General features: G+C 43.2%; 4 protein-coding genes and 1 pseudogene across 6 annotated transcripts; 3 read left to right on the plus strand and 2 right to left on the minus strand.

Annotated features, from left to right (window-relative positions):
• Positions 1 to 25,667: 25,667 nt before the first annotated feature.
• Positions 25,668 to 68,297, minus strand: rab3gap1 (RAB3 GTPase activating protein subunit 1). Its single transcript, XM_024005469.2, has 24 exons — positions 68,220 to 68,297; positions 68,068 to 68,123; positions 66,360 to 66,435; positions 66,102 to 66,234; positions 65,303 to 65,381; positions 64,929 to 65,048; positions 62,179 to 62,344; positions 60,173 to 60,272; positions 57,130 to 57,211; positions 56,868 to 56,936; positions 55,203 to 55,276; positions 53,776 to 53,868; positions 53,276 to 53,439; positions 52,604 to 52,714; positions 52,145 to 52,317; positions 49,827 to 49,881; positions 45,379 to 45,762; positions 40,306 to 40,443; positions 37,947 to 38,174; positions 36,164 to 36,260; positions 35,969 to 36,072; positions 35,625 to 35,740; positions 30,213 to 30,315; positions 25,668 to 26,457 (listed from the first exon to the last, which is right to left on the minus strand). The coding sequence occupies exons 1-24, from the start codon at positions 68,238 to 68,240 to the stop codon at positions 26,212 to 26,214; spliced, it is 2,988 nt and encodes a 995-aa protein (XP_023861237.1). The 5' UTR covers positions 68,241 to 68,297; the 3' UTR covers positions 25,668 to 26,211.
• Positions 68,298 to 68,831: 534 nt separating this feature from the next.
• On the plus strand, positions 68,832 to 72,514 carry LOC111976555 (FAST kinase domain-containing protein 3, mitochondrial). Its single transcript, XM_024005478.1, has 6 exons — positions 68,832 to 68,920; positions 69,177 to 70,594; positions 70,891 to 70,973; positions 71,179 to 71,423; positions 71,715 to 71,829; positions 72,050 to 72,514. The coding sequence occupies exons 2-6, from the start codon at positions 69,217 to 69,219 to the stop codon at positions 72,146 to 72,148; spliced, it is 1,920 nt and encodes a 639-aa protein (XP_023861246.1). The 5' UTR covers positions 68,832 to 68,920; positions 69,177 to 69,216; the 3' UTR covers positions 72,149 to 72,514.
• Positions 72,515 to 78,296: 5,782 nt separating this feature from the next.
• On the plus strand, positions 78,297 to 87,976 carry map3k19 (mitogen-activated protein kinase kinase kinase 19). Of its 2 annotated transcripts, XM_024005498.2 has the most exons (12): positions 78,297 to 78,485; positions 78,840 to 79,000; positions 79,279 to 79,394; positions 80,175 to 80,386; positions 81,171 to 81,231; positions 82,290 to 82,377; positions 83,130 to 83,380; positions 83,569 to 83,612; positions 83,733 to 85,955; positions 86,073 to 86,177; positions 86,418 to 87,115; positions 87,418 to 87,976. In XM_024005498.2, exons 1-12 carry the CDS (start codon positions 78,405 to 78,407, stop codon positions 87,518 to 87,520), a joined length of 4,143 nt encoding a protein of 1,380 aa, XP_023861266.1. In that variant the 5' UTR covers positions 78,297 to 78,404; the 3' UTR covers positions 87,521 to 87,976. The 2 variants fall into 2 exon arrangements, with proteins under 2 accessions (XP_023861266.1, XP_023861276.1); XM_024005508.2 differs by lacking the exons at positions 78,297 to 78,485; positions 78,840 to 79,000; positions 79,279 to 79,394; positions 80,175 to 80,386; positions 81,171 to 81,231 and adding an exon at positions 81,437 to 81,654.
• LOC111976577 (cyclin-T2) lies at positions 87,753 to 97,807 on the minus strand. Of its 2 annotated transcripts, XM_024005522.2 has the most exons (10): positions 97,596 to 97,804; positions 96,571 to 96,652; positions 96,325 to 96,453; positions 95,742 to 95,802; positions 95,155 to 95,217; positions 94,892 to 94,937; positions 91,276 to 91,439; positions 91,044 to 91,114; positions 89,716 to 90,865; positions 87,753 to 89,514 (listed from the first exon to the last, which is right to left on the minus strand). In XM_024005522.2, exons 1-10 carry the CDS (start codon positions 97,751 to 97,753, stop codon positions 89,447 to 89,449), a joined length of 1,992 nt encoding a protein of 663 aa, XP_023861290.1. In that variant the 5' UTR covers positions 97,754 to 97,804; the 3' UTR covers positions 87,753 to 89,446. The 2 variants fall into 2 exon arrangements, 1 of the variants encoding a protein (XP_023861290.1); XR_002878942.2 differs by lacking the exons at positions 87,753 to 89,514; positions 89,716 to 90,865; positions 91,044 to 91,114 and having other exon boundaries at positions 91,350 to 91,439; positions 94,529 to 94,937; positions 97,596 to 97,807.
• An 8,363-nt stretch (positions 97,808 to 106,170) lies between these two features.
• The window catches only part of LOC111972223 (transmembrane protein 163a-like), an 81,825-nt pseudogene continuing 54,484 nt past the window's right edge, over positions 106,171 to 133,511 (plus strand).

Consider the following 133,511-nt stretch of genomic DNA (forward strand, 5'->3'; position numbering starts at 1 on the left):
GAGAGAGAGAGAGAGAGAGAGAGAGAGAGAGAGAGAGAGAGAGAGAGAGAGAGAGAGAGAGAGAGAGAGACTGAGAGAGAGAGAGAGGCAGTATAACACACCAATCAACACCCCCTCAACCCCTCTTCCTCTGGATGCCCTCTGAAACCTGTCCAAGGATTTCTTTCAGGATGTTTTAGATCCTTGAAAGGATAAAAAAAACTGCCAACAATCAAACAGAGATCATTGAAATGGCAAAGGCTTGTTTATTTCTTTCATTTTTTCGCCTGCCTCCACTCCGTCTCCCTGGAGAAAGACGTTGCCATGACCCCAGAGAGCAGCTCTTAATGGCTGTTAATGGGTCTGTGTGATTACTGAGGCAGTGCCGACGCTGTGTTCCTATAGGCTACCTCTGCTCTCTTGTACCAGTGCTTCATTCTCATAGATTGTCGGTACCAATGCTACGTTCTCATTGGCTGAGGCTTTGCTCGCCAGCGGTGGCATGTCAGGGGGTTAAATTTCGGGGCACAGTGGTGGGTCAGTTAGGCTGGACCCGCATGGATTTGATGCTCAGCACCAAGCGAAACGCTTGCTTGTTCACTCATTCGACCAGGGACACAAAAAACGCTCTCCATGAAAAAAGGAGCGTTAGCAACACGTCTTCCTTTTTTAGCAACCTAGCAACGCCAACGTGGCACGGCAGCTTGCTGGATGCTTTCTCAAGGTGCTGATTGATCCTAAGGGTTCCTCGCCCGTTGTGTCTGTTCCTTCCATGCCTATTTCCTATGTAGTGCACTGCTTTTGGACCAGGGCCTATAGGGCTTAGGTCAAAAGTAGTGCACTCCATAAGGAATAGGTTGCAATTTGGAAAACGAACCATGACATTTCTTCCCGCATTCAAAAACGGCTCCGTTCTATTATTCAGGAGTCAATGGGTTGTATAACCAGGTTAAAATCACATTCACTCAGTACGGTCTCATGGACATTGATGGTTGAAAGTTAATAGGCGCTATAGACAGACAGCAGTGGCGGTGGGTGAAGGACGCAGCAACATGACCAAACTACAGTAGAGAGAAAGAGAGTGATCTTCACAGCTTTCTCTGTCACCTGCTGGCCTTTTCTCTCACAGCTCCTGGCATTATTATTTTGAGGCTCTGTGACAGACATTAATGAACACCACCCCCATTCCATCAGCACTACTTTCCTCTGCCGTGTTGACAGGGAGCGGGTGGCGGGAGACGGGTGGCGGGTAGTGGTGCGATTCTGCTGATGCCACCCTTCCTTCCCTCATTCGCCACAGGCTCTTATGCCAGCAGAAAACCTGACAGGATCTGTCTTCAGAATAGCAAGGTGGTGACGAACGAGATGGTGGATAGGGTCTGTGTGTGTGTGTGTGTGTGTGTGTGTGTGTGTGTGTGTGGTGTTGTTGTTGTGTGTTGTGTGTTGTGTGTGTGTGTGTGTGTGTGTGTGTGTGTGTGTGTGTGTGTGTGTGTGTGTGTGTGTGTGTGTGTGTGTGTGTGTGCGAGCTGACACACACAGGCATGAACAAACACTCACCCACTGCAATCACCAGTTTACCTACACACACATGCAGTGAGCATACACACACACATGCAGGTGCTGACATAAACACGTTGCGTACTCTCAACACACGCCTACACAAAACCATCATCAAGTGCGTTGTTGAAAAGACGGAAAGATGCAGTAAGAAGAGTTATTTACAATCTCTTGCATCCAATCAACTTCATTTGATTCTGCGTCTGTCCTTATCTGACGCCCTGCAGATAGAAGAGAAGAAGAGAGGGGACATGGTCGTCTCGCTAAAGCACATAGCTGAAACTGAAACAAGCCACTCGGCTCAACTCAGAGGAGAGGAGACCTGATTTACACTGTGTCAGATTATTTTAAACCCAGAGGTATTGTTCAAGCCCCCTCTCAGTCAGGGTTTATGTTTTCAGAGGGGATCTGTTTAAATCTGTAATGAGATTAGGGCTGCTGAATGGAAAGGAAGATTATGCCGGGATGGGGTCTGGCGAAGGAGAAGAGAGAGAGAGAAGTGTATCAATGTCTGTCCTCTTCCCCCAGTCAATCACGTCAACTGCCGTCACTTGGCTGTATCGATCGCCAACAAGCCGCCATGCGTTCTCATCCTGATTCCTGTCTCTAGTCAAAATGCCTGCTCCTGCTCTCTCTGTTTCTTTCAGTTTCAACCGACTTGAGTTAAGATTTTTAAAAAGCGTAAAAACCTGGTGGGTGGATAACCCCAGTGAGTCAGTGACATCCATCCATCGATTGGCCATTTGTAAGTGATAGAATGGAGAATAGCTTTTATTCCTGTCAGGATGGAATTGGTTTTGGCTTCTGTGTGGGAGTGTGTGTGTCATTAGAGGGCTCACTCTTTCTCCTCGCCCGCCCACACGCTGAAGGGGAGAGCGGAGCGTCTGAGCAGAGCTTTCATCCCTATGGATGAGCCGGTAGATGCATGGTGGGAGGATGGAGAGAGGATGGAGTGCATAGTGGAGAGAGAAAAAAGAGAGAGGAACCAGGCTGCTGTGAACAAGACGGCAAGCACTGTGGTGTTTGAAGCACACAGAGAGAAAGAAGTCCGACATGCACATGAAGTGGAGAATGAGAGTTCATAGTGGTGCAGTGTGTGCGTGTGTTGTGTGTTGTGTGTTGTGTGTGTGATTTGTGTGTGTGTGTAAAGCTTGGGATGCGAGAGAGTGCGCTCACAACTTACACGAGGAGGACAGAGACCGCAGTTACACCCAAGGCTGTAAAGTGTTATGCAACACAATGGCTCCAGTTTCCACATTGGACCTCTTTCAGCTTTGACTTAACACAAAAACAACTGCAGGAAATAACGGTGAATTTTACAATAAATTAGTGAAGACTGTTAGAAAGACCTCTGAAGTTTACACTCTTTTCATTTGCTTAGGAGACTCAAAGATAACATTTATACACTTGTACAGTACATGATATTTATGTATTTGAAATATGTTCAATAAGCAGTTCAGCAGAGTTGAGTGACTTTAGCTGTCTTTACTCACCCCAATAAATGTATTTCCTGTTACCAAGTTATTCACGGTTTCTATTCGTTTTCCATTTGGACCAATTTATCGGTGAATTCTGAAAAGCTATCCAAGGATTGTTCCATAGGGTTGTGTTTTTAGGGAGTGATATTGGTTCTTGTAGAATACATTTCATCTTCTTCCATGTTGTTATAGTGTTCTTAACAATGAAGTTGTTCATGTTTTTAGGTTTATCCTTTGAAAATAGACACGTACAAATATTCTGGGGATGAGCATCTTCAATATGTACCCATTGTTCCTTGTTCGTGCATTTAACTATACAGTATGGGTAGCGAGTTGATACAATTCCAAAACTGGAAGGTTAAAACCACCCTCAGACTTTTTATTGTATTCATTTTATTTGCCCATTGTCTGTTATGCCAAGTTTACTTTTTAAAAGAATGTCTTCGGTGGGGTAATTGGTATTGCCGAAAATAAATCCTCAAACTTTGGGAGCTAAGCCATTCTAAAGAGTTTTATTCTACCTGTAAGATTTATGATAATACTGTTCCATTTAATTAGTTCTGCTTTCATATTGTTGAGRAATGGATTAAAGTTATCTTTATATATTTGTTGTTTTTTGTCACTTATTAAGTATCTAATATTTTTTGTGGTCCACCTAAAGGATTGCTGTAATCTGCAAACAAATTTAGTTTATATTCATGTTTACCAACACTGATGCCTGTTACCAGTAGGACTTTTAATAAAAATGCTAGCTGAGGTTAACTGTTTCGAATTCCAAGRACAGAGAGGACACATGGAAATGGATTTGGTTAGGCATTAATCATCAAAACACACAAAAAAATGTGGCATGGCATCAGTGAGATTAGAACCTTGGATCTTTTGATCAATATGCATGGTTTTAGTCCACCGAGCCACCAGGATGAAGCTAGCATAGCATTGTTTTTTACTCATACGAAGCTGTMAATTTTTGTCTATTCAAACAGACCCCATTACAACGGATAGATCAGGTGTGGCCAATTAATGGGTGCGGCCAACACACCTGAACACACTTAAAAAGATAAAGGATTAAAAAAAGAAATATTACGCTGAGAACAAAATGCATATGTTTTTCAATAACATTCTTAGATTATTGACTCGGTAACGGTAGTCCTTGTATATATTCTCTTTATTGTAAATTTTTGTCTTAATATTTATTTTTTAGCACATTTTTCTTACTTTTTACCTCTGCATTGTTGGGAAAGGCCTCGTAAGTAAGCATTTCACGGTAAAGTCTACACCTGTTGTATTCGGCACGTGACAAATACAATTTTATTTGATTCTTTGAACGTTACTAATGTTTTCTTGTGGTTTTTATGGAAAGTTTTCTTAATGTTCTGAGAACATGACTTTAAATAGAACCATGAGGAAACCTGTAGGAAATGTCATTCTGAAGTATTGAAATTCCCACAGAAGAACCTTTCCTTCACATTCTCTGAACAATTTGAGAACATTCCCAATGCCAAAGCAGTTGGAGAACATTCCTAGGACATTTACCAAAAGATGTATTAAATGTAACCATGTTCTGATCTTTTAGGAAACATTCTGTTAAAGTAATGAAATACCAAGAACATTTTATTTTGTAAAGTTCCTTAATGTGCTGAGAATGTTCCAAAGCCAAGCAACTATCCTGCACCAGAACTTTGTGGGAAGGTTGTATGCAAAATAATCATAGGACCACAACACTCACGCCAAGCTCTAAGGAACATATGGTTCACAGAACATTATGTGTTACTGGGACAACCCTATGATTGGTTTCACACTATTTCTGTTAGGTACAGTACTGTAACTCCTTCCAGGTAGAAGACAATAAAAGGAGGCACCAGTGTTTCTTCACTCCATTAGCGGCAGCATTGAGGGAGAAAACATGGCAATTAAAAGGTGACAATCCTATGGAGGAACCAGTTCCATATACAAACCTCCAGTGAGATCACCCCTCAGCCCACTACTGTCCCTGTGCACAGACACACGCGCCCACATGCAAGCACACCTACTCCTATGACTTGATCCGAAAGGTGGGATGCACCTTTCATGTGGTCCTTTTCATTCCCCTCTCCATCCCTAATTTATACTGCTCTCCGCTGCTATTTTACACACACACACACACACACACACACACACACACACACACACACACACACACACACACACACACACACACACACACACAACACACACACACACACACACAACACAACACACACACAATCACCACACACACACACACACACACACACACTTCTCAGATAATACAATCTTCCAGGAAAACTTTCAAGGGAAAATAAAAAAAACATTCTCAGAACCTCCCTCAGAACCTTTCACTTGTGTTCTTAGAACGTTTAAAGTTCAGTTTTACCGGTCAGGAAATGTATGGCTTTGTTCCCACAGCCAATGTGAAACCAAAAACATACATTCCCACAACATCCAAGGAACCAAATGTGCTAGCTGGGATAGGACTGAAAGGGAGGAATAATGGAGCTGCTTCACTGCTAAGTAAAATCCACCTAATGTCCAAAGTCAACCCARTTGCTTCAAGATCCACGTCTCAGAGGAGTTCATCAAAATATTGACTCTCTAAACAGGGGTGATGTGACGTGGAGATGGGGTTGACGTGTTAGTGTCACTGCGGCACGGGAAGATCAAAAATAGAAATCACTTGGGCTGTAACGTACGCTGAAGTTAACTGTTATCAAGTAAAGGAGAGGTGTGTCGCATGTCTGTCTACGGTGAGCTTTGATTTCACTGAAGCCAACAACGTAACTGTGATTTATCTGTGTTTGGCATAAAGTTTCATCACAGATCTTAACATGGCATCACTGAGGTAGCCTGGTTAAACAAGACTGAAGTGAAACAACCAGAGTGAAGGGTTTAGCCATGGTTTAACCAAGCTATTACTGAGGCGTAGCACAGAGAATATCTAACCGAAGAAGGTGGTCAGGAGAGATACGTGGGATGGGCTGAGGGAAGCTGAGGGTTGGGATGTGGAATTGGAGACAAGTGGGAGTGGAGTTGTTGGGCGGGGATAGAATGACGGTCAAAGATAAAAGTATAAAAAATAAAGTCAAAATAAAACATGACAAAAAGTATGTTTGAATGACACTGAGGGGCAGCATTGTTACAGCTAATGCCAGTTTGCCTGAGGCTGATGCTGTGCAGGTGTTTGTACACATGTACACACACACACTCATTCAAATGCACACATGTGCACATACACGGACACACACTTAAATAGTGCCATACATGCACTCAAACATATTCAGTTGGCCTTGCTGTTCTGATTTTTGTTGTCCTTGATGTCTTTTGTTATTTGCATTGTTGTTTTCTGTTTTCCTTTGTCTTTGTCTTTTTTCTCTTTTGTTCATTTTCTTGGTTATGGGGGGGTGGAATGGGTTTAGCCATGGTTTAACCAAGCGATTACTGAGGCGGAGCACAGAGAATATCTAACCTTTTGAGATATTAATGCACAATATATGCTAACCGTATTCTCGACATAACATGAACTACGGCGGATCAACAGAAATCAAATAACATACAGTATCTTTACAGAGAACAATCATTGAAGAACACAAACCAAGGTCCTACCATACCAGAGCCCACATTTGTATCCTGTGGCGTACAAGGTACTCTCTAATAATGGAAGGTAAACACGGGTGGTCATGGAGACAGAAGTAGTGGTCAGATGGCACCAATATGCAGAGAACTAAGAATAGACCTGATGAAGAGAGAGCGATGACCCCATCTGGGATCTGCACACATAGAGTGGCTCTGCTGTCAAATCAAAACAAAATCAACCCCCTCCAATATCACCACCAGAGAATAGATATATTGTAATAATAATGAAATGTGAAACCAACGCTCCCTCCTCCAATATCACAGTGTTTGCTGAAGCGATTCCCCCCTCCTCTCCCCCTGGCTCCCTCTCTCAGGGGCCTGTTCAGATGGGGCTCGATATGAGGTTAGGACTCAAAGCAGAGGATGAGATATCGCCCACAGACTGTTTGCTCTGCTGAGCCCGGCGGCGTCTACAAAAACAACGTCGGGCGGCTCCTGGAAGAGGAGCGAGTGAATGTTTGGCTATGCGGGGAACTTAATCCATTGTCTAAGACCTGAGGCAGGTGGAGCTGGAACCCCATTGGCTGGTTGGTGAGGACGTTGCCTTGGGAACAGCGGTGGGCTTTATGTCGAGCAAAGAAGGTCTCTGTGAAGGCTGGGGCTTCTGGGTAGAGCAGGAACCCTCAGCGGGCGAGGCACGGGTCAACAGGCTCTCACTGGTGCACCATGGGATATGTTCACCCCTCCACAGAGAAATAAAGCAGAGAGAGCCATGCAGATAAAGCTACATTATGTCGGCTTCAACGTCAACATCTGAACTCTGTGTAGTTTTGATGAGGTCTGTTAGGCTGGAGGAGCATGGAGTTAGTGTGTGTTTTGAAAGAGGTGGAGGAGAGGATAACCTTCAAACAGAACATGAACCGTGGGGTAGTGCTCAGAGAGAAACACACTGCTCTCTTCTCTGTCTCTGTGTCCCAATGATCTGCTTGCAAAGCTTAAAGCCTCCTTTAGATCCATTCGACTGGATAATGACGAAAACATGATTCTATTGAAACAAGATGTTAGAAATGCTCACAAGATCATTGAAAATCCATATTTTGCTTTAAATGATGATGATTTTGGTAATTATTATTGATCATGTTTAGTCACAGTATTGAATTACTTAGCTGTTGTGCTATTAATAGATCCCAGAAAATGCATGCATGACTGTAAGTTGCTTTGGATAAAAGCGTCTGTTAAATTGCATTTATGTATGTATATATGTTATAAATTACTAGAAATATCTAACTTTATCCAAACTACTGCCTGACAAAACATACGAGAAATCATATGAGTAGTGTACAAAAACAAAAAAAACMTTGTTGTACAACCGATGAAAACTCAGGTTTACATAAGTATTACGCAAACCAGTCCAATAACTGGAGTAAAATACTGTATATTCATACAGGACAGTATATAGTTATGGAACAGCTAGTGTGAATCATTGTGGACTACTAGGGATAAATGTTTCAGAGTGAACTACATAAAGCTACAGCACTTTTCTACCATTCCACTAAAGCCTTTACAATACCCTACAAGAACTGGGGTGAAAGGGTAAGAACATGTTCCAACCCCTCAGTTCTCCTGTAGCTTCTCTGTCCATGGCTCCTCTACCTCGTAAAGCTCCGGGAGAAAGAGAGAGGCGTCTCTGAAGCTGTCAAACAGGGCCATGGGGAGGCGGGGGGGAGGAGAGAAGGCGAGAYGGAGGGAAGGGGGATGGAACACCAACACATTCTCTCTCTCTTTCTTCCCCTATGATCTGCTGCTTTGTGCCGGGAGAAGATAAACGATTTGGAGCTGCGTGGGATGCCCTCCCCCTGGAAGAGAGCAACAATGCCAAGATGCCGACGGAGGGATGGTGGTGGGGGAGCGAGGGAGAGAGTTTTAGGGAAGGAAGGAGACGGGGGAAGTAGAGAGGGTGAGATGAGGTTGGAGGAGAGGGGTGGTGAGGGAGGGGTAGGTGTTTAAGGGATGTGCAGATGCCTGTGGGCCTGTGAGACGCTTACAGGAAATAGAATCCGGGGTCCGGTGGAACAGGCATTGATTTCTCCCTGCAGCTCAGCGCCAGCCGCCGGTCCCCAGCCCAACGGCCCTCTGATACCGTTTGCCATTTTCCCACAAGAGCCCCCAAAGACTGCTTCTCACAAATCAATGGTAGGCTTTTTGGCTGGCTAGACCTCCGCCGTGTCAGAGAGGAAATAGCCAGGACAATAAATACTATCAGCAGTGAACAAGATTAGTCCAATACAGTGGAGGTTCAGACCTCTTCTCCCTATAGAGGGGTGTAGAGGAAGGGGAATGCCCAGATGTGGTAGTATTGGTCTGTGTTTCGGAGGAGGGTGTGTGTGAGTGTGTGTGCGCGTGCATGTCCTACGTGCAAGTGTGTGTTTGAGTGAGATTGTGCATGTATGTTTTCAGGTGGTTTGTCACTCCCACTAAGTGCTCCTTTAAGGTCCTCTGGTGGTTCTCTAGTGCTGCTCAGCCCAGATCAAGCTTATTACACACTATGAAATGGGGATCGATTTCTGGGGCCTGACTCCTCCTGTGGGTGTCTCCGCCTAAAGAGCCCTCAAGGTAAAGTCTGTGATTTGGGCCTCTCTCTCTCTCTAATATGCAACTGCGTTTTCATTTTGTACCCTCCCTCACTGACATTTTAAATGGCATTTTATTGAATTCATTATTAGTGTGCTGGGGACATTATTTGTTTAGCCAAGTCAACGCTGCCCTTCAGAAAGAAAGAAAGTAGGTCTTCACTTCAGACCACACAACATCTGCAATGCATCATAAACAATCAAGGTAGTCATCACTAATGGGTTAGCCCTTAGACAGATCTCCAACAGCTCTGAAATAGAATGTTGGTAATAGAATGTCGGAATAGAATGTTGCCTCAAACAGAGAGAAGGAAGACAGGTTAGCTAAGGACACAACATTTTTGTGTACGCACAGACAGAGAGACAAAAGTTGAGGTCCAAAAGGCTTCTACTCCCAAGCCTCCTGAACAGCTAATCAAAGCACTAACACTTTTCATTAACACTTTTCTTCTTAACTTCTTAAAGCATTGTTGGTTAAGGGCTTGTAAGTAAGCATTTCACTATAAGGTTGTATTCGGCACATGTAACAAATACAATTTGATTTGAAAAGCTCCTTGCATTGATTTCTTCTCTGAAATAACAGAGATTACAAAGACAGGCCAGAAAGACAACCCTGTGCACCTGGTCTGAGGCCTTATCCTCACGACTGATGATAATAGTCTCTCTGATAGGTGGACAGCATATTAATAGCAAGACTGTCAGAAGTAGTTAACACATAGAGGATGGGCAGCACTTGTCAAAGATGAGTGGCATCAAGAATCATGTGGGCTGAGTGAGTACATAAAGAAACACTATCCATGTTTCCATTGGCTTGACACAGAATTTCAAGCAAGCTTCACAGAGAAATACAATCAGATTCTATTAAAGTGGCCTTATGTTGAACAAACAAGGGAACATATTTCATCACACGTTACAATTTTCTTCACATAGAAACTGTTTTGATGGATTGATCAGCAAACTTTGGCAAGACAAAAATAACCAGTGTTTGAGGAGCCCAACACACCATCCTCTCATAGAGGGGTTGTATAATAGTTTCATTTTTACAGCAGTTGTATAACGAAGCATTTTGCTCCTCAGTTCGACACAATCCTATTTCGCTGGAGGTGTTGTAGCAAAATCCATAGCATTGCTTGCTTTCCCTGTGCAGAAGGAGCATCCACCACCCACTCTGTCCTATCTCTACCCATTCAGGAATCACTTTAATCCTGATCAGCCAGCCACACAGCACAGAGACACTAATCTGGCTGTCTGCTTTTCACCGCGACCGACAGTCAAGCTGCAGTCTCTTAAACACAGTTGATCTAAACAAAGGCGCTAGGCAGCTGTAAATACAGTATACCAGTTCTAGCTACATGCCCTCCACCATAGAGGGGTAATATCAAGAAAGAGAAGCAAGTTCCCCAAAAGTACTGCATCATGGGCGAGGACTGGAGTAATCTACAGTTATCTGCCATGTATTTAAGTTCTCCCAGAACTGTATCCTATGCAGCGGATTCGTGTCAGGTTTGATTTATGACAAGCTTATCTGGCTCAAGGGGGAGGGGGGGGGGGGTTAAGAGGGAAGAGCGAGGGAAGGAGGGGATTGAGACAGTTGGGAAAGGAGGGTACGGTTAAAAGTGTCACAGCTATTTTAAGTGGTGCAAAACTTAATGAAAAATGGCATTCGCGATGCCTTCTCGCTGCATATTCCAGTGTGTTTTCAAGTTTCACAAAGTTCTCCTAACATCATGTCTGTTAGGTTTTGTCACATTTGTGTGAAGGGAAGGAAAGGGAAGCAGCCCTCGCTTTTAACACACCCAAATGTTCCTTGTCTTCTCTTCTGCGCTCCAGCCGACTCTTTTATCAGTGCTAATTGAGCTTCTGAACTTCACAACACAACATACAGTATTCATACCAGGGGTATGTGCTTCATCGAGCTGCCGTTGAAAAACAACAAAGGAGCATCGGAATTCTCCGGCCTTAGTAAAATATGTTGTTCCGTTCTCGAAGAGACAGAAGTGTGTGTGGTGTGTTTGTACGCATGCGTCCCTGTGCGTGTTTGCGTATCGCTGCCCACATAACAACCCATCCAACTGTACTTTATGTTTGTGGCTGTAATACAAGAGGAGTAAGGCGAAGTTGGGGGTGGAGGGGCTGGAACCAAAGTGCTGCGCGTCGCCATGGAAACAGAAGCTGAGGGATAAGCCGCACTTAGAGTGTTAAAGCGCTTTACAGCCATATTTCTGTTTATGGAAACGCTACAGGACCAGCTAGCAGCCATTGATCAAGCTGTGAACAGCTCTACCACTGAACTGATCACATTGTGCCAGGAGAACCATATCTCAATCTGTCTCACATGCTCACACATTTGGGCTAGCAATAATGAGACGATCAACTTGATTGATAAACTGTTGAGAAAGAAAGTTCTGTGGCTTTTATTTCAGTCAGTCAGTGATGAGGCTATTGAACAATTGACAAGCCAGAAGTTCACAGAAAGGAAATGTCATTATCCTGAATACGTGAAGAAAAATGGAACTCCCTGAAACAGTTATCAACGGCATACCATTATATGGCATAGTTGGAATGTTCTTTGTGGTTGCTCATAGTATTCCTTATCTTTTAACCCATAAGAGTCTAAGCTGGGGGAGGGGTTCTACTAAGCGATGGAATTGTTTTAAGAAGGTCATACCAAGGATCATTTTGCTATTGTATTTTGAATTTCAAGACCCCTTGAAGTATCCCAAAAATATATTTAAAAAATATTTGATAAAATGTTTTATTTGGCCTTTTATTAGCCCATACAAACGCATTGAATAACAGATTCACTACATGGAACAACAGACAATCCCACAAAAAAAAGGAAGTTTGTTCTGAAGTGTATGTCCTATATCTGAGAGATATAAGAAAGATCAYGATTTATATATATATWTTTTTTTACATGTGCTTAACCCCTTATTTTTGGCACTAAACAGTCTCCATATACAGTGCCTTAGGAAAGTATTCAACTCTCATGACTTTTCCCACATTTTGTTAGGTCACAGCCTTACTCTAAAAATTATGTTTTTAAATTCCTCATCAATCTATAAACAAAACCCCATAATGACAAAGCAAAAACAGTTATTTAGAAATGTTTTCTAATATATATATAAAATATTACATTTACATAAGGATTCAGACCCTTTACTCAGTACTTTGTTGAAGCACACTTTGCAGCGATTACGGCCTCGAGTCCTCTTGGGTATGATGCTACAAGCTTGGCACACCTGTATTTGGGAAGTTTCTCCAATTCTTCTCTGCAGATCCTCTCAAGCTCTGTCAGGTTGGATGGGGAGCGTCGCTGCACAGCTATTTTACAATCTCTCCAGAGATGTTAGATCAGATTTAAGTCCGGGCTCTGGCTGGGCCACTCAAGGACAATCAGAGACTTGTCCCGAAGCCACTCCTGCGTTGTCTTGGCTGTGTGCTTAGGGTCATTGTCCTGCTGGAAGGTGAACATTTGCCCCAGTCTGAGGTTCTGGAGCAGGTTTTCATCAAGGATCTCTCTGTCTTTGTTCCGTTCATCTTTGCCTCGATCCTGACTAGTCTCACAGTCCCTGCCGCTGAACAAGATCCTCACAGCATGATGCTGACACCATCATGCTTCACCATAGGAATGGTGCCAGGTTTCCTCCAGACGTGACGCTTAGCATTCAGGCCAAATAGTTTAATGTTGGTTTCATCAGACCAYAGAATGTTGTTTCTCATGGTCTAAGAGTCTTTAGGTGCCTTTTGGCAAACTCCAAGCAGGCTTTCATGTGCCTTTTACTGAGGAGGGGCATCCGTCTGGCCGCTCTACCATAAAGGCCTGATTGGTGGGGTGCTGCAGAGATGGTTGTCCTTCTGGAAGGTTCTCCCATCTCCACAGAGGAACTCTAGAGCTCTGTCAGAGTGACCATCAGGTTCTTGGTGAGTGACCATCGGGTTCTTGGTCACCTCCCTGACCAAGGTCCTTTCTCCCACGATTGCTCAGTTTGGACTGGGGGCCAGCTCTAGGAAGATTTTTGGTGGTTCCAAACCTTTTCAGTCTAAGAATGATGGAGGCCACTGTGTTCTTGGGGACCAATGCTGCAGACATTTGTTGGTACCCAGATCTTTGTACCTTGACACAATCCTATCTCAGAGCTCTATGGACAATTCTTTCGACCTCATGGCTTGGCTTGACAAAACAGTTTTTTTGAAATGTTTGCATTATGGGTTATTGTGTGTAGATTGCTGAGGGTATTTAAAAAAATCAATTTTAGATTAAGGCTGTAACATAACAAAATGTGGAGAAAGTAAATGGGGTCTGAATACTTTCCGAAGGCACTGTATACTTCCATTCAACTGGTACTGGGGGAACTTCAGATGAGTCTTGTGAAGCCTGTGGGTGTCCTAGAGCAAAACAACCAACATTGTACATGTTCGTGAGAGTTTCATCTCTCCATAGAGGGGTCATAATAGTTTTCTAGGCCAAACCGTTCGGACACTACAGACAAGCTACAGACGATTTTGTGAGAAGACAGACTTTTGGGATGTCTCATGGTCTGACAAACACCGCTCTAGCTCTGTCACCTTTCACCGCAGATGCGTAAGTGCGACATGGGTGGATGCGGTGGATTGAGATGCATCCAAAGAAAAAAACMGATTTCTCTAGTTTAAACTAACAGATTTTTATGGCGATTTTTGTATTATGCTAATTCGATTTCCGCAGGGGCGAGGACATTGATCTATTCAAGTTATTCAATGAATCGCAATTCCACAAGAAAGACTCCTTCATATTTTTTCTTCATAGCCCAGAATTTCTTCAAAGTAAAAGTAATTTTTTTCAGTGTAACAGCTACAAATAGAGCATGGACTGTCATTAATGTAGAGGAAATCATGTTGCTGGAATAATAACATATTAATAGGGAAACACTTTAGCTGGATAAAGGACATTAGGCATACTAAAGAGACAGAACGGAAGCCATTACAGAGGGGCTAGAGTAACTAAACTGAACGTGGCACTAGCAGTGCTTTGATGTGATAATGATGTTCTGTCTAACATTTTTACATACAGTATCCTATTTACTTGGTGTACTTAGAAACCTCATGGCAAAATTGTTACTTAATACAGTTGGTTTCTTTGAGATTCATTAACCAACAGTGCAGTTCAAGAAGAGTTAAGAAAATATTTACCAAATAAACTAAAGTAAAAAATAATAAAAATGAACACAATAACATAACAATAACGAGGCTATATACAGGGGGTACCGGTACCGAGTCAGTGTGTGGGGGTACAGGTTGGACGTAATTTGAACATGTAGGTATGGGTGAAGTGACTATGCATAGATAATAAACAGTGAGTAGCAGCAGTGTACAAAACAAATGGAGGGGGGTCAATGTAATAGTCCGGTGGCCCCTTGATTAGTTGTTCAGCAGTCTTATGGCTAGGGTGTAGAAGCTGTTAAGGAGCCTTTTGGTCCAAGACTTGGTGCTCTGGTACTGCTTGCCATGCGGTAGCAGAGAAAACTGTCTATGACTAGGGTGACTGGAGTCTCTGACAATTTTATGGGCTTTCCTCTGATACCGCCTATTATATAGGTCCTGGATTGCAGGAAACTTTGCCCCAGTGATGTACTGGGCCGAACGCACTACCCTCTGTAGCGCCTTACGGTCAGATGCCGAGCAGTTGCCATACCAGGCGGTGATGCAACCGGTCAGGATGCTCTCGATGGTGCAGCTGTATAACATTTTGAGGATCTGGGGACCCATGCCAAATCTTTTCAGTCTCCTGAGGGGGAAAGGTTTTGTCGTGCCCTCTTCACTACTGTCTTGCTGTGTTTGGACCAGGATAGATTGTTGGTGATGTGGACACCAAAGAACTTGAAACTCTCGACCTGCTCCACTACAGCCCCGTTGATGTTAATGGGGGCCTGTTTGCCCGCCTTTTCCTGTAGTCCACGATCAGCTCCTTTGTCTTGCTCACATTGAGGGAGAGGTTGTTGTCCTGGCACCACACTGCCAGTTCTCTAACCTCCTCCATATAGGCTGTCTCATCGTTGTCTGTGATCAGACCTACTACCTTTGTGTCATCAGCAAACGTAATGGTGGTGTTGGAGTTGTGTTCCCAGTTGCAGAGGGAGGTGAGTCCTTAACTTAGTGATGAGCTTCGTGGGCACTATGGTGTTGGGCACTATGGTGTTGGGCACTATGGAGCTGTAGTCAATGAACAGCATTCTCACATAGGTGTTCCTTTTGTCCATGTGGGAAAGGGCAGTGTGGAGTGCGATTGAGATTGCATCATCTGTGGATCTGTTGGGGCGGTATGCGAATTGGAATGGGTCTAGGGTATCCGGGAGGATGCTGTTGATGTGAGCCATGACCAGCCTTTCAAAGATCTTCATGGCCAGTGACGTGAGTGCTTCGAGGCAGTAATAATTTATGCAGGTTACCTTTGCTTCCTTGGGCACAGGGACTATGGTGGTCTGTTGAAACATGTAGGTATTACATGAGTCTTTGAAAAAGCCACCTGTAGGTCCCAGTATTCCTTCGGGATAGGGACGTGGGTGGCCTGTTCCGGACTTTCCAAGGAGGTGGCACTGATAGACACAGAGGGACACTTCCTCTGACACTCCTTCGAACAACCCAACAACCTCCTCTCTGTCCACGATATCCTGGGGTTATGGAACTGTAACCAGAGAAAACCTAAAACTATGGGGTGTGCAGGAGAGTCTAAGATGAGGAAAGTGATGTGTTCATGGTGGTTGTGAGCAACTGTGAGGAAAATGGGAATCGTGGTCTGGCACACCAGTCCTGTTCCTAGGGGACGGTTGTCTAGGGCATGGACTGGGATAGGGGGTTGTAAAAGGACTAGAGGAAGTGTATATAAAAGTGGGACGAAACCTAAAYTGGAAAATAATAAAGTACTTAAGTAATAAAGATTCCTCTCAGGAAAACAAGCAACATTTACAATGTGATATATACAGTGATGGAGTGGGGATTGGAACCAGGTGTGTGTAATGATGACGAGACAAGTCCGGGGTTGATGAGCGAAGGGCGTTTGCCAGCAGCAGGTTCGGCAGCAGCTAGAAGGCCGGCGACGCCGAATGTCTGCGCTGGATAGTAGGGGGAGCCAAAGTGAAGGCTGGTGTGATGGGCTATTTTGCTTCCACTGGCCCGGGCCCTTGTTAAGGTCAACGGCATCATGAACTTTACCCAGTACCAGGACATTGTAGCCAAAAACCTGATTGACAGGGGGCTGAAACTTGGCTGCAATGTAGGGGAGTAGTGAACTACATGTAGTTCAACTAGTAATTAAACTACAGCACATTTTGCCAGGGGTGCAACTTAGGTCTAAGAAGTCGGAGGTACATTTCTTTCTTTATTTATCCAGTCGGATAAAACCTAGTTTTAGTGTTTAATAGGCTAAATTGCACATTCGGTTAACATCTGACTCCAGYGTGTTCTGTTCTTGCAATTAGTAGTCAATGAAATTTCAAATATGATAATTTTTCACTAAGTAGTTTGGATGTAGTGAACTACTTTTTTAAAGTAGCTTTAGTCAAAAGCTATATTTTTCTTAAGGATAACTTTAGTGTAGCTTAACTTCTTCCAGTGTGAAGTAATTGGTAGCTTGGTAAAATACAGTGCATTGGGAAAGTATTCAGACCAGTGGCGACCAGTTGGCATGTTTTATTTTTATTGGGAGCATTTCTGTTTTGCATGTTATTTTGGCATTAATACGTGTCACATATATATATCATTGAGTTAATAAAGCCGCATACAAACATGGTCTCTTTTTGTTTTCTTGAGTAAGGCAGCTCCAAAATGCAGGTGTTTCAGCCTAGCTCAGTGCTTTCTGTGGTGGTGGGGCAAGCCAGCAGAAAATACGGAGCGTTGCGTCTTGATTGGCTCAGTGTTCTGTTACTCATGGGGACTCAACGTCACCGCCAAGTCTAAGGGTAAAGCTAGTAAATTCAAGCGCCTTGGGTGCTGTCATAGAGTTACATTAGAAGTTCCCATGCAAGAAGGCTCAAGGTCATTGGCCACAGATAAAATGACATCAAATCACATTATATCTAGAGTAGCTTTGATTGGACTGATCATCTCAACATCATACTTTCAAAATCTTAGCTAGCACTCATCATCATGAATCAAGTCGACAATCTACTTGCAAATCCTTTTAAATCCTTGTCATATGAAGAGAAATAATGAAGAGAAATTATAGATAAAATGTATCGGTGCTCATCGGCCATTGGACATAAACATTACACAACAGGTAGAAAATCACAAATTCAACAATGAGTGGTTCTGAAGGAATCAGTATGGCTAACTGCAAGCATTGCAAAGCAATCACTAGCCTTCTATTCAGTTGAGTGGCTGTGTGGTCCCAAGTCTAAGATGAAGGGTCTCTTTTCCTAGTTTAAAATGATAAACATTCAGCATTGGCCATGCTGTCAATGAAGCATGATTTGTGCCGTGCTCAAAACAACTTGGAACAGCAAAAACGGACTTGAGTGAGTTCAAGACAACTGGGAACWTGGGAAAAACGTTTTTAACTTTCATCCAACTCGGAAATGTAAATTCGGAACTCGGGCCTCTTTCTAGAGCTATGACCTGAAGATCACTGACGTCATCATGATTCAACTTTTGTTTCCTTTGAGTTCCCAGTTGTCTTGAAAGCACCATACATCTAGATAATGCCACACTTTGATGACAAAATTTGCCAACGAAGGGCTGCCGCGCCACCTTCCTTTTCAAGTCCAAAAAAGTCCAAAAATGTATTGTATGCTGCTTAATAAATTATGTAATATACCAAGGAGATATGTATACTGTAGCTAAGAAAGTAATACTAAGTATATGTTGTGTAGTAAGCTATTAGTAGCCCATTTGCCTCACCCTAATAATTTGGTCTATTTTCACCTCCTAATTTTGCCTACTGTTCTGACATGTAGCCTATAACCTGTTTTTGAGAAATATAATCATCAAATATTGTAAGAGCTTTCATTGTCTGCTTTTAGGCCCCCTTTATTTATCCTACAGTTCAGACTTGGTGTACAGGGAGAACACTGTAAGAACGGCCCATGTTCTGAATTCTGTTGCTGTACATTTCAAAAGTGCTGAACAAATAGTTATTTTGACTACGTCCGTCCTAGCTCGCTCATTAATGTCTTAATCGAAATTACGGATTGCCTCTTATCCGCTTGTCATCCCCTTATGCCATAGTTTGTACATCTCAATTGTCAGTAGAGACCACATTTGTTTAAGCAGGTCAGCCATATCAGCTATGTTTTTCTAAAGGCAGTAAATGAGGCTCCGCTGATAGCCAGGGGTAGCAGTGGTAAGGTGTTGGGACTGCTTATGTAGGCCCTAACAGTTTGTGGGCACCGTTTGTCACCGTTATAGTTCAATTAATGCATTGTTTAGTGTTGTGTTGTGTAGTGGCTTTGCTGGCATGCATRCCACATTTATTTATTTTTACCCCACCAAAATGTACAGTTGAAGTCGGAATTTTACATTCACCTTAGCCAAATACATTTAAACTCAGTTTATCTACAATTCCTGACATTTAATCCTAGTAAGAATTCCCTGTCTTTGGTCAGTTAGGATCACCACTTTATCTTAAGAATGTGAAATGTCAGAATAATAGTAGAGAGAATTATTTCTTTCTTTCATCACATTCCCACAACTTTGGAAGTATGCTTGGGGTCATTGTCCATTTGGAAGACCCATTTGCGACCAAGCTTTAACTTCCTGACTGATGTCTTGAGATGTTGCTTCAATATATCCACATAATTTTCCTCCCTCATGATGCCATCTATTTTGTGAGGTGCACCAGTCCCTCCAACAGCAAAGGACCCCCAGAACATGATGCTGCCACCCCCATGCTTAACGGTTGGGATATTGTTCTTCGGCTTGCAAGCCTCCCCCTTTTTCCTCCAAACATAACGATGGTCATTATGACCAAACAGTTCTATTTTTGTTTCATCAGACCAGAGGAAATTTCTCCAAAAAGTACGATCTTTGTCCCCATGTGCAAACCGTAGTCTGGCTTTTTTATGGCGATTTTGGAGCAGTGGCTTCTTCCTTGCTGAGCGGCCTTTCAGGTTATGTCGATATAGGACTTGTTATACTCTGGATATATATACTTTTGTACCCGTCTCCTTCAGCATCTTCACAAGGTCCTTTGCTGTTGTTCTGGGATTGATTTGAACTTTTCACACCAAAGTACGTTAATCTCTAGGAGGCAGAACGCGTCTCCTTCCTGAGCGGTATGACGGCTGCCTGATCCCATGGTGTTTATACTTGCGTACTATTGTTTGTACAGATGAACATGGTACCTTCAGGCATTTGGAAATTACTCCCAATGATGAACCAGACTTGTGGAGGTCTACAATTTGTTTTCTGAGGTCTTGGCTGATTTATTTAGATTTTCCCATGATGTCAAGCAAAGAGGCACTGAGTTTGAAGGTAGGCCTTGAAATACATCCACAGGTACACCTCCAATTGACTCAAATTATGTCAATTAGCCTATCAGAAGCTTCTAAAGCCATGACATAATTCTCTGGAATTTTCCATGCTGTTTAAAGGCACAGTCAACTTAGTGTATGTAAACTTCTGACCCACTGGAATTGTGATACAGTGAATTATAACTGAAATAATACAGTGGGGAGAACAAGTATTTGATACACTGCCGATTTTGCATGTTTTCCTACTTACAAAGCATGTAGAGGTCTGTAATGTTTATCATAGGTACAATTCAACTGTGAGAGACGGAATCTAAAACAAAAATCCAGAAATCACATTGTATGATTTTTAAGTAATGAATTTTCATTTTATTGCATGACATAAGTATTTGATACATCAGAAAAGCAGAACTTAATATTTGGTACAGAAACCTTTGTTTGCAATTACAGAGATCATACATTTCCTGTAGTTCTTGACCAGGTTTGCACACACTGCAGCAGGGATTTTGGCCCACTCCTCCATACAGAGCTTCTCCAGATCCTTCAGGTTTTGGGGCTGTCGCTGGGCAATACAGACTTTCAGCTCCCTCCAAAGATGTTCTATTGGGTTCAGGTCTGGAGACTGGCTAGGCTACTCCAGGACCTTGAGATGCTTCTTACGGAGCCACTCCTTAGTTGCCCCGGCTGTGTGTTTCGGGGCGTTGTCATGCTGGAAGACCCAGCCACGACCCATCTTCAATGCTCTTACTGAGGGGGGGAAATGGGGGAGGGGGTTTTTTGTTGCCAAATCTCACGATACATGGCCCCATCCATCCTCCCCTCAATACGGTGCAGTCGTCCTGTCCCTTTGCAGAAAAGCATCCCAAAGAATGATGTTTCCACCTCCATGCTTCAAGGTTTGGATGGTGTTCTTGGGGTTGTACTCATCCTTCTTCTTCCTCCAAATACGGCGAGTGGAGTTTAGACCAAAAAGCTCTATTTTTGTCTCATCAGACCACAAGACCTTCTCCCATTCCTCCTCTGGATCATCCAGATGGTCATTGGCAAACTTCAGACGGGCCTGGACATGCGCTGGCTTGAGCAGGTGGGCCTTGCGTGCGCTGCAGGATTTTAATCCATGACGGCGTAGTGTGCTACTAATGGTTTCTTTGAGACTAAGGTCCCAGCTCTCTGCAGGTCATTGACCAGGTCCTGCCGTGTAGTTCTGGGCTGATCCCTCACCTTCCTCATGATCATTGATGCCCCACGAGGTGAGATCTTGCATGAGCCCCAGACGAGGGTGATTGACCGTCATCTTGAACTTCCATTTTCTAATAATTGCACCAACAGTTGCATTCTCACCAAGCTGCTTGCCTATTTCCTGTAGCCCATCCCAGCCTTGTGCAGGTCTACAATTTATCCCTTATGTCCTTACACAAGCTCTGGTCCTTGGCCATTGTGGAGAGGTTGGAGTCTGTTTGATTGAGTGTGTGACAGGTGTCTTTATACAGGTAACGATTCAAACAGGTGCAGTTAATACAGGTAATGAGGGAAACAGGAGGGCTTCTTAAAGAAAAACTAACAGGTCTGTGTGAGAGCCGGAATTCTTACTGGTTGGTAGTGATCAAATACTTATGTCAGCAATAAAATGCAAATTAATTACTTAAAAATCATACAATGTGATTTTCTGGATTTTTGTTTTAGATTCCGTCTCTCACAGTTGAAGTGTACCTATGATAAAAATGACAGACCTCTACATGCTTTGTAAGTAGGAAAACATGCAAAATCGGCAGTCTATCAAATACTTGTTCTCCCCACTGTATGTCTGTAAACAATTGCTGGAAAGATTACTTGTGTCATGCACAATATAGATCTCCTAACCGACTTGCCAAAACTATAGTTTGTTAACAAGTTTTAATGACTCCAACCTAAGTGTATGTAAACTTCCGACTTCAACTGTATGTGGACAACTACAAATACCTACGTGTCTGGTTAGACTGTAAACTCTCTTTCCAGACTCACATTAAGCATCTCCAATCCAAAATTAAATCTAGAATCGGCTTCCTATTCAGAAACAAAGCATCCTTCACTCATGCTGCCAAACATACCCTTGTAAAACTGAGTATCCTACTGATCCTTGACTTCGGCGATGTCATTTACGAAATATCCTCCAACACTCTACTCAGCAAATTGGATGTAGTCTATCACAGTGCCATCTGTTTTGTCATCAAAGCCCCATATACTACCCACCACTGCGACCTGTATGTTCTTGTTGGCTGGCCCTCGCTTCATACTCGTCGCCAAACCCATTGGCTCCAGGTCATCTATAAGTCTTTGCTAGGTAAAGCCCCGCCTTATCTCAGCTCACTGGTCACCATAGCAGCACCCACCCGTAGCACACGCTCCAGCATATATATTTCACTGGTCTTCCCCTTTGCTATGAGACTCGAAATTGAGCTCAGGTGGATCATGTTTCCATTGATCATCCTTGAGATGTTTCTACAACTTGATTGGAGTCCACCTGTGGCACATACCTGTCTATATAAGGTCCCACAGTTGACAGTGCATGTCAGAGCAAAAACCAAGCAATGAGGTTGAAGGAATTGTCCATAGAGCTCCGAGACAGGATTGTGTCGAGGCACAGATCTGGGGAATGGTACCAAAATACCAATACCAAAATACCTCCATCATTCTTAAATAGAAGAAGTTTGGAACCACCAAGACTCCTTCTAGAGCTGGCTACCCAGCCAAACTTAGCAATCGGTGGAGAAGGGCCTTGGTCAGGGAGGTGACCAAGAACCGATGGTCACCGTTACAGAGCTCCAGAGTTCCTCTGTGGCGATGGGATAACCTTCCAGAAGGACAACCATCTCTGCAGCACTCCACCAATCAGGCCTTTATGGTAGAGTGGCCAGAAGGAAGCCCCTCAGTAAAAGGCACTTGACAGCCCGCTTGGAGTTTGCCAAAAGGCACCTAAAGGACTCTCAGACCATGAGAAACAAGATTCTCTGGTCTGATGAAATCAAGATGGAACCATCAAGATGGTCTAAAAAGAAATTGTGTGGTCTTGGCTAATTTCTTTTGATGTCAAGCAAAGAGGCACTGAGTTTGAAGGTAGGCCTTGAAATACATCCACAGGTACACTTCCAATTGACTCAAATTAAGTCAATTACTCTATCAGAAACTTTTAAAGCCTCGACATCATTTTCTGGAATTTTCCAAGCTGTTTAGAGGCACAGTCAATGTAAACTTCTGACCCACTGGAATTGTGATACAGTGAATTATAACTGAAATAATATGCCTGTAAACAGTTGTTTGAAAAATTACTTGTGTCATGCACAAAGTAGATGTCCTAACCGACTTGCCAAAACTATAGTTTGTTAACAAGACATTTGTGGAGTGGTTGAAAAACAAGTTTTAATGAGTGCCTTTTACATGATGTTCAAATGTTCATAGATGACCAGCAGGGTCAAATAATAATAATTCTATGGCAAAGATACTTATATGTCTCCCCTTTCATCTGTGTCTAGTGTTAGCTAGTTACTGGCTAGCTAGATCTTCAACAAGCATGGAACAAAAGGGGGGTGGTTCATTCAATACTCTGATGCAGTTGTCATGTGCTGCTGTGAATTGCATCACAAGCGACATGCCAAACGGGAGATGTAAACAGAAAAAGTACATCATTCCTGCAATTTCAATGTTGTTTGAGTTGCTTTGTTTATCACCAAATTTGGTGATTTCATTGGCCTTGTCAGGTGTGATTCTAAGTTCTTCAGTTCAGCTTCCCATAGTGATGTGTTATACCGAGAGTACTGACTGAAAGGGAACTAGTGCTGCCAAAAGATTTGCTGTGATTAATTGCAAATTCTGAATTTGCACGTATTTAGCTGTAATTTGAAGGGTAGGAAATATGAGTATTTACTCACCAATGTAACACAGTGTGGTCAAAGACTTTATTGTAGTCACGATCTGGCTACTTCAGAGTAAACAGTTATGTTTTTGGGTTATTACATATTTATTAACTTATTCAGATACCTTCTAAACTACCCACAATGCGCTATTTCTCAACGTCATATGGAGGATCTACTCCGTGCTACCAAGTTTGTATGCTAGCTCGGTAGCTAGCTCAAGCTCTTCATGGACTTTGTGGCTGTGTTAACTAATGGGAACCCGTTAGCATGGCAGGCTCTGGTGCCTTCTTGCTGTGGGCTCAAAATGAAAGAGAAAAATCCTACCTGCCTGCTCTAATTGTGTAGTACCTCGTCTGTTTTGCTTTTTGTTTTGTCAACTTTTTTCATGTTCGCTGTGAAATTGGCTACGGGACTTTAACTTTTTCCAACTTCCACCAAGCTGACTGACGTCTGGAATCGATCTATTTCGGATTTTTCTCGCTATATAACTATTGGATTTCCCTGACTCTTCCTCAGTCCGGTGAAGCTCCCGCCTCCCCCTCACTTTGGTAGCTCTCAGCTTGCACTCTTTAAAAAAAGATGGGCCTGCACTCTACCATCGGATGGGCCCCGGTCATCAATCTGTAAGTCTCTGCTTGCCCTTTGCTTTTATTTGCAGTTATGTTTTAGTTGTGTTAGTTGTGTTCTAGCTGGTCTCCAGTAGTTGGGGCTCTAYCTTGCCYACCATAACATTGGTGGTTGGCTAGGCTAATAGCAAGTTGGCTTAAAAGCAAACATTAGCTGGCTGGCTAACTGCATATATCGAACATTCTTTGATAACTGGTTAGATGGCGTTATGTACTTCCAAAACGTTGGTTAACTTTAATGTAGCTATAAGGTAGGTGTTGATAGCAACTGACTGACTAATTCAGTGCTAACGTGACGTTAGCAACTCTGTTGGAGTTTACATTATAGGGAATAGGCTGGCTTGACGGGTCCTCCATATTACACCACAACCCGTAAAAACATTTTCTGACATGACATTCGGATTGCTGATCGGTTTTATGTAATAAAAACTTTAGGAAAGTGATGTGTAACTTTGCATTGGGACTTTTGTTGTGTACACTAATGCAAATCCATATAGTATGTTACGTTTATGCTACCTACCCTTTAAGATTGATACAAAAAGCATTACAAGAATATTGACGCCTTGATTTTGCCCAAAGTAACATTAAACTAAATGTGGTAAATTGATAATCACACTTTCTTTTACCTCAATGTCAACCTGTTTTGACATCGCATTGTTGTTTTTAGCTGTATACAGTAGATTATGTATTTGAGATGTTTTCAGTGTATTTTGAACGCTTTCAGACAATATGATTAATCGCAAATAAGAAAATAAGTGCACAAAATGTTAAATAGTTATACCAATAACAGATACCAATATTATACATTTTATTGTCGAATTAAAATGTTTATTTTTTACCAATGTAACAGGACTAAACTAGGAGAAATTTACAACCAACACCCACTTGACATGTACAGACTTTGGCTAGCTCCACAGTTTGAATCCACCCCCTCAGTCAATTACTGACAAAGTAGAAAAGTTGTCTGCATTGACTTAAGTAAAATTACTCAGCAATTTAACAATTAACAGCACTTAACATCCTTCTTCATAGAAACAGCACTAACAACATTAACTAGGACACCTTTCTCTCTGCTGCTATATGTAAGGCTACGTCTTTACAATGTAGAATATGTAATTGCACTTTCAACTAGGATTCAATATATTTAGGTGACAAGGGAAAACCTACGGTGATTGCATGTATATCAATAAGCATTATTATAGTGAGAAATGCTTTAAGAAGTGGTAACTAATTACTGTATACAGTACGAGCGCGATGGGCAGCGTGAGAGTGTCTGGGGCTACAGAACAGACAGAGCATTGTGAGCGCCTAAGAGATGATGGTCTTCAACCAATGACTGATTGGGTAACACTGGAGAGCCACAAACGATCACAATCAAGGGGCAGGGAAAAATACATGTTATGCTATTTAGCGTCCTAATATATTACCACTCAGGGAGATAGGTCAAGGGGAATATTCTTATCCCCCCCKKAAAAAATATTTTCACACAAGGGTACATTTATTTCCCCCTAGTATATTTTTTGTCAGAGCTACGCAACAAAAAAGCAAGAGATTTATTTTACTACACAACAGTCATAGTAAGCTCAGTTCCCAGTTGAATACAGTCTATTTTGCATTTAAACCCCAAATAACTGAATAGTCTAAATCAACAAATAGTCGTTGGTAGCCCTCCGGGAACCAACGAACAGTCTGACATGAGTCGCTGCACAGTGCGATGATTTCATAAGAAAGCGCTGCCTGCCAGCCCACCGTTCTGTTTCTCCGATCCTCCCAGGACACATTTGAGATGGCGCCAGCCCCGAGATGGGTGGAGCTTTCCGTCATGTYGCTTTGGAACAAACCATGGACTCGCCCATAGCTCCACCCATGATGAGATGCACACAGCCTTGATTGAGTCACTGACCAGAGATCCCAAATGCCCTCCTGACCTCCCACCAACACTCCCTGGTTCATCTTCCAGACTAGCCCCTCTCTCTCTCTCCATTTCCTTCCTTCTTTCTCTCGCTCTCCCTCTCTCGCTCTCAGAAGAAGGAGGTGTCGGATGAGAAGGCCCCAGCCAGCCTGAAGTCTTCTCTCATCAGGACACAGAAGAGACGCTGGGGGAGGGCCTTGGAGTAGGGCGCGGGCCGCGGGACACACGTACGCAGCAGGATCTCACGCCCTGCAGGGGGAGGGAAGTCTGGCACACTGGCACCTCCCATTGGCTTTTTGTCATCAGCTCCACCCCCACGTCCTGTGTCTTCATCCAATGGAGCCAAAAGGGCAGCCTGTGGGGGGGCGAGGCAGACAGATGGGAGGAGTCAACAGCTGCGTTTAGACAGACAGACCAATTCTAATACCACTAATTGGTATTTTGACCAATCAGATCAGCTCTGAAAATGATCTGATGGGATTGGTCAAAAGACCAATTAGTGGAAAAAAGACCAGATTTAGGCTGCCTGTCTAAATGCAAGTGGCTAAAATTCAGGTTGGCACAAAATTGAGTGGCTAACATTTAGGCTGGCACAAAATGGAGAATGTAGGGCCCAACACACAGTAGACTTTCTATAAAAGCCCAATAAAATGTGGAAACTAGAACACAATATATTTTTAGGCAGTCTAAGCAGAACCTTAACACATACTACACTTTTACAATGTGAGTATAACAGTGTGACACGCGAGACTGAGAAAAACATGCATACAACTCATTCTATCGCTTAATATTCTAAGTCGTGGGGGGAATGAAACAACCTCGACAGTGATCAGACCTGGCGCAAGTGAAAGCGGCTGGACTGGAAAACGACAGCAGCATGTTAACACAATCTATTTTTACTGAGCAGGAACAAATTACATAAATTAGAAGGCTGATTACAAATTAACAAATGCCTTCCCACATCTCCCAAACTATTGTCTAAGGCGAGGAAAGGAGAACACATTTAATGGATTGGAGCGATTCGGTGTGTGCTTCCAGATCAATGTATGCATTTGTTTTCAGTGGGGCACAGCATAGCCCTGGAGGGATGGCAACACAAGAAAGCTACGTGACGCTAAGATCTAAAGCCAAAAGGGATCAAACACACCACAGCAACCTCCAATACTTACATAGTAAACTAGCAGGCTAAAACTTGTATATAACTAACCAGACAGAAAAGAGCAACCTACCACTCCTGTGTACATACTAAACAGCAGGATACTGCTAACCTACTGTAATGTATACACTGAGTGTACAAAACATTAGGAACAAATTCCTAATATTGAGTTGCACCCCATTTTGCCCTCAGAATAGCCTCAATTCGTCAGGGCATGGACTATACAAGGTGTCGAAGGCGTTCCACAGGGATGCTGGCCCTTGTTGACAGCAACGCTTCCCCCAAATTGGCTGGATGTCCTTTGGGTGGTGGACCATTCATAATCAAATCTTATTGGTCGCATCCACATATTTAGTAGATGTTATTGTGGGTGTAGCGAAATGCTTGTGTTACTAGCTCCAACAGTGCAGTAGTATCTAACAACACACACAAATCTAAAAGTAAAAGAATGGAATTAAGAAATATAGAAATATTAGGATGAGCAATGTCGGAGTCCGGAGTATAATTATATATGTGATGGCATGTTTAGACATTATGTGGATAGAATATGTAGTATATCTGAAGAATAGGTAGGATTCTTGATATACATGGGAAACTGTTGAGCATGAAAAACCTAGCAGCTTTGTAGTTCTTGACAAATCGGTGCGCTTGGCACCTACTATCAAAGCCCGTTCAAAAGGCACTTAAATCTTTTGACTTCCCCACTCACCCCTGAATGGCACACATACACAATCCATGTCTCAATTGTCTCAAGGCTTGAAAATCCTTGTCTCCGCCCTTCATCTACACTGATTGAAGTGGATTTAACAAGTGACATCAATAAGGGATCATAGCTTTGAGCTGGATTCACTTGGTCAGTCTGTCATGAAAAGAGCAGGTGTTCCTAATGTTTTGTGCACTCAGTGTATAGAGACATACCACTCCTTAGTATACATACTAAACCAGCAGGCTAAAACTAGTCTATTATAAACCAACCTCCACATCCACCAGAAAACACTTGTTTATCAACGCAGACCCATCATCAGAGAATGAGAGCAAATGGACATACAACAAAAATAATTGATTAGAGCTACACTAACAGATAGGTGGTTAGAAGAATAGACGGAAGGGAGAAGGAGAAGAAGGTGGTTAGGTAAAAAGGTCAGGGGGAGGTTAAAAACACGGTAAGTGGCATCGCTTTAGGAACCCTGTGCTTCTCCATTGTGTTATGGAGGTCTGGYAATTGCAGCGGTTCACTCTTCCAAACCATTACCAGAGAAATAACTGTAATCTTTGTCTGTATCCCTCCCTCAGCTAGCCTGAACCTCAATGGCAGCACTGCTTGCAGGTAGAAAGAGGGAGAAGTCATCGTGGAGACGGGCATGGGGGGTGGATGGATGGACTGGGGGGGGTGGAGGCAGCTAGGGTGGGGGGGGTTGAACTAGGGGTGTAAAGGGGGGATAGGGAGGGTTGCTAGTGGTTACCTCATCACTGCTGTAGTCAGCGAGCTTGACATGGGTGAGGCAAGCAGCATTAGGAGACAAAAAAAAACACATAATACGATGGAGAGAACGAAAAAACATAAAATAAGAAACAGAAGAACAAACAACAAACCGACACAAAGTCAGGTGATTAAGAAGAGGATTAGGTTCTGCTTAAGACATGACATTCATCCCACCGAATGCATCACATGCAAAGCATACGCACTCAAGCCAGAGCAAGCGGCTTTGCAATCAGACAACAATCAAACTAGTACTCTAGTCTTGTACTGGTAACATGGGTAAGATGAGGGGCAGGACATCTCTCCTCCCTTCTATTCTTCTCTGTCTCTCTTTCCCTCGTTCCCAAGAAACTCACCTCATTTGATTGGCTGATGATTTCATCTGATTTACATGTGCTTGGGATAATTACTAGCTTTCTTTCGAGAGCTTGGCAAAACACAGGCTGTAATTTAACACTCCGACATCTTGCTGGGTAAAAAAATAAATAAAGTGATTGAGGGAGTGAGAGTTTGCTGGAATCTAACTATTTTCTCACACCGTTTCATCCTCCAACACAAGGCACAGGGGAGAGAGCCAAGACAAGCATTCATTCCCTGTTTGCATTTTACTAGCAATTATTCTAAGGAACAGATCTGGGACCAGGGACTGCATCTGTTGATGAACTCCGGAAGAAGACACATTTATTGGCTTTAACTAACTTTCACATTGAACAAACAAATGTATGCGTCGTTGGATGTGCCAAGACCAAACCAGGCTTTGTATTTCAATGTGTTACAGCCAAGCATACACTTACTTTCATAACCAATACAGGTGCAACGGTACAGCACAATGCGAGAGGTCATTGCAAGTGCCTTTTAACTGATCATCTCAGACTATTCAGTCGGAGTATACTCAGAAAGACATGCAGAACAGAATAGACAGTAATTTGGTCCAGGTGTTTGTCAAATCATATCAGACTGAATAAAACAAGACATGTGTTTAATTGTCCTTCTGCTAATCATAACAGAGGAAACTACAGAGCATGGATCTTTGTCTGTCAGATTGCACAAAGCGATTTTTTGACAGAAGTCTTTATCATACTTGGTATGAGTTGCATTATGTGATATGCAAGAAGAGTGACTTAACTTAAGCAATTAAACAGTTTAATAAAGCGGCAAGAAGAAAGTAGTGATAAGTGAACACATTAGAACAGAGTCCAGCAGCAGCATGCTTTTTGTTACTCAGGCAGCATGCCCAGGAGCCCCTCAGGGCCTGGAAGAAGGGTGGGGTTGTAGGAGGGGAATCAGTCAGGGGGAACATAACATCTTCTGCCTGGGCCATTGGACAGACAGCAGGTGAGCCGATAGTGGTGGCGGGATATCCTGTGATGCCAGGATTTAGGAAAGGCCCGAGTGTGAGATGGTGTGTATGTTTGTACAAGTGTGTGTGTGTGTGTTCTGGATGGTGGTGACAGTGTGAGATGGTGTGCTTTACCCTCTGAGCGCTGACAAACAGCTTGTGGATGATGCTGCCGGCTGGGCCGCGCCCTGCTCCGATCACAGACACCTCAGGCTCCTCCAGCAGAGAACTCACGAACCTGAGAGCGAGAAGAAGAGGAGATGGGGGAAGAGGTTCATTTCAGGGGAGCATAGTCAGAAAACACATGCAGGTATATTATATTTAAAAGACATGCAATTATACTTTTACCAACGGAATAACGAGAAGGGGTTGTAAKACTAGCTACAGTACACAACATGTGAAAACTACAGCCTTTTGGAACGCATCCCTCTCCCCTGACACAGCATCTCAGATACAAGACAGGACAGGCCATTCATTGTTGGAGAGAAAAGGGACAGGTTAGTGGCTGCATGGTGTTCCAGGCCAGCTCTGAGTGTCCTCAAAATTAGTCTGGCWCTGCCTGGTTCTACTGCCTGGGCCATCAGAGGCCCCTGGGACAAATTAACACTGGGGGCCTCCCTAATATAACCCCGTCTGTCTGTATATCTATGTTTCTCTCTCTCAATGCACCTGAACATCTGATACTGTACGTAAATCCCTAGACAGACAGACACACAGATGGATCTACATACTCTAGACACACTCACTTATTCACTCTCAAGATAGGCACACGCACACAAACACTATACTATGCTCCCTTATTACAATCTAAGCAGAGTGTGTGCCTGGGGAGAGGGTGGTGGAGTTTTAATATAGCACACAACACAGTACGTGTGTTTGCCCAACATTTATTAGCATCCCTACTCGAGCCCCCCCCCCCCCCCCACCCGAGCAGGGTGTATGATGAAATAAGAGCCGGCTTGTGATATTAATAAAGCGAGAAGGACGGGATGGAAGGTACACAAGAGGTACCCACTCCAATTCACATCCCGCCTCAACAGAGCCACAGATGACACAATCTCTATTGCACTCCACACCGCCCTCTCCCATCTGGACAAGAGGAACACCTATGTGAGAACGCTGTTCATCGACTACAGCTCATCGTTTAACACCATAGCGCCCTCCAAGCTCATCACTACGCTAAGGACTCTGGGACTGAACACTTCCCTCTGCAACTGGATCCTGGACATCCTGACAGTCCGCCCCCAGGTGGTGAGGGTAGGCAATGGGGATTTTCGCTATAAATCGACAGTTTCAATACCGGGAATAATTAATCTAACCAGAGAGTCCGGGGAAATACAGCAAAAATGTGCCCATTTAAAGCGTTCAAAACCAAGATATGGTGACTAAGCAAGGATTCTCCGCAAATAAGAGAGGTGCTGCGCCACCTTGTCAGCGCCACCATGTAAAGACTTCACAGAAAGTGAAACTGATATTTAGTAATGATAGAGTAATTGATTGGCAATTAAATTGTTGTGAATTGAGAAACAGGCCGTTCATAAATTCAGAGTGTTATCATGTTCCTCAATTAATTCAGCGCATTTCAACAGTTGAACCAGGCTACAGTATCTTGACACACAGCGGACCACCTGAGTAGGCTATAGCGTTGTCGGATCATACAAACTTTGTAACGGCAGTCAAACAAAAGTAAAATGACCAAAGTTGAAAGCTTGCTAGATACCTCCAACGAATGACAGAATATCTCCTATTTGGCAAAGTCAAGTTGATGATTATACAGACAGCAGATCAGCTCATGAATAACGGGGAGATGATGAGAGGGAACTGTTTAAATATCAAGGCATCTTAACAGGGACCAACTCTATTTATGCATTTTTTWAAAATCCATATCTACTCTCATACCGTTTGATGGTCACATTCTCTACCGAAGCTCTCATATGGGCAGCAATACGAGACAGAGCAGACATCTTATAGCGGTATTTTGACTTGCATAGGCGAGACATGCTTTGATAATGCAACCTATGGATTACAAAATAAGGTTAGGAATTTTCAAGCGAGACAGGAGTCAGGATTTTGTGTTTCAGTGAGATTGGGACAATAGAAAAATAACCTGGGGTCTATATAAGGCTACTACGTGAGTCAATAGATAAATAATACACTTGATTTAGGCTACATTATTGCATGCTAAATGTTTCTGATCAGTGATAGATGAGCAAATTAATAAATAAGCTACCAATTCCATTTGTCCAACCAGAGATCAATTAACCAAATATATAGACAGAGATTCAGTGAAACAAACTCACATTTGTTGATTATCAGACAAGTCAGAGGTTTTTGGTCAAGAGTAGGCCAGGTTACTACACGAGTGAAGGTCAAGGAGACTAGCATGTATAACATGCTAGCAAAATGTTCTGATCAGATAATATGCATTTGGGAAGTATTCAGAACCCTTGACTTTTACCACATTTTGTTACGTTTCAGCCTTACTCTAAAATGAATTAAATGTTTTTGCCCCGTCAATCAACACACATTAATCCATAACGACAAAGCAAAAACAGGTTTAGACATTTTTGCAAAAAAAATTAAATAATCACTTTTACATAAGTATTCAGACCCTTTACTCAGTACGTTGTATCTCAAAATCCTTGCAATGTGGTTAACCTTAATCTAAATTTTAAACTCTACCAGAGTGCCCTTAGATCATTTGAAAAGGCTGCACTTGACTGTTGCACTTGAATCATTCCCACAGTGAATTGCTAGGCCCGCTATGCTATGAAACCACACACTATTACAGAGACTTTGATATTACTGGCCGCAATTGATATGGTGAAAACAACGTATGGGGTGGGAGAAGTACAGAAACTCGCATCAATACCTTTGTCAGATAACACTGCTAAATGAAGAAATGACGCTATTGCTAGTAATCAAGAGAAAACTAACTGAATGACTCAAACTCCCCAGCTTATGCTCTCCAAATGTACGTTAGCCGTGAGGGCCGAGATGCCCACGAATTGACTTTTGTACGTCGGGGGTTGCTATTCACGAGGACATATAGTTCCGTCTCACGATTCCTGAGCATGAAACGGCACAGAGGATGTTCAGTGTGCTGCGTGGCTATATTGACGAAAAACAGATTCCATGAGATCGAATGGTGGGCTTTTGCACAGATGGGGCTCCATCTATGGCGGGACGGCAGGCAGGCCTCTGCACTCTAGTTATGAATGCGTCTCCCTCTGCCATATGGAAGCATTGTATGATACACCGAGAGAAACTGGCGGCAAAKGAGCTGAGCACAGAACTGAGATATACTGCAGCAGGTAACTTCAATGGTAAACTACATCAAACCATATCCACTGCACGCAGGCCTGTTCACAAAACTATGTGATATGGGATCAGAGCATGACAATGTTCTATTTCACACTGAGGATTGGTGGTTAGTAAGGGGGAGGGTTGAAAAGATTTTCACATTGACAGAGGAACTTCTGTCATTCACAATGGATGTAAAAAAGAAAAGAAAAAAAGACAACTTTCTGTGTAAAGTAAAATAAAATGTCACCTTGCCTATGCAATAGACATCTTAGAGAAACTGAAAGCAAGCATGCTGGGGAAATAAATAAAAAATTCTATAGATGCGTAAATGCATCAGTGGATTCAGAGGAAAGAATTCTTATTGGAGTCTTACAAAGGTCTTACTTATTGGAGAGCCTTCCCACAGCTGAGCATGTTTCTAACAGAAAACAGCATCAGTAAGTGAACTGGGAACTCAGAAATCTCAGACTTCTGACTTCAGTGCATTAAGGACAACTTGGAACAAGGGAAAAAAACTAGCTCTGACTGGGAAAAATCCTTTTGAACGGTCATCCAACTTGGGCCTCTTTCTAGAGCTCCGACCTGAAGATCACTGACGTCATGAATTGACCTCTAATTTTTCAGAGTTCCCAGTTATCTTGAAAGCACCATAAAACTCCTAGTACCCTTCGCCAGCTCAAATCTGTGTGAAGCTGGACTGAGTGCTCTCGTTTGCATTAAAACCAAAAATCGATCCAGGTTGGATGTGACAGCAGAGATGAGTTGCACACTGTCGACTACGACTCCTGACTTTGAGAAGCTCCGACGCGACATGCATCAAGCATACCCATCTCATTAGCGGTGGTGAGATAAGACATTATGTCAGACTAATTTGCAATTGACTGTCATAGCCCCACATTCAAAGTATGTGATGGTGAGTTAAGACAATCAGAATGTTAGAAATGTTTTTCAGTTGACTGCAACAGCCCCAAATAAAAGTAAAGTTAACATAGGCTGTTAATGACAAATTTTAGGGACTCCCTCGGACACCGCCTGTTATAGAGGTCCTGGATGGCAGGGAGCTCGGCCCCAGTGATGTACTGGTCCGTACGCGCTACCCTCTGTAGCGTCTTGCGGTCGGATGCCAAGCAGTTGTCATACCAAGCGGTGATGTAGCCAGTCAAGATGCTCTCAATAGCGCAGCTGTAGTACGTTTTGAGGATCTAAGGGGCCATGCCCAATCTTTTCAGCCTCTTGAGGGGGAAGAGGCATTATCGTGCCCTCTTCACGACTGTGTTGATGTGTGTGGACCATGATAGATCATTAGTGATGTGGATACGAGGAACTTGAAGCTCTCGACCCGCTCCACTACTGCCCTGTCGATGTGAATGGGGGCGTGCTCGGCCCTCCATTTCCTTTGTCTAGCTGACGGTGAGGGAGAGGTTGTTGTCCTCGCACCACCCTGCCAGGTCTCTGACGACCTCCTTATAGACGAGGGGTTCTCAAACTTGTTTAGCCCATGACCCCATTTTGATATCTGAAAATTCTCACGACCCCAACCATGTGAATTTTTTTTGTCATTAACAGCCTATGGTTGGGGTCGCGAGAGTTTGGGAACCCCTGCCCTATAAGGAGGTCGTCAGAGACCTGGCAGGGTGTGGCGAGGACAACAACCTCTCCCTCAAAAGTGTTATTACTTTTCTATTATTTTCTTTCTCTCTGCATTTTTGGGAAGGGCCCGTAAGGAAGCATTTCACTGTTAGCCTACGTCTGTTGTTTACAAAGCAGGTGATGAATAAAATGTTATTTGATTTGAGAGGACAAAAGAACAACAGAGGGGAAGGAGGAGTAGTGGCATGGAGGGTTGGTTAAAATGTGCCTGCTGGTTTCATCAGGAGTAGGGCTGGAGAGAATCTACAGGGAAGTTAAGAGCACTGTCTGAAAACCGAATCGATAACACTTAAGCTATTCATGGTTTCGATTGGTCTCACTTGCAAAAGAGATTTTATCTCAATAGAAATAGACCTGCATAGAAATAGATAGGTTTGAAGCAGTTGGATTGATTTCATTTAACTCCATAGGTATTTTTGTATCTCCGCAGATCTATCTGGCCCTACTGGTTAACATTAAATTACTTCTGGTAGCGCAGAGTGCTTGCAATGCCAGGAATGTATGCATGCCTAAGTCGCTTTGGATAAAAGTGTCTGCTAAATGGAATATATCCTTATTATTTCAGGGCGTGCGGCTTTTGTCCTACTGTACCTCTCCATATCCTCTGCGTTGTCGCCCTGCTCTGCCTTCCCGATGCCAAACTTGGCCTTCAGAGAGCGGGAGCGGGCAATGACCGTCTCCACTGCTATCAGCTGGGTAATCACGTCCTGTTGAAGGAAACAGACACATAGACACAGTTACTAGGGTGGATGAATTGGGAGTAGAAAAAAAGTATACTGTGGCTACCTTGCAGTCCAACCAATGGGTTAGAGGTAGAGGTTAGGGATTAGAGACTGTTGGGGAGAGATCATCAATCTTGCCAGGTCTCCCTTGAAAAACAGGATTTATCCTGGTAAGATAAAGGCTAGATGGAAAAAAAAGTTGTTTCCAGTCACCTCTAGTTTCTTGTAGTCTGGGCTGGGGTGGCGCAGCAGCTTGCTGGCATGAGAGGTGGCCTGCTGGATGGCCTTCCTAGCAGAAAGGATGTCCTCTACTGACTCTGTATGGGAGAGAAGAGAGGAAGTTGGTGAAATATGAGAGAGGGATAGATAAAGAGACAGACAGAGCAACAGGACCCTGCGGTCACTAACCCTCCTCCTTCTCCTTGAGGATGGCAGCATGGAGGATGCATGGCAGGAGATGGCGGGTCAGGTCTGCTGGCTTCTGTACCGCCAAGTAGTGCAGCACCTGGGGGGGAAGGGAAGAATATCAAAAGCAAATTCTCTCTCTCTCTTACAGCAATTATGATTCCAGAGGTTGTCAGGGACCCGGCAAGGTACTTGACATTTCCAAAGGCATTGTTCTTTTACAAAACTGGTTCATCGGCTTCTTTTGACTTATGGAGGCTGTCTGCCGCATAAACGCAATTGTGTTGGCGAGAGGCAGCGCTGCATTTTAATGACCCTCCTCTTTATACAACACAGGGTCATTCGTTATGTTGAGTGAGTCAGTGATGAGATTCCAGGAGCTCAATCTGATTTGGTATCCCTTAATAACACACAACCCTTCAGGCTCTCGTGCACAGGGAGAGAACAGGGATAGAAGGAAAGGCACAGTACAGCGCTCTTAAGTTGTCGCAGAGTGACCTTGTGGCGATGATCTTGACTGCAATCAGAGGACTGTGGAATATAGAAGCACACCTGTCATCTACCTACTTAAGAGGACAACTTACTGGAGCAGGAAGAAAAAATAAATAAATAAATATATAAATCAGCAGTAAATTAATTCCAAACTAAATTGTGCACCTGGAATTTCCCCAAAAGAGCCGGCTGGCGGCAGCCATACGGATGAAGGACGCAGCGCTATAGGCTAGATGACCGACCTTCACGGCCCGGCAAGGTTCCCCTGAACTCAGTTTAAACTCTCAGGGAGGGGACCCATGGCAGGGAGGGGAGGGACACCTTGTGTGTGTGTGTGTGTGTGTGTGTGTGTGTGTGTGTGTGTGTGTGTGTGTCTTGTAGCAGGGACACCTTGTGTTCTGACCTACTTCTACCAGCGCTGTGTGGTGATTGGCTGAAACAGGGACAAACAGAGAGAGGCAGAGTGTGTAGTGAACCTGGCAGTGTTTAGTTCTCTGGGCTGGCAGCAATGAGCTACAGAACAGGTGGAGGTGTCATTCACTGAGTCTCAATCTAGCAGTTCAAAGGGGGGGCCTTTTGAACTGCTAGTTATATTAAATCAGTCAGTGAATCACAATGCAAAATGGCTCTGGGTAAAAGTTGTTCTTAGGCACAACTTATCCTCCCCAAATCCTAAACTTGAGGGGAAAACCCCCAAAATGAGCTTATCCCCCCTTTTAGTTTTTCCTGGTCTGGTAACCAAAGACTCTGGAACTAACACGGTATGATGTGATTAATCAGTTGTAAAAAGGTTTAATAAGGGCTCTGATGGGACCAGAGTTTTTCTAAAAATCAGGTCACATGGTTTTAAAAACTCCTGGCCTTTGAGAGGATGAAAATCATGTCAAACTGCAGCAACCTTTATATTTTAAAGCTAGACTAAAAGGGGCGTTTTCATCTACACACACACACAGAGACACCAACATTATTGGACAATAGAACTCACAGGGCTGAGCTTGCTTCATGCAGGTCTGCTTTACGCAGGTCTGCATCGTGTAGGCCTGCACTACGCAACTATAGGCCTAATTTAAAAAAAAAAGACCTCACAGTCTATGTCAGATATTGAGTTTATTGATTCATTCCAGTTAATAATGTTGGATCGAAAATGTCTAGGTTGTCTAGTCACCCAAAGTTTGAATATAAACTAAATTGGATCCCATTCACATATTTTCAAAACCAAAAAAATTAGCTAGCTATAAAAACACAAAATGTTACCGGCCCTGCAATGCACAATACAATTCTTAAAGCTCAGTACCTTCTCCGCCTCCTTGGTGTCGTCAAACAGGCGTCTCTGTCTGCGAGCGGGGGTAATCTTGGCTGTGGCCCAGGCCTCCATCCACATGTTTCCCGGGATCTTCATCCTGGCACTCAAGTCACCCCTGACCACCGTGTCCCCGTTCTCGTCCACCACCTCCTCCTCAACGTAGTCCCTGGGTGAGTACCACCTCACAAAGTCCTCCAGGGTACAGCCAGGGTTCGCTGCCTAATATGGACACGGACAGACACAGGCTTGTTACTGTCACCGTCATAGCCAAGTCTTGTTCTCAAACCCCACAGATGTTCAAGGTTTTCAACTATATTCTAATCTTCCAAAGCATATATACGCACTCAAGAGAAGTCAAAAGTCTTCTAAAAAACCCTGGCGATAGTAGCAGAAAACACACATACATCTGGCTGATGTCATCGCCACCTCTAGTGCTTCAGCTCCACTCCAGAGCAGTGCTCGCTGTCTGTGAGCTCATGACTCAGAGACAGGTGATGATTCAGGTGTAGCAGACAGCATCAGTCTGTTAATGGCCCTCAGAGGGACTGAATCTGAATCAGAGTACCTGCTGCTGTGAAATAAATCAATGTCTCACTGTTTCCCTGCTTCCTCTGGAAACCAACCGACTGACCAACTGAACAAGAATAACTTTTGTGTGACCTTTCGCTGATGTGCGTTAGTGAGATTCAACACAGTCATTTCTCTCCTTCATTCACACTCCATAATTAATTAGAAGCCTGCCTTACTTCATTTCCTTTATTTTTTTTCTGTGGTAAGTTTCGTAGCGAGGAGACAGTTCCATTTCAGTGCAGCGGCAGTAGATGGATTGATGAGAAAGAGGATAAAGCGTGAATAACTGAGACAGGAGCTCCTCCGTAGCCTGGGGGTCCAGGGCAGGGGGCTTCTCCTCTACTGCAGTCCCCCTAAAGAAGGTGTGTGTGTGTGTGTGTGTGTGTGTGTGTGTGTGTGTGTGTGTGTGTGTGTGTGTGTGTGTGTGTGTGTGTGTGTGTGCATGCCGGGATTCGTGCGTGTGACATATTCAGTTGAAGAGGGGGAAGTTACGTAGTGCTTGGCTGTCATATTCCTAAGTCCCCACCATTCATCAGTGGTCCATCCTTGGCATTGCGCCTGCAGGGACCGGGATAATTAAAGCTAAAATGCCAGATTATGCTTGGCTAAGCACAATTACATACAGAGCAGGTCGGCCCTGACCATGAAACATTTTGAGGCCATTCCAACTCAACTATGGGCTCTGGCTGAATACACAACATTCTTCTTCCTCTAGTTTTTAACCCATCTCCCTCCTCCTCACGTCAGCTGTTGTCGGAGCTCAGAAAGAACAGAAGAAGAAGAGGTCGAGAACATACAACTAACTCCAAAGTAGAGCATTTAGTGGGCCAGCTAAAAACAGACCGGGGTAATGCAACAGAAAGTTGCAACTGTGCCCCCTGAAAGAACACTATTTGTCAACGTTTGTTACTGTTGGGAACAAAGGGGTCGAGCCTGAAGTCCCATCAGAGAAGTTTAAAGATAATGACCTGAAGTTCTGAACCTCTTGAATCCAACAGCTTGGAGTTGGCAGGTGTGGCTGCACTCTACTCAGCAGAAAAATGGGGTACGTTTCACTGTATTCATTGCACAATAAGGTGACCATAGAGATTAATGAAGCTTCCTTTAGCCTGAGTCCATTCTTTTTTTAAAGGGACAACTATTAAATGTAACTTGATGAAATTAATTTGAGACACATAGCAGGATTGTAAAGAGCTTTGTAGATTTGTCTGCATGACGAAGGAAATTTACATGAATCATCAAAAGCATTTGTGTGTTCAACCTTCTATCAACTAATACTTTTACAGGCATAACATCAACGACTACTATTCAATAATTCAACACGACGGAGGCTTATTTTCTAAATGGAAATTATTTGAAGCACTAAAACAGAAATCTATACAGTACATCAGCTCTCAAAGACCTCTTCACATGTCCAAATCCACACACCTCACGCTTTCTAATAAGAAAGAAGCCTTTCAATGATATTAATAACACAATTAGCATGCCCTCCACTATGCCACCGTGTGAGACGAGGGAGGCAGAGAGACTGTGAGAATCAAATCAAACGCCCCCCAGTCTGACACATTGACTGACTGAGGACGGAGAACACTAATAGGCTCCTGTGCCACTCACCCAGTCTGGGTATCAGTGAGAGTGAGTGTGCCTCTCTCTGTGTATGTTTCTCTGGGTTTGTGTGTGCCAGCATTCATTTCAGGGCGTGTGTGTGTGTATGTGTAAAATACGTGTGTGTGTGTGTGTGTGTAAAATATATATGTCAGGGTGGGGTATGTGTCCTCACCTTAAAAGACTCCATGTCTGAGAGCAGACAGGCACTCTGCATGCGGGCGCGGAGGTGGGCACCCTCGGCTGACGTGCCTAGTTTGGCCAATACCTCCGACTGCTCCTCTAGAAGGTCTTCTGTCATGGGCGCTGGCTCCTGGGGAGTGGGGAGGAGGACACTCAGGGTTTCTGTGTTTTATGGGTTTTAGTGTGTGCATGAAGAAGCACGTGTGTGTGGATTGGTTTCCGACACACAAGGAAGCCAGAAACTGACCCCTTAAGTTGATCCATAAGGTCTGTATGTTACAGTACTTATTAGTGTGTGAGAGACATGCTGCAGTGACAAGGATTGGCCCGGTCATTCACTCTGAGGAGAACAGAGGAGAACAGAGGAGACAGCTCGTCATGTTCATTAGCAACCTGTGGAACAACGGAACACTTGGGGTACCGCCAACCCCATGCCAAAACAACCACAACGCCCTGCCAATCTCCCATCAGCTCCAGCTAATGAACACTGGTTCTATCTTGTAGAGCAATGTCCACAGTCCTGTCTAGTGTCCAAGTTGCTGAAGGGCAACTGAACACTGCATAATGTTCGCTAAGGTCGGACTCGGTTCCACCACTGGCAAAGTCAGTCATGATCACCGGCCAATCAGGTGCATAGCGAAAATTGTTATGCACCTATTTGAATGAGCAAGAAAGACTGATTACATGTAGAGGTAGGTGGTGGTTGGCCAAACTCCGCTTGCTTGATGAGTAACCTTGCTTGAGACTCTGGAACTTGAGTTAGCCAGGGCTTTAGCTCAGAGGACTAACATTGTCTTGAGTCACACAGATTACCCAGTAGGTTTGTTATGTACAAAATAATCACTATTGTTCAGATAAACCTGCTAAAGAAGAGTCCCTAATTTCATAGAATCCTGATTCTGCTCCCTGGCTTGTAATAACTCCCTAATAGCCATTACTTATACATTCTATAACCTGCTTTAATTGGCCATTCCTGCCTTTTGCATTGCTGCCATTATGCAACTGTTTTCCAGCACAAAGCAGGCTTATATAACAATGGGCTCGATACAACACCCAAAGGATTTCTGAGCGGAAGTAGCCCAATGTAAGGCTGCTGTACCTACCTTTTTAAACAACAACCGCATACCTCTAAATGCAGAAGGCCACACCATGCAATCATGAATGGAAAAGGGGGGGGGGGCAGAATCCAACTGTGCCTTTCTTTCTTTACCATCACAGCCTCTAATGCATTCTACCCAGTGGGCTCAGACTGACTAATGCACAGTCGGGTCTGGGAGAAAGAAAAGACTAAAAGCCTGTCCCCTCCTGAGCAAGTTTCTAATGAAATAAAGAAAGACCTGAGTCAGAGGGGACCATTAGCTGCGGCTCGAGAGATCCGCATCCTAAATTGCACCCCATTCCCATATATAGTGCACTACTTTTGACCAGAGCCCTATGGGCCTTGCCCCTTGTCAAAAGTAGTGCACCATATACAGTATAGTATGCTATTTAGGACGCGGACAGTGTGGAGAATACAAACAGGGCAGACAGGAGCGGCGATCAAAAAACACTTTACCCAGACTAATTAAAACTAGGGAAGGAAGGTGAGAATGCCGAGCAGAGCATGAGTAGTAGTGGAGCAGAGGCATCCACCTCATTACAAATAGTGGCAATGCCATGAATCTAAAACACCCATCTCTGCCTACCCCTGTCCTCCCCTTCTACCCTGCCCCTGCTGTTTAAAAGTTCGACAGAGAGGGAGAAAGAGAAAAGAGGGAGTGCGGGAGAGAAAGAGAGAGAAAGAGAGCGAGAGAGAGATTGACAGGGGTGTCAGAGAGGAAATGGTTGAAAGGTAATAGAAAGAAAAAAACAGACAGGCGAGTAGAGATGGAGACAACAGATCCAGACAGAGACAGAGCAGCACAGATGAGCAAACAGACGTACAGATAATCGATGGATGTAGGAAGAGAAAGAGAAAGAGAGAACATGTCATTGAGAGGACAGACAGCGAGAGAAAGAGAAAAGAGAGAGGAAATGGAAAAGGACTGAGGGGTAGTGGGAGTGATATATGAGAGACAGAGACACAAAAGTTTGGAGAATGGTGTGGATAAAGAGGGAGAGAGATAGATAAAGACAAGTGCAAAAATCCCTGCATGATACACCGAGACAGCCGGAGACTGAGGCCGTGTCTAGACTTGACAGTTAATGAATGCAGTTTTTGTATTCTTCACAGACACATCTTGCGTCTTCAGCTACATTTAAATGTATCCACCATGTCCACAGTCAGTGTTGCCGATATGTCGATATATTTAGCAAGTTTTCAGACCCCCTCCAGTGACTTTATTGGTAAAAGTGGATAGCGTCAAATTCAGCTACTTTTCAGGCTACTTTTGGGGAGTTTCGACACCGAGGATTTCTCTGATTTTAATAGCATTTTGCGACTTTCCCCAATCAATTCGGCCGCAAACAAGAGTGGGAGAAGCTGTCTCTGCAACAGAAGTCACTGCAATGGTTCAGAGACAGGTAGAGAAGCACAAGGGGAGGGGGTGCAAGGCAAATTAGTCCACATTTGGTCAGGATTTTCCAGACTATATTCAAATGCGAGTATGTAGTCTGCAAACGGTGGAATAGGCTAAATATTATAACACAACAACTTAATGGTAGTAGCTAACTACTGTAGCTAACAAGCCAGGTAACAATCTGTGGCTAGCCAGCAAGCAAAGCTAAAGGGATTGCAAACGGGTTAGAATAACTCGAGAATAGAGTTATTAGAATAACTATAGAAATAGTTGTTAGCTGGCTAGCATTCATGAGGCCAGCAAACACGTTCCTCACACGCTAGGAATGTATTTCCGCAAATGTTATAATGCTCTTTCCCAAAACCCAAGTGTTCTGGACTCTGTATACACCAGGGATCATCATTGAGATTCAGCCGCGGGACAATTTTTTCTTGAGCGGATGGTCGGGGGGCAGGAACATGAATACAAATCATTTGTAGACCGCAAATTGACCGCAAGCAGCCCAAACAGATATGTTTAACTAAAACATAATAATTTCAAACCTTGCTTACATTTGTATACGATCACGTATTGTCTCTATTATGCGTGGGAATACTTGGGAACAGATTTCTTCAATTAAAATCCCTTGGAGCTGATTTCCTGGGGACTTTTACAATCTTTTATGTCCAACAATGAAAATTCCACACCCAATTATTATTACAAACCTCCTGAGGGAAAATGGCTCGATAAGGTGGTCAGCCAGATCTGAACACAATCAGACCACAATGCAACTTCAGTGCGTCTAGACCTGATCTTCGATCTTCGTATTCTGATAGCAGAAGTCAAATGTAAGTGTCAATTGTAGACACGGCCTGAGACTGTGTGTGTGTGTGTGTGTGTTAGCAGACACAAGCTGTGTGAAAACGTTGGGCCCATCTAGAAGTGCTGACACTAGTTTATTTTACACTCACACACTCCATCCATCTCTCCTCCACGCAGCACACGGTCGTTCCGCTCTCTTAACACGGCAAGGCGTCCATCCTCGCCCACCATCTGCAGCGTTTGCTATGTGTGTGTGTCCCCGTGTACTGGGTCTGTGTGTCTTCTTTGTGTGCGTGTACCGTGTATATGTCCGTGTACTGTGTGTGTGTGTGTCGTCTTTGTGTGCGTGTTATGCATTTGTGGATAGATAGCAGCTTCAGACAGCCCGGGCCACCATCTCCATTTCTGCATCTCACCTCCTAGTGTTAATCATTGAACAGTGTCAGCCTCAGCCTTGTGCATTAATTAACTCTCCTATTCATCCCAGTCTATAATTGATGAGGGGTAGAGGAGCTACACATCTCTCCAGGCTAGCTCTGGGCTCACACACATAGCAGGGAATGTAGAGGGAGGGAGGTAGCACTATCAGAGAGACTCATAGCATAGAGCACATGTGCCAATCTTGTTCCACGTAGGGCCAACGGTCTGCAGGTTTTCGCTCGTCCCTTGTACTTTATTGATGAATTAAGGTCACTAATTAGTAAGGAGTGCCTCTTACCTGGTTGACTAGGGCTTAATTGTAAAGGAAAAAACATAAACCAGCAGACACTAGTCCCCCCATTGAATGAGTTTCACACCCCTGGCATAGAGGCTGATCACCAAATGGAAGAGGATATAGCCAATTATAACAAGATGTATTGTAGTATCTACCTGCCCCCAAATGCCTTCTACAATAAGAGGCTGATCACAACCTTTGTTGAGTTGATTCTGTCAGGCTAAGTTCCACATCATGCTGCTCTTGGCTTTTACCATACTTATTAAGATGAACCCACACACATTTAAAGCTAATTATGGGATTTATGTTACAACAATTTCTTAAAAGTCTGTGATAATGAATTAGGCACTGTGTGCAGTGTGTATTGGTCAGGGCAACCGTGTTATAGTGATTTATGGTACCATAGTAACAATGAGTCACAGTACCACTACAATGTTGTAATGAATAGTTCAATGAGTCACAGTACCACTACAATGTAGTAATGAATAGTAACAATGAGTCACAGTACCACTACAATGTAGTAATGAATAGTAACAATGAGTCACAGTATCACTACAATGTAGTAATGAATAGTAACAATGAGTCACAGTATCACTACAATGTAGTAATGAATAGTTCAATGAGTCACAGTATCACTACAATGTTGTAATGAATAGTTCAATGAGTCACAGTACCACTACAATGTAGTAATGAATAGTTCAATGAGTCACAGTACCACTACAATGTAGTAATGAATAGTTCAATGAGTCACAGTATCACTACAATGTTGTAATGAATATTTCAATGAGTCACAGTATCACTACAATGTAGTAATGAATAGTTCAATGAGTTAGTGGTGCATATTGTACAGTACATCTGCCATGGCTGTCTATCTGTCTGACCTGTGGCATTGTTAATGGCATGGTCAGTATGGGGACATATTGGTCCTAGGAATCATTTTACAATGATATGCACTGAGTATACCAAACATTAGGAAACAATTAAAGGGTGCTTGAAGCCATCAGTCAATCACATGAAGATTGAAATGGCTGTGTGTGCTTGTGTGTCTGACCTGAGTAACAGGGATGTACAGGGGTTCCTGGGAGTTGAGCAGAGTCAACTTCCCGTGGGGGTGGAGCCGACCCTCTGGCTTGGCCACTTTGGCCCCGCCCTTCTCTCCGTCTGTGGACCCAGCCTCCTTCATCTCCTCCGTGTCGCTCAGGCACTCAAAGAACTCGTCCTCGCCCTCGCTGTCACTCCACGAGTCCCACGACTTCCCAGGAGACACCTCTCTGCCCATCTCCGCACTCCCTGGCCCCAGGCGCCCATTCTCAGTCCCAGTCGACCCTGACACCTTCCTCTCCCTCCCTCTCTCCCTCTCCTTCTCCTTCCCTCCTTCAGCCGTCTTCCTCCCATCATCCCTCGCTCTCTTCCTCTCAATGCAGCAGTTGAGCATCTGGGGGGCAGAGATGGACAAAGAGTGATGAGTGCAGGGAGTCAGGGAAACAGCAGCAGATGGCAAGCTTTTGGGCGGTGTGTGTGTGTAATTCTATCCGGTATAACCCCATCCCTTTGCCCCTTATCGAGCCATTTCTCATCATCATGTCCCTGTGTGCCCACACTAAAGTCTTCTCTTCCTCCTACACTGAGCTCCAAACCTCTACCTAGTGCAGGCTGCAGCACTTTATTACTATGAATAGAGTCACTTCCTGCTCTAATACTGATGCATGCCTAGCCTAGGTGTGTGTGTGTGTGTGTGTGTGTGTGAAAGAGAGAACAGAGAGAGAGAGAAAGGGAAAAGAGAGCAGAGAGGTAGGTATGTAGAGGGAGAGAGCGCGAGAGCGATACAGAGACAGACTCAGCTTATGAGTCAGAAGCTCTCTGCCCAGTGCAGGCTGGGCACCTCTTCCTCTTATTAAAGTGATTGCAGATAAAGTGGCTCTCTCCACCTTTCCAGAAAGATATTACCTCTCCTTCCTTCCCTCTCATCCTCGCTCACACTCTCTCCGGACATCTTTATTACCACCTCTCCCTACTTCCTTTTATCGCTTCCTCTCACTCTCCTCAATCCCTCCCTCCCTCCCCCAGGTGAGGCGTGGGCAGCTGAATAACAACACAGTTTATGGGTCTGGTTCTGTCTGGGGCCTCTGCAGACATCTGGCTGGGCCGTGGGGAGTAGGGCTGGCACAAAAGTTGACTGGATGACCACAATGCAGCAGCAGGACACATAGAAAAATTATTCATCGAACAGTCTTGGAACCGCTGCTTGGTATTGAAATAATTTCCAAAGTAATGTAGAACGTTCATTCAAATGATGTTAACTGATTTTATTTTGGGGGGGGGGGGCTGTTCTTTTCATTCTATTTCTATGGCAGCACATGCAGTCAGGAGCGGAGGAGAGGAGAAAATGTGTCAAGAACAACCCCAACAATTATAATATACAGTACCAGTCAAAGGTTTGGACACACCTACTCAATTCCAGGGTTTTTCTTTATTTTCACTATTTTCTATATTGTAAAACAATAGCGAAGACATCAAAACTATGAAATAACAAATATGGAATAATGTAGCAACCAAAAAAGTGTTAAACGTAGCTACCCTTTGCCTTGATGACAGCTTTGTACACTCTTGGCATTCTCTCAACCAGCTTCATGAGGTAGGTCACCTGGAATGCATTTCAATTAACAGGTGTGCCTTGTTAAAAGTTCAATTTGTGGAATTTCTTTCCTAATTAATGCATTTGAGCCAATAAATCCATCATTCCTTTAAGACATGAAGGTCAGTCGATCCAGAAAATTTCAAGAACTTTGCCATTTTCTTCAAGAGCAGTTGAAAAAAACCATCAAGGGCTATGATGAAGCAAAAACCATCAAGGGCTATGATGAAACTGGCTCTCACGAGGACCGCCACAGGAAAGGAAGACCCAGAGTTACCTCTGCTGCAGAGGATAAGTTCATTAGAGTTAACTGCACCTCAGATTGCAGCCCAAATAAATGCTTCACAGAGTTCAAGTAACAGACACAGCTCAACGTCAACTGTTCAGAGGAGACTGCATGAGTCAGGCCTTCATGGTCGAATTGCTGCAAAGAAACCACTACTAAATGACACCAATAAGAAAAAGAGACCTGCTTGGGCCAAGAAACACGAGCAATGGACATTAGACCAGTGGAAATCTGTCTTTTGGTCTGATAAGTCCAAATTTGAGATTTTTGGTTCCAACCGCCGTGTCTTTGTGAGACGCAGAGTAGGTGAACGGATGATCTCTGCATGTGTGGTTCCCACTGTGAAGCATGGAGGAGGTGGTGTGATGGTTCTTTGCTGGTGACACTGTCAGTAATTTAATTAGAATGCAAGGCACACTTAACCGGCATGGCTACCACAGCATTCTGCAGCGATACGCCATCCCATCTGGTTTGCGCTTAGTGGGACTATAATTTGTTTTTCAACAGGACAATGACTGAAAATTCACCTCAAGGCTGTGTAAGGAAAGTGATGAGTGCTGCATCAGATGACCTGGCCTCCACAATCACCCAACCTCAACCCAATTGAGATGGTTTGGGATGAGTTGGACCGCAGACGGTTGGAAAAGCAATCCAGGTGAAGCTGGTTGAGAGAATGCCAATCGTGTGCAAAGCTGTCATCAAGGCAAAGGGTGGCTGCTTTGAAGAATCTCAAATATAAAATGTATTTTGATTTGTTGGAACACTTTTTTGGTTACTACATGATTCCATATATGTTATTTCACAGTTTTGATGTCTTCACTCTTATTCAACAATGTAGAAAACAGTAAAAATAAAGAAAACCCTTGAATGAGTAGGTGTGTCAACTTTTGACTGGTACTATAAGAATATTTTGAAAATAAATACGCAACGCAGAGGATGAGAGGACGAGAGTACTAAAAACTAAATAGAGTACTAATGGTCAATAGGGAATTGTCAAGGGAAATAGTTGGGTCTCAGTTCAACAGCTGTTTAGAATCTGTGGAATGTCAGTCCTGAACTCAGAGCTACGTTTTCATTGGTCTGTACATTGAGTCTGGAGCAGGATCCTTGTTATTTGGCCATTGGCCTAGTTGTACTGTAAGGACTTCTGATTGGTCAACTCCAGGCTAGGGTGGGGGGTTATAAATGGCATCCTGTTACTTTGTTCTGTGGAGAAAAGCTGAGGACAGGGGAATGAACATCTACCTCAAATCTACCTCCTTCTCAAATAAATATAATTTTTTATTTTCTATTTTCTCCACCGATTTGCTTTGGGGTTTGTGTTATTGAAGTACAACAACTGCAAACAATACTGTCTATATTTATTTTCTTGCTATTAAAACAGTTTTTGCAGTGACCGTGGTCATTTGGCAGGCCAATTACTGTCATCCAAAATTCCATGACCGTCACAGCCCTAGGGGGGAGACACTCCTACCTGTCGTCTCGCTCTCTCTCTCTCTCGCTCTCCTACCTGTCGACTCGCTCTCTCCTACCTGTTGACTGGCTGGCTGTCTCTCCTACCTGTCGACTGGCTGTCTCTCTTCTACCTGTCGACTGGCTGGCTTTCTCTCTCTCTGGCTCTCTCCTACCCGTCGGCTCACTCTCCTACCCGTCGGCTCACTCTCCTACCCGTCGGCTCACTCTCCTGTCGGCTCACCCTCTCTCCTGTCGGCTCGCTCTCCTACCTGTCGGCTCGCTTTCTCTCCTACCTGTCGGCTCGCTCTCTCTCTCGCTTTCTCTCCTACCCGTCGGCTCGCTCTCTCTCTCGCTTTCTCTCCTACCCGTCGGCTCGCTCTCTCTCTCGCTTTCTCTCCTACCTTGTCGGCTCGCTCTAAACTCGCTTTTCTCCTACCCGTCGGCCTCGCTCTCTCTTTCTCTCCTACCTGTCGGCTCGCTCTCTCGCTTTCTCTCCTACCCGTCGGCTCGCTCTCTCGCTTTCTCTCCTACCCGTCGGCTCGCTCTCTCTCTTTCTCTCCTACCCGTCGGCTCGCTCTCTCTCTTTCTCTTCTCCCTCTCTTACCTGTCCACTCACTCACTCACACCCTCTCCATCATAAACTTAAGACAGAGGCATTATTATCAACAGTTTTACCTTATTCACCCTATCCTCTCCAGGATAAATTTAGACTCAATTGAGTGAACACTCGGAGGAGAGATGTACTTCTTTTGTACTACCAGTAAAAATGTTTGTACATGCTATTGCTACCAGACTAATATGCAAAACCAAAACACACAGAACGATAGAGATCCTGGTGTACAAGTTGCTGCTGCTGTTACCACCATCTTAATCCATCATTCCTAAACAATTAATTTCTGCAGATAGTCTGCTTTGTGCTGGATTAATGCTTTCATGTAGCTATTGTTTATGTTGGTGTGTGGGGCTTATAGTGGTCTTTATCATTACAGAGAGCTTTGTTGTTGTTGCAGGCCTTAGAGGGAAAACTCTGACAAAGCTGTTATTAATTAGGACTGAGTAAACAGTCTTAGTAATAATCATAGTGAGGTCTGTATGTATACAGTTGATAGACTGGGCTAGTCACCTGGAGTTTCTGGTGCAGGAGACAGCAGCGAAGGTCTGGAGGACCACTGGCCAGTCTGAAATAAAAGACAGGGAAGGGGATAATTCAGTATACAGTCCCGGTGTATACCCTCAACATCATTATTGATGGGATTCCGGTTTGGGTTCAATCCAATTTGATGAGGGTTCAATCCAATTTCTATTTCTATTCCCTCTGTAATCAAGTGCAGTGTTTCCCCTAGGATTTTTTTCAACAGCGGTGGGAAAGGTAGCGGGAGGGGGGGGGTCTTTGCTGCAGGGGTCTGGGCGCATGCCCCCAGGAGATTTTCTTGTAGAACGACTTTGAGAAGGTGACAAAAAACAACAACATTTGACACCAAAATGCATGAAAATTAAATGATGTTGACACCATATTAAATATAACTGATGGGAGCCAGTGCACTGTAGGGATATGAGCAAGCGGTGGCTGTGCGCTCGTGGCTCTGAATCGTGCCACTGCTCGCTCTGCTTGCTACAAATATATGATGTAACTTGTTTCTCTGATCTTATAGGGATAGTGTGAGATTTGGGGAATTACCATTTTTTATGTCTCTGCGTGCAGTTTGAACGAAGTTGAAGGTAGTTTCACAAGCCATTGCTAACTAGCGCAATGACTTGAAGGCTAGGGGAACAGCTAGCACGTTGGTAGTCTACAGGAACAGTTAACATGCTAGATGTTCCCATAGACATGCAGTCATTGCGCTAATGATAGTTAGCAACTTCCTTCAAACTGCATGCAGAGACATAAAAATGGTATCCATGAGTTCATCTGACTCTGGATAAGTAAAGAAATGGCTTAGTTGCCAAAATGTCACACTATCCCGTAATTTTTTTTTAAAAGCACACCGCTGCTAAATTAAAATATAGACTCAGCAAAAAAAGAAACATCCCTTTTCAGGACCCTGTCTTTCAAAGATAATTCATAAAAATCCAAATAACTTCAAAGATCTTCATTGTAAAGGGTTTAAACACTGTTTCCCATGCTTGTTCAATGAACCATAAACAATTAATGAACATGCACCTGTGGAACGGTCGTTAAGACACTAACAGCTTACAGACGGTAGGCAACTAAGGTCACAGCTATAAAAACTTAGGATACTAAAAAGAAGCCTTTCTACTGACTCTGAAAAACACAAAAAGAAAGATGCCCAGGGTCCCTGCTCATCTGCGTGAACGTGCCTTAGGCATGCTGCAAGGAGGCATGAGGACTGCAGACGTGGCCAGAGCAATAAATTGTAATGTCCGTACTGTGAGACGCCTAAGACATCGCTACAGGGAGACAGGACGGACAGCTGATCGTCCTCGCAGTGGCAGACCACATGTAACAACACCTGCACAGGATCGGTACATCCGAACATCACACCTGCGGGACAAGTACAGGATGGCAACAACAACTGCCTGAGTTACACCAGGAACGTACAATCCCTCCATCAGTGCTCAGACTGTCCGCAATAGGCTGAGAGAGGCTGGACTGAGGGCTTGTAGGCCTGTTGTAAGGCAGGTGCTTCCCAGACATCACCGGCAACAACGTCGCCTATGGGCACAAACCCACCGTCACTGGACCAGACAGGACTGGCAAAAAGTGCTCTTCACTGACGAGTCGTGGTTTTGTCTCACCGGGGGTGATGGTCGGATTCGAGTTTATCGTCAAAGGAATGAGCGTTACACCGAGGCCTATACTCTGGAGCGGGATCGATTTGGAGGTGGAGGGTCCGTCATGGTCTGGGGCGGTGTGTCGCAGCATCATCGGACTGAACTTGTTGTCATTGCAGGCAATCTCAACGCTGTGCGTTACAGGGAAGACATCCTCCTCCCTCATGTGGTACCCTTCCTGCAGGCTCCTCCTGACATGACCCTCCAGCATGACAATGCCACCAGCCATGCTGCTCGTTCTGTGCGTGATTTCCTGCCAGCGAAGAGCCCGGATCTCAATCCCATTGAGCACGTCTGGGACCTGTTGGATCGGAGGGTGAGGGCTAGGGCCATTCCCCCAAGAAATGRCCGGGAACTTGCAGGTGCCTTGGTGGAAGAGTGGGGTAACATCTCACAGCAAGAACTGGCAAATCTGGTGCAGTCCATGAGGAGGAGATGCACTGCAATACTTAATACAGCTGGTGGCCACGGCAAATACTGACTGTTACTTTTGATTTTGACCCCCCCCCTTTGTTCAGGGACACATTATTCAATTTTAAGTTTGCTGGATGTTAAGTTTGCTGGAAATAAACACAGTTGACAGTGAGAGGACGTTTCTTTTTTTGCTGAGTTTAGTTTGTTGCGTAATAAATACGATAATGGTCTCACCCGTAGACGAGGTAGTTGTTCTCCCAGCGGTATCTCATCTCCAGGACAAACTCCTGCCAGAGGTGAGCCACCGCCCTGACCCCTCCATGGTAGAAGTTAACCAGACACACACACAGAGCCAGGCGGTACGTCAGACTGTCACTAGGAGCAGACTTCAGCTGGTTGTACAGGTTCTGGATGGAGACAGTTGACAAAGAGAATGCAATCAGGATGCAGTACTACAGAAAATTACACTAATCAATCATGGATTTTCTGAATGTGTAAGTTTTACTGAACAATTGAAAATTGTTCAGTAAGGAACAATCTCGTTCACACTGAAAAAAGACAATGAGTGCTTTTATCAGACAAGTTCAGGTAGTTAAATGTTTTTTTGGAATGTCATGCCTGCTGAACACATCCCTGATGTACAATGTCTGTCTTTGAGAACGATAGAGAGATAGAGATAGAGGGCAGACATACATAGTCGTCAGACTCCTTCTCTTCTGGTTTCCCATCAGTATTCAATTGAGAAGCCTTGCTCTCGCCGTTCTCTGATGATGACTTGTCTATGACGGCGTCTGGGAAGAGATACTGAGACACACACACACAAATATGAGCTTAACCATTCTCTTACATAGGGAACATCCATTCCATCTCACCGTTTGGACAAAAAAAAAAAAACCTCAAGGAACAATTCTGCTACTAACAGAGTCTGGTTTAAATGTTTTATTCACCTCACTGAGCCTCTAGGCCAATGGCAGTGTGTGTATCCCAAAATGGCACCCTATTCACTATTCAGTCCAATACTTTTGACCAGGACCCATAAAGGCCCTTAGGGACTTACCAATTGAGACTCCAAGTGTCTTCACGGCTGATTAAGAAACTGTTCCACACAGCAATGCCAGTGGAGCCTGGCTGCAGACTCAGCTCCCTTTCTCTCCTCTCAGTGAATGGCTGGAGCTCTCTCTCTCACAGCCACTGAGGCAGAGCCACTTGTGTAGTATGTCAGCCAGACTAAATCCCCATAAGCCTTCAGAGGGCTGCAGTAGACATCTGAGCAGGCCAAACACATGGCCTAGTGTACCCATCAGAGCTGATGCATTGTTTATATGGGGTTTCACTGTGTGTGTGTCTATGCGTTGCCCCTCTCACCAGCAGTATGGAGTTGAGTACATCGTTGCTGAGCGGTGATTCATCGACGCGGCGGTGGCGGCGGATGCGTTTGCGGGCACTGTGCACCATGTTAGAGACAGACAGCTTGGGGATGGGCACGGCCGTGGGCTCTGTCAACTTAGACAGGGCATGGCTGATGTCATCTGTAACGACAGGGGAGGGGGAGAGAGAGAGAGAGAGAGAGAGAGAGAGAGAAAATATACACAGGGAGGGAATGAGGGTGGGCTCTGACAGAGTGAGCATATGCTCCCTTCACATGCACCAGCAAACAAACAAAAATGGAAAGACGCAAGCCAAGGGTGCATCTCAATAGTCCAAAGTGGCTTCATGTTCTACTCTTCCTTTCCTCCATCAGCACTGAGCTTTGCACAAATCCCCTTTGGGCATACACCATATTGGAAAATGAGAGGGAGTGATGTTAGACTATTGAGACACACCCCAGTAGCCATAGCACACACTAATAGAGGGAGTCGTATTACCTTTGCCTTCCTCCTCAACTGGACCCCGTCCCAGGATCTCCTCTGTTGACTCCTTCTTAGAGCACAGCTTGAAGAACTCCGTCAGGAAGTCACCTGGGATGGGCAACATGAGGTTTTATTACATTAAATTCAAAGTCAAATAGCTTTATTGTAGGGTTGGGCAATGGCAACCTTTGTCGTATCGTGCTTAGGTACCCATAAAACATTGTGATATACGATGCTCTCTCGATTGGCCACCAAAAAAATTAATCAGCTAAAACAGTTGCGAAATTGAATGCAACTGGAAGAACCATGACAAAAGATAATGTTGTTGAAAGCCTGGGTAGAGGCTATGTGCCGGCAATGGCAAATATTTTCCAATTTTCCTTTCTGGTGGAGGAGCAGAACAGGTTTGTTTGTGTGTGTGTGTGTGTGTGTGTGTGTGTGTGTGTGTGTGTGTGTGTGTGTGTGTGTGTGTGTGTGTGTGTGTCTGTCTGGCACGTACATGCTGGAGCAGTAACTGTCTGATGAGGACCGGGCTTTCTTACTGTAGTGAGCTAGGTTATAGGCCTACATCACGGGCTGGATAGAATCAGTCTACCGTCTTCAAAACTGGACAATAATAGCTTTATTTGCATCATAATATAACAAACACTATTATTTATTTTTCTCTCTCTCATAAAGCTGTGACTGAGAATAGCCTATGCCTAGACCATAGACTTCAATTCTGGTTATTTTTGAAAGCCACAACAACTTTAGGGCAACACCTTCGTAGGCTACAATATTTGGGAAATAAGCTACTGTTCATAACTTTAAACTTGTTTTAAAGCTTTTATGATAGGCCTAGTAGGAGGATAGGTTACTGGCCATTTGGTTTTCAACCTCGCATGGAAGGATTTTTCCAGCCAGCATAATTTCTTTCTTAAAAGTAATTTCTTTCTTAAAAGCTTGAACTTGATTTAACTTGACATTCTATTTTCCTATTGATATCGTTTGTTCTCTCTAATTATTAATACTCTGGCTACCTTAAGTTTTTAGACTATTCAAATAACTTTTGGAGATGGAACTCTGTTACATCCATTGCTTGATCGTAGCCTTCAATCATATTCATAGCCTATCGAATGGAGAGAGAAAGGAATATAGGACACGTTTTTTTAAACAGCTAGACACACGATAGTTAAATCAGTGTCCGATATAAAATAGGCCACAACAAATAGGAATAGGCTAAACCATCATCTGTCACATGATTTAGTCACCATCGACCTAACCCTACTTTACTGTCCAACAAATCTTAAAAAAGACGCCTTTTGCATGTAGCACCCAAAAACCCCACTATACACATATCTGGTAGGTGAAGGACCATGGAAATGCATACTGCTCTACATGGGTATCCATAGGATTCTATAATGTTTCTTTAAGGTGAGTAAGTATTTTTGTGAAGGTCTTACCGAGCAAACACGTGGGGCTGTCTGCTTTCCTGACTCGGACTGACCAATGAGGGGCCTGGAGCGGGTCCAGGTCACTGAGGTCACACAGAGAGCACGGTCAGACAACACAGGGGAGGAAGGCAAACTGGCCCTGGATTGTTTCAGTGGTTCACATTTACCATTATAGTCAAGGTCAGGACTGAACAATAGCTATTAAAACATGGAGCTCTGAAAGTAGGAAAGGTTCCTTGTTAGTGTGGTTTATTTTACAGCCTGGAACCTACTGGTGTTAGTATAGGGATTATATAGTGGAAAGAGTAATTACATGATAATCATCTATTGACTTTTTGGTTAATTTGAGATCCTTGAAATAAGAACCACTAAATATCACTTGCCATATAATCTACACTGAGTGTACAAAACATTAAGAACACCTGCTCTTTCCATGACACAGAGTGACCAGGTGAATCCAGGTGAAAGCTATGTCACTTGATAAATCCACTTCAAATCAGTGTAGATGAAGGGGAGGAAACAGGTTAAAGAAGGTTTTTTAAGCCTCGAGACATGGATTGTGTATGTGTGCCATTCAGAGGGCGAATGGGCAAAACAAATATTTAAGTGCCCTTGAACGGGGTATGGTAGTAGATGCCAGGCTCACCGGTTTGTGTCAAGAACTGCAACGCTGCTGGGTTTTTCACACACAACAGTTTACTGTGTGTATCAAGACTGGTCCACCACCCAAAGAACATCCAGCCAACTAGATACAACTGTGGGAAGCATTGGAGTCAACATGGGCCAGCATCCCCGTGGAACGCTTTCGACACCTTGTAGAGTCCATGCCCTGACGAATTGAGGCAGTTCTGAGGGCAAAAAGGGGTTCTTACCAGGTATATTACCCATTCAGTCAGGGAATGTAGAATTTAAATTTCAAGTTGACATGAGGCAAGTCATATCTTTTCTTTTTTTTATGCCAAAATACCATGTATAACATTTCTATCCCAGAATGCCCTAAGGGGATTCAACAATAAATACAACGATCAAAATAAAACCCAAAACATATTTGGAGGAGGACCATCTTAGGCTGGGCTAATCTCGATCTTCGAATCTCTTCAGAGGGCTGAGATTAGTCTCGATGTCTTTATACAGTGAATGTCATGAACATTTAGGATGAAGGCCCTCGAAGAAAACCACAAACACTGTTAATAAGATGCGCTGGCTCACTGAGCACCACTTTATCACTAAACTGAAAAGCGTAAAGTCATTCAGCTTTAATGCAGTTGAACAAGCGAGTGGTGTTGCTAGGGCTGAAGTACTTGTTATATCAACTCCCACACAACTCCTCCACATCCGCCCTCAACACCTACACTGTCTGGCACACAGGAAATTATTATGGGCAACAACCTTTCCCAATGTTTTAAAGGGAACTTATTTCATTGTTGGCATCACCTACCTGGAGGTTCCCTCTCTCTGTCTATCTCAATGCTCACTTACTTGATGAGTTTAAACTGGCTACTGATTCTATTTATTGAAGACGACACCTCCATCTTCCCTGTCTAAATACCTGTCATTCTGTGGGGGGACAAACAATGTTGTTGATAGATCATAGCTCAGGTTGTTGAGATGTATTTTCAGTGTGTGTCAACCAGCAGGGCAGAAGAGAGAGGGAGGGTGGTGGTGGATACTTACGAGTACACATCGTTATCCACCACGATGCCTTCTGTCAGGTGGGGCCAGGTGGTCGCTAGGTGAAGCTCACTAAACAACAATTAAATACAGATATGTTTATTTTGCATAATCAACTTCACATTATGAGATTAATGAATTACATAAAACAATTAATTAAAGGCTCATACTAAAAGAAACAAATAATACACATGACCAGTGATGTAAATTGCTAAATCAAGCATGAATTGTTTTATCGTCATGGCTACAGTACCATCGATCCTACCTGATTGGATCCTCACACGCTCCGAATGGCAGCTTCCCGAACTCCACCCCTCCCACCTCACCTCCGAGGAGAGCGTCGAAGTCTGGAGGCAGCAAAAAAACACTTACCTTCATTGTTCAAACATGACTTTGATTCAGCACACAATACGTCCACTTAGAAGTAGCAAGAAGAACCCAAACCGTAAACACTTTTTACGCTTTATCATCTTCAATGCCTTGAAGGCAGGCAAATTCATCCCATAAAAACTAAAGGTCCAAATATACTCTGGTCTCTCAAACTAGAGCTCACCAGTCCGATTCAAGAGGAGCAGAAATAGTGACTGTTTGTAAGCCGTTTAAAAAGCTCTCCGAGCTCTTACCTTTTACCGCCTTCCCTGCACCACTCAAAGAGTTGAGCATCTCTTTGCAGCACTAAAATGTACCCTGGAGAGCAGCACTTAACATGACCGTGGGAAGAATCATCCACTATTGAATTTGGTGCAAAGAGATCGAGTGGATTATATCAGTTTCCTAAAAGAGTTGCCAATGCGCATGGAGGCGTTGAAAGACCGGTTCCAATACACTATGGGCTAACCTATATAGGCCTAGAACCATTTTTAAGTTCAGGAGTACAAATATAATAATTCACATAATAAGTTGCATGTACTCACTGTTCAATAATAAGGTTGAACATGATTTTTTAATGACTAACTCATCTCTGTACCCCACACATACAATTATCATCTGTAAGATTCTTCAGTCGGGCAGTGATTTCCAACAGATTCAACCACAAAGACCGGGGAGGTTTTCCAATGCCTCGCAAAGAATGACACCTATTGGTAGATGGGTATAAATAAATAAAAAGGAGACTTTGAATATCTCTTTGAGCATGGTGAAGTTATTAATTACACTTTGGGTGGTGTATCAATACACCCACTCACTACAAAAGACACAGGCATCCTTCCTAACTCAGTTGCCAGAGAGGAAGGAAACTGTTCAGGGATTTCACCATGAGGACAATGGTGGCTTTAAAACAGTTACAGAGCTTAATGGCTATGATAGGAGAAACCTGAGGATGGATCAACATTGTAGTTACTCCCCAATACTAACCTAAATGACACAGTGAAAAGAAGGAAGCATGTACAGACAAAACATATTCCAAAACATGCATCCTGTTTGCAATAAGGCTCCAAATAAAACAGCAAAACATTTGGCTAAGAAATTAACTGTGTCCTGAATAGAAAATGCTATGTTTGAGGAAAATCCAACAACAGATCACAGAGTTCCACTCTTCATATTATCAATCATGGTAGTGGCTGCATCATATTATAGGTATGCTTGTAATCAGCAAGGACTAAGGAGTTTTCTTTTGGGGGAGGGGGGGTAAAAATAAACGGAATAGAGCTAAGTACAGGCAAAATCCTAGAGGAAAACCTGGTTCAGCCTGCTTTCCAACAGACACTGGGCGACAAAGTCACCCTTCAGCAGGACAATAACCTAAAGCACAAGGCCACATATACACTGGAGTTGATTACCAAGATGACATCGAATGTTCCCCTTCGTAACCTAGTTATAGTTTTGACTTAAATTGGCTTGAAAATCTATGGCAAGACTTGAAAATGGCTGTCTAGCAAAGATCAACAACCAACTTGACAAACCTTGAAGAATTTCCTAAAGAATAATGTGCAAATATTGTACCATCCAGGTGTGCAATGCTTGGGTATGACGCTTCAAGCTTGGGGCACACCTGTATTTGGGGATTTTCTCCCATTCTTCTCTGCAGATCCCCTCAAGTTCTGTCAGGTTGGATGGGGAGTGTTGCTGCACATTTATTTTCAGGTCTCTCCAGAGATGTTTAATCGGGTTCAAGTCCGGGCCACTCAAGGACATTCAGAGACTTGTCCCGAAGTCACTCCTGCGTTGTCTTGGCTGTGTGCTTAGGGTCGTTGTCCTGTTGGAAGGTGAAGCATCGCCCCATTCTGAGGTCCTGAGCAGGTTTTCATCTCTGGACTTCGCTCCGTTCATCTTTGCCTCGATCCTGACTAGTCTCCCAGTTCCTGCCGCTGAAAAACATCCCCACAGTATGATGCTGCCACCACCATGCTTCACAGTAGGGATGGTGCCAGGTTTCCTCCAGACGTGACGCTTGGCATTCAGGCCAAAGAATTCCATCTTGGTTTCTTTAGACCAGAGAATCTTGCCTCTCATTGTCTGAGAGTCTTTAAGTGCCTTTGGGCAAACTCCAAGCAGGCTGTCATGTGCCTTTTACCGAGGAGTGGCTTCCGTCTGGTCATTCGACCATAAAGACCTGATTGGTGGAGTGCTGCAGAGATGGTTGTCCTCCTGGAAGGTTCTCCCATCGCCACAGAGGAACTATAGCTCTGTCAGAGTGACCATCGGGTTCTTGGACACCTCCCTGACCAAGACCCTTCTCCCCCGATTGCTCAGCTTGGCCAGGCTGCCAGGTCTAGGAAGAGTCTTGGTGGTTCTAAACTTCTTCCATTTAAGAATTATGGAGGCCACTGTTTTCTTGGGGACCTTCAATGCTGCAGACATTTTTTGGTACCCTTCCCCAGATCTGTGACTCGACACAATCCTGTCTCTGAGCTCTACGGACAATTCCTTTAACCTCATGGCTTGGTTTTTACTCGGACATGCACTGTCAACTGTGGGACCTTATATAGACAGGCGTGTGCCTTTCCAAATCACGTCCAATCAATTGAATTTACCACAGTTGGCCAATCAAGTTGTAAAAACATCTCAACAATGATCAATGGAAACAGGGTGCACCTGAGCTCAATTTCGAGTCTCATAGTAAAAGGTCTGAAAACTTAGTTAAATAAGGTATCCGTTGTTTATTTTGATTACATTTGCAAAAAACAAAAAATAAACTGTTTTCGCTTTGTCATCGTGGGGTAGTGTGTAGATTGCTGAGGACATATTTATTTATTTAATCCATTTTCGAATAAGGCTGTAACGTAACAAAAAAGTCAAGGGGTCATAATAACTCGATACATTTCTTCCAGTTTAGTAGGCTGTGTGGTTGTGTTGTTGGTGGTACTTACCAGGGGGCTGCTGAGGCCAGGAGTACTGCTGCCAGTCTTGCAGGACATACGTGAAGCGGATAGCGATGTTGATGGGAGGAAGAGGAGTCAGGGGACAACCCTGGAGAACAACATAAGACAGAGAAGAGAAAAAGGGAAAAGGGCAGAGACAGAAAGAGTCAAGATGATGTATTATCTTGTTCTATCCATCATATGTACATTTAATCCAAGTAAAAAATTCCCTGTCTTAGGTCAGATAGGATCACCACTTTATTTTAGGAATGTGAAATGTCAGAATAATAGTAGAGAGAATGATTTATTTCAGCTTTTATTTCTTTCATCACATTTCCAGTGGGTCAGAAGTTTACATACACTCAATTAGTATTTGGTAGCATTGCCTTTAAATTGTTTGACTTGGGTCAAACGTGTCGGGTAGCCTTCCACAAGCTTCCCACAATAAGTTGGGTGAATTTTGGCCCATTCCTCCTGACAGAGCTGGTGTAACTGAGTCAGGTTTGTAGSCCTCCTTGRTRGCACARGCTTTTTCAGTTCTGCCCACAAATTTTCTATAGGATTGAGGTCAGGGCTTTGTGATGGCCACTCCAATACCTTGACTTTGTTGTCCTTAAGCCATTTAGCCACAACTTTGGAAGTATGCTTGGGGTCATTTGAGGCGGCAGCGTAGCCTAGTGGTTAGAGCGTTGGACTAGTAACCGAAAGGTTGCTGACAAGGTCGTCTGTCGTTCTGCCCGAGGCCGTCATTGAAAATAAGAATTTGTTCTTAACTGACTTGCCTAGTTAAATAAAGGTAAAATAAATTGTCCATTTGGAAGACCCATTTGCGACCAAGCTTTAACTTCCTGACTGATGTCTTGAGATGTTGATTCAATATATCCACATAATTTTCCTTCCTCGTGATGCCATCAATTTTGTGAAGTGCACCAGTCCCTCCTGCAGCAAAGCACCCCCACAACAGGATACCCCCGTGCTTCACAGTTGGGATGGTGTTCCTCGGCTTACGATGTTCATTTTGGCCAAAAAGTTATATTTTTGTTTCATCAGACCAGAGGACATTTCTCTATAAAGTATGATCTTTGTACCCATGTGCAGTTGCAAACAGTAGTCAGGCTTTTTTATGGCGGTTTTGGAGCAGTGGCTTCTTCCTTGCTGAGCGGCCTTTCAGGTTATGGCGATATAGGACTCGTTTTACTGTGGATATAGATACTTTTGTACCTGTTTCCTACAGCATCTTCACAAGGTCCTTTGCTGTTGTTCTGGGATTGATTTGCACTTTTCACACCAAAGTACGTTCATCTCTAGACGACAGAAAGTGTCTCCTTCCTGAGCGGTATGACGGCTGCGTGGTTCCATGGTTTTTATACTTGCGTACTATTGTTTGTACAGATGAACGTGGTACCTTCAGGCGTTCGGAAATTGCTCCCAAGGATGAACCTTGAAAGGCCTTGAAAATACATCCACAAGTACACCTCCAATTGACTCAAATGATATCAATTAGCCTATCAAAAGCTTCTAAAGCCATGACATTTTCTGGAATTTTCCAAGCTGTTTAAAGACACAGTCAACTTAGTGCATGTAAACTTCTGACCCACTGGAATTGTGATACAGTGAATTATAAGTGAAATAATCAATGCTGATTATTGAAGTGAAAAATTACTTGTGTCATGCATTGCCAAAACTATAGTTTGTTAACAAGAAATTGGTGGAGTGGTTGAAAAATTAATTTTAATGACTCCAACCTAAGTGTAAGTAAACTTCCGACTTCAACTGTATCATAGAATTTAATTGTAGGGACTGAGTGCCCGGACCCAGATTAACCCATGGCTAACCCATGGCTGAACAAGCATGCTCAATGGAGATTCACTATTGAAAGTACATTCTAATCCACTATGCTTACTCTCATTCCGGGAAACCAGTCTTACAATTATTTATGGGTGACCCATGTGAAAGGCACTACTCATAAAAGCCCATGTAAGGCAATAAGTAAGCCCTGGCCCTTCCATACTCACTATTTTGGACTTGAAGATGTCCAGTAGGCCTGAGAGATGGTTGTATTGGCTGGGCACTTTGCGGAGGTGGACCATCTCAAAGTCGGTACGCACCCCCAGGCCCTGGCACTCCCCATGGTACATCCTCCTCCACTTCTGCTGGATCTGAACAAACATGGGTACCTGGCTGCATGGCATCCACAGGGATAGAGATGTTAAAGGGGATAGGTCACTTCAAATTCTAATTCATTCAGATGTTTTGTGTGATGGTAGCCACACATTGAAATCCTGTTGCTACTGTAACTACACCTGTTCTTGTGTCAAGATGAGGTAATGTCCTATGCCATCAGTTGTGAAGACATAGCTATGTGCATCAACTCCAAATTAATGAGAAATATAAACACCATCTAGTTGATTCATTTTAGATTTTGCTCATCTTTCCCATTCGTTTGGGATTGAGGCATTCAGTTGGAGCTGCACAACAGACAAATCATGATGTTTGAAAACTTCAAAATCAAAGTTTATCCCTTTAGAGACATGCAAGGCATCTCTGGTATCAATGTGGAAGAGCAGGCACACACTGACATCCTGTAACTACCTCAGCATCCCTGATATACCACAGCTACACAGCAGCACCTGGTGCACAATAGAGAAATTACAATCAAAACATACACCACCTAGTGGATTGAACAAGTATGGAATTTAAATAATAAGCCTTGTTATATCTGTTGATAWTTTTTTTTATTTCCAGTCACAAGATTGTGGTAAAAAAAATGCAGTAAATGCTCTATGAATTAGTAATAGAACAAGTGCTCATGCAAGAAAAGAACTTGAAGCTATACAGTGCCTTCGGAAAGTATTCAGACCCCTTCCCTTCTTCCACATTTTGTTACGTTACAGCCTTATTCTAAAATGGATTAAATAAAAATAAAAAATTGGACGTGATTTGGAAAGGCACACACCTGTCTATATAAGGTCCCACAGTTGACAGTGCATGTCTTGGGCAAAAACCAAGCCATGAGGTCGACGGAATTGTCCGTAGAGCTCCGAGACTGGATTGTGTCACGGTACAGATCTGGGGAAGGGCACCAAAACATTTCTGCAGCATTGAAGGTCCCCAATAACACAGTGGCCTCCATCATTCTTAAAGGGAAGAAGTTCAGAAACATCAAGACACTGCATAGAGCTGGCCAAACAGAGCAATCGAGGGTTTTGGTCAGGGAGGTGACCAAGAACCCGATGGTCACTCCGACAGAGCTCTAAAGTTCCTCTGTGGAGATGGGAGAATCTTCCAGAAGGATAACTATCTCCGCAGCACTCCACCAATCAGGCCTTTATGATAGAGTGGCCAGACGGAAGCCACTCCTCAGTAAAAGGCACGTTCCAGCCCGCTTGGAGTTTGCCAAAAGGCACCTAAAGACTCTCAGACCACGAGACACAAGACTCTCTGGTGTGATGAAACCAAGACTGAATTATTTGGCCTGAATGCCAAGAGTCACATCTGGAAGAAACCTGGCACAATCCCTGTGGTGAAGCATGGTGGTGGCAGCATCATGCTGTGGGATGTTTTTCAGAGGCAGGAACTGGGAGACTAATCAGGATCGAGGCAAAGATGAACGGAGCAAAGACAGAGAGATCCTTGATGAAAACCTTCTCCAGAGCTCGCAGGACCTCAGACTGGGGCGAAGGTTCACCTTTCAACAGGACAACGATCCTAAGCATAGAGCCAAGACAACGCAGGAGTGGCTTCAGGACTTGCCTCTGATTGTCCTTGAGTGGCCCAGCCAGAGTCCAGGCTTGAACCCGATCGAACATCTCTAGAAAGACCTGAAAATAGCTGTGCAGCAACGCTCCCCCTTCAACCTGACAGAGCTTGAGGGGATCTGCAGAAAAGAATGGGAGAAATTCCCATAATACAGGTGTGCCAAGCTTCTAGCGTCATACCCAAGAAGACTCAAGGCTGTAATCGCTGCCAAAGTTGCTTCAACAAAGTATTGAGTAAAGGGTCTGAATACTTATGTAAATGTGATATTTCCGTTTTTAATTTGTAATAAATTAGCAAACATTTCTAAATACCTGTTTTTGCTTTGTCATTATAGGGTATTGCGTGTAGATTGAAAAAATACAATTGAATCAATTTTAGAATAAGGCTGTAACGTAACAAAATATGGAAAAAGTCAAGGGGTCTGAACACTTTCTGAAGGTACTGTATGTTCTGATGGTCGGCTACACGCTTCCTCCTCTTATAACCACGTTATTAGTGTCACTCTGCCTCACAGTAAACTCCCAGAGACACAGTGGGAGGCCAGGTGACCTTGCTGCTACCACAGAGCAGAGCTGCAGAGCCACAGCACTCGGAGCATCTACAATGGTACCATCTCCCATTTAGCCCAGTGTTGCCATGGATACCAGCTGATCTACCGCAATACGATGCCACGGAGAGCTGTACTCACCACCCACAGTGTTGCTATTTTAAAACATGCTTGTGTCATCAAACAGAAACACACACAAAGGGCATGTTGCCACTAGATGTGTGAATGTGTAAGAACTAACACTGTTTTCCCTTAGCGTAGATTCATGAACACATTGGCAGTATCAGCCCTTTTCTTTGTCAAAGCAAATTCTGTTACCAATATTAACTTGTTTTTCCATAAGAACATAAAGTGATGTTCTGGCATACTAATGTAACTGTGAATTATAACAATTATACTGTTCCCAAAGAGTATTAGTTAATATAGTATTCACTGTTGCTCTGAGTTACTGTCACCTACCAGCCTGTGTTGGCCAGAGAGATGGAGATGGAGCTAAGTAGCAGGTTGCACTTGGACTCACTGATGACCGCCTCACAGTTGGCCCCGGGGGAGATGACCACAAACTCACGCATGCCATACCTGCAAACACAGACGGAATACTTTAAAGAGAGCAGACAGCTACCATCTATCTATCCATCAAGTTGAGTCTCATTCAAACCAAACTCTGTAATATATTTCTCAAAAAGATCAGACATCCGCTGGATTTGGTGATAACAAATATCAATAGCAGTTGTGAATGTCTATCTTCAGTCATTTTAATTCCCATCTTAAAATAAATGTAAGAGGTAAAGGTTAGAGGTCGGAGGTTAGGAGACCTGGAGTACTGTACTCACCATCTGACGAGGCAGTGGGCCCTGGGAGGGAAGTCATTGTTCATACAGAGCAGGTCCTGCATGGCTGTGGGGAAGGCATCTGGGGAGAGAGCAGAGTGGGAAACTTCATTTATATACTTCATTTATATTCTAACATCCACTACGATTTTCTCTGTTGCTGGAGAGCAGAGCAGTGGTCCAGACAAAACTGTGGAGTTCATCCATATAGTCTCATCATATAGTTTCTGTGTTGGAATGGTGTGGGAATACCCTAACAGAATGGTGTGGGAATACCCTAACAGAATGGTGTGGGAATACCCTAACAGAATGGTGTGGGAATACCCTAACAGAATGGTGTGGGCATATACCGGTCATTACAAATATTAATTTGAGTAGTTGCTGATTGGCCAGCTCATCCTCCTCTAGACCACTGATTTGCCAGCTTATCCTCCTCAGAGGATGACATCATACTCTGTGAGGAAATAGCAAGACTTTTTAAATGGTCTGTTTGAGATACAGGTGGGGTTTTTGAAGTGTTTTTGTCCAATTTATGCTTTGGCCATAAATACACGTATAGGACGAGTCACCAACATTATTTGGGTATGAGTTTACAGAATAATTACTTTTAGAAGTGAAATTATCTGCAGCCAAGAAAGGGACCTCTAAAATTTTAGGTTGGAGACCGCATTACTGGTCACACACACTACACTAAGTTTGCTACCACTGCTGAAATAAATCCTAGGGGAAACACTGAGTGACAATTCCTATGAGACAAATATGATAACAGGGATTATAAATAAAAGCCGCAGCGGCAATGTACCCTCCTCAGGTTCCTCCTTCCCCTCGCCCTCCTCAGACTCCTGCTTCAGGCAGTGGTGCGTTACGGAGAATTTAAAATCAGCAAAATTGATATCCTGGGTCTTCTCCTCCCAGGTACCACTGGTGTATTCACCCTGGATCAAGACGACAATCAGGGCATCCATGAATGAATTCAACAAGCTTACCAGATCGCTGCTTATTAATGCATGGTGCTTCTTACATAACATTAAGGTCTGATTGAATGAGGGTTTATTGTTACCTTCTCTGGTGGTTTGCTTGAATTGTTCCCAATCAACTTCCAGTCATTCAGAACCTCTTCTACTCTGGACACAAACCTAGCAAACAACATGGGGATCATAACATATACCAGCAGAAGTCAGAGAGCAGTGTTCACACAAGCAGGCGTGCACGCACGCACGCAAGCAAGCACGCACATACACAATCCCGAAATAAATGGCTCTGGGAAATACTGTTGATAAGGAAGGACAAGCTACACTACAAGGTCAAAAGTATGTGGACACCAGCTCATCTCTTTCCAAAATCATGGGCATTAATATGGAGTTGGTCCCACTTTGTTACTATAACAGCCTCCACTACTCTGGGAAGGCTTTCCAAATTTATGTTGGAACATTGCTGCGGGAACTTGCTTCCATTCAGCCACAAGAGCATTAGTGAGGTCAGGCACTGATGTTGGGCAATTAGGCCTGGCTCGAAGTCAGCGTTCCAATTAATCCCAAAGGTGTTCAATGGGTTGAGGTCAGGGCTCTGTGCAGGCCAGTCAAGATCTTCCACACCGATCTCGACAAACCATTTCTGTATGGACCTCGTTTTATGCACAGGGGCATTGTCATGCTGAAACAGGAAAGGGCCTTCCCCAAACTGTTGCCACAAAGTTGGAAGCACAGAACCGTTTAGAATGTCATTGTATGCTGTAGCATTCATGTTTACATTCACTGGAACTAAGGGGCCTAGCCCAAATCATGAAAAACAGCCCCAGACCATTATTCCCCCGCCACCAAACTTCACAGTTGGCACTACGCATTGGAGCAGGTAGCATTCTCCTGGCATCCGCCAAACCTAGATTCGTCCGTCGGACCGCCAGATGGTGAAGTGTGATTCATCACTCCAGAGAACGTGTTTCCACTGCTCCAGAGTCCAATGGTAGCGAGCTTTACACCACTCCAGCCGACGCTTGGCATTGAGCATGGTGATCTTAGGCTTGTGTGTGGCTGCTTGGCCATGGAAACTCAATTCATGAAGCTCCCGACTAACAGTTCTTGTGCTGACGTTGCTTCCAGAGGCAGTTTAGTGTTGCAACCGAGGACATACGATTTTTATGAGCTACGCTCTTCAGCGGTCCCGTTCTGTGAGATTGTGTGGCCTACCACTTCGTGGCTGAGCAATTGTTGCTCCTAGACATTTCCACTTCACAATAACAGCACTTACAGTTGACCGGGACAGCTCTAGGAGGGCAGAAATTTGATGAACTGACTTGTTGGAAAGATGGCATCCTATAATGGAAAGTCCCTGAACTCTTCAGTACGGGCCATTCTACTGCCAATGTTTGTCTATGGAGATTGCATGGCGTAGGGCTCAATGTTATACACCTGTCAGCAAAGGGTGTGGCTGAAATAACAGAATCCACTAATTTCAAGTGTGTCCACACACCTTTGGCCATGTAGTGCATGTAGGGCTCTGCTGAGCTGTCAACATTGGTAAGAACGGTTGCTTTCTAGCCGATTGAGCAATGTGATTGACAGCAGGAGACGAGAACGTTGTCTGCCATATACTCAGCATAGTATGCTAGCTATATGGAACAGGCGAACTATATTTGGCCAGCCATAAATAGCTTCTAATCCAATTCTTCTAACTAGTCTGAGTCTGATGATGATTCACAACTAACGTTACTGTTGTTGTTGTTAGCTAAAGCTAATTTAGCTAGCCAGAGATCTCCAGTATCCACCTACCTCTCCCACTCCGACGCCGTGGTAAAATCAGTGATCTCGAAGACCTCCGACTCCGGCTGTAAAGGAAATAACGTTAACATCCAATATTTTCTAAACATTGTTAATATGATGCAATGTTTACTTTATAAACTGTACACCAGTACTGTACTCACGTCACTGTCAGCCGCCATCATGAATTCCTGTTTATGAATTTTGCTGTCCGTTGCATTATGGGATTCTTGTCGATGGAGTCTCTTCCGCAATTAAGCAATGACGTCACCGAATTTGACACATTTTACACCAAAAAAAAGCTTTTGACACAAGGCTCGTGCTTTGAACCACTCGTAATGAAAATGGACAATATTTACCTCCATTCGAATCCTTTGTTTTAAATTCCTTTATTTAATGCAGTTTAATTTGTTCATCTAGTAGTAACAGTAGTAGAAAAATATATCTTACTTTTACAACTTAGTCTTGAAATTAATATCAGTCTGCATATTGTCAAACACTCAAATCAGAAAAAATCAAATGTTATTTATCACATGCGCAGAATACAACAAGTGTAGCCCTTACAGTGAAATGCTTACTTACAAGCCCTTAACCAACAATGCAGATACTTACAAGCCCTTAACCAGTTTTTGCAGATACAATTATTGCTTTGATACATATTGTAATATATTTGTTATTAAAGGTGATATGATGGCATAATAATAAGCCTTATTGGAGACGTGAAATGCCTTCATGGACACATGTTGCCAGCAGATGGCAGCAAATAGTGACACATGTGACATTACACAAGGTATTTACCGAACACACAATGCCAGTTCCGTAAGTGCCCGTGACTCGTCAGTTCTTCCAATTTATTCGAACCGAGGTAAGCAATCTACACACTTAAAGAAAAAAATATGAACTGTGCTCAAAAGCTAATGATGATGTAAGGTAGGCAATGTCTTTTACTGGAATGTTCATTCGGGAATTTTACCAAAAGTGAAAGAGTGCTGTGTGTTTTTGGTGCATGGAAGTTGCTGCTAAAGAAGGTACTGTAACAAACTGGACTGCAATGTAATTAATGAAGTATAATAATGTTTCTGCATGCATAATAACACAATTTTATGTTCTTATTATTCTAGGTTCCACTGTAATTCAGAGGGAGATTACATCATTTCAAGCATGAAGTCAGTTGTCAGCATTTCTTCCTCAGTTAGGGCTGTGTGTCAGTATTCTCCTAACTATTTTATGACTAGTAGTCGGGGGTTAATACGTCACTCAGATTCACTTGGAAGAATATTGAAATCGGACGTTTCTTTTAAAGCCAGACTGGCACAACTATGTGTAAAAAGTAGTTTAGGCTGCTTCCATAACACACGTGAGATGGGGGCGGTGGCGCAACAGTTAAGTAACCTCCCATTTCCAGAAGAGAAAGACTACGAATTAAGGGATCACCTGGAGAAAGACATTTTGCCCAAAACAGCTGGACAGCCTTCCATTGACACCCAATTAGGAACCAGTGCTTCACCAACAAAACTAGGGCACTTAAAAGTGGAGCCACTTTCTGTCAAATCCCTTTTTGAGGTTGAGGTTTTACCTGAGTTGTTAACACGTTTGAAAGAAGCTTCCAGCAATGAGAGAACTGAGGGTCTGGCAACCTTACTGGGAGTATGTGTTGAGTTTGGTGTGGACTATCAAAGTTCAATTGTCTCCAGATTGAAAGAGGAGTGGAGGACACACCTCTCCAAAACAGACATTGGGGTCATTCACCTGTGCCACCTTGGAGAAGTAGCCTATAATCTGGAGGGGAAGAGGTCAGAGATTGTCGAGCAGGTTCTCGACTCCGTGAGCATCAGCATTGATGAGGGTGAGGCTCTCACCCAAAATGAAACCGCTCGTGTGTACTCCTTCCTTGCACTGCTCGAGGACCCACACCGTTGCCAAGATCTCATGTCAAGACTGCACAGACACACAGAGAAATTGACACACAGACTACAAGCCATCAACATCAGTGACATCTTCCACTCCCTGGTGGCATTACAACAGAGGCAAGCCATTGCACTGATTGTGAAGCTGAGCAGACGGGCCTCTAGGGTATTCAGATCGTTCCAAGATGAAGAGCTCATCAAAGTTCTAGCTGCCTTAATGCATTTCGGTCAGCATGATGAAGACTTCATAACAGCCATGGAAAAGCACCTGCCAGGCAAAATAGTTGACTCAGACCCCGAACTCACAAGCGTGGTGATGGAGTTTTGCCTTCAGATGAGGTGTCGCTCAGAGCCCATATTCGAAGCTGTGGCTGAGAGCTTTATTTGCAACTCAGAGAAGTATACCACATCCCAGATAGCCCGGCAGATCATTGCCATGGGGAGACTGAGCTACCTGCCCCAGTGCTCCAGTCAGATGTTTAAGAAGCTGGAGAGTGTCCTGTCCTCTCGCTTCTCTCAGTTCCAGCCCAGGGCTCTGATTGAGGTGCTCCACTCCTGTATTCACCTGGAGAGGTTTCCACTCAACTTTGTGTCCAAAGTCTTCAGCCCCTACTTCCTACAGAGGTTGCAAGGTAGGCTAGTCAGTTTCTGTCTGTGTGTGTGTAAAAGAAAAAGTGAGAGCAAAAGTAAAAGGGCTACATTTGAGTATGTGTGCACAATTTCATGCCACGTGTGTGTATGTCTATGTAACAGGGTCAGTTTTGTCCTTTCCATTCAGTTGCAAATTAAATTCCTCCAGATGATGGTCAGAAATACTCTTTGGTTTAAGTTCCATTGTACCAGCAGCACAGTTCTGTCACTGTCCACAGCTGAGCTAGCCAGAGTCATGTTATGTATGTGTCTGATGAAGGCTGCTATTCTTTCACAGCACAAGGGGAGCCCCTGGACAAGCATGCCTTAGGCCAGCTAACCCAACTCAACCTCTCTATCTCACTCGAGTGCACCTACCGGGTGAGTACCTCCCTAATAACAGTGTAAATATACAAATAAATCATACAATAATTATGCAAAATTGTCTGTCAAATTAAAGCCCTCTGACTCTTACAATAGGCCTTCACGTGTCACACTGAATGAAAAATATTATTTTGAAGTAGTTGGATTGAACACTAAGTTCATTCTGATGTATATACTGTATATTATACTGTGTTCTGTACAGGGCCCGAGATTACCTTACCATCTCCATGTGAAGAAGTTTTCCTCCATGGACCACTCCTTTGAGAGCCCTGTAGAGAGCTACCTGTACAACCAGGTGAAGGGCCCTCTTAACAAGCTGCTAGAGGGAAAGACCTACTACTCTACCAGGGTCTTCACACAGCCTGGATACACCATAGACGTGGAGATCTGTCTGGATGAGGAGGGGTTTGTCCTGCCTCTCTCACAGTGGGACCACACTCATAGGAGGTTAGAGCCATTGGAACTTTGTTAGAGGATCAGTCTGACAGGGTGCTGCACAGACTCATTCCCTGATCTACCAATCACCCTGTTTTGCGAAGTGCCCAATAAGTGGTCCTTATTTCCAAAGATTCAATTCAATTGAAATACAACAATTTATTCCAATGAGCAAATCTTCACAGCACCTTGTTCAGGCAGATCCTCGGACACAGAGAATGATACTTATTCCATTTCACGACTTATCACCCATTGAATAAAATGGCCAGTCAGATAACAGGTGAATTGTTTTCCTCTATGTAGGATTGCCTTGTGCCTGGATGCTCAGGACCGCTTCTGCAGCAACACCCATCACCTTCTGGGAAAGGAGGCCACAAAGAGACGCCACCTCTGCAGAATGGGCTACGAAGTGGTTCAGGTAGGGGAACTCCACTCCTGGTTACAGGCTAGAATAGACACACAATGTGAGGTGTGTGGAATGTGTGTTAGTACTGTATGTGCTTTGAATTCATCTTTATAATCAATGTAATGTGTCATTTTCTGTGTCATTCTGTGACTGAGTTACATTTGTCTAGGGGTATTTATTTTCTCATGAAGACCTATCTGACATTGGTCTTTGTCTGTATGTTCCCAACCAGATCCCTTACTTTGAATTTGAAAAATTGAGAACACAAGAGGAACGGGTACAATATCTTCATAAGAAGATATTCCCCACAATCTTCAGGTTTTACCGGTGACTTCTCAGATAGGATAGGAGGACATTGTGTGACATCACATCCAAGCTCCTTGACCTCTGACCTGACAACATGGCCTTCAACAAGATGAACTAGGATGTTTCTTAAACTGTCTACTAATCATCACAGAAAACATTGGATTGGATTAGGCATGAACGGAAGGTTCATAATACTATTGTTATAACACTTTTCTAGCCCAACACTGTCAAGTCATTGTACATAATGTGATGGCATTTTTCACAAAATATGGGCTATGGTGGTAATAGGTAAACTATAAACTGCATACTTCCATATAGGAGCTTTCTGCAGTCTGTTAGTTATACACTGACTCTATATTCATAAATAAAACAGGTTTGTGTTTCCATGTAAGCTTGAAGGTACTGTATATTTTGTACAATGCACTCTATTTTACAATACAAAATGTGTAAAACCAGTTTTCAAACTACCATGGGAAAAACTCTAAGTTCCATCGCTGTTATGAGCTTTTGTATACAATACACATGATTTGTATAAAGCCTCACTAAGTTGAAGGGGAACATAAAGTAATAGATTAAAGGGTACTGAAATGCTGACAGGCATATGGACCAAAGCATGTACAAGGGGTGCTCTGCGTAACAGGCTTTATTTTGAAGACAAAGCTATACCCCATACATGTCACGTGAAAAATGAGCATAATACTGATTAACTACAGAGCTGAGTGTCAGAACAGCTTGTGACTGAATCAATTTTTGGTGTAATATGATTACTAATTCACAGTGGTGTAAAGTAAAAATTACTTTGAAGTACTACTTAAGTAGTTTTTTGGGGGGTATTTACTTTACTATTTATATTTGACTACTTTTACTTTTACTCCACTACGTTCCTAAACAAAATAATGTACTTTTTACTCCTTACATTTTCCCTGACACCCAAAAGTACTAGTTACATTTTGAATTCTTAGCAGGACAGGAAAATTGTCTAATTCACACACTTATCAAGAGAACATCCCGGTCATCCCTACTGCCTCTGATTTGGCACTCACTAAACACAAATGCTTCATTTGTAAATGATGTCTGAGTGTTGACGTGTGCCCCTGGCTATCCGTTAATTAAAAAATCAAGATAATAGTGCCATCTGGTTAGCTTAATACTTTCACTTTTGATCCTTAAGTATATTTTAGCGATTACATTTACTTTTGATACGTAAGTACATTTAAAGCCAAATATTTTTACTCAAGTAGTATTTTACTAGGTGACTTCCACTTATACTTGAATCATTTTATTTTAAGGTATCTTTACTTTTACTCAAGTATGACAATTGGGTACTTTTTCCACCACTGCTAATTCATACAGGAAAAAGGAACGTTTGACAGATATCACTTCTAATTGTAGGCATGCACTCAGTATTGCCTTTATTTGTTTGAGAGGCCCATTCAGACTGGCAATTAATCTACTGTTGGCCTGCCTGGCTGACTATCTCCTTGGTAACAGAATGTAAACATTCAAGCTACTTAAGAGGGGAGGCATGCACACTGCACAGGGAAGGAGAGCAGACGTACACTGAAGAAGCTATTTAAACTAGGAGGATGTTTACTTATAAAACAGCTGCTATTAAAATGCAGAACACTATATTTGTTTGTCAAAGAACATTGGAGTAAATGTGAAGCATGAAAATTGGGCAAAGGATTGAGGAAGATATTTCAAAGTCGGAGACCAAGAATACTGAAGGTGAGTAAAGTTGTTCATTTCACTCTACTGCTATTCTTTTTCAAGACTTCTTGCTTTAACTATGTCCATTCTGACTGACACTTTTAGTACTATTCCATTAATTGGTTCTAGAATGCTAATCTGTAAAGAACTCCCAAAATGGTTTAAATGACTAGTTGTCAGTCATGAATCCACTAGGATGCTGGTTAATGTTCCAGGGATGAATAGTTGTTGTTATTATGATGCCAGTCAGGCTTGTGGTTTGAATTTGTTCTAGTACTCTCTCATTAACTCATTGTTATTGTCTAAGTCACATCATGAGTCAGTGGTCGTGTCCCTAATGGCACCCTATCCCCTATATCAGTGTTTCCCAACTCCAGTCCTTGAGTATCCCCAACAGCACACATTTTTGTTGTTGCTCCGGACAAACTCACCCAATTCAACTCATTGAGGGCTTGATGATTAGTTGTTCAGGTGAATCAGGTGTGCTTGTCTGGGGATACAACAAAATGTGTACTGTTGAGGGTACTATATATAGTGCCTTCAGAAAGTATTCATACCCCTTGACTTATTCCACATGTTGTGTTATAGCCTGAATTCCAAATTGATTAAAAACATTTTTTTATCATTCCATCTACCCACTATACCAAATAATGAATGTTAAAACATGCTTTTAGAAATGTTAGCAAATTTGTTGGAAATGAAATACAGAAATATCTCATTTACATAAGTATTCACACCCCTGAGTAAATACATGTTAGAATCACCTTTGCCAACGATTACAGCTGTCAGTCTTTCTGGGCAAGTTTCTAAAGCCTTATTCACATTGGCAGGTTGAAGTGACTCAAGTCAAATTTGAGCCATGTCACCAAATTACTATTGTCTGAGCTCTGAACACGCACAAATCCAATTTGGTCGCTTGTAACTTGCTGTTTGGACAGTAATTATTCCAAAACGGATTTGAAAAACAGAACTGATTTGAGCATTAAGGCCTGTAGTGTGAACAAGGCAAGAGCGTTGCACATCTGGATTGCGCAACATTTGCTCATTATTCTTTTCAAAATTCTTTCATCTCTGTCAAATTGGTTGTTGATCATTGAAAGACCATTTTCAGATCTTGCCTAAGATTTTCATGCAGATTTAAGTCAAAACTGTAACTCGGCCACTCAGGAACATGCACTGTCTTCTTTGTATGCAACTCCAGTGTAGATTTGGCCTTGTGTTTTAAGTTATTGTCCTGCTGAAAGGTGAATTCATCTCCCAGAAAGCAGACTGAACCAGGTTTTTCTCTAGGATTTTGCCTGTGCTTAGCTCTATTCCGTAAACATTTTTATTGTGAAAAACTTCCCAGTCCTTAACGATTACAAGCATACCCATAACATGATGCAGCCACCACTTGAACATATGTAGAGTGGTATTCAGTAATGTGTTGTTTTGAATTTGACCCAAACATAACACTTTGTATTCAGCACATAAAGTTAATTTCTTTGCCACATTTTTTGCATTTTTACTTCAGTGGTTTATTGCAAACAATGCATGTTTTGGAATATTTGTATTCTGTACAGACTAATTTCTTTTTACTCTGTCATTTAGGTTAATATTGTAGCGACCCGCACAGACAGCTGTGTGTTATGTGTTAGGCTAGGAGGTGGTTGTGTTGTACTGACCAGTACCCGGTGTTCGCGGGGTCCGACATGTCAATCAACCTGCTATCTGCCAATCACGGGAATGCCTGGAATGTTCTGATGCCGGGCATCCTGGTGGTTGGCGGAGTGGCGTGGAGGGGGGTTGGAGCATTGGAAGTTAAGACCAGGTTCAGCCTTTGTTCTCTCTCTCTTACGTCTGGCCTTCACAAGAGAAGGTCACGATTGGCTTGTGGGTTATCTGTCATCTATTTGGCGTGTGCTACGGCCCAAACAGTAGCCTGTGTAAAGTTGGTTTAATAAACCGTCAATTCGCAAACTCAAGCCTCTGTCTGGACAATTGTTCATTTATGATCTAGTCAGGTCATTACATTATCCCACTTCTGACACCAATGTAATGACCTGACTAGATCATAAATGAACAATTGTCCAGACAGAGGCTTGAGTTTGCGAATTGACGGTTTATTAAACCAACTTTACACAGGCTACTGTTTGGGCCGTAGCACACGCCAAATAGATGACAGATAACCCACAAGCCAATCGTGACCTTCTCTTGTGAAGCCCAGACGTAAGAGAGAGAGAACAAAGGCTGAACCTGGTCTTAACTTCCAATGCTCCACCCCCCTGCCCAACCCCCCTCCACGCCACTCCGCCAACCACCAGGATGCCCGGCATCAGAACATTCCAGGCATTCCCGTGATTGGCAGATAGCAGGTTGATTGACATGTCGGACCCCGCGAACACCGGGTACTGGTCAGTACAACACAACCACCTCCTAGCCTAACACATAACACACAGCTGTCTGTGCGGGTCGCTACAATATTGTGGAGTAACTACAATTTTGATCCATCCTAAGTTTTCTCCAATCACAGCCATTAAACTCTTAACTGTTTTAAAGTCACCATTGGCTTCATGGTGAGATCCCTGAGAGGTTTCCTTCCTCTCTGGCAACTGAGTTTGGAAGGAGGCCTGTATTTATGTAGTGACTGGGTGTATTGATACACCATCCAAAGTGTAATTAATAACTTCACCATGCTCAGATGGATATTCAATTATTGCTTTTTATTTTTACCCATCTATCAATAGGTGCCCTTCTTTGTGAGGCAGATAAAGACATTTCAGCTTTTCATTTTTTTGTAAAAATGTCTAACAACATAATTCAACGCTATCGGGTATTATGTGTAGGCACCGTAGTGCATTACTTTTGACCAGGGGCCCTGCATCAAAAGCATTACACTGTATAGGGCCCTCAAACATAACTCTGGACATCAAAGCCAGTTCCACAGCTTTTTTTCATTGTTCCCCTCTAATTTAGAGTGGACTCCAGGTGTGTGCCATTAATTATCATGTAGAACAGAAAACCAGTAGGCTCCATACCTTGTAGGGTAAGCTTTTAATACCGCTGGTATAGGGGATATAGGATACCATGTGAGAGGCAGTCATTCTCTGATACACATGATACAGTAACGAGAGGAAATGTCCTCCACTCCACTGTCCCTCTCCTACTGGGACTTATTATATTATAGTAATTATTATAAGCAGGTGCGCTAGATTAGGGTTGGAGTGAAAACCTCCTGGACGGTGGCTCTAAAGGAACAGGGATGGAGAGCCCTAGAGGCTTGCATCAACATTCAACACAAACATGCTGAAGCCCCACACCATACATGGAGGGACCAGATCTTGAAAAAGGAGAGTAACCACGTACCAAGTGTCCACAGCAAACAAACCAAGCTGAAAGGCAGCAAGCTACAGAGCAACAAAACAACCTTCACTGTTATCTCTTACATTCATCCTTCTGGCTTCTATTCATGCCAACAGGACCCTTGTGGATGATGGAGAATAGTGAGAGAAGGGGTCTGGGGGCTGGTATTGAGGTGCTGAGGGGAGAGCTGGAGGTGGTAGGCCTGGGGCTGGAGGAGCTGGGAGATTGTCCCTGGGAGGAGGTGGATGTTCCCCGCATGGAGGGGGGCTGTACTCCCCTTATCACTGCATGCCAGAGGGGCTTGACTGAGGTAAGCACCATTGGGGAGGGGAATTTGGTTTAGGGGGAGGTCTGTCTAGTATGTTAGTCTGCTTCAGAGACCCTTTGACTGAACTGATAAGATGTGATTAGTATTCTTATTGTTAGTGAATAAGCCTATATATTTGAATGGAAACACAGCATGACTGATATGCTTTATACAGACTTTGTTCTGTTTATGTGGTTGCATGTTTATTAGTCTTGCACATTGTAATCTATATTCAACAAAAGCATCACTGTGTGAATGAAGGAATATTTAAATCAAAAACAGTTTAACATACTGTGAGGATGTGAATAATCCATTTAAACACAGGTGATGACAGACGAAAAATTCTACACTATTTATTCCTCTCAGCGTTACAGTGACATTACTCATCAGTTGTATTTTTATTCGCAATAACAATAACATGGTGTCATGTGACATTGACGGGGGGGGGGGGGGGGGTGAAGACCCATGATCATTCTCTGGACATGCACTATCAAAACAACCACATGACTTTGTTAGTAGTGTGTCTAAGGCCACAGGGAAACAATTGATTGCATGTGTCCCAGGAGTTGGGTCTTTCTGGCTTTTGTTTTGACTCTGTATGATTTAACAGATTTCACTGTTGCCATAGCAAAACATGGCATTGTACTATGTACACGGAGAAAACATGCAATAAACCCCATACTATTATGCTGGCTATCATTTACTTGACCCTTGCCATTTTGAAATAGGGGACCAAAGCATGTCATTAACCCTACCCTACCAATAAAACATAGGAGGGGTGGGGGTATTTTAATGTAAATTTTGTTGTCAGGTTGTACACTTCCTTCTGAAAAGAGGAGCCGATGTGACTCTGTGCAACCATAGCAACCAGACACCACTGCATGTGAGTCTTCCAGTCCTCCAGGAGGTGCTGTTATCAGCCATGTCCAGGGCTCTGCCCCACCAGACCCAGCTCCTCCAGGCTGCCTGGCAGGGAGACCTCCACTCCCTGCAGCACCTCCTGGTAAGTCCGCCTTCCCCCAAAACTCCTTTACAACGCCTCACCATAGACCACACACACACACGCACACAAGCACACACCAAGCGCGCACACAGTCACTGCCACCACTCCCAACGCCCTTTACATTGTGTAACTGGAATTGTGACACACAGCATCAGGTGCTTGTCTAACAACGGGGTAGGCTAGAGTTTAGATTAGCACAAAGGACAGCATTGTGTGGATGCAGCCGAAGCAGCTATGAGCATTTCATCTGTAATCATCTCCAGGACAATTCTCATTTGACCTATCTTTGTTCGTAATGTGTAACTCTCAGGCACCAGTGCTGAGCCTATATCTCTATGTCTGTGTGTGTTGCAGGCCCAGACTGACCTAGTGGACGTGAACACTCAGAACCGCGACGGGCTGACCCCTCTAATGCTGGCTGTGAGGGACGTCGACCTGTTTGAGGAGCTGGACGTCCGGTTGCCATGGGAATACAGACCTGTGGAGGTGGTCAGGGAACTGCTGTCTCTCTCAGCGTAAGGAAACCTGCAGCAATGACAATATCGCTTTGGTTTTGTTATTACAACAGCCTAAAACATTACATTATTACAGAACCTAATTGCAAAATGACCTTGATACTGCAATACAATTTTATTACAATCTTACAACATAATAATATATTCCACCTCCCAAGCTAACAACTTCCTTGTTCCACTCACAAATACTTTTTCACATTGCCCCTGCATTTTTATTGGTCTATACGCTGCCTTCCGCTCTATAAATTATGTTAATTATTCTCCCTCTTTCCAAACAGTGACCTGGGGGTGTGTGATGTCAACGGCTGTTCTGCTCTCCACTATGCTGCTCAGATAGAGAGCCCCCTGAAAGACGAACTCATCCACATGATGGTTGAGTCCCTCAGACAGCCAGGTATAACATGACTTTCAACCAAGATGGTCAGACAATGTTGTTACTACAGTTATTGCTGTGTAATTACGTGACATGACTTTCAACCATGATGTTCAGACAAATCCAACATAACACAACCCAGATTTTTGGTATGGTTTGATATATTCTCTGTTTACTTTTGAGGATATTCCAGGGAAATACTTCTCTATCCAAGTACAAACCATGTGATCTGTTTGTTATACACATACTAGTACCACACCAAGTCTGCTTGTTTGTGGCAGTGCATTCTTATGACATCACAGCACTCAGGTCATGTACAACATGATGCCTTTAAAGTTTTCCTCTAAAGTAGATTTTTTCAAATCAATCCTGACAGAAACGCAATACAGATTTGACTTATCTATTAGCTTAGTGTATAGCACAGGCGGCTGCTGAGGGGAGAACTGCTCATAATAATGGCAGAAACAGCACAAATGGAATGGCATCAAACACATGGAAACRATGTCTCTGATACCATTCAACTTATTCCGCTCCAGCCATTACCATGAGCCCCTTCTCCCCAATTAAGGTGCCACGAACCTACTGTGGTGAATAGTATTGATTTAGTCGATCCGTGCAGTGTGTACTTGCGTAATCAAATGTTTTCCTGAGCTTGGAGGAGTGGTCAAAACCAGCACTCATATGGGAAATCCTGGTGAATTCCTGAGGGGCTGAGTGTGTGAGAGGGCCTTGTTTCCTCTTGTGCTCACTGACTCCACTAACTCCACACCTCTGTCTCATTCTGCCCTGGTCAACAAACAGCGCCCACGCCCCTGGACCTGCAGTGCTTCCACCCTGATGAGCTGAGAGTAAACTCCCCCAGCCCCTCTCCCTCTCTGACCGATGAGCTGAGAGCAACAAACTCCCCCAGCCCCTCTCCCTCTCTGACCGATGAGCTGAGAGCAACAAACTCCCCCAGCCCCTCTCCCTCTCTGACCCAAAATGTCCTCATTCAGACTGCTGCCAGCACAGAGGTAAGTGATCGTCCGGTCGTACAGTTATGTAAGAAGTGTACAAGTCTATCATTTTGTGGAGACCTACTTCATAATGTGATTTTGTTCACTATCTGTTAACACATTTTAAGATCATCAAATATATTACAAGACAAGTTAGTTGTATTGCATCCCCAAAAAATTACTACACCATAGCTTCTGTCTCAAATGCATTATTTATTACTTAACCAAATAATGCCCAAATATCCTTAATCAATTAAAAGGCTTAATCCATAGTGGCTCTTCCCTTAAAGCAATGGGGCCCAATTCACCAGAGACCTGAGTTACATCAGTGTAATTGGCTGGTGGGGAGTCCGTGTTCTGACTAGCTGACTCTTAGCTATATCCTGACTTTGCTTTGAAGTGGTCTTAACAGGTGAGACAAGGGCAGGGAGCGCAGCTGGCTACTGTCAGGTGTCTAATGACCCAGCCCACTTATTGAATAGCGGAAAAGCAGATGGTTGAAAGAGGCTATCCCAGGGGCACACAAACATAGCAGACTGGGCACTAACGTGAAGCTATATTATATTTTAGGGCCCCCCCAGGGAAATTAAATGGGGTGGAGTTGTTAATCAGATGTTTACCATTCTAATTCGTTATAGGCTCTGAGAAATGTCAGTTGAACATAACCACTAGCTACAAGAACAGTCACCATCGTCCTCCTAACTGCACTTAGGACAGTTATCTCATAGATATTTTTGTGGATTCATGCCAAATGCCACAGGGTTTAAGGCTACTTATGATCATTCTTATTTTCCCATTGTAGGATTTGCTGGAGTCTCCAGAGTACGTTCCTTTATCCGCCCATCATAAAGCCATCAAACAAGGTAAGCTGTATTTCCCTATTGTGCACTCTCACCTACAGTAGGTAGGGTCTTGGACAGTGACTCCTTGTGTCTCTGGTCTGTGTGCCCTGTTGGCTCTACACAAGACCACCCCCTCTTCCCAAACACACCCTTCCCCTCTCTTCACACACTGGGCCTATCCCACAAAGAGACAGCCACAAAGGCCAGCCCTGCCATGGCACAAGCTGATTGGGTCAGTGTGCTAAATCACTCCCCTCAGGGAGACACAATACAGACTCCCAGCTGGAAACCTTCCTGACTCCTGTCAGACACACACAACAGAACAGAGTAACTCAGAGAGCGAAAACGAGAGCGAGCGAGTGAGAGGTGTACAGCCCCTCTCAATCTGTCATATAATCTGAGTGGGCTGAGATGAGGGTAGATTGGACTAACTGGCTCAAACAGGTAACGTCTTTTGTTTCTTATGTTGTTCTCCAACCACTTTGTTTGGAAAGTACTGTAAATGCTAAATGTAATTTGTAGTTTTCTGCACATAGGCTGTGTATAGAAACAGTTGTGTGTAAAAACAATGTGTAAATAGTGTAAAATGTTTGGCATTATGCAGTGATAATTGTATTATTGGTTAATTTTGATCTTGGTGAAATCCTACTGAGTTTATCATAAACAGTGTCATGGTGGAGCATCTGGGCTCCCGAGTGGCGCAGCGGTCTAATGCACTGCATCTCAGTGCAAGAGGCGTCACTACAGTCCCTGGTTCGAATCCAGGCTGTATCACATCCGGCCGTGATTGGGAGTCCCATAAGGCGGCGCACAATTGGCCCAGCGTCGTCCGGGTTTGGCCGTCATTGTAAATAAGAATTTGTTCTGAACTGACTAGTTAAATAATGGTTAACTGGAAGGAAAAAATAGGATTTGTCAGTGGACTGTTGTGATACCAAATGCTATCCTACGTGTAACAGAGGAACCATTCACTGTTGGCTTGGGACTTTAGCTGTTGACACACAGTAGCAGTAATGTCCCTGCTGTGTGTGAAAGGTACATCAACCCCTACTGACCTCAGGCTGTGTTGGGTCCTGTAGATAAGGGGCTCTCCCTCTCCTTCCAGAGCGCCATTGATGCCCTGATGGACATGAGGCAAGCCTACCAAGATCTGGGGAAGGGTAGCAGGTGGGCATGCACACACGCTCCATGTTAATTAGAACGGCTATAAATTAATACAACAATACAGTAACCACAGAGCAAATTGACAGTCAGGAACACACCCAAACACCAACACCTGTTCATACACACACACAAACACTTATGCACACATCCTTGCTATTAACAAGCACTCTCACACACATGAACAAACAAATCCACCGTATGCTAGTCCCTCCTCGTGTGTACTTCACCCCCCCATCCCTCTTCCACACCTCCCTGTCACTTACATAAATACAGAATAAGAGGTGTCCAGTTACAGTCAGGCCAGCAGTCATCATGTCAAGGGCATGCCAATCTTCCCAAACAGAGAACAGAGGGAGACCGAGAGAAACAGAGGGAGGGAGAAACTGAGGGAGAGTCTACTTTGCTTTCTGAAACAGATCATTGTCTGTAGGGCTCTTACTGCTGAAAGAGGTCCAAAGGGATCCTGGGAAAATAAACCCCTTTGAAAAGTTCTCACTTTACAGCATCAGCCCCTGGCCAGCGTCCTTCTGCTGTGCCCTCTGTCCTGCGTCCACACAGAACAGAGAAAGTGCAATTGAAAGGGAGGGACAGTGTTCATTATTAGGAAATGATATAAGGTTACCCTACTTCTCAGCTCCAGGCTTTGTGAATTATAGATGATTTTAATGAACCAAATTATTTGACCAAGATTACCTGTGAAGAGCATTGTGAGGTGCAAAGGATTTATTCTCAAATCTAATTTGTTCTCTCTTCAGTCAAGGTTCGTCTCTACCCAGTCTGTGGTTCAGAGCCAGACACTTAGACAAACTGGATCCTACACCGGGGCTATTGAAGACCACAGGAAGCTCATCCTGCCTGCCTGTTCCCCCCAGGCTCAGATGTGAGGCTGTGGCCCCCAGCCCGGTGGCCCCTCACCCAGCCCAGCTGAGCCAATCTGCCCCCGGTCTATTGGAACCTCTCCTGGACTCCAGCTCTCTGGTCCAGGCCCGAGTTCACATCCAGAACAGTTAGTAATATAATAATGATGTGTCTGCTAAAGGCTTAGAGGACAGTATATGGTCAGCATGTTGTTGATTCATTTGTTTAGGTAAAGGTCATGCTCATGCTCATGAATGTGTTTAGAGAAGTACTCTGTTGAGGAAATTAGTTGCATCATTTTATGTTTGTAAAGCTTGGCATGTTCTTGTCTTGCAGGGCTTGGGTGTGGTGAAACGGAGAAAAAAAGCAGTGGTCGAAAGGTAGGTCAACTCAAATAAATCATGTTTTATTCGTACATCACATTTTCATACAGCTTCCTTAGTTTGTAAAACCACCTGCAATCTGCTATTTATTCACCTTTTCCTATCATCTCTGTCCAGGGCTCCTTCCCTTCCCTGCTTCCAGGCCCCATCAGGACCCCCAAGCTGTTAGCCCCTCTGGAGGGGAGGCATAGAAACGGAGGAGTGCTGCCCGGCCTGAAGCACCCTTCTCCCCTAAAGCCCATCAGCCTCGTGCCCCTGATGCCCCTGACCTCCATGTCCTCCCTGACCTCCAGGCTGAGGAGGGAGAGGCTGGCCAGGACCAGGGTGAGCCCCAGAGGGTCCTCAGGCACCAGGGGGGGCAGCGAGGAGAGCAGCTTCAGTAGCCAATCCTCCATCGACTTGGAGGTAGAGGTGGATGACAATAGAGACATACGAGAGACTACAGCAAAACAACACGCTGGAGAGACTTTTGAGGGAAGGTTGCAGTTGGATCTAGACTCATCTGGAAAGTTTAATGTTGGAGATTACAGTGAGGATAATGCAAACCATAGGAATAGGGAGTCGACAAGACATCAGGGTGCCTTTCCTAGGGATAACAAGGAAGGAGTATCTATCAAATCTGACCCTGGAGGGAGAGGGTACAAAGCAATGATTGAGTTGAGGCACCAACTTAACCCCGATTTGACAAATTTCAAAGATGTTAACAGCACTTCATGCTTTGAGAGGGACTGTGAGGGTGAGGTTGTGGCAGTGGAATGGACAAAGGTGATGTGCTCAGGGGGTCTCTCAAAAGAGACCACAAGTACTGAGCCAACTACCACATGCCCCTTTGCATCTAAAAGAAATGGAAACAAAGAGATTCAAGTTGATGACAATGCAAAGACTAGTGTTGTGGATAACACCAAGTATCAATGTCTTCCTTCTACTGTGAATGTCACACTACCTGAATTAAACCCTCCTACAGAGAAAAAGATCAAACCTATCAAGCCTGCCAAGAACAAAGAGAGAAGAGGCAGCACTAGTGTCCAAACCAATCAGTCTTTCAACGTCTTGGCACACAAAGATCACATTCGGGGGAACAGCAAGTCCAAAAGCAACCTGAGGACTTCACCCATTCCTTCACAAGTCAAAGGCAAAGTCAGAAAACCTCCTGATCTCATCGTCAGTGGGATAATCTCTACAAAGACTGGTCAGAAAAGCACAGACTCAACCTCTGTCAGAACGAGGGTTACAGAGCCCGTACATCCAAGCTGCAAAAGGCTGAACAACGACAAAAAGGCACTTAAAATAAAAGTCCCTTGTCAGAAACATATTCAGCAGAGGGAACCGAAAAGTGCCAGACAAGCCAAGACTGGGTCACAACTGGGGACCCTGAGGGCCAAGTCAGCCGTGGACTACATCACGTATAGTGATATCTTCCAGGAAATCAACACCAGGGATGAGGAGGGACCAGTCATCTATGAGATGTTTGCCGGCCCGGTGTTTGACAACATAAGAGTTTCCAGTTCATGTGAGAGGACCAGGCAGGTCCTGTCTGCCCCATCTAGGAAGACCCAAACCCACAGGACCAAACACAAATGCCCTAAACCACTAGAGAGCAGAAGAGTGAGGCGAAGCCCAGTGGACAAGGCCAAACAGAGGAAGAACAGGGCTATTAGGCCTATATCCAGGGGAAAGTCGCATCTGATGCCTATCGCCATCACGGATGACAAAGACGACGTGGTGGTTATTTCTGGGCTCGACTGGCAAATCCACATCCAGACTAAGACTGAGCTGGTCCTCGGTAAAGATGGAGAAGAGACCCTCTCTCCCAGCACACCAGAGTTTCAGGAGCTGGACCAGTTGTCACTGTCAGTGATAGAAGAAGTGCTGTCTATGTCCAGCCATGCGCCAAACCCACTAATCTCTCACAACCGGCTGAGAGACAAAACCTCTCCCAGTCAGACAAAGACTAAACTCACATCTCATTCGGACCCAGATGATGATCACCTCCATGTGCTGCACAATAGGGGACCCATGGGGAACAACATGTCAGAAAATGAGAAAAACAAGGCAAATCACTTTGACCATTCATCCACCCCATCCGATTGCCCAGTGCAGCCTAAGATCAACACCTGGACCTCGGGTAGCTGTGACAGCAGGACAGTGTCCCCTGTGTTCCAGAAGTTTCTGGATGACGTGGGGGAGGGACCACTGACCGATGACCTGCTCCGTTGTCTGGCAGAAGAGCTGATATCACTGGATGAGAGAGATGGTGTATGTCCAGAAAACAACTATGACTCAGACCAGAGGGAATTTAGAAACGATTCTGAGCTGAGATGTGAGAAGTCATTACTGGGGGTAAGTTGGCACTAGAGTACCTACACCAATTACAGCTAATCATATATACACACACACATACGCGTGGTTATGTGTGTGTGTGTGTGTAACTTCCTACCCTGTGCGGTTGTCCATTAGGATTTTACATCACCTGGAGAAGTGCTCAGTGGGTCTGGGTTGGTAGTGGATGATGCCATCACCTGGAGGAAAGGAGAAGTGCTGGGCAGAGGAGCTTATGGAACTGTGAGTATATGTCAGCTTCTCAATTGCCTTGGAGAAAAGGAAAAGTTACATCACAGTAAAGAGATCCAATCATGCCAACACCCAAACCTTGCTATAGTTGTATAATTCCATATCAAAACAAGGCTATCTTCATCTTATACATTCAAATTAAACAGTTGAGCTAATCTCTAGGGTCTCAAATTAGCACCTGAGCCTGTCTGTAATAGGAATTTTAAAACTTCATATTTACGCTGTTTTTAGGTGTTCTGTGGACTGACCAGCCAAGGTCAGCTGATAGCCGTAAAACAGGTGGCCCTGGACGCCTCAGACCTCGAAACCGCAGACAAGGAGTACAACCGCCTACAGGAGGAAGTAGACCTCTTAAAGAACCTCCATCACGGCAACATTGTGGGATTTCTGGGCACCTCTCTGCGGGACCACATAGTCAGCATCTTCATGGAGTATGTCCCGGGAGGCTCCATCGCCAGCGTGCTCCACCGCTTTGGTCCCCTTCCGGAGCGCGTCCTGGCCCTGTACACCCGTCAGATCCTGGAGGGGGTGTCCTACCTGCACCTCAACAGGGTCATCCACAGGGACCTGAAGGGGAACAATGTGATGTTGATGCCTACGGGAGTAGTCAAGTTGATAGACTTCGGCTGCGCCCGCCGTTTGAGTTGCCTCACTCACACACACAGTCACAGTGACCTCCTGAAATCGGTGCACGGCACGCCCTATTGGATGGCGCCAGAGGTAATCAACGAGACGGGTCACGGCAGGAAGTCGGACATCTGGAGCGTGGGGTGCACAGTGTTTGAAATGGCCACGGGGAAGCCGCCGCTGTCACACATGGACAAGATGGCAGCGCTGTTCTACATCGGGGCGAGGCGAGGCCTGATGCCCTCGCTGCCTGACAGGTTCTCAGAGGACGCCAGGGATTTTGTTCAAGTCTGTCTGACCAAGTGAGTTGATTTACAATTCTGTACTATATATAATATTTTTAAAGGCATAGTTCAACTAAATGACTGGATGTTTCCTTACCTTGAACGTGGTCTCCAAATATGAGGATTGGGGTCTACACTCTGGGTTTATATAGAACGCTACGAAGACTTAAGTAAAACAGTGTGGATTAACATTTCAGTAACTTAATTAGATTAACAATTACTAAGTCAAAGATAAATGTGACAACTCACCAACAGTCAGTAAATCATGATAATAAAAGGGCATCCAAGTTGAATAACATATTATTTTGTCCTCTTTGCAGTGACCAGAAACAGCGCCCGTCTGCAGAACAACTATTGGACCACCCGTTCATTCCTAACAATGATCTTAGTTTAGGACCTACACTCAAAGCTGTTAGGAAATAGCGCCAGAAGTGCCAATCAGGAACACCTATCAATCATTTATATAACAAGTCCAAATTGTATATTTAAATTCACTTTCAAATGTATTGCTTGAAACTTAGATACTTTCCCTAGACTATTACACAAATAATTCCTTGAATATTTGGGGCACCTTTGATACAAAGAGCATTTGTCAAACATATTGCATCCATACTTTTCATATAGCATACAGTAAATACCAATCATACAACATAGGTCATGTTTTAAGGTAGTGGTAACCGTAAGATTTATTTGTAGAACAAAAAAAACAAAAATGGATGTCAAGGTTTGCATTTGCCTTCTTGTTGAGACCAAACCACTGTAATAATGTCTGTGCCCAAGAGTATAATCACTATCATTACTGGGGAAATATACCATCTTGGCCTCAATACAAACTGTCTGCACACTGAAATAAAGGACTAACCAGTCAAAGAACAGTTACTAATGTGTGTCCAGAATTGAGAACGATATACTCCATATATTAGGAAACTGACCCGTTAGAGAACAAACAGCATACAAGCCACCGTACTGTATCAACACTGATGGAACGTTAAGCCCTACAGCCTTTACTGCTAGCCTGGTCCCAGATCGGTTTGTGCTCTTGCCTACTCCATTGTCAAGCCATATTGTCAAGCCATATTACATAAGGAGTTAGCAAGAGAGCAGAAAGACTGGCACCCAGGCTACTTTTCTGCTGTTGTTTTCTTTCACCAGACATAAACAATACTATATTACTTACCTACAGCTTTGTATCTATGGGCTACAGCGTCAAGCCAAGTAACAATTTGTGTAAATGCTCTTCACAGCAAAGGTTAGGCATGTAACCGTTATAGCACTATTATTATTGTCCTCTTCTCATGTATGTCTTTAGTTTTTTTGTGAGGCAAAGCCTTTGGCATCCAGCTTAAGGTAATCTTGGAAGTCCAAAAATAAAATAAGTGTATAAATTGCATGGCCTCTGACAACATGCCAGGTGGTTGGTACTGTTTGTAGGGTCTGGATTGGCTGAGTTGGAAAGGTCGAAGTTCAAGTGCCATCTCCTGGGTGCCAGCCATGTGTAGTACAGGCTCTAAGCACAACACAGGAATGCGGCAGTCAGAATCACCGATGATAGGACTCCTACATCAAGTTACAATAGTATTTTTCCCCAATATATATATCTTGTTATAGTTACAAGCAGCTCCAAACCTGAGTATTTATGGTATAGCTTTTTAAACATACAAAAATGTATGTACATTTATCTTTACTTTCTGTAAACAGCGGTCAGCTTTCTGCGTTATCCCTTTGATGATTGCATGCAGATCCTACATACAGTATTCAGCATAAAAAAGGAAAAACTAATTCAAGAGAAATAAACAACTAAAAATCCAACTTCCATTGGCAGCCATGTTTGGCCTGCCTTTACTTCTGTCTGAGTTAAGCCCCCTCCTGCCACAACAGAGGGCTACTTGACATGTTTTCTCACCAGAATGGATAACAGCTGTGGCAATGCTGTTTAAATTATTATTTAAAAGAAACTATTAGAAATTGCACCTTTCGTGCATTTTCAGTATTTATACTTCCCCCCCCTCCGAACATGGAGATTTAAACTCGGATGACCCCCTAACACTCACACACGTCCGCATTCCAAGACCCATCTTGAGAATATGGAGGACAAAGCAGCAATTACACATTGAAAGGGGCAGGACTATACCAGCACTTCCAAAAGATCAGATGATCAGGAAGCATTCATTTCTCTCTTTTTGCCTCAACCGTTGAGATGTCCTACACTTTCCGTTATATTTTTTACTTTACCTTCCTATGCTTTGCTACAAAGGGTTCATGAGTTAATTCCTTGGGCACTTGAGAGAATCGAGCATGTCAAAAGTGTTTGTAGTCTGCCCGCTGGCAGCAAACGTCCGTCCGGCTCCCTCAAGACTGCGGCTCTCCACTGGCTTCTTGTCCAGTTTCACTAGGGCGTTGAGATGTTCGTAGCCCACCTGGTATGTGACAGGGGGAGGAGGGGGGAAGGGAAGGTTAAAACCAGAGCTGTGACTGAGACGACACACACTGTGACTGAGACGACACACACTGTGACTGAGACGACACACACTGTGACTGAGACGACACACACTGTGACTGAGACGACACACATTGTGACTGCAGCTGAACAGAGGAACAATGAGAGGAGGAGGAACTACCTGCGCCGCCCTTGGAGCTTTTGCTCGTTTTGGAGGAGTGGTGGTTGTGGCTTGCGACGTGTGGGTGCCCCCTCTTGCGGGAGGAGCTGGAACCAGAGCTAGGGGCCATGCCCGCCACCCCCTCAACACCCCCCAGCCCTAGGGGTCTCCGGAGGACGGCTGGCCCGGCCCCCACTGGCCCCTCGGGGACCCCTCGGCCGTTGCCACTGTGCTGTGCTGCATGAAGGTGAGAGTGGCCGTGCTGCTTGTGGTGGTGGCGGTGGGTTGAGTGTTCCCGGTGCTTCTCCTTGCTCACGAGCGGGCTGGAATGTTTGCTCTTGGCCCCGCCCTCATCAGAAGAGCTGTGGCGCTCCGAGGACACCTTGATTTTCATCTTCAGCTCCTCTTTGCTGGCCACGCCCCCCTGAGAAGGAACTGGAAGGCGGAGTTTGAGTGAGCCCCCCTTGTCCCGTTTGTCAGAGGGGACCTTGTCCTGGCCTGGCGTGGCCAGCTTCATTTTAAGAGGGGAGGCAGTGGTGCTGCTGCTGCTCCCAGGGTTAGGGTGGAGCTGCATAAGTTTCCTGTGGTCTGATTGGACAGAGGGTATATATGAGTCCCTGCCCTCAGGCTCAAAACTCTGCTGCTCTGCCCTGCGTTTATGCTGCACCGCCAGCTCAGCAGCGTGCTTCTCTCTATACTTGTCCAGGGACATTTTCTGAGCCGGCGGGGGCGGTGGAGGGAAAACTGGCTGCTGTTGCTTCCCCACACCCCCTCCCGACCCAACCTTGTGTTCATGTTTAGTAGTGTTGAACTCTACTGTCTTATCTGGTCTGTTCGGGTTCATTGGAGCACCCTGCTGGAGGCCAAGTGCATCTGTTTTGAGGGAATAGCTTCCTCCCTCCAAGCGACCCCCCGTATCCTGGGGCCAGTCGCTGGGGGCTGTGAAGGTGTAGGAGCTGCCCTGCATGGACGCGATAGAGTCCAGGGAGAGGGGCCCACTGGCGTGCCCTGGCAGAGGGACAGGGAACGATGAAGCGGCTTTGGAGAAGGCTGAGTTGGAGACCCCAGGGATGGCATCTCCCAGGGAATGTTCGTGGACCAGGGAGGGTCCTGGGTAGGGGTCGTTTGCCTGAGAGCCATCTCCCTTGGTCTTCTTGGCAGCTTGCGTGGTCTGGCAAGTGGGAGAAGAGAGAAAGATGGCGTGAGGAGGCGATTTTGCAAAGGGCATTATATAAAACTGTACAGCAATAAAACTACACTGAATTTGAACCAGCAGACACAAGACGCTCTACAGTGTTTAACGTGAGTAAGAGGTCTTAATGATTCACTGGTGAAAAACCGAAGCTTACCCTCCAATTTCGTATCCTCTTCAACCTGCTCGGTGTCTTRTCCAGAATCTGAAGGAACTCATGCGTCAGTTCTGAAGACAAGGAAAGATCACACTTGGTTTTAACACCTAATTCATAGGAATGACATATCGCAAACATTTCTCATTGACGAAAACAAACTATTCTTCTAAACTAAACCACAATGTAACTGTGGCTTTTCGACTATGAGCATGAACCAGAATCAAATCCTCACCATCGAGAAGCTCCAGTGTGACAGAGTTGTCCACGTACTCCCACCAGTGTTTCCCATCAGTGGAGACAGGGATCTCCCAGTTGGACCATTTACAGGCCAGGTGGATGCAGACGCAGGCGATTACTGTGGGCTTGTGTTGCAGGCAGAAGGTGGTGAGGTGGAGGCTGCGTGAAGAGAGGCCGGAGCACAACGGGTCACATGGACGAGAGGGAAGAAAAAACAAAGAGGGGAGGGGGGAACAACGTTAGTAACAGGTGCTTAGGGCTGAGGTAAAACATAGTATTAGAGAAGAATAAGAATCATTATAAAAGAAATGTTAGACACAGATTGACACAGTTGCACACTTACCAAAATAACAAACAATGACTGACATGCAGAATAGATCATGAGTCAGTTTCACATTGTGGCTACCATCCTAGTGTTTACCACAAGGAGCTGCAGATATAGCAATAACTTCAATTCTAATTAAAAAGATGACTAGTATGTTTTTTTGTGTGGGGAAAGTGACCGAATTTCACCCTTCATTGAAACATCAACCACCAATAAATAACACACAAGGTGAACATTTTATGGCAAAGTAAACTCAAGTTAATTCAAACAGACACTCATTCTGCATTCATCACTCATGACTAACTGGTTATGGTGAGACATGCATAGAAATGCCTTCTGGTCAACTCTAGTCCAAGTTGGTTTGAGTTCTAAAGAACCTGAGTAATAGAGAACTAGATCGAGCTACAATACTGAACCGTAACAATATTTTCTAGCACAGAGAGCTAGGTAGCCTACCATTTGAAAGACCGTGGTAAAAGCTGGATGGTAACCTTGTGTCACAACAAGTACAATGCCTGGACGCTAGACARAACGCATATTATGGAATTTTTTTGTCCATCTCCTGTATGACTGCGCTGCCTGAGCCTAGTGCGCACACAATCCTGAAAAACAACAGATTAGAAGTTCCAGAATTCACCATGGTGACTAACCTTAGTATTTCTATGGTTTGGATTCTAAAACAGACATTCCCATTCAAGTCGATTATATTTCTATGCTCCTACTTGCTGTGGCTGGTTATTGGGTTCAGTTCAGGCATTAAGAAGCCATTTATCCTCGAATTACAGCGATGTCTCAGGCACAGCGGCAACCTCCTATTCTCCTTGTTCACTGTCTATAAGCCTCTACAGTTCTAACGTGTCAAACCCAGCCGAACAGGCCGCTTTTGGAACACAACGTTGTCTTTGGCTCTTTGATATTTGTTTCTATAAAAAAAAAATATATATATATATATATATATATATCCATACGATTGCTGAATTACAACACTTTAATTAAGACTAGGCCTAACAAAAAAGCAACTATCAAAATCTACGTCCAGACACTGTAGTTTGTTTTGAGGGCATTCAACAGTTGGAAACAAAAAGGCTATATTTAAATCCCAACCCAACATGTCATGTTAAAAGTAACCCTTTAAGGACCTAGTTCTACGAGAATTTGCAGAACATGAACTGTGAAAGGTTGTTTGTACGCGAAGAGCCAGAAACCAAGAATAATACGTATGATAATGGGCAGATGTGGCACCAAATCAGTATTTTACAATGCAATGGTGTATGAAAACATGAATTCTTCTCTTTAAATCTAATAAAAACTTGCCATTTGAGCAGGTCCTTAATGGGTTAACATCAGAAATGTAAAATTGGCACTTCCATTTCTGTTTTATATACAAAACAGCGCATTCGGGAAGTATTCAGACCACTTGACCCTTTCCACATTGTTACGTTACAGACTTTTCCTAAAATGGATTAAATCATGTTGTTTTACCTCTATCTACACACAATATTACAATGACAAAGCAAAAACAGGTTTAGAAATTTCAGCAAATTCATTAATTTAAAACAGAAATACCTTATTTACATAAGTATTCAGACCCCTAGCTATGAGACTCAAAATTGAGCTCAGGTTCATCCTGTTTCCATTGATCATCCTTGAGATGTTTCTACAACTTGATTGGAGTCCACCTGTAGTCAATTCAATTGATTGGACATGATTTGGAAAGGCACACACCAGTCTATATAAAAGGTCCCGCAGCTGACAGTGCATGTCTGAGCAAAAACCAAGCCATGAGGTTGAAGGAATTGTCCGAAGAGCTCAGAGACCGGATTGTGCCGAGGCACAGATCTGGGGAAGGGTTCCCAAAACAATTACTGCATCATTGAAGGTCCCCAAGAACAAAGTGGCCTCAATCATTCTTAAAAATTGAAGAAGTCTGGAACCACCAAGACTCTTCCGAGAGCTGGCTGCCCAGCCAAACAGAGCAATTGGGGGAAAAGGGCCTTGGTCAAGGAGGTGACCAAGAACCCGATGGTCACTGACAGAGCTATAGAGTTCCTCTCTTTGGCCTGAACACCAAGTGTCACATCTGGAGGGAACCTGGCAACATTCCTACGGTGAAGCACGGTGGTGGCAGCATCATGATGTGGAGGTGTTTTTCAGCGTCAGGGACAGGGAGACTAGTCAGGATCGAGGGAAAGATMAATGGAGTACAGAGAGATTCTTGGTGAAAACCTGCGTCAGAGCGCTCAGGACTTCAGACTGGGGGCGAAGGTTCACCTTCCAACAGGACAACAACCCTAAGCACACAGCCAAGACAACGCAGGCATGGCTTCGGGACAAATCTCTGAATGTCCTTGAGTGGCACAGCCAGAGCCCAGACTTGAACCTGATCAAACATCTCTGGAGAGACATGAAAATAGATGTGCAGCGACGCTCCCCATCCAACCTGACATAGCTTGAGAGGATCTGCGGAGAATTGGAGAAACTCCCCAAATACAGGTGTGACAAGCTTGTAGCATCATACCCAAGAAGACTCAAGGATGTAATCACCGCCAAAGGTGCTTCAACACAGTCCTGAGTAAAGGGTCTGATTACTTAAGTAAATGTGATATACAATTTTTATTATTATTATGTTTGCAAAAATGTCTAAAACCCGGTTTCAGCTTTTATCCTTGTGGAGTTTTGTGTGTAGATTGATGAGGGAAAAAATWAATTTCATCCACTTTAGAATAAGGCTGTAATGTAACAAAATGTGGGAAAAGTCAAGGGGTCTGCATACATTCCGAATGCACTGTTTATGATATCATTCCACGAAAAAGTATTTGGTTAACTGACTTAAAAATTTTAAACTTAAGAAAATACTTAAATAAAACTATTTTGTGAAATTGGAAAAATACAAATAAAAAGAAAATAGGGTATTGGTACTTACCGGGATGACTTCTACGTTATGTTTACATCTGTGTAATCTTTAGCTGCTATTCAGGCTACCAAAGTGTCTTTTTAGACATATGCACTTTTGTAACCGAGCAAACGTGAGGTTCTAGCGCACCACTACACTTCACATTGTGCATTCAACCCTACTGTGCCAACTCTGGTCCCTTGTACAATACACCGCACTGCAACCGGGGCCGGTACCGCCAAACGCCCCCAACCCGGGGGGCAAGGAGGGGGCTGGCGTCCCACTAGCCACCGGCGCATAGAGGGCCGTTGGACACTGAAAGGGTACCCTGCATTAAAGGAAGCTATAGTGTGCAGTAGTCACAGTGCAACAAAGGAGGGTCAGGATAACAACCTGTTGGTAGCCATGAAATAGGAAGTCTGTGCCAGATCCTTGCTTGCTGCAAGTGAAAGAAAAAGAGGGTAAGTTTTTGCCAACCAGTAAGCTCCGGTAAGGGTTATTATTAGAAGTTCACAAATTGTACATCATGTTTTGTGAACTCTAAGGTCAACAATGACTTGTTGCACAATCATTATGTCAGCATTATCTTCCCTCCCACCCACATTAGAGGTTGGGTGGGCTAGAGGGCATGAAAGAGCAAAGAAAGAAGCCTCTACCTCTCACTAGCTGGGAACATTTCACCACATCAGTGTGTGGATGTTCAATAGTTATTTCAAATCCTGTAACAAAATACATGACAGGTGAGTTTCAACAGTAGCAGTTTGTAGATGAAATGTATTAAAGTAATGTTCTATGGTTCTTCCCCTCTATTCTTTATCACAAGAGCACAGTCAGGATAACATGTGGACTATGAAAAGGAGTTCTCATTTCTTTCCATCCAAATAAGGGCGAGTATATTGGTGTTGTATAATCAAAATGGCCAGATGGTGGCCACATAATTAGAGTATTTCGTAGTCATAGAGACCACAGATTGGAACATGCTTGGTTGGGACTGCTGTTTGCCAAGATCTGAAATTCATCATAACAGAAGAACATTTTGACCTGRGCGGGTACAATAGAATTATGGCATTGAGGAATGATCAACATGTTACTATGACAAACCTAATTTAAAACAGTCTGAAAAATMGAAATTCACCAATGCCTGGCAGCAATGAACCAACAGAATATACAAACATAATATTCAAACACTTTGTAGACAAGATCAAGCTCTCACTAAATGCTCACTCAGTCAGACTTTACTTACCTAAAGTCTGCAGCACTATGGTTTCAAGTATCACCAGCTCTTGAGCTTGCTGGAGGTATGCCTGAAGTTCAATAGACAATCATTACATGACATGTGTAATGTGTCTTATCCATACCTCTATTTCAAAGCTCAATTCCAAACTGTAACAGTATTGTTTTCTTAGTGTCAGTGGTTTCAACTCAGTCTCGCTACTAGGAATAATATGAGCACTAAGATCTTGCTGAGACTGGACTGAGACATCAGTCTGACAAACCCGGAATATTGTCAATCTAGACTTACCCTCTGGTGACAAAGGAGAATATACACCGAGTATACCAAACATTAGGAACACCTAACTAATATTGAGCTGACATCAATAAGGGACTATAGCTTTCACCTGGATTCACTAGTCAGTCTCATGGAAAGAGCCGATATTCTTATTGTTTTGTATACTCAGTGTATACTAACACTTTGTATAAACCTTTACACTCAAACCTCAATATAATCACACAAAAGAAAGTGTTCAAGCCATTGACAAAATGGGACAAGTAGGGAGGTGGGAAGGGAAAATAAAACCTACAATACCCATACTACCCAGACTTACATTACTCTTTGTATCAAGCGGGGTCTCTTGAGGGTTTAGACAAGCATGGGCAACTTTAATAACATGCTCAAGTTTCCGAGGTTGCTCTTCAACTTTCGCAGCTAGGAATAAGGTGGTTGGAGAAATTGTCTGTAACAAAATAAATTGATTTGAATATATTAATATGTAAACATGTAGCAAATTGTCTGTATGGAGAAAACAGACAGTCAGACTGACTATAAATAATGGAGGAAAAAAAATACTTACATTTCTGTGGAATTTGGTGAAAGAGTGGAACATATAAAATCTATGCATGTAAACAATTGCTGTATTTATTGTAAGTTGTGAGCTGGAGAAAATGGGTTAAGGAATTCAAATATATTTCAACTTACGATGTTTCATCAACTAGCTAAAATTATGTATTTTAGTCAACAGATCACAGTTGCGTTTACAATCAGTCCAATTGTGATATTTTTTCACCAATTGGTCCTTGTACCAATCAGATCAGCTTTAAAATCTGATGTGKTCTTTTCCCCCACTGATTTATCTTTTGACCAATCACAATTGGGATGCCTGTATAAACGCAGCCATTGTTATCCATGGGGTAAGCCATTAGTTACTTAATTAAATCAAGTCAATGAGATGTGGCAACTCCTAATCATTTGATCCACGTTGTGTTGACAATGCCGGCTAGATACTAGCGACCTATTAGTTAAGGTACAGCAGTTAGATACATTTTATCCAGTAAGCAAAATACTAATATGGCAACCGAGCAAATGAAATTGACAAATACAACAATGCACGTTCTGCTTTACCTGATTGAACTTGTTCGCGCTAACTAACTAAGCAACTTAGTCACAACGAACTAGGTAGCTTGACAGGACCGTTCAATGCTACTATAGCTCTACTATAGCTGACTACTGACTAGTGCAACTATCACTTGTCTAAGCGAAGGAACTATGATTCATCATTAAACATCGGCGTTAGCTAACTAACATTTCAGTTATGGTAACTAACAAGTAGTGGGCTAGTTAGCTGCTAGCATTGCTAGTTTGCTAACCAGCGCTAGAGAGATGCCCTTCATGTTGAATGTTGGTTGATGTTTGTTAGTCAAACTTGGATGGGTAATAACCTACACCACACTGGCACATTTGAAATGTTCTACTATGACAAAATAATGTCGAACATAACCTGCCTCTAGCGCGTGCCCCAGACACGGGCCTACAAAGAGCGCTATGTAAATCCTCCTTCCTTCGACATCTGATGACTGAAAGCTTGTTTATAAAGGATACACGTTGAGTCTCTGGCCCATATCTTGAATGAGGTTAGCCGCCTGCTGTCGGTAAGATAGCTCCCTGTCCGGATCCACTCCCGAACGGCGGGACGGCGTGGCTTCGATTTGCTCCCGGGTGAAAAACCATTTTGAAGAGGATCCCCGGCACGCCGCCATAGCTCTCCAGCTTTCACACAGCACACCAAGACCCGAATGGACGCATGCGCGGCACGTACCGGAAACGACAATAGTTTTTCTTCGATAGCTTTTTTTGACACAGCCAAACCAACTGGTAGTGCATCATCGCCTCCATTCGTTCTGGAGTGTGAACTTCACGATTCTGTATTAATGTGCAGCTTAGTGCGCACATTTTTTATTAGTAGGCTAGTTTTAATTCGGTTACAGCCGATAAAAGCAATAGAGAGGAAGATGGACAAAGATAGTGGATAAATGAACAGAACTTGTTAACAGTTCCGGTCTGCTTAAGGGGTGGCTCTCCCATATGCACCAATGCATTAGCAACTGGGTCTGGTCTTAGTTCATTAATTGTTTATGTACCAGAAAAAAAAGGAGCAAAAGGAGATCTCTGCTGATGGAGGCCCAGCAATGGCAGTTCATGGTTCAAGGTTAGGAGAGCATTTGAGCTAACCCTTTTTCTAACCTCAACCAATTTTTTCCAGAACCAAAAAATAAACATTTTCAAGGAACAGAAACAGAACCTGGAACACAAGTGATCCATACTGTTCCGTAACAGAACTATTAATTTAAATGCATGGGAACCAGTTAATAAAGTGATTTAATGCTCTGTCCCTCAGAAACTTATTCCAGTGTCTGCCTGCAAGCTGAAAATCTTTGCCTGTGCGTGTTTTTTTGTTGCTACCTGTTCATAAGATAGACTTTTAATTAGCTAGATAATGCATGTCACAAGAAGATGCCCAGTGTCTCAAGCCTCCTCAACCCTCTCTAGCTCTCACCCCACCCGCAAAATTTCAGTCGCATCTTGCGCCATAGGCTACACTTTGTCTGTCCATCACGCATGTAAATAACTAGCTTGCCTACTCTATCCACACTTGATTCGTGAAGTAATTTAATAAGCTCAATGTAAAAAAAATAAGTATTTCACAGGTTAAAAAAGGAACAGAAAGGAATGATATAAACCAGTACTTTTTGTTATAAAAGCTTTATGAATGCATGCAGAAAAACACCTACAGTAAAGTGTTACCAAATATTTTCTGTTGCAATCTTCAGTTGGCTCCTCTTATATTAAATGGATATAAAAAGTATTAGTGTGATATAATGCTTACTGAGAATGTAAGTGCAGTTTACATTCAGCCATAGAATCAATTACCAAAGAAATACATATTTTCAACTTCTGCAATTTACTTTTTTTCAGAACATAAAATTTACCCGATTTCAACGTCCCAAAAAAATACATATTTTCAACATCCGGTTAATACGTATTTTCACCTTTCATCCAGAACCCAATATTAACCTAACTTCAACATCTGGAAAACACCTTTTCAATGTAATTTTGCTTACTGGATATTAAGCTTGAAGTACGCGATGGACTGCTGATCGACGTGATAACTCATGAGGAACATTTCAACAGAAAAATMTAAGCATTGTTCCATACTTTTAAGTAAATTTGATACTCATGATTGGGAATAATAATTCAACAACCTCTCAGACTCACTGCAGAATTAAATGTTCAGCCATGTTCTCCAAACTTCAAATTTTGAAGTTGCTCCAAACGTCAAATTTCAAAGTGTTTTTCTTGCTCCTGCTGATCTATATTGTTCCAATTCTCCAAACGTCAAATTTTGAAGTCAAGGGTTAAGTTGAGGCACTCATTATGAATGGTTAAGGTTTGGGATAGGGCTAAAGCTTCTTCAGGATTGGTGGGTCCCCTGCGGGATGGTTGAGCTAATGTAGGCTAATGTGATTAGCATGAGGTTGTAAGTAACTGTCACGTTCCTGACCTTATTTTCCTTTGTTTAACTTTGTTTAGTTGGTCAGGACGTGAGCTGGGTGGGTAGTCTATGTTATGTGTTTCTATGTTGGGTTAAATGTGTTGCCTGATATGGTTCTCAATTAGGGGCAGGTGTTTGACGTTTCCTCTGATTGAGAACCATATTAAGGTAGGCTGTTCTCACTGTTTGTTTGTGGGTGATTGTCTTCCGTGTCAGTGTTTGTTACCACACGGGACTGTATCGTTTGTGCTAGTCTGTACCTGTTCGTGCGTTCTTCGTGTATATGTAAGTTCATATGTTCAGGTCGGTCTACGTCGTTTTTTGTTTTGTCATTTTCCAAGTGTGTACTTTGTGTTTCGTCTTGTCTGAATAAATTCATKATGTATTCCACCTACGCTGCATTTTGGTCCGATCCTTCTCGCCTCTCCTCATCCGAGGAGGAGGAAGAAATAGACGTATACTTTGCTACTATGGCCTATTTATTGCCATACCTCCTCATGTCATTTGCACACACTGTATATAGACTTTCTTTTTTTCTATTGTTGACTGTATGCTTGTTTATTCCATGTAACTCTGTGTTGTTTCTGTCGCACTGCTTTGCTTTATCTTGGCCAGGTCGCAGTTGTAAATGAGAACTTGTTCTCAACTAGCTTACCTGGTTAAATAAAGGTGAAATAAAAAATAAACAAATAAATGTCTGAAACACAGGCTTCCAGCAAGGGCAAGTTTGGGGCGTCACAATGTTTCATCGAAATGTACAGCTGTGTGTCATCCGCATAGCAGTGAAAGTTAACATTATGTTTCCGAATGACATCACCAAGAGATAAAATATATAGTGAAAACAATAAATGGTCCTAAAATGGAACCTTGAGGAACACCGAAATTGACAGTTGATTTGTCAGAGGACAAACCATCCACAGAGACAAACTGATATCTTTCCGACAGATAAGATCTAAACCAGGCCAGAACTTGTTCGTGTAGACCAATTTGGGTTTCCAATCTCTCCAAAAGAATGTGGTGATCGATGGTATCAAAAGCAGCACTAAGGTCTAGGAGCACGAGGACAGATGCAGAGCCTCGGTCTAACGCCATTAAAAGGTAATTTACCACCTTCACAAGTGCAGTGATGGAGTCTAAAACCAGACTGAAGCGTTTCGTATACATTGTTTGTCTTCAGGAAGGCAGTGAGTTGCTGCTTAACAGCAAGAATGGGAGATTTGATATAGGCCTATATATATATTTTTTTCTGGGTCAAGGTTTGGCTTTTTCAAGAGAGGGCCAAGCACAGGGAGCAGCTCTTTCAGTAGTTTAGTTGGAATAGGGTCCAGTATGCAGCTTGAAGGTTTAGAGGCCAGGATTATTTTCATCAATGTGTCACGCTGCGTGGTGCAGCGTTGTAAGCGCTTAAAAATAAACAATCGTGAAGCTTAACAGGGCTATAGTGCCACTAACAAAGATAACTACCCACAAATGCGAAAGGAAAAAAGGCTGCCTAAGTATGATTCCCAATCAGAGACAATGATAGACAGCTGCCTCTGATTGAGAACCACACCCGGCCAAACACAAAGAAATAGAAAACATAGAAATAAAGAAACTAGAATGCCCACCTTAGTCACAGATATAGTTGCGCTTGGTGACCTCTGACTGTTTCWTKCTAACATCGTTGGTGCCGACGTGGATAACAATATCCCTATACTCTCTACACTCGCCAGTTTTAGCTTTAGCCAGCACCATCTTCAGATTAGCCTTAACGTCGGTAGCCCTGCCCCCTGGTAAACAGTGTATGATCGCTGGATGATTCGTTTTAAGTCTAATACTGAGGGTAATGGAGTTGCCAATGACTAGGGTTTTCAATTTGTCAGAGCTAATGGTGGGAGGCTTCGGCGTCTCAGGCCCCGTAACGGGAGGAGTAGAGACCAGAGAAGGCTCGGCCTCTGACTCCCGACTCGCTGCTTAATGGGGAGACCGGTTGAAAGTTTGTCGGCTGAATGAGCGACACCGGTTGAGCATTCCTACAGCATTTCTCTCCAGAAGCCATGAGAAAGTTGTCTGGCTGCGGGGACTGTGCGAGTTGACTTATACTATTATCTGTACTTACTGGTGGCACAGACGCTGTTTCATCCTTTCCTACACTGAAACTACCCTTGCCTAACAATTGCGTCTGAAGCTGGGCTTTCAACACAGCTATCCTCGCCGTAAGGCGATCGTTCTCCTGTATATTATGCGTACAGCGACTGCAATTAGAAGGCATCATGTTAAATGTTACTACTTAGCTTTGGCTGGTGGAGGTCCTGATGAACCACGTCCAGATAAAGCGTCCGGAGGAGAAAAGTTGAATGAAAAAAAATGTTGAGTGAGTGAAAAACAAAAAAATATTAACAGTAATTAAAAAGTAAAAACCGTAAAGTTGTCAGGTAGCAAAGTAAGGTTGGCAACAAAACGCACAGCAGCACGTAGACAAGTCTGCAAGTTGTGACCGGAATATGCTGTTTAACCCCAAATGGAAAAAACAGTGGTGATGCGATAGTAGCCAACTAGTATAGCACAACTGAATGAAAACATCAAGTTTGCAGACGACACAACAGTAGTAGGCTTGATTACCAACAACAACGAGACCGCCTACAGGGAGGAGGTGAGGGCTCTCGGAGTGTGGCGTCAGGAAAATAACTTCTCACTCAACGTCAACAAAACAAAGGAGATGATCGTGGACTTCAGGAAACAGCAGAGGAAGCACCCCCCCATCCACATCGACGGGACAGCAGTGGAGAAGGTGGAAAGTTAAGTTCGGCGTACGTATCACTGACAAACTGAAATGGTCTACCCACAGAGACAGTGTGGTGAACAGCGCCTCTTCAACCTCAGGAGGCTGAAGAAATTTGGCTTGTCACCTAAAACCATCAAACTTTTACAGATGCACAATTGAGAGCATCCTGTTGGGCTGTATCACCGCCTAAAACCATCAAACTTTTACAGATGCACAATTGAGAGCATCCTGTTGGGCTGTATCACCGCCTGGTACGGCAACTGCACCGCCCACAACCGCAGGGCTCTCCAGAGGCTGGTGCGGTCTTCTCAAGCATCACCGGGGGCAAACTACCTGCGCTCCAGGACACATACAGCACCCGATGTCACAGGAAGGCCAAAAAGAACATCAAGGACAACCACCACCCGAGCCACTGCCTGTTCASCCCGCTACCATCCAGAAGGCGAGGTCAGTACAGCTGCATCAAAGCTGGGACCGAGAGACTGAAAAACAGCTTATATCTCAAGGCCATCAGACTGTTAAACAGCCATCACTAGCACAGTGAGGCTGCTGCCTACATACAGACTTGTAAGCACGGGCCACTTTAATAAATGGAACACTAGTCACTTTAAAAATGTTTACATATCTTGCATTACTCATATCATATGTATATACTGTATTCTATACTATCTATTGCTTCTTAGCCTATGCCGCTCTGATATTGCTCTGACATTGCTCATCCATATATTTATATATTCTTATTCCATTCCTTACTTAGATTTGTGTGTATTAGGTATTTGTTAGATATTACTTAGATATTGCTCCACTGTCAGAACTAGAAGCACAAGCATTTCGCTACACTCACAATAACATCTGCTTACCATGTGTATGTGACCAATAACATTTTATTTGATGCCACCAGAGGTCTCTACACAGCCCCCAAATCCAGAACAGACTATGGGAGGCGCACAGTACTACATAGACAGAGCCATGACTAAATGGAATCAAGTAACTCATCCAAGCAGTACAATTAGATTGAAAAAACAGAAAAAAAGACACCTTATGGAACAGCGGGGACTTTGAAGAAACATAGGCACAGACACATGCATACAAATGTAACAGATGTTTATCTACTCTACTTGCATTGTGTTTTGTCCAAATAAATCACCCCAGTCTGTGGTCCCAGTTGAGCATTATTTATTATCTGCTGTTGTTAAATAGGAAACAGCACGTTAGTTGTGCATGGCTTGATGATGTTGATGGCTGTCGATGGTAAAATCTGTAGCATGAAAACAACTGTGTTAGCAGTGGGCTTATGTGACCAGCATACTAGCTAACACACTTATATACAGCAATCATATACCAAAGCACATCCCAGAAAGCCCCTAAATCCCTAACAGGTACCATATACCCACACATGTATAAAATCAGCAATGTACAGCAAACTTGTACACACTGTAAAATAGAAAACAGTATTCAGAACGTGACCTACCCCTTGCCTCACATTTTCATACTGGGGAGACCTGCCGTTCGCGATCTCCCCCTATCTGCAAGCGGGGCCAATCACAACACGCCTTATTGTCATCAGAATTGAACAAACCAATAAGAATGCTTGAACATTAAATACACCTTTCTTTAGAGGCAAGTGGAAACATAACCAACCCTGTTACACAAACACACAATAACATACACTATACACACGTACACATAGATTTTGTGTTGTAGATATGTGGTAGTAGAGTAGGTTCCTGAGGGCTACACACTTAATATGTTGTGAAATCTGTTGTGAATGTATTGTCATGTTTTACATTTTTTTATAACTGCCTTCATTTTGCTGGACCCCAGGAAGAGTAGCCAAGGCAGCAGCTAATGGGATCCATAATAAATACAAATACAAACGTTACTTTAACAGGCTAGGTTAGCTAACGTTAGCTTGGTAGATTATAGCCACGTTAATGTTAGACAACAATACAAACCTAGTACACATACACCAAAGACACAGCTCACAGTGAATGGCAAAATGTTTTGCCTAACTGAAATTCCTTATCATCTCTGTTAACCAAGACCATGAGGAAGACTCACTGAAAGTTTGAAACACAGCATAACAAATCTGCTCAATTAGCTTATTCACTTGAAATATGCCCACTTCGGTTGATCAGCCCACTTCTGTTTACACATCACTTTCAAAGACTCTCCACACATGACTCTGAAAATGCGGCAAGTCAATAAAGTTATGCGCCACATTTCGTGTTTACTGGATGTACACTACAATGTATACTACAATAAATTAATGTACACTACAATACCAAAAGTATGTGGACACCTGCTCATCGAACATTTCATTCCAAAATCATGGGAATTAATATGGAAATGGTCCGTTGTTGCTATAACTGCCTCCACTCTTCTGGGAAGGCCACTAGATGCTGGAACATTGCTGCAGGGACTTGCTTCCATTCAACCACAAGAGCATTAGTGAGGTTGGGCACTAATGTTGGGCGAATAGGCCTGGCTCGCAGTTGGTATTCCAATTAATCCCAAAGGTGTTTGTTGGGGTTGAGGTCAGGAATGTCATGCTGTAGCATTAAGATTTCACTTCACTGGAACTAAGGGGCCTAGCCCGAACCATGAAAAACAGCCCCAGACCATTATTCTTCCACCATTAAACTTTACAGTTGGCACTATGCATCTCCTGGCATCCGCCAAACCCAGATTCATCCATRGGACTGCCAGATGGTGAAGCGTGATTCATCACTCCAGAGAATGCGTTTCCACTGCTCCAGAGTCCAATGGCYGCGAGCTTTACACCACTCCKGCCAACGCTTGGCATTGTGCATGGTGATTTTAGGCTTGTGTGCGGCTGCTCGGCTATGGAATCCCATTTCATGAAGCTCCCGATGAACAGTTCTTGTGCTGAAGTTGCTTTCAGAGGCAGTTTGGGACTATGTTGTGAGTGTTGCAACTGAGGATAGACGATTTTTATGCGCTATGCACTTTAGCACTCTGCAGTCCAGTTCTGTGATCTTCACTGCTTAGCCYTTGCTGCTCTTAGTTGTTTCCACTTCAAAATAACAGCACTTACAGTTGACCGGGGCAGCTCTATCGGGGGAGTAATTTGACGAACTGACTGACTTGTTGGAAAGGTGGCATCATAAGACGATGCCACATTGAAAGTCACTGAGCTCTTCAGTAAGGCCATTCTACTGCCAATGTTTGTCTATGGAGATTGCCTAGTGTGGCTGAAATAGTTGAATCCACTAATTTGAAGGGGTGTCCACATACTACTGTATATATTGTGTACGTTGCAAAACTGAAAACTATGTTTTGGTTGGTAATGTGAACCATAGATTAAGCTATAATACACACATATTTTATGTTTATAACTGTTTATTATAATTCAACAACAGGTGCATCCGGCGTTCTGTTTTCTAGTATGTGCAGTTTGRGCCACCTTGTGGACTCATGCTTTCAAGTTGCTGAAAAACCCCACTATTGATTGAGTTGCATTCACTCATACCATTCAATCCATTACTGAAGTTTAATCTATTACTTGTAAAACCAGATCAACTGTAGGCAACATTGAAAAGTAACCTATTATAATAATTAATATCAAACTAGAAAATATATTTACAAACCAATAGCTTAAGTAATTATTGTCAATCAAGTCGGCCCAGGTAGCCTATCGATATCACACTAAAGGCTATTATTTTCCATCAAGAAATTAGAGAAATAGTGTATGGAATCCAAACCCAGTGATACTGTATATTGACAGAAGTTTTTTTGAGCGGGGTTCTTGCATTTTGCGCATGGTTGCGTGCAAGGATTTAGAGGGAGGGGTGAAAAAGTTGCTGTGTCTCAAATCGACAATTGAGCATCACATGGCAGTCTTATGTCTAGCAAATGCATGTGCTGACAATCAGATCTCTCCTACACAAGTGAAACAAAATAACCTTAATTTAGGATTCTGCACACGTCAGAGTTGAGAGGGAGGGGTTTGGGGTCTGTTGCTGCTGATGCTGTGGTGTGGATATTGCGTTTATCTTTCTTCTAGTCATCGCCGCCTTCACTTCGTACCTGTCAACACCGGCGGCATTCGCGCCCTAGATGGCTGCACTTGGCAGTCCTTTGTGAGATTATTTTCCCGAGGATTTTTGACCTATAAGTAAACCATGACTGACCCAACGACACAAGATTCCTTTCCCGTCCCGGATCCCACAATCGTGGATCCTTCAGCTGTAAGAAACGGCGGATGCGCTCCGGAGGCGAACCTATCCAAAAGACCGAGTCAGGACGATCCTTTCAGTATGGACCGGGACCAAGAGATGAAAATCACGGACAGTGTTGAGGGACAAGGTAGTAAGTAATGCAGGGATTACAAACTTTATTGTTGTAAAAGTAAATCCCCACTTCGATGTGATTGATTGGCACTTCTGGACTTTACTTATAGGCCTACCATCTAGAAAGTGTTTTTTTTAAATATATAAATTATGAATTTGCTCAATTGTTAATGTGTTTTTCTAATAATTTACAACGTGCATAATAGCCTATCAAATACATGGAAATATGTCACACATTTCTTTGAGAGACAAATAATAGTCAAGCATTTTTCTTGTCATTATATTTATCAAGGTGTTAATTGAGTGTGACATCTATTTTTTCTGGATGAATCACAAAAACCCTTATGTGAATGTGTATAGGTTATCAAACAATACAAAAATGAATGTACATTCTGAGCCCTAACTCAGTCTGTAACATATATATATTTTAAGTTATTTTAAGAGAGATAATAAGATACAGTTTACAAAACAGTCCTGCAAGAGAGTAGAGTCTTTGGTGATGCAGTGGTTATGAAAATTCACTCAATATTCAGAAGTTGTCACTCTCTCTCTCTTTCACACTCAACTCGCTTACTCACTCACTCGCTCGCTCGCTCGCTCGCTCGCTCGCTGACACACACACCACACACACACACACACACACACACACACACACACACACACACACACACAACACACACACCCCCAAAAACCAAAAACCCCCCAAAAAAACCAACCAAAAAACCACAACACCACCACGACACACACACACACACACACACACACACAGGTTAGCACATACTCTTGTTTTAAGTCCCTGTTTGAAAGAATTGTGTTCACAACCACAAACTGTGCTATTGTCCTCAGAAAGGTGGTGAGGACATCATTAATCTTTACTTTATGGTCATGCAACATAATCATACATGATTAATATAGCTTATTTGAACTCAATACCTGACATAAATTCTATACATAACCTATGTTATATACACTTATAAAACTGGTTGTTTGGATCCTGGATGCTGATTGGACAAGCAGCGTTCCAAGCCGTGCTGTATTGGCAGTCACAGACACACACATATGCCTGCTAAAAGTTCCATCTGAAAATGATCACTACGCCCCCCTAAGAATATCATGTTCATTGTTGCTGTCCGAATCATCCAGTGGTGTAGTGGTATACCCACTTATTTTCCCGTGGGCGTTCCGTATACTCACTTCTTAATCCCCACTGATACGTACCAAAGTAGTGTAGTGGAGGTATACGCCGTTTTAATTAAGAAGGCTGATGGAACAGATCAGCATGTTTAGCTTAAAATGTTGATAAACTATTATTCCTTCACTTTTTAGTCGCGACAATGTACAGACAGACGGCGGTAGGCCTTCGCTTAAATGTTCCAAAATGCAATTTGCTGGAAAACAACGTTCTATAACGTGCACCGCACATGCGAGCGGTTTCATGGACAGAGATAGACATATCTTTTAGAAATTTAGAGAGAGGGGGGATTTAAACATGCAACAACTATCGTGGGTTGCTAATATGACTAGGATAATGCCTTTGGCTGCTAGACAATGAAAGACAGTTGAAAGAAAATCAATAGAACATTAGAAAGCATATGAGTAAGTCATACAAATAATTGCCTCCACGTTTCTATCGTGGGATTTTGGCTATGGGCTACTTTCAAGTAAGGTAGGCCTAAAACATGCCTCATAATATGAAGTAAAACGTCCAAGTTTCAAACAAATAAGGAATAACGTATATGTTTTCTAGCGATGCTAATGGTAGGCCTAACCATCTTCTGGTAGATGGAAAAGCTTTCCCAAAACCTTGTCTATTAAATGTTAACTACAGTAGCTACAAAGTAGCTTTGTCTGTCAGAATGATATCATGATTATTTGCATCAATCCAATAGCCATTTATTTTGCAAACTCCAACTCATGTGGTACAGAAACACCGCTAATCAAACAACAGTGCTAGGTGCTTCTACACTTTAATTAAGGGTAACTACACTTAAAAATAGAAATTTCTTACATTTTTCCAAGACCTCAAAAGTGGTCTCCTGATGTAGTTTGAGCATGGTTATGGACTTAGAACTGTGTTTCCCAACCCTGGCCCTCGTGTACCCCCAGCAGCACACATTATTGTTGTAGCCCTGGACAACCACACCTCATACAGCTCATTGAGGGCTTGATGATTAGTTGACAAGTTGAATCAGGTGTGCTTGTCCAGGGTCACAATAAAAAAAAAGTGTACTGTTGGAGGTACCCCAGGACCAGATTTGGGAAACACTGACTTAGGACATTCAATTTTTGTTTGTTGCTGTTAAAAAAAGTGTGACTTTTTTGAAAACCTGAAAAAAATTGGAAAAATCTGAAACCTGTGATTTTGATTTTTACAAGTATCTGTTTCAATGGTAGGATTACTAGTACCCTACTTGGACAGTACAGCTTGGGTTGGCCACAGGGCGCCTTTCCTTCACGGTGTTTGAATTAAAAAAATTATAATAATTCAGTATACCCACTTCTCCAGACACCACTATACCACTGGAATCATCTCTTGTAATTATCTTGTATTTATCCTAACTCACACATTATTTCCCCATGCTTCCAGCCTAGTATTTAGTTTGGTACAGCGGTGGTTAATATAACCCTGTCCAACCTCGGAAACAATGTTTCACTTTTGAATTTCTATTTCTGTAGTACCATACATAGAGTGAACGAGACAACCACGTTGCGTCGTGCATAAGAACAACCATTAGCTGTGTTATATTGGCCATATACCACACCACCTCGGGCCTTATTGCTTAATTCTTACATGTTCTATGTTTGAGCATCGTTCATTATTTTCCATAGAACGCATAGCCCCTCGTTGATTATCCTTTACATGATCTCGTTCACAAGTTTGATCATAATCCCTTTGTTATCCACATGGAGGCTTGAAAATTATAAAAAATATTACTGGATTGTCACGGATGCCTCTGGAACTTTCATTGCGCACACCTGGCCCCTATTCCCACTGATTGTATTTGTATATATGTGTCCTTTGTTCACCATGGTGGGGTTGATTATTGTTACTAGGTCCGTTGGTGCGTGTGAGTACCTGTGCTGTGTGTTTTGGGCTTTCGTGCCCTTGTGGATTGCACAGATGATTACGGGTCTCGTCCCAAGTGTTAATCATTGTGCTCGTGTGTGATTTATTCGAGGTACTCCTCGCTCTTTTGTTTGGGTTTCAACTCTGTGTTTTTGTATAGTGTTTGTTTGGTCTTCGTCCCCGTGTCTTTACACGGCACGCCGTAATTTGGGTGCAATAAATACCCCTATTACGCATTGCTGCGCCTGTCTCCCGAATCTCTTTATACCAACGTGACATGGATATGACCAAGGATATGACCAAGGCCCCAATTGTGCTTATCATAACTCCCACCCCCACTTGGCATTCATCTTTGTAATAGTGTGAGATTACACATGGGGGCCCCTTCCATGCCAAATTATTAACACATTTTCTTTTTTGCTTTATGCTGTAATATTTATATTTACGCTTAATGGAAATCCATTACCAATTGGGTCATATGATGACCAGAGCCGTTGTAATGAGATGGTAATAAGGTAATATAACATATAATTGCCCTAAAAATTATAGTATTTATCATCTCAATCTCAATCAATCTCGGTAGAAATTTTACAAATAGAGAGGTTCAAGATCCTCATAAGACATCACAGTAAAATAGAAGGATGTATTGCAAAAATAAACAATACAATGGTAGTGAACTGGGAAAGATGGGTTAGTCTGTGGACATCTGAGGGTTGGAATTAAGATTGGAGTGATTGGTTGATTGGCAGATGTGCTTGGATTCCAGTGCAATTAGGAAATAAACTTATATATAATTTTTATGTTTTCCATTAAGTCCTCCAACCAGGGGAGAGGGGGGTATCGGCATAATAAATAAAACAATACAGTATATATAAAAAAAGGGGATTAGAAATTATGCAAGTAATGTTACTTGATAGACTTCAATTCTATCTGCTTATTTCATAGCTGATTTATCCCCCCGCCCCCCGCCAAGGACCACCTACTCTAGTTCTGTAAGTATCTATCAAAAGCGTCTGTTGAAGACAGACAGGTAAAGTGGTGAATGAGGTGAAATCCTAACTTCCTTAAAAGGAGCCACTCACCTGCCCTCTGGTTATTCTCAAGCATGCTTCTCTTCCTCACACTCTTGCAAGCAGGGGAATGCGATGATTGATGTCACTCATATTATTAGTTCTCTTTCAAATACTTGACAATTTTTAAAATATTTTTTATATATATAGTCACATAAACCAGATAGGTGTAGTAAAATGTGTTAATTTACAGGGTCAGCCATAGTAGTACGCCACCCCTGGAGCAAATTAATGTTAAATTCCTTGCTCAAGTGCACATCGATAGATTTTTCACCTTGTTTGCGCATGTATTCAAACCAACGATCTTTGTGTTTCTTGCCCAATGCTCTAACCGCTAGGCTACCTGCCACCCTAATTTCACTGCATCACTATGGGGATATGGCCAACATCTGTATCGCAAAACATACTCCCCGAAGCCAGGGAAGTCCCAAAATCAGCAACCCTCAGAGGTCCCGAAACTAAGGGAGTACTGCCCCAAAAAGATGCAGAGACAACCCATTAAGGGAAAAACCTCATAACAAAGTGAGGGGAAGCCCAATACAAGGCGCATACAGTGCCAACAAGAAAATAGCTTCAAGTGTTTTGTCCAAATACTCATGGATTCTAGTAATAAAAGAATGGACGACCTGACCAGAGAGGTCCAGGACCTGAAGAACAGTTTGCAGTTTTCTCAGGGTCAGCTCGATGAGTTGAAACAGGAGAACGGCAAGAAGACAGCAATCTGTAAGTCATTGATAGAGGACATCAGTTCTGTGTATGAATCCATGATAGCAATGATTGTCTCGAGGGACAATCAAGGCAGAACAACATGGTTGTGGATGGAATTGCAGAATCTCCACATGAGACCTGGATGGAATCTGAGGACAAAGTGAGGGAAATGATCTCTGAGAAATTGAAGATGGACCACAGGAAGATTGAGGTGGAGCACGCCCACAGGACTGGAAAACCCACCCCTGGCCCAGGTGACAGACATAGGCCAATAGTGGTCAAGTTCCTGAGGTTCAAGGACAAGGTAGCTGTTCTGGAAAGAGCAAAGAACTTGAGAGGAACGTATATCTTCCTCAACGAGGACTATCCTGAAGCTGTGCGCCAGAAGAGGAAAGAACTGATCCCAGCCATGAAAGCTGCCAGAGTGCATGGGGACATTGCTTGCATCTGTTATGACAGGCTCATTGTCCACCCTCCCTCCCAGAAGCCTGGAAGGGATGAGAGAGCCAAGCCTATGGTTTCGTAGCGGGCGCACACACACACACACACACACACACACACACACACACACACACACACACACACACACACACACAACACACACACACACACACACACACACACACACACACACACACACACACACACACACACACACACACAATTGATTTATGGACTGCTGAAGGTATATGTTTTTCTCTTGCTTGCTTTGTTCTTTTCAGTTTTATGTCTATCTCTGATAAGGTTTTGAAATCAATAACTTGCTAACATCAGATAACATTCATATATTAGCCATTTATGAGACTCACTTAGATAATTAATTTGATGATACTTCAGTAGCAATACAAGGATATAACATCTATAGAAGAGACAGAATTATTTTGGGGAGGTGTTGCTGTATATATTCAGAGCATATCCCTGTAATGCTTAGAGAGAATCTTATGTCAAGTGTTATTGAAGTGTTGTGGTTGCAGGTTCACTTGGCACATCTAAAGCCTTTTCTTTTGGGGTATTGCTATGGGCCACAAGTGCTAACAGTCAGTATCTAAATAATATGGGTGAAATGCTTGATAGTGTATGTGATGTAAACGAGAGGTCTACTTTCTGGGGACCTGAATATTGACTGGTTTTCATCAAGCTGTCCGCTCAACAGGAAGCTTCTTACTGTATTCGTGCTGTAATCTGGTTCAGGTTATTAATCAACCTACCAGGGTGTTTACAAACACTACAGGAACAAGATCATCTACATGTATCGATCACATTTTTACTAATACTGTAGAACTTTGTTCTAAAGCTGTATCCGTACCCATTGGATGCAATGATCACAATATAGTGGCTATATCCAGGAAAGCCAAAGTTCCAACAGCTGGGCCTAAAATAGTGTATAAGAGATCATACAAAAGATTTTGCTGTGACTCTTAGGTGGATGATGTTAAAAATATGTGTTGCTCTGATGTGATTAATGAGGAGCATCCAGATGCTGCACTTTACACAATTTATGCAATTGCTTCTTCCAATTATTGATAAACATGCACCTGTCAAGAAACTGACTGTTAGAACTGTTAAGGCACCATGGATTGATGAATAATTGAAAAACTGTATGGTTGGAAGAGATGGGGCAAAAGGAGCAGCTAATAAGCCTGGCTGCACATCTGACTGGCTTACTTCTTGCAAATTGAGAAATGATGTGACTAAACTCAACAAAAAGAAGAATAAACTTTATTATGAAGCCAAGATCAATGATATAAAGAATGATTTTTTTTGAGTACTTTAAATGAAATTATGGGCAGAAAGACAAATTCAACTCCATCTTTCATCGAATCAGATGGCTTATTCATCACAAAACCATTTGATGTTGCCAATTATTTTAATTATTATTTCATTGGCAAAGTGGGCAAATTTAGGCAGGAAATGCCAACAATGAACAGCAATTGTATTCATGCATAAAAAAAAAAAAATAATGAAAGAAAAGCATTGCAAGTTTGAATTTTGTAAAGTTAGTGTGGGAGAGGTGTAAAAATGATTGTTATCGATCAATAATGACAAACCTCCTGGCATTGACAACTTAGATGGAAAGCTACTGAGGATGGTAGCTGACTATATAGCCACTCCTATCTGTCATATCTTTAATCTGTAAACTGTCTAGGTCAAAACATATAGATTCAATGATTGTAAATATGGGGAGAGGTCTAGCCGTAATAAAGAGATACTCTACTTTTTTGACACCACACTTCAAAAAGTATGTTCTGCTAGTTTTGTCTAATCTTGATTATTGTCCAGTCGTGTGGTCCAGTGCTGCAAGGAAAGACCTAGTTAAGCTGGCCGAGAACAGAGCGGTACGTTTTGCTCTTAATTGTAATCAGAGAGCTGATATAAATACTATGGATGTCTATGGAGTCTTTCTTGGCTAAGAGTTGAGGAGAGACTGACTGAATCACTTCTTCTTTTTATAAGAAACATTAATGTGTTGAAAATCCCAAATTGTTTGCATTGTCAACTTACACACAGCTCTGACACACACACTTACCCCACCAGACATGCCACCAGGGGTCTTTTCACAGTCCCCACATCCAGAACAAATTCAATAAAGCGTACAGTATTATATAGAGCCCTTATTGCATGGAACTTCTCGTATTGCTCAAATAAACAGCAAACCTGGTTTGAAAGAAACAGATAAAGCAAAACCTCGCGACACAACGCCTCTCCCCTATTTGACCTAGATAGTTTGTGTGTATGTACTGATATGTAGGCTACGTGTGCCTTTAAAAAAAAAAGTATGTCGTTCTGTCCTTGTCTATTGATGTTCTGTATTATGTCATTCTGTATTATGTTTCATGTTTTGTGTGGACCCCAGGAAGAGTAGCTGCTGCTTTTGCAACAGCTAATGGGGTTCCTAATAAAATACCAAATACCAACTGAGATATGTTCCAAAAACAGTTCCCAATAGGTAAACTCATCAGAATATTGTCCCAATGAGAGAAGAGCATGACACCCTTGCCCAAGCTCTCTTACAATCCAAGTTGATGCGAACCGCACGAACTGGACAGCGACAGGGACACCTTTCTAGGGAAGGCGACAGGTGAAAAGCCATAGTCTCCTAAGGTGCAACAATGCGAGAAGAAAAAAAATTGACCCGAGCCAAAGATGGGGTTCGGTACATTAACCTGAAAAACCTCTGGGCAGACTACAGGCGCGAACAGTGGCTGGTAGAGCACAGTCCAGACATACGCTTAGGGCAGTAGTAAAGCATAAGTTGGAGAAATATTATATCTCCAAGCTTTAAGCACAATAGACATGTCCCAGGACGAGCTAAAAGCTTAGCGACTGGGCATAAGCAACATGCCCCCCTTAGAGACGACACAACAGTTATGGATAAACTGTATAACTGTCGGGGCCTTGGCAGGCAGAGAAAGATTAACCTTCTCTCCATCCAAAAGATCCCGCAGGGAGTATAGGACCATGGAAAACAGAGTGTAGGAAGGAACAATCTGTATAGTCACACCACTTCTCCACAAAAAATGTAACAACTGTAAAACAGAGAGCGTGCATAAGAGGCTGGCACTCTTTTCCTACTCTCTTTCCCCCACCCTTTTTCTCTCATCGGCTATCCCCGAAGGCTAAAGTGTCCTAGCCTGACGACTTATACTAAATTCTTCCACTGCTCTATTGCTTGCTAAATACTTTAGTCTGAGACTGCCACTATTGAAGTCGTTGGTGGTGACGAGGGGCATGGGTGGTGTTGTACAAAACAAAGTCATCAGCGATTGGATTGTCTCTAACAAATCAGAATATCAAAGCCAATGACACATTTTCTAACTGCCTGCCACCGCTCAGTCAGACTGCTCTATCAAATCATAGACTTAATTATAATATAATAACACACAGAAATACGAGCCTTAGGTCATTAATATGGTCAAATCCGGAAACTATCATTTCGAAAACAAAACGTTTATTCTTTCAGTGAAATACAGAACCGTTCTGTATTTTATCTAAGGGGTGGCATCCCTAAGTCTAAATATTGCTGTTACATTGCACAACCTTCAATGTTATGTCATAATTATGTACAATTCTGGCAAATTAATTACTGTCTTTGTTAGGAAGAAATGGTCTTCACACAGTTCGCAACAAGCCAGGCGGCCCAAACTGCTGCATATACCCTGACTCTGACTGCACAGAACGCAAGAGAAGTGACACCATTTCCCTAGTTAAAATGAAATTTATGTTAGCAGGCAATATTAACTAAATATGCAGGTTTAAAAATATATACTTGGGTATTGATTTTAAGAAAGGCGTTGATGTTTATGGTTAGGTACACATTGGTGCAACGACAGTGCTTTTTTCGTGAATGCGCTTGTTAAATCACCCGTTTGGCAAAGTAGGCTGTGATTCAATGATAAATTAACAGGCACCGCATCGATTATATGCAACGCAGGACAAGCTAGATAAACTAGTAATATCATCAACCATGTGTAGTTAACTAGTGATTATGTTAAGATTGATTGTTTTTCATAAGGTAAGTTTAATGCTAGCTAGCACCTTACCGTGGCTCCTTGCTGCACTTGCATAACAGGTAGTCAGCCTGTCACGCAGTCTCTTCGTGGAGTGCAATGTAATCGGCCATAATCAGTGTCCAAAAATGCTGATTACCGATTGTTATGAAAACTTGAAATCGGCCCTCCCGATTAATCGGTCGACCTCTAGCATAAAGCAATCACAGGTGTTGATCAGGAGAGCTAAGACAACACCGGGTAAATGGCGATGGGCAGAGCGGATCAGTTAGGTACATATAGGACCTGAGTTGAAGGTTTGGGCCGACAGGTAAACAAAATGAAGTACCGTGTTATTGAAACAGTCCAGGGGGCATCAGCTGTGTAGCCGAGTGATCATAGGGTCAAAAGAGCAGCAATAGGCGAGTCAGGGTGCCGTTCGGTAGTCACTACTACGCTAGGCGAGCAGGGGACACAGCGTTCAGAAAAGCTAGCGGGCTTGGGCTAGTAAATGGTTCTTCGGCGACATCGTAACAGAATAGCCTGTTGAGACCACATCGGGCGATCACGTCGGCAGTCCAGTCGTGATGGATCGGCGGGGCTCCGTGTCGACAATAAAGGGTCCAGGCCAATTGGCAAAGGAGGTATTGTAGCCCTAGAATTAGCTGGTATATGGGCCTAGCTCGAGGCTAGCTCAAGGCTAGCTGGTGCTTACTTCAGGACAGAGGCGTTAGCTAACAGTAGCCACTCGTTTGGAGCTAGCTAGCTGCGATGATCCGGTGTAATGATCCAGAGCGGCAGGAATCCGGTGATATGGTAGAGAGAAGCAGTCTGATATGCTCTGGGTTGATATCGCGCTGTGCAGACTGTCAGGTGTCGTCTGAGCTAAGGCTGGCGGGTTACCGAGAAAAATGTGAAGACCATTAGCCGTGGCTAACAAAGACTAGTAGCTAGTTAGCTGACTAGCTCCTGTTGGGAGTTCCGGTTATAAGGAATAAAAATAGCAGATCCGTACCACATTGGGTGAGGCGGGTTGCAGGAAAGTATATTTAGTTTGTAGATAGAAAGTGAGATTAAGATATATACGAAAAAGACTGGCTATTTACACGGGATAAGACACGGGATAAGACAACGACAAATACACACGTTCTACTGCTACGCCATCTTGGGCATTTGTATCTTAGCTCTTCCATCCCAAACGGCATGGTCACCATGTTTTGGGATGGGGTCTCCCTGGGCCCTCATAGGGTTGTCTTGTCTACCAGGCTGCAGCAAGTCAGTCTGGATAGATGCAGCAAGCGGACTCTTTCGGGACAGAGCAGCCAGCGCCATGACATAAGACGTCAAGCAATAAAGCCTAAGGAAGAAGCAAACAACTGTGGCGCAGTATTCGTAATCCTGGGCAGCAGAACAGCTTCGTAACTGGTATGTCTTGGCCCTGCTCCATGAAGAAGGGTTTTCAAGAGCAAAGGCAGAGCAGGCTGCGTGAACCAATCGCAGTAAAAAGCGGTAAGATGAAAAGCCGAAGCTTTGTGGACTCCCAAGACTGCAGAGCCATGAGGCTAGCCAGTCGGTCTAGTTAACACAAGCAAATAAACATGGGTTAAACTTGATGAGAGAATGGAGAATGGCCCCGGTGATGTACTGGGCTGTACGCACTACCCTCTGTAGTGCCTTGCAGTTGCCATACCAGGCAGTGATGAAACATGTTGGTATTACAGACTCAGACAGGGAGAGGTTGAAAATGTCAGTGAAGACACTTGCCAGTTGGTCAGCGCATGCTCGGAGTACACGTCCTGGTAATCCGTCTGGCCCTGCGGCTTTGTGAATGTTGACCTGTTTAAAGGTCTTACTCACATCGGCTGCTTAGAGCATGATCACACAGTCGTCTGGAACAGCTGATGCTCTCATGCATTTTTCAGTGTTACTTGCCTCGAAGCGAGCATAGAAGTTATTCAGCTTGTCTGGTACGCTCGTGTCACTGGGCAGCTCTCGTCTGTGCTTCCCTTTGTAGTCTGTAATGGTTTGCAAGCCCTGCCACATCCGACGAGCATCGGAGCCAGTGTAGTACGATACGATCTTAGTCCTGTATTGACGCTTAGACTGTTTGATGGTTCGTCGGAGGTCATAGCGGGATTTCTTATAAGCTTCCGGGTTAGAGTCCTGCTCCTTGAAAGCGGCAGTGCGAATGTTGCCTGTAATCCATGGCTTCTGGTTGGGGTATGTACGTACAGTCACTGTGGGGACGAGGTCCTCAATGCACTTATTGATAAAGCAAGTGACTGATGTGGTGTACTCTTCAATGCCATCGGAGGATTCCCGGAACATATTCCAGTCTGTATTCCAATCTACTATCCCCCAAAGTTGATGTATTCTATTGGTGAACTTGTCCTTCTGTGAAATAAATATATATTTAACACTCTTTGTTTCTGTCCATTTTGAGCCTGTAATCGAACCCACAAATACTCAACTAGTCTAAAGAAGGCCAGTTTTATTCCTTCTTTAATCAGTACAACAGTTTTCAGCTGTACTAACATAATTGCAAAAGGGTTTTCTAATGATCAGTTAGCCTTTTAAAATTATTAACTTGGATTAGCTAACACAACATGCCATTGGAACAAAGGAGTGATGGTTGCTGGTAATGGGCCTCTGTATGCCTATGTAGATATTCCATAAAAAATGTGCTGTTTCCAGCTACAATAGTCATTTACAACATTAACAATGTTTACACTGTATTTCTGATCAATTTGATGTTATTTTAATGCACAAAAAATGTGCTTTTCTTTCAAAAACATGGACATTTCTAAGTGACCCAAACTTTGAATGGTAGTGTACATGTTAGATATAACATATCTGTGTCTGTGTGTCTACAACTGCGCCTTTCTGCTCCTCATAGATTTAAGCTGAGGTTTCAGAGTCTTCAGACCCCCATCATGTGTTACTTGGAATCACCCCAACCAATCAATTCAGTGTGTTGACTCATTTAGGAGTGTTTTTAATTGACAGCTGGCAATATGGGAGACTGTGGGGAGGAGTGGAATGTCAGAGTGAATTGACATTCTGTTGGATCTACCTTTTGAAAGGGAGGGTGCAATGGGTTTTATTCATATAATTTATTAACATTCTAAGAGAGATTATACTCATAGCCTAGAGTGTCATGGGAATCTAATTACCTATCCATTAGAGGGAGAAAATTGGAATTACTGCCAATATGAGTATGTTGAACATTCTGAATCTATTCAATCCACAAAATCAACATGGATGGAAAATCTATGTATTTCTCTGGGATGAATCAAACACTAGCCACTACGTATACAGTGATCTTTACCCTCAGTAGTTCTGGGAAAGGGAAAGTGTGAATCATCCAATGTATGCTGTTTATCATCATGACGGCAAATGTAGTGTGTGTGTGTGTGTGCATGTGTCTACAGAGGGGTTTGTTGGGCACATGCTTCCACTGCTGATCCTAGATGTGGATCATGTGAGTTGAACGAGGCTGCATCCTTCCCTGCTGCTCTCTCACTCACTATACACACACACACACACACACACACACACACACACACACACACACACACACACACACACACACACACACACACACACACACACACACACACACACACACACACACACACACACACACACACACACACACAGCTGATTGCAGGTCAGTGCTCAACAAGTGATAAGATCTGTTGGGTCCTGATGACATTCAAATCAAGTCAAATCAAATTGTATTTTTCACATGCGCCGAATACAACAGGTGTAGACCTTACAGTGAAATGCTTACTTACAAGCCCTTAACTAAAAATGCAGTTTGAAGAAAAATGAGTGTTAACTAAAAAATAGATACAAATTAAATAAATAAAAGTAATAAATATTTAAAGAGTAGCAGTAAAATAACAATAGCGAGGCTATATACAGGGGTACCGGTACAGACTCAATGCAAATAGTCTGGATAGCCATTTGATTAGCTGTTCAGGAGTCTTATGGCTTGAGGGTAGAAGCTTGTTAAGAAGCCTTTTGGACCTAGACTTGGCGCTCCAGTACCGCTTGCCGTGCGGTAGCAGCGAGAACAGTCTATGACTAGGGTGGCTGGAGTCTTTGACAATTTTGGCCCCAGTGATGCACTGGGCCGTACGCACTACCCTCTGTAGTGCCTTGCGGTTGGAGGCCGAGCAGGCAGTGATGCAACCAGTCAGGATGCTCTTGATGGTGCAGCAGTATAACTTTTTGAGGATCTGAGGACCCATGCCAAATCTTTTCAGTCTGAGGCTTTGTCGTGCCCTCTTCACAACTGTCTTTGTGTGTTTGGACCATGATAGTTTGTTGGTGATGTAGACACCAAGGAACTTGAAGCACTCAATCCCAGAACTTATTCCAGGCTGTGCTAGAAAAATTGTCCTATAGCTTAGCATCTAACCACTTTTTTATTGACCGAGTCACTGGTGCTTCCTGTTTTCGTTTTTGCTTGTAAGCAGGCATCAGGAGGATAGAATTATGGTCAGATTTGCCAAATGGAGGGTGAGGGAGAGCTTTGTACGCGTCTCTGTGTGTGGAGTAAAGGTGGTCTTGAGTTTTTTTCCCTCTGGTTGCACATTTAACATGCTGGTAGAAATGAGGTAGAACTGATTTAAGTTTCCCTGCATTAATGTCCCTGGCCACTAGGAGTGCCACCTCTGGATGAGCGTTTTCCTGTTTTCTTATGGCAGTATACAGCTCATTTAGTGTGGTCCTAGTGCCAGCATCAGTTTGTGGTGGTAAATAGACAGCTAGGAAGAATATAGATTGGTAAATAGTGTGGTCTACAGCTTATCATGAGATGCTCTACCTCAGGCGAGCAAAACCTCGAGACTCCCTTGGATTTCATGCACCAGCTGTTTACAAATATATACAGACCGCCACCCCTTGTCTTACCAGAGGCAGCTGTTCTATCCTGCCGAAAAAGTGTAAAACCCGCCAGCTGTATGTTATTCATGTCGTCGTTCAGCCATGACTCGGTGAAACATAAGATATTACAGTTTTGAAATATTCCGTTGGTAGGATATACGTGCTCGTAGTTCATCTGTTTTATTATCCAATCATTGTACATTGGCTAATAGGACCGATGGTAAAGGCAGATTACCCACTCGCCGTCGGTTCCTTACAAGGCACCCAGACCTACGTCCCCGATATCTCTGTCGCTTTCTCCTGCGAATGACGGGGATGAGGGCCTTGTCGGGTGTCTGAAGTAAATCCTTTACGTCCAACTGGTTAAAGAAAAATATCTTATTCCAGTACGGGGTGAGTAATCTCTGTCCTGATATCTAGAAGCGCTTTTCGGGTCATAAGAGACGGTGGCAGAAACATTATGTACAAAATAAGTTACAAATAACGCGAAAAAACACACACAATAAATCTGTAAAATGGCAGCCATCTCCTCCGGCGCCATTATTCCTGCCTCCCACTGAATACAAATCAATGAATGAAGGGACTGGGAGAAGAGCTGTGAATATTCTGTGAAAATTCTATCACTATTGTCCTCCCAGGCAATTTCTCAGAGAGAGTGCCCTTGTCCCCTAGCATGGGACTGTTAGGATCAGAATAAAATGAGAGGAGGGGTTCCCATGTTGTTTTCCACCCTTATGATATCACTACATGACTTTGCAATCTCCTGTCAGTCAGTGTGTATAAAATGTTAAGTCTTACTGCTCATTCACACGAAGCCACATGACAATGGAGAAGGAAGCCACGCCAGATTCACAATCCCAATATCTAGTAATTCTCTCTCTGTGCCTTTTCTTCTCAGGAGTCTGTCTTCATGGGTCCATGATCACACCGCCACTTGTCAGCACACTGTATTTAACTTCGCAACAGCAAACTTAATTCATCCTTTATCAAAAAGAGCAGCAAATTAGTGAGCCCTGCCGTGTCCTGAGAAACAATTTAGTCAAGCTAATTAAATGTAGCTGTGTTGTACCTTGCTCTCAGTGAGTCATGCACCCTTTACCTCCCTACAACACCTAGCAAATTACATATTCACTGACCCAGTGCTTTCTTTGCTAGCTGGGACAGGAGGAGAGGGAGAACTACTCCATTGTGGTTTGAAGCAGTGTTAATTAGCTCTTGTTGTGGTGTATTCTTCTCCTGCCTTTGGTTTGACGTGCATGGAGGCTGCCATTAACCACCAGTTTCTCACCTCTCTACAGGCCTGCTGGAAAGCAGCATGCGACTAAAGCCCCACGAGGCTCAAAACTACAGGAAGAAGGCATTGTGGGTGTCTTGGATCTCCATCGTGGTGACACTCATCCTGGCAGTGGCAGCGTTCAGTGAGTACATACCATTAAATGGTGTCCTTCAATGGTTTAGTGTACCCTGGTGTCCTTCAACTGTTTTATATTGTTAAGTGAATGTCCCTGAGTGACTGTGGTTCCAGATGTTTCTTGATGAGCATTGCTATTAGGTTTTTAACTTGGTGCTCATGGTGAAGAGTGACAGAATATTTTTATTGCAAAAAAGGCTATACTGTAATATTTTGTTGTCAGTATGTTTGTTACACTCAATTATAACTCAGTCCAACAATAAAAAGACCAGAAGAAAGAATGAGAGGGGGAAAAAACGTGGATAGTCTTTTGAAGCATTTGTAAGCTAAACCAACCTGCCACTAAATTTCTGGCCCATTGGCACTACTGTACAAAACAACAGAAAGATAACTTTGCAATCAGACAGAACAGAAGACCAAATCTAACTCTTGTTCATAAATATTGTAGAACATAATTATTTTGAAGCCTTCACAATGCACTGTGAAAAAAGAAAGCAGGCCTATGAACTACAATTCGGGAAAATACTCTTGCAGTGCTGCCATTCATTGCTAGTCGCGTCATGTCAAAAAGTTCACTTCATGAGGACTCATTCTGTTTGGTGTATTTTGGTGTTTAGATTCAAGAGATAAAGAAGAGAGAGATTGTCTCTTCAGGTTCAAAGCACACTAGGGCATTCCATTCCAACTTCCTGTTACAAGTCACTCTAGGGCCCTTGAACTTTCCTGTGACCTTCGACACCATGAAAAGGGGCCAGGGTTGTCTTTATGGTGTGGTGCATTCACTTGGCAGGTTTGACTTTTAAATATCTCTGTGAAAGGCAGCGGTGTCATCATGTAACCTTTTCAAGCTTTCTTCCGAGGAGGATGTCTTTTGTCCTCTTTCAGGTGTAACTGTCTCTCACCTCAGTGTTTTATATTACAGTTGTATTGCCATAAACGGCCTTGCGTGACTCAAAGTACAGCTTACTGTTGCTAGCTGCGAACAGCTGTGGCTCAGAATCAACATTTTGTTTCCTTTCATAAACCAGCTTTTGATTGTACGAAGTAGTTGCACAAAGTGGACCATCTTTAAACTGGCTCAGTCATAAGTGTCTGTAAACTCAACAGAAAAATAGAATATAAAACGTTGGAGGTTTGGAGTAGACAAAATCAAATCAAATCAAATTGTATTGGTCACATACACATATTTAGCAGATGTTGCAGGTGCTGTGAAATGCTTGTGTACCTAGCTCCAACAGTGTAGTAGTATCTAAAAATTCCCAACAATACACGCAAATCTAAAAGTAAAAGATTGGTATTAAGTAATATATAAATATTAGGACGATCAATGTCGGAGTGGCATGGACTAAAATACTTCAGAATAGAATACAGTATATACATATGAAATGAGTAAAGCAGTATGTAAACATTATTAAAGCGACTAGTGTGCCATTATTAAAGTGACCAGGGATTCCATGTCTATGTATATAGGTCAGCAGCCTCTAAGTTGCAGGGTTGAGTAACCGGGTGGTAGCCGGCTAGTGATGGCTATTTAACAGTCTGATGGCCTTGAAATAGAAGCTGTTTTTCAGTCTCTCTGTGGATCTATTGGGGCGGTAAGCAAATTGAAGTGGGTCTAGGATGTCAGGTAAGGTAGAGGTGATAGGATCCTTAACTAGCCTCTCAAAGCACTTAATGATGACAGAAGTGAGTGCTACAGAGCGATATTCATTTAGTTCAGTTACCTTTGCTTTCTTGTGTACAGGAACAATGGTGGACGTCTTTAAGTAAGTGGGGACAGCAGACGATGTGCCCTTGAGCAAGGCCCTTCACTCTAATAGGAAATTCAGATCTATCCAAATAGCTTGATTGTCCACATGGTAATGAGTATCTACAGTGGAATAAACCTAATGTATATTCTAATGTTGCACCTTCCAGAATAGTGGCGTTTGTTTATTTTTTATTACATTTTTATTTCACCTTTATTTCATTTAACCAGGTAGGCCAGTTGAGAAAAAGTTCTCATTTACAACTGTGACCTGGGCAAGATAAAGCAAATCAGTGCGACAAAAACAACAACACAGAGTTACACATGGGATAAACAAACGTACAGACAATAACACAATAGAAAAATCTGTATACAGTCTGTGCAAATGAAGTAAGGAGGCAAGGCAATAAATAGGCCATAGTGGCGAAGTAATTACAATTTAGCAATTAACACTGGAGTGATAGATGTGCAGATGAGGATGTGCAAGTAGAAATACTGGTGTGCAAAAGAGCAGAAAAACAAAAACAAATATGGGATGAGGTAGGTAGTTGGGTGGGCTATTTACAGATGAGATGTGTACAGCTGCAGCGATCGGTAAGCTGCTCTGACAGCTGATGCCTAAAGTTAGTGAGGGAGATATGTCTCCAACTTCAGTGATTTTTGCAATTCGTTCCAGTCATTGGCAGCAGAGAACTGGAAGGAAAGGCGGCCAAAGGGGGTGTTGTCTTTGGGGATGACCAGTGAAATATACCTGCTGGAGCGCGTGCTATGGGTGGGTGTTGCTATGGTGACCAGTGAGCTGAGATAAGGCGGAGCTTTACCTAGCAAAGACTTATAGATGACCTGGAGCCAGTGGGTTTGGCGACGAATATGTAGCGAGGACCAGCCAACGAGAGCATACAGGGCGCAGTGGTGGGTTGTAAATGGGGCTTTGGTGACAAAACTGATGGCACTGTGATAGACTGCATCCAATTTGCTGAGTAGAGTGTTGGAGGCTATTTTGTAAATGATATCGCCGAAGTCAAGGATCGGTAGGATAGTCAGTTTTACGAGGGTATGTTTGACAGCAAACGTGAAGCAGACTTTGTTGCGAAATAGGAAGGCAATTCTAGATTTGATTTTGGATTGAAGATGCTTAATATGAGTCTGGAAGGAGAGTTTACAGTCTACCCAGACACCTAGGTATTTAAAGTTGTCCACATATTTTAAGTCAGAACCGTCCAGAGTAGTGAAGCTAGTCGGGCGGGCGGGTGCGGGCAGTGAAGCGCATGCATTTAGTTTTAGTAGAATTTAAGAGCAGTTGGAGGCCATGGAAGGAGTGTTATATGGCATTGAAGCTCGTTTGGTGGTTTGTTAACACAGTGACACTTGACAATTACATGTAAATGAGGCAATGTCTCATCTGTTAGACAAACGGTAGGCAATTTGTGGTTGTTAGTAGTAGTGGTCCTCTGTAGCTCAGTTGGTAGAGCACGGCACTTGCAACGCCAGGATAGTGGCTTTCAGTTCCAGGGACCACCTGTATATGAACTGTATGCACGCATAACTGTAAGTTGCTTTGGATAAAAGTGTCTGCTAAATGGCTTGTGTTATACTGAACAAAAATATAAATGCAACAATTTCAAAGATTTTACTCTGTTACAGTTCATATAAGGAAATCAGTAAAAAAAAAAAGAATTGGCCCTAATCTATGGATTTCACATGACTGGGAATACAGATATGCATCTGTTAGTCACAGATATCTTTAAAAAAAAAGATAGGGGTGTGGATCACAAAACCAGTCAGTATCTGGTGTGACCATTTGCCTCATGCAGCACGACACATCTTCTTCACATAAAGATTATGGGAATGTTGTTCCACTCCTCTTCAATGGCTTTGCCAGGTTGTTGGATATTAGCAGGAACTGGAACATGCTGTCGTACACATCGATCCAGAGCATCCCAAACATGCTCAATGGCTAACATGTCTGCTGAGTATGCATGCCATGGAAGAACTGGGACATTTTCAGCTTCCAGGAATTGTATACAGATCCTTGTGACATGGGGCTGTGCATTATCATGCTGAAACATGAGGTGATGGCAGCGGATGAATGGCACGACAAAGGGCCCCAGGATCTCGTCAGGGTATCTCTGTGCATTCAAATTGCCATTGAAAAAATGCAATTGTGTTCTTTGTCCGTAGCTTATTCCTGCCCATACCATAACCCCACCGCCACCATGGGGCACTCTGTTCACAACGTTGACATCAGCAAACCGCTTTCCCAGAACAAGGTGCATCTGTTTAATGATCATGCTGTTTAATCAGCTTCTTGATATGCCACACTTGGATGGATTATCTTGGCAAAGGAGAAATGCTCACTAACTGGGATGTAAACAGATTTGTGCACAACATTTTGGAGAACTAAGGAATCTTTTATTTCAGCTCATGAAACATGGGACCAACACTTTACATGTTGCATTTATATTTTTGTTCAGTGTATATAATCATATCTCTGTGGGATTGTGTGATGCCTGATGATGATTGAAAGTGTTTTAATTATTGTGCCTGCTCTATCTACAGTAGTCTATGCCTTCGAAGGTTAAATACGGTGTATTACTGTTCTGCGTGCCTGCTGAGAGAGCACTGTATAATAGCAAAGCTGCTTCATATTCAAAGACGCGTTTCTTCACAACAAGCTGATTTAAGAAAGCCTACAGCCCTGTTAGGGATTGTCTGAGGAATCTGGATGGTGACAAATGGTGTGCTGCTCGATTAATCTGTCCCTCTGTCCGGTTCCATTTGATGCTATGTGAGGAGGGAGGGAGAGAGAGAGGGAGAGAGGGAGAGAGAGAGAGAGGTAGGGGCAGAGGGAGGGAAGGAGAGAGAGATGGGAGAAGCAGGAAGGAGTAGATGAGAAGGAGAGAGATTGGGATAGAGAGTGAGATAGAAAGAGGGATAGAGATAGGGATATAGAGAGGGAGAGACAGAGAGAGGGTGAGACAGATAGAGAGAGAAAGCGGGAGAGATGGGGAGAGAGGGAGCGAGAGAGAGGAGGATGAATAAAGCACATCAGTGCAATCTCTGTTATGGGTGGTCCAAATTATTCCCATCTGAATGAGGAGAGAGCTAGTTTGGCTGAGAAAACAGTCGCTCCCTCCTTTTATCCATCTCTCACAGCAGTAATTGGCTTGGTTTTAACCCAGTTATAGTCTGAACACAAGTTAAAAATAAACACTCAATGATTCTGGCTATTGAATCGGGCCAGCAACATAACACCCTGCATCCCACTGCTGACTTTTCTCTGAAGCTAAGCAAGGATGGTCCTGGTTGGCCCCTGGATGGGATACCAGAATCCAGATTGGGAATCACACACGAAGTGGTGTTGGAGAGTGTTGGAGAGCCAGTAGGAAGCACACTTACCTCTGGTCTAAAGAAATATCCCAATGCCCCTGGGCAGTGATTGGGGACAGTGCCCTGTGTAGGGTGTCCCACGTTAGACGGTTGTTCTGACTCTCTGTGGTCACTAAAGATCCCATGACAATTGTCATAAGAGTAGGGGTGTTAACTCCGGTGTCCTGGCTAAATTCCCAATCTGGCCCTCATATCATCATGGCCACCTAATCATCCCCAGCATCCAATTGGCTCATTCATCCCCCCTCCTCTCCCCTGGAACTATTCCCCAGGTCGTTGCTGTAAATATGAATGTTTTCTCAGTCAACTTACCTGGTAAAATAAGGGTTCAATTAAATTGGCTATCCAGTTCACATTAAACGGATTCTCTGGTACTTTTGTATACTTTTTAGCCAGTAGTTCTGAAAGTAGCGCCCACAAGCCAAAAGTGGTCTCCTAAAATTGTGTACTACATCACATATGTGCAGATAATGTGCACCAAGTCATTGCTCTCTCTCTCTCCCTCTGTCGTGTGTGATTCTTGGCTGGAACTTGAATTGCTAGGGGGCTGGCCCATGTAGGGGGAAATGTAGGGAAAATGGTGAAGCACCGCTTCCAGAAAACAGTTGCTTTCAAACTAGGGATGTCTTGGCTAATTGAGGTAAGACAGTGATTATGCATGTATGAACTACACATTGATACATCCACCCCAAAGTGGTTTAAAAAAGACTTAGTAGTCCCCAAATACCGGAGTCTTTAAGATAACTTTGTGCACATAAGGGACATTCTCTTGCAGGTACTAAAACAGTTAAATGTGGTAGCTAGTGCAGGCAAATGTTCACAGGAATCTATATATTGTGTATTGGACATCAGATCTGAAGAATTAATTATCTTATTTGAGACCACTTATGTCTTAGAGGTAGCCCTTTAACTAGAATCATTGGCCTTCAACTTGGTGCTGTGTTTTCCTATGTTGCTCCTAGACCTCCAGCTTTCCCCTTGGTTTTAAATAAAACATTAGCTGGCTTTCACAAACCGCTGTGCCGCCAGGCTTAGTGCACTTCGCCTCATCCTTCTCCGTTCCCTCTGTTTTCTAATCAACTTCAAATCTAATAATTTCAGCCAAAGTGCAGCATCAAAATTGCTTTTAGAGCACAGGAGTATAAGGGAATGAATACCTTCACATCTTTAGAAGATACTGTTCATATTCCATTCGTATAAAAGGATATTGTCATATAATATTCTGTTCTTTGAAGTGGATGAGGCAAACAATGCCTTCAGAAAGTATTCACACCCCTCGACTTTTTCCACATTTTGTTGTGTTACAAAGTCGAATTAAAATGGATTTAATTGTCATTTTTTTGTGAACAATCTACACAAAATACTCTGTAATGTCAAAGTGGAAGAAAATATCTAACATTTGTATAAAAAATATATAATGTCAAATAAAACAGTCATATATCTTGATTAGATAAGTATTCACCCCCCTGAGTCAATAAATGTTAGAATCACTTCGAGTCTTTCTGGGTAAGTCTTTAAGAGCTTTCCGCACCTTGATTGTTCAACATTTGCCCATTATTCTTTTCAAAATTCTTCAAGCTCTGTCAAATTGGTTGTTGATCATTGCGAGACAACCATTTTCAGGTCTTGCCAAGGATTTTCAAGCAGAAGTTTAAGTCAAAACTGTAACTCGGCCACTCAGGAACATTCAATGTCTTCTTGGTAAGCAACTCCAGTGTAGATTTGGCCTTGTGTTTTAGGTTATTGTCCTGCGGAAAGGTGAATTCATCTCCCAGTGTCTGGTGGAAAGCAGACTGAACCAGGTTTTCCTCTAGGGTTTTTGCATGTGCTTAGCTCCATTCCGTTTCTTTTTTATCCTTGCTGATTACAATAACATGATGCAGCAACCACTATGCTTGAAAATATGGAGAGTGGTACTCAGTAATGTGTTGTATTGGTTTTGCCCCAAACATAACACTTTGTATTCAGGAGAAAAGGTTAATTACTTTGCCATATGTTTTGCAGTATTACTTTAGTGCCTTGTTGCAAACAGGATACATGTTTTGGAATATTTTTATTCTGTACAGGCGTCCTTCTTTTCACTCTGTTATTTAGATTAGTATTGTGGAGTAACTACAATGTTGTTGATCCATCATCAGGTTTCTCCTATCACAGCCATTAAACTCTGTAACTGTTTTAAGGTCACCGTTGGCCTCATGGTGAAATCCCTGAGTGGTGTCGTTCCTCTCTGGAAACTGAGTTAGGGAGGACGCCTGTATTTTTGTAGTGACTGGGTGTATTGATACACCACCCAAAGTGTAATTAATAACTTTACCATGCTCAAATGGATATTTAATGTCTGCTTTAATTGTTTTACCCATCTACCAATAGGTTCCCTTCTTTGCGAGGCATTGGAAAACCTCCCTGGTCTTTGTGATTGAATCTGTGTTTGAAATTCACTGTTTGACTGAGGGACCTAACATATAATTCTATGTGTGGAGTACAGAGATGAGGTAGTCATTCAAAAATCATGTTAAATTATTATTGCACACAGAGCGAGTCCATGCAACTTATTATGTGACTTGTTCTCAACATTTACTCCTGAACTTGTTTGCCGAAGGGGTTGAATACTTATTGACTCAAGACACTTCAGCTTTTCATTTTTTATTAATATGTAAAAAATTTGACATTATGGGGTATTGTGTGTAGGCCAGTGACACAAAGGTTCAATTTAATCCATTTGAAATTCAGGCTGTGACTCAACAAAATGTGAAAAAAGTCAAGGGGTGTGAATGCTTTCTGAAGGTACTGTATATTTTAATCTAATGCTATTTAGGTTTGTTTCCAACAATAAAGCTTTACATTCCATGGTGAAATTACAATGTGGTGTCGTGAAAAGATTAAACCTTGTTCGAACATAAATGTACCTGAGGTCATTACTCACACAGTATTCAGGGATTTGACTATGACTGGTCCCAGATTTCATGCCAAATACCATAGAGTTGGTAAAACAGCACAACGAGATCTGGGACAAGGCTTTGGAATGTGAGTGACACTTGGAAGGAAAGCTTCACTATAGTTGCTGGGCAGCTGAACATGACAGATGGGTGGAAAAGACACATTACAACGGAAGGCAGTCCACCCCCATTCTGTCTGAAAGCTCTGCTAAACTGTTGGTGATTATCTGTGTCCTAAATGGTACCCTTTTCCTATATGGCTCTGGTCAAAAATAGTGCACTATATATGTACATGTAGGGAATAGGGTCCCTATTGGGACTCCCTCAAAATATATTTTTTAGAGAGACAGACAGATGTACAGGAGTCTGGAGGGAATGCAATACCTCATTTGTAGCTTTGAAAACACCCAGCAAAGGAAAACATTCTCACCGGCGCAGCCATTCATCTTGTCGCCTTTTGCTTGGTGGAAAACATGATTATTTATTCATTTGTTTTTCTTTCCTGTAACCTATTTGTGTTGGTAAATGTCAAAACAACAGGGAGAGATGGACAACAAGGCATGGTGAATAAAAATGGAATCCATTTGTGTCTATAATTAGAGGGGCCAATGTGTGACATCAGGGTTAAAATTTCTAAATGGTTTGATATACATTTAAATATAATTTTCTTGCAGCTTCACATGTGCAGTTACATTAATACAATTCTAGGTAGGCACAATGAGACCATAAATCCACCTAGCAACAACAAAACATCTACATGTCATTCAAAATGTCACAAGAAACATGTTTCTTTGTCATGCCTAGTTGCCAGGTCTTTTTGTGCTTTAGTAAACTTCTCTATAATGTATAGCCATGCTAAACATTCCTGAATAATGAAAAAGATAAATAACAGCATTTCTATATGTTTTAATAGTTGATATAATAATGGAATATAATACAATTATATAATACAATGGGTTCTGTCAACAAAATCATTTATAACCACACTTATAACCAATAATGAAATCATTATAATAAGTTAACTCTTCAAGCATTGTGTGTGTGTGAGTCTGTCTGAAAACTAGCCATCAAATTCTTGCTTCCTCTGTCCTTCCTCCACTCCTTGTCTCTCCTTGAAAATGCATTGTAGCCTGAGGAGAAGGACCTTCACCCCTCACCCCCAAAGTGCTTTGAGAGGGATGAGAGGAATGGTGAAAAAAAGGGGAGAATCTCAATTGCATTTCCTTGCTGCCTCACATCCTCTCTCCTCGCCTCCTTCTTAAAATCCATTGGATAAGAAGGTGAGAGGGGAAGGACCGCTGACATTCTCATCCAATCGGTTTTGAGAAGGAGATGAGGAGAGAGGATGTGACGAATCAGGGAAATACAATAAAAATTATACCAAACACAGAGGAAGTAAGTATTTGACAGCTATTAAAGCCCCCATGCAGTCTTTCTAATTGTATTTTTAAATCATCACTGTATGTCTAATAAATCCCTCCAAAATATTTGTCTCTTGAAATGCTCAGTCTGATCGTGTGGGTGTTATGAAACAAATTTGAAGATATTTACATACACAGCCCTGATCTGCTGATAGGATTGTCTAGAGAGCCTACCCCCTTACCAAGATGAACAGTCATTGGTGTATTATAATCAGATCACATTGTGACGTCATGATGTTCCAGAAGGACAACCATCTCTGCAGCACTCCACCAATCAGTCCTTTATGGTAGAGTGGCCAGACGGAAGCATCTCCTCAGTAAAAGGCACATGACAGCCCGGTTGGAGTTTGCAAAAAGGCACTTAAAGGACTCTCAGACCATGAAAAACAAGATTCTCTGGTCTGATGAAACCACGATTGATCTATTTGGCCTGAATGACAAGTGTCACGTCTGGAGGAAACCATGCACCATCCCTACGGTGGAACATTGTGGTGGCAGTATCATGCTGTGGGGATGTTTTTCAGCGGCAGGGACTGGGAGACTAGTCAGGATTGAGGGAAAGATGAACAGAGAAAAGTACAGAGAGATCCTTGATGATAACCTGCTCCAGAGCGATCAGGACCTCAGACTGGGGGCGAAGATTCACCTTCCAACAGGACAACGACCCTACGCAGGAGTGGCTTCGGGACAAGTCTCCGAATGTCCTTGAGTGGCCCAGCCAGAGCCCAGACTTGAACCCAATGGAACATCTCTGAAGAGACCTGAAAATAGCTGTGCAGTGACGCTCCCCTTCCAACCTGACAGAGCTTGAGAAGATATGTAGAGAAGAATGGGAGAAACTCCCCAAACGCAGGTGTGCCAAGCTTATAGCGTCATACCCAAGAAGACTCAAGGCTGTAATCGCTGCTAAAGGCGCTTCCATAAAGTACTGAGTAAAGGGTCTGAAAACTTATGTAAATGTGATGTTGCGCGATAATTTCCCCACGTAACTAAATAGCTAGACATCAAATGCGCATCAAACAACTATTACGCATAATTATTGAAGAACCCCATTAATGACCCTATCGATTTTGTTTAATTCATCTTGTTAAAGTTACTCTTTCTGTTAGAAGCAATCAATTTTGCAAACCATACATTATTTTGGATATGTGTGCCCGTGAAAACTATTGTCACACTAACATAGAGAGATACAAAATGTTACAGGTAGGTTACAGTGCTCTTCTGAGATCTCCATAGATAAAAAGTCTGACAGCAACATTGGCATTCATTCATGGATGCCAAGGGAAGCCAGGCTTCCCCCAAAAATGTTTAAAAAATGTTTTATCTTTCGTCTCTCTGTGTTTATTTTTCTTCAATTCGCAAGAGGTTGAATGCATCTCACCTGAGATGGCATCCGAGTGCCCCTCTGTCTCTGTATGTGTAGCCCATCTATCTGATACTGTCTGGTCAAAAATAATATGATATTGTTGCCGCCCGTAGCATTGAATGCAAGGGAAGCCAGTGAGCATTTGGCCTCCCGTGATAAAAAATGTATAAAATAATAGCCATTCAGCGTTGAGCTAAACTGAACGAGCTCAACTGTGAATGGTCCTGGCGCACCAAAAAAAAGCGTCAAGGGAAGCCAATTTGACTTCACACCAATCACATCACATCGAAAGCCAAATGTCATTGACAGAAAAACTTGAATTGCTGCATCTTGTAGTGTTGTTGTACTCCAGTGTCCCTTTCCTAAATTAGCAATTTTTTTGTAAATGTTTT

Source organism: Salvelinus sp. IW2-2015, linkage group LG2 (assembly GCF_002910315.2).
Source record: "Salvelinus sp. IW2-2015 linkage group LG2, ASM291031v2, whole genome shotgun sequence".
NCBI lineage: Eukaryota > Metazoa > Chordata > Actinopteri > Salmoniformes > Salmonidae > Salvelinus > Salvelinus sp. IW2-2015.

Bases quoted from the DNA above. Each gene is read 5' to 3' on its own strand.
- rab3gap1 (XM_024005469.2), bottom strand. From the start codon at position 68,240: ATGATGGCGGCTGACAGTGAC. The intron at 60,273-62,178 runs GTGAGTATGGAA...GTTGTTCTCCAG, and splicing joins ACATCTTCAAGTCCAAAATA to GGTTGTCCCCTGACTCCTCT. The intron at 40,444-45,378 runs GTCAGACACACA...CCCACTCCCCAG, and splicing joins TGTACATCCCTGTTACTCAG to GAGCCAGCGCCCATGACAGA.
- map3k19 (XM_024005498.2), top strand. From the start codon at position 78,405: ATGTCCAGGGCTCTGCCCCACCAGACCCAGCTCCTCCAGGCTGCCTGG. The intron at 83,381-83,568 runs GTTAGTAATATA...CTTGTCTTGCAG, and splicing joins CCGAGTTCACATCCAGAACA to GGCTTGGGTGTGGTGAAACG. The intron at 87,116-87,417 runs GTGAGTTGATTT...TCCTCTTTGCAG, and splicing joins GTTCAAGTCTGTCTGACCAA to TGACCAGAAACAGCGCCCGT.
- LOC111976555 (XM_024005478.1), top strand. From the start codon at position 69,217: ATGAAGTCAGTTGTCAGCATTTCTTCCTCAGTTAGGGCTGTGTGTCAG. The intron at 71,424-71,714 runs GTTAGAGCCATT...TCCTCTATGTAG, and splicing joins TGGGACCACACTCATAGGAG to GATTGCCTTGTGCCTGGATG. The intron at 71,830-72,049 runs GTAGGGGAACTC...GTTCCCAACCAG, and splicing joins TGGGCTACGAAGTGGTTCAG to ATCCCTTACTTTGAATTTGA.